The sequence below is a fragment of the Panthera leo genome, chromosome F3, assembly GCF_018350215.1.
Source record: "Panthera leo isolate Ple1 chromosome F3, P.leo_Ple1_pat1.1, whole genome shotgun sequence".
In the NCBI taxonomy this organism is placed as follows: domain Eukaryota; kingdom Metazoa; phylum Chordata; class Mammalia; order Carnivora; family Felidae; genus Panthera; species Panthera leo.
This window is the reverse complement of record NC_056696.1, coordinates 62,185,016-62,329,194: the sequence shown is the minus strand read 5'-3', so window position 1 is coordinate 62,329,194 and position 144,179 is coordinate 62,185,016. Positions and strand designations below refer to the sequence as shown.

The 144,179-nt window shown below is 44.6% G+C and overlaps 2 protein-coding genes and 1 pseudogene across 4 annotated transcripts; 2 read left to right on the top strand and 1 right to left on the bottom strand.

The window, feature by feature from the left end:
* Window positions 1-40,494: 40,494 nt before the first annotated feature.
* On the top strand, window positions 40,495-45,869 carry RGS4 (regulator of G protein signaling 4). Of its 3 annotated transcripts, none has more exons than XM_042925209.1 (5): window positions 40,495-40,645; window positions 43,521-43,625; window positions 43,910-43,971; window positions 44,555-44,721; window positions 45,162-45,869. In XM_042925209.1, the coding sequence occupies exons 1-5, from the start codon at window positions 40,602-40,604 to the stop codon at window positions 45,399-45,401; spliced, it is 618 nt and encodes a 205-aa protein (XP_042781143.1). In that variant the 5' UTR covers window positions 40,495-40,601; the 3' UTR covers window positions 45,402-45,869. The 3 variants fall into 3 exon arrangements, with proteins under 3 accessions (XP_042781143.1, XP_042781145.1, XP_042781144.1); XM_042925210.1 differs by lacking the exon at window positions 40,495-40,645 and adding an exon at window positions 43,119-43,274; XM_042925211.1 differs by lacking the exon at window positions 44,555-44,721 and having other exon boundaries at window positions 45,162-45,324.
* Window positions 45,870-77,850: 31,981 nt separating this feature from the next.
* On the top strand, window positions 77,851-78,481 carry LOC122212033 (annotated as a pseudogene).
* Window positions 78,482-96,889: 18,408 nt separating this feature from the next.
* On the bottom strand, window positions 96,890-143,591 carry RGS5 (regulator of G protein signaling 5). The gene is made up of 5 exons (XM_042925660.1): window positions 143,427-143,591; window positions 116,728-116,838; window positions 109,765-109,826; window positions 100,181-100,347; window positions 96,890-98,497 (listed from the first exon to the last, which is right to left on the bottom strand). The coding sequence occupies exons 1-5, from the start codon at window positions 143,468-143,470 to the stop codon at window positions 98,336-98,338; spliced, it is 546 nt and encodes a 181-aa protein (XP_042781594.1). The 5' UTR covers window positions 143,471-143,591; the 3' UTR covers window positions 96,890-98,335.
* Between the last annotated feature and the right edge of the window lie 588 nt (window positions 143,592-144,179).

Genomic DNA, 144,179 nt, shown 5'->3' with positions numbered 1-144,179 from the left:
CGGATACACCCGAAGTGAATGGCTACTAGAAAGGGCTGGTGAACCAATCCCTGCTTTAGCAGAAAGCGAATCAATGGATCTACAGTATTTGCACAGGGTCTTAGGCAATTCCTGATGAATCAAAAAGTTGTACTTAACCTCCTCTTTTTTCCTTTTAGTGTTTATCTTTGAGACAGAGACAGACACGGCACAAGTGGAGGAGGGGCAGAGAGAGAGGGAGACACAGAATCTGATAGGCTCCAGGCTCTGAACTGTCAGCATAGGGCCCGATGCGGTGCTTGAACTCATGAACTGTGAGATCACTACCTGAGCCAAAGTCGGATGCTTAACAGACAGAGCCACCGAGGCACCCCGTACTTAACTTCCTGTTATCTTACCTCATGTTCTTTTGAATATAACCCTAGAGCTTTCAATGTTACGTGCCTCTGGCAGAAGTAATTATGCCCAACTTTGACCCTCTTCCTCCCCTCTGTCCACCTTGTTATCTAGCCTAAACTCTGGGGAATCACCTTTGATTTCTTTTTCTTCACACTCCTTACAGAGTCTCCCTGCTGATTCATGGTCACAATTTCATGAATGTTCTTTCTTTTCAGTGGCAATTCAATCTCATTCTTTTTTCTTGGTTTCCACTGTCATTGCCCTCATTCGCATCGGAGGTGCTAAAGTATACTTAAAAAAAAATCTAAGCTATATTATTATTTCTTCATTTGCCACAATATTTTAGATAACTATATTTGGAAAAACCACAGGCCCTGCCCTGTGTCACAATATGTCAATCATATCATGTCATTCTCATGCTTAAAACTCATCACTACAGCATTGGCGTTCCTGTCCCTCGTGTAGGAGGCCCTTCCTCTCTGTTCCACACCCCCCTGCCCCCCAGTTCCTTGTCCTTGTGCTCAAATCCAGTCCTACCTAACCCCGAACCCCATCAGCCATGCTGTTTCCTCCTTCCACGTCTTTACCTAAATGCTTTCTCCTCCCCCTGCATCTATTCCGAGGATTCCCTGCTCATTATTCAAGGATAAGTTCAAACGTCTCCATCCCTGTGAAGAATTTCCTGTCTCGGCTTCTTCCCCTCCACTATTAAATACTTTTTGCATGAATTCAATAAATACTTACTGAACACCCGTATGGCAAACATTATTGGGCAGGGGGTGGCTAGGGATGCACAAGTACCCACAACAGATACAAATCCCTTTATTGAAGTTCATATTCTATGGGGAGTGCGGTGGGGCAGGTGCTGAGAAGAAGCAAAATGTAACGGGTTGTATGGTGGTAAGGGCTCCATGGGACAGGGGAATAGAGTGCTGGGATAGGGTCGTCAGGAAGGGCCCCACCGAAAAGTTGACATTTGAGCAAAGACCCAGGGAGGCAAGGGAATGAACCATACAGATACCTTTGGGAAAAGGGGATTGCAGGGAACAGCAAGGTCTCATAAGCACAGGAAAGAGAGACGTGACTAAGCAGGAGATGCAGCCATGAGGTCGAGATCTTTCCAGATCTTGGAGGACTCTGTAGCCGCTGAAAAACTTGGGCTTCCACTCTAAGTGATATCTGAAGGCTTTGGACAATGTTGCAGAGAGGAGTGACCCGATCTGACTTAGCATTTTAATAGAATCGCTCTTGCCACAATTCGGACAGTAGGCCACGGCTCGGGATGGAGGACAGAAAAGCAGGAAGTACGACGATAGCTCCGTTTGCACACACGTGTGCACACACGTGTGTGCGTATAGGACGTAAAAACGGACTTGCACATTGTAGGCGTACAGTGAATGGAGGACAGAAGTAAGAGAGAGGGAAGGAGAGCAAGGAGGAAGACAGGGAGGAAAGAAAGAAGGACAAGTGGAATAAAATGGAATGGAAAAGAGCAAAATGGAAGGAAACTGACGAATTACAGTCTGATGGTCAAGAGCCTGTGCTCAGGAGCCAGAGTAGCTGGGAGTTAAATCATGATGTGGTTATCATGGTTATCATGTGGTAATAGCTGTGTGATTGGCAGCACATTACTTAACTCCCCTGTGCCTTTGTTTTCTCGCCTGTGAAATGAGGAAAATGATAGTATTTCCTTCATAGGAGGGTTGCGAGGGTGAAAAGAACCAAACATGCAAAGCACTTAGATTAGTGCCGAGACTCAGTGCCTAAGTCTCAACTACTTTTAACTCTTATAATCTGTTCTTAAAGATTTGATCTCAGAGACAGCAGGGTTTAGTGGGAAGAATGTGGAATTTTCAATCAAATGAACTTGGTGTTGAATCTCCTCTTTGACATTTACTAGTTTAGGAATAATTCTTATCCTTCCTGATTTTTTTTTTCTTAATGATTGTAAAAGTGGGGGGGGGGCAATAATTAAGAACCAACCACTAAAGTTTGATGTGAATAGAAAATGAGGTAAAGTGTATGAAAATGCCCAACAGAGCCCGGCATGATGTGCTGCTTCATATCCTGAGACCTATCAGTATTTCTTTGCTTATCCACTATTCAATTCTGGTATTGAAGAACACAGTGAAAATTGCAGTAACGAATTTCCTTGTCTTGTCCACTTACAGCAATGGTATTGATAGATATATTATTTTCCTACCTCAACAAGGAGGAATAAATGTGATAGTGTATTTTCTCATTTATATTCTCAGAGGTGCCTCTGTGCTTAACAATTTGTGGCAGGGGAATTCACGATGTAGCCACAAGGAAAGATTAATTTAAGGCTATTTATCATTCTTGTTGCTGCTTCCATTGTCTAAAAAGCCAGTCTCCAAACTACTCAAAAAGCTGAAGCCTAGACATTTCCCCAGTGCTTACAAAACTTGGCTTCCCAGCAGTGTCGGAAGAGCTCTAGAACTTTCCAGGCAAGCGATCACTCTTGAATGGGAAGAAGGCAGACGTTGGCCTGGCTTGGATGGGATTGGGGCATGAAAGGAGTGGAAAGTGGAAATGAGCAAGAAGGGCAACGCTGAAGGGCACTGGAGGTCACGGAGAAGTAGCTTGGGGGAGGGGACATGCGGGTGGGGAAGGGGACTCAGTGGAAGGAACCTTCTAGACCTCACATCTAGAGCTGCTGCAGGATTCCTCACCACATCTCCAAGCTCCACATCTCTGCTCCCAGCTTTCCTACCACCTGCTAGCCACTAGGTGTGTAGGCTGCTGCCTCCGGCATCCTGGTGCTTTGGGCGAAAATTCAGGCAGGGTGTGGAGTGATGAGTAGTTTCAACAGAATACTGATACAATCTGAAAATAAAGAGATGCCACGTTCTGGTTCTGGTTCTGGTTCTGCAAGAAGCTAACACTGGGCATGGGGCAAGTGGTTTCATCTCTTGGAACCCCGTTTCCTTCTCTCTAGAAGGAAAAGGTTGGAGCCAAGGATGTTTAGCGTTCCCTCCTGATTGGAGGGTCCTTGTTTCTATTGTGCTTCTCATATCTGTCCTTCAAACGACCTTCTGGATTTAAGACTTGTGGCAATTCCAACCTAATGGAGTGTGTTCCTTGTCTGGGGCCCCAAGCCTCCAAACTGGCTCCAACCTCCTCTGGGAGGGAAAGAGTCCTATTTATACAAGGCTGTCATTTCAGAAGCTTATTCAGGGTCAGATTCCAACGGTCTTAAAACAAACAGAGGAAAAAAAACAAACAAAAAACTCCCCCCCGAGGATCAAATTACTATTTGTTTTCAACTATTGGTTGGAATGAAACCCACCAAATCTTACTTCTTATTTTGTACCCAACTTTAAGGTGGTGTGAGCATGATGTCTTAAAATAGGCCTTTCAGATATTGGATATTTAAACAAAGAATAGCATTTTTTTCTCACCTTTTCTTTTCTCCCAATAGAAATGTAGTTTTGGTTCCTTTTGACATCATGGAAATAAAGTTTTGAAACTATTTATTTCCTAAAAGCTGCCTCAGCTCTGAGATGACCCTTTAGAAGCTGGGACCAGGATAAGGAAGTGTGAGCGTCCAAGGTGAAGAGCATAATGAGAAATGTTTTGCAACCTTAATTGTGGCATCTGCTAAATCAGGCTGCAGGTTATAGAGATTCTGTGCACAGTGTGGTCATTGCTCTGTTATTTTTTCTGCACCCTTGGGGATCACATCCTCCCTCTTTGCTTATGGGCATTCCCTGCCTCCTGTCTCCCTTTCCCCCATTCATTGTCTTTTCCATCCCAAGTCACCTGCCTAAACCTGTGGCCCCCTTAGTGAGTAGAAAGTCCTTAGAGAATGATTAGGCAAGCATCACACACACCTTGTGCTCAAATCCCGATGGTAATGCCACTAAATAACAAAGCCCAGAGTCCTTACCGTAATGTGTAGGCTCCTACGTGGTCAAACACAAAGCTATCTTTCCATGTTGTCTTGTGGTTTCCCTCCAAGAGCCTTCACTCCCAAAGGTACAGAAAATTCTCAAGACCGAAACCTACCACACGCCATCTTACATGTTCACGTTTTCCTTACCAGAGTCTGGAATACTTTTCTCTACCTGTATCTAGTTTACCCCTTCTTCAAAGCTTAGCTCAAATCCTTCTTTTTCCAGAAAGCCTTCTTGATGGCCACAGGCAAAACAATTATTCCTTGTTCTTCATTTCCAAAGCACTTTGCTCTCATTTCAATGTGTCTTAGAATTTCTTTTACCCATTTTTTTCTTTATTCAAAGTCAGTAAACTCCACCCAACAAGGGTGAGACTATGCTTCGAGCATTTCCACAACCCAGAGGATTTAGCACAATGTCTAGATCTTAGTGGAAAGACGAAAGATATTTATTGAAATTTAAGGCTGTGCCTGAATTCTAACTTACCCCATCACATCACCCCCACATCGAAAATCACAAGAAGGAGAAGGAATACCAAATGCAGATTAGCACTGTTCCTCTTGGGAGGGCTTGGAACAGACTGAGCAGATTTCTGCGGAGGGGGCGCTAAGGGCCCCATCACTAGGGTGGGGCCATCAGGGCAATGGGTGGTCTTAGTAGGTGGTCTCAAAGGTGGGGGGTGGCGGGAAAGACAAGGCAGGTGTTGATGGAGCATCTTGGCATGGTAAGGTTCAGAGCGATATCTTGAGGGGGGTTTGTACTCTGTGAGCTTCCTAAAAGGAATACCAGTCACACAGAGAACCTTCGCAGGCAGCCAGTGACTGCCCATCGTCTTTGCCAACCATGGCAGCTAAGAAGAGATTGGAGAAAAAAGTCAAACCTCAACCAAGTTTGGAGTTGAGAGAAATCCTAGAAAAAACCCTGAGTTTGTAAAGGAAAAGCAAGTCAGAGGCTTACAAACCAGGCTGAACCCATACCGTTGGGAAGTAGGGGCCGATTTGTTGGTCATGCTCACAGCTCACATTGGCCATGCTGGCCACCATATGCTTAAATCACCGAGTGGGCAGAGCTTCACGTGATAGGCCTCAGTGGTTCGAGCTAGAAGCTAACGGGAGGAGGGACTGGTAACAGTGATCATCTTGCCAGTTGAAAATTATAAGCTTCCATTTCAACCTATCAAGTTTTTTTTTTAAATATATTTATTTTTGAGAGAGAGAGAGAGCGAGAGAGCGAGAGAACGTGAGCAGAGGAAAGGCAGAGAGGGAAAGAGAGAATTCTAAGCAGGCACCCTGCCGTCAGCGCACAGCCTGACATGGGGCTTGAACTCGCAAACTGTGAAATCATGACCTGAGCCGAAACCAAGTGTCGGATGCTTAACCGACTGAGCCTCCCAGGTGCCCCCAACCTATCAGGTTTTAAATGGTCTTCTGGAACCTGTCTCTAACCACTGTGGTAATAATAGAAACCTGTCCATTAAAAAACAAGACAAAAACCTAGGGAGCTCTCAAGGATGGTGTTAAACTTTCGACAGAACTTTCTGCTTCCGACTCCTCATCGTTCTGGGAAATAGGTTTCTTAGCTCACTTGGTGCCACGGCACAGAAAAAGAAGGAAGTAAAAGGATTGCTTTTCTGTGAGTTTTTGGCCCATATTGTATCTGCTTATTCCTAAGCCTTTTGCTTTTCTCTTGTTGCAAATGACCTGACGTTTCCTGTTGTGACGTTTCCTGTCATGTGGCTGCTTTGCTCAGCTGAAAGGAGGATTGTGGACTTACGTCCTGGTTCCACCCAGAATCTGTGGACCTGCATAAATGTCATAATCGCCCAAGACTCACTTTCCTTATCTGACACATGTGGGCACTGTTCGACTCGCAAGATTGCTGTGAAGGTTAAAAAACTAAATAAATAAAGGGGTCACTTGCTGTCATTGTGACTCTTGGCGACAAAGTCTCTCTGCAGTCCTGCTTTTAAGTTACTTATGCAAATAAGCACTTGACTATAGGACCCTTTTAAAATAACACCATTTAATTCTTTGTGCAACTAATGTCTCACGCTCAAATTTTATATAATATAATTATCATCTTGCCAGCTTCCTGGGCCCACTTTCCACAACAGTGAAATGCAATTACAAAGCCTAGGAGGCTTCCAGAAGGTGGAAACCAGTCCTCAGAATTATTTCCTAATTCTGAATTTTAGTAATTTCCTTTGTCCAGTCAATGACTTTAAAAAATAATTTTCTGCATACCGAAAGGAATATATGCTCATTACAGGCAATGTAGAAATACAGTAAAGTAAAAAAGGATGCAACGAAAATATCTCACATTAATTTTTTGGCATTTTACTGTTTTACTAGTTTTTGCTATTTCACTATTGTTTTTTACATTCTTATATCCGGCTTTCCTCATTTCTGTCACAATTTTTCTATAGTATGACAGTCAATGGATGCAAATATTGTATCATAAGATTACATCATCACTTAAGGAATCATTACTTTGCACATTTGGAGCAATTTTTCATCTTTATAAATGAAATCTGATGTTAACTGAGGGAATTCAAGTAAGATTTTCTTAACTTTGTCCCCCTGTTTTCACACCCTGTGGAAGTGAAAAACCCTAGTGTCGGACAAATTTCCAGGGAGATCGCGTTCTCAGAGCCGGCCAGCTTTGGCTCTCTGCTCTTACACCAAGTTAGTTTAGTTTCTGGGTGCCTTTGTCCCCCTCTCCCTGCTGTCCACCCCAAGCTTTAATTCTGGCATGGAGCACAGAGATGAGACAAACCCCTTCGCACCGTTCCAGGTGTGATAGCAGATCGAACGGAGGCTATGCTGTATCTCCTTCAGTGTTCTTCCAGAGACGGAGTTCAGATTGGGACCGATTTCAAATCCACTTGGCTTGGCTGCCAGATTGTATTTCTCTGAACACAACACCACGGGGAGATTAAGTGGCCACATGAGGCCTGGGTCCCTCTGAATTACATGTAAGATGACCTCCTATGAGTCATGGCCAAACGCCATGCACATTTTTGAGTCTATGGAAACATATTGCCAGGTTCCCTTCCAGAAATGTAATTTTCATTTAGACTCCCACCAGCAGGGTGTGGGAATGACCATCTCACAGCCAGTGACCTTTCAAGAAGTTGAAACCCCAAGTGCTTGTGTTTCTACACTCAGCCCTGCGGACAGTCCCCAGCTGTCACAAACAGGACCCGTATCATTTAGGCTTATACACCCACTGCACTATGGGCAGCTCGCCATTCGAGAACAAATCACAGGGCATAAGGATGGCTTGTGTATGTGTCTGGCTTCTTCTTTGAACTGCTCTGTCAAGGTCAAGGTCAAGCCTTTCTAGTGACTGGTCCCAGGCAGACGATCTGTGCACTTGTTGCCAGATGTAGAGACCAGGCTGATCAGTGAATCAGCTGCATCTGAACCCGCAGGTGTCTCCAGTTGACGAGGGCTCTTTCGTGGCATGCTTGTCCTTTGCCTGATGAGTCCAAGTTGGCATACCCCCTGACCACCTGTGATGCTTGGGCCTCAGTTTCCTGGCTTTCTACCATGCCCTCCTGCCTACACATGCTGTTCCTCTTGGAAAGTGTCCTCCTTCCCATTTTCCACCTGACAATCCCCTTCCCATCCCTCAAAGCTCAGTTCAGAGTTTCTCATTGTGTTACCTGCCCTAACATCCCCCAGGAAGAATTAGTCTCTCCGAAAGGTCACTGTCTCTATGGCTCCTGGAGTACTGGAATTATCCATCTAGTTGCCTTTCTCTTCGCATAGATCAGTGTTTTTCAAATTACAGGTCACAACCCATTAGTGTCTTGAAATACTGTCAGTTGAGGCATTCAACGTGTAAAAGACACGCAATCAACATAGAATGGAATAGAATAGGAATATAGTCGCATGGAGGAGAGCAGACAGAACATAGCCAAGTGCATTGTATATTTACTATAGATTAGGTGTTGTTGGGGGAGATCTGAGTGTGTTGTGAGTGCATTCTCCTCTGTGTGGTATACGGGGTTGTGATGTAAAATGTATTTCTTACTTTGGGTTGTGGTTGAGCTGCTGAAAACCTACCCTTCTAACGGTGAGTTTTGAGGGTAGGGACTCTGTCTTATTTATTTTTGTATTCCCAGATCCTTGACTAGAACCTAGTTTTGGCAACAGTGAGCAATCCAAAATGTTCACGTACAATGGATGAATGCACAGGTGAATGAATATACATAATCGCCTTTAAACCACGAGGAAGTTTCTCCATTAAGAGCAAGATATCAATGAGATAAAGCCTTATGGCTATATTCGATGAGGCTTTAGTGACTAAAATGCCAGCTAACGATCTAGTCCCTTTAGTAAAACGTCTGTCTCCAAACATGCAACTGATGGTTATCAGCAACGCTCTGGAATAACTGACCACTTCATTAAAAAAAAAAAAAAATTTTTTTTACACATTTATTTATTTTTGAGAGACAGAGAGAAAGAGCACCAGTCGGGGAGGGATAGAGACAGAGGGAGACACAGAATCGGAAACAGGCTCCAGGCTCTGAGCTGTCAGCACAGAGCTGGACGCGGGGCTTGAACTCACAAACCGCGAGATCATGACCTGAGCCAAAGTCAGACGCCCAACCGACTGAGCCACCCAGGCGTCCCCCACTTCGTTTTTTAAAGTTCAAGCCTTCCTACTGGTCTTTTGAAAATCCATTAAAATGATACGTGGGAATCTTCAGCCCTGGAACTGGAAGGCAATTCACTTAAGCAAAGGGGTTCTGACCCTGCTTGGTTCAAATCCTGGTTTTGCTAGGAGTCTCTGAGTCTGTGTTAGTTCACATGGAAAATGAAGGATGGAGTAGCTACACCAGCAGCCCCAGATGCTTACTTTAATAGTAGCCACCATGAATGTGCATCAGCTGCGGGCTCTTAGTGTCGTTCACTCAGCGTTGGCGATCCCCGGATCGTTGTCGGTGTTAACTATTGGGACATCGCTGTAGTTATTTTTGGCAGAAACTTCTGATTGTCTGCCCGATAGCAGTTCTTTCCTTTGTCCTTATGAACAGAATTGAACTTTTATTTGGGGCAGCCGTGTGGCCCGCTGAAATGTTGTACCCTCGGTGTCTTTGGAAAGTATGTCATCTATCAGCGGAAATTCAGGAACGCTCTTCAAAGGAGGATATTCTTCCAGCCTTGCTGTGTCCCCTTTCCCTCTACCCTCTCTCATTCTTCCTGGGATTTAGATATGGCAGCTGTGGCTGAAGCCACTGGCATGGGACAACTCGAGGCAACGCTGAGTATAAAGGCAATTTGCTAAAGATAGCAGATCAGAACCGCAGAAGAAACTTGATTCAGCTTTGGACCACCATCTCCAGAGTCCTCTTACATGAGAACAAATGTTAACTCTGTCTTCCTTAGGCTGCTGTTGAATTCACGTGGTTCCAGAGAGATGGAACTACTATCTTCATTTTACAGATGAGGAAGCGCAGCTCGGGGACTGTGATGAATGAACAAGGACAGCGGACGCGCAGATCCGAGCCAGGTTCAAAGGTTTCTGCCCAGAAAGTAACGTACGTGCCTTAGGATGCACACGCAGCCCATTTTCTTAGTCAACAGGTATCACTGAAAATATGGGGAAAACCAATTATTTTCCTATTATAACCAGCACAGCTCAATTATAAAATAGAATTAAAAATTCACAGGGATATTAAGAAAATAGGACGCTTCAAATCCTGTTTATCAGGAGGTCCATGTTCTCTGACCACTGATATTGGGGATTCTTCAGAAGCAAAATTTGAAAAACAAAGGATTTTATCCTGTTACCTCCTGGGAAACACAGGTGGTCTTCTGGTCCCCCAAGTTTCTTGCAAAGCAGCCGCCTCTGGTGGTGGGTGGGGCAATCCCCATGGGTAACTTGCTGCTGAATCATTAGCCATGATTCACTTAAACCGTGCATCTAGCATCATCCACTCTCTTTTCTCCCTTCTGGAGGATTTGTCCCCTCCTGTCCACTTGCTCTTACTTGCAATAGAAGTACCCTGACCTCAGCCTTGGAAATGCAGTTTCTGAAAAGCCTGTGTTTTATTAGATAGCGAGAGCTGATGTTATCATCATGAGTAAGAGAAAACACCCCGCGCCTCATCACTTACGATGCTGCCTGTTCAGGAGCCTTCTCAGCCCCGCGTCCCCTCCCGGACAGCAGGAAGGCTGTCACAGCCTGCCATTGGAAACTTCACGGTTTCTCCTCGGGGGCAGCGTGGCGTAGGAGACGGAGCCTGGCTGTCCTGTTATTGACTGTGCCACCTAAAAGGAAATGACTTTTTAAAACCAATCTTACCAAATATACGTATGTATGAACGTACGTGTGTGTGTGTGTGCAAGTGTATACGTAAAATATTATTTTAAAAGTATTATAAAAGTAGTACACGCTCCTTGTACAAAAATGTGAAACATAAAAACAACTCTTTCCCTCAGGGCTAATTGTACTTACTAGAAACATACACACCCAGGTCTTTTTATTATTCATGAATTCACAAACATGTATAAACGCATACACGAGGGCTTCAGTGGGGAGTCTGTTATACACAGGACTCTGCCATTTTCTAGTTATTGAACAATACATCTTAAGCACCTTTGCTAATCCATGCAGATAATTTGCCTTTCCCTTTTAACAACTTCCTGGTGTCTTGTTGTGTGGATATACCAAAAATTACAAACTTATTTAACCATTGATGGAAGCTTGGATTTTTTTTTCAGTTTGTATTAAATTAACAAAGATATTTGTCAAATACTCGACGAAGTCAACTTGTCTTTGGCAAAGAGGTAAAGAAAAAGACAGACAACCCCAAATGAGAATATAACATGTGGGCGAAATAAAAAGGATAGTATGTGTCCAATATACATTTTTTTTACAAGTTACTAAACCTCTCTAAAGGCTGGGAAGCCCTTTTTACCCATCAAATTGGTAAAAAATAATTTAAGTATATAATTAACAGTATTGCCAAAGTGTGGGGGAAACGTTACTCTCGTTCATGAGGAGTATTAATTTTGTGCAGTGTTTTTCGAGGGCAATTTGGCAGAATCTATCAAAATTCTATTATTTTTTAATTTTTTAATTTTTTAATGTTTATTTATTTTTGAGAGAGAGAGAGAGACAGAGCATGAGCGGGGAGGGGCAGAGAGAGAGGGAGACATAGAATCCGAAGCAAACTCCAGGCTCTGAGCTGTCAGCACAGAGCCTGACACGGGGCTCAAACCCACGAACTGCGAGATCATGACCTGAGCCAAAGTCGGACACTCAACCCCCTGAGCCACCCAGGTGCCCTGATCATAATTTTAAATGACCATGGTTTTTGACTCGGAATTCTACTGTTAGGGGCTCTTGCTCAGGTGAGCAGAAATGTATATACAACGATGCAGATTGGGGTTTATGATCGGGAGAGTTGTCTAAGAAATCTGAATTGTCATGGTCACATCTGTAAGAGGGGGATAATAATACCACTAATAATGCTTACAAAGCTGGCTATTGTGAGGGTTAGAGACAGTGCACTTAAATGTCCTGGGAGGTGCCTGAGTACAGCCAGTGCTCAGTTAAATGGAAGCTGTTAGAGTCTCTGGAAATCCAATCTGTTCTCATCTCAGTTGGAGACATAGGCTGGGTGGCTCCATCACCATCAGGCTACTGGGGATTCACGTCGTGTGAAGCCCCTCCCATCCTTGCCTCATAAACGGTCCGCTTGTTTTTGTCTACCAGTAAGGATATTGCAGATTCTACACCTAAGTATTTCAGAGTGGAAGTTTAGCAGTAGGGTTCTTGGTTTCAGGATGCTTCCATATTAAATAGTTGCATGCAGTACGAGAGGCTTTCTACTCCCCCCCCCAACCCCCGTGTCGAGGACTGCTTGGGGACAGATAGTTTCTGAGCAGGGACCGTGGCCAGGAACTGAGCACAGTGTTTGTGAACATGAGCTGAAACTTCCCAACAGTCCCCGCAGGTAAAGAAGATGAGGAAGCCGCCTCTGACAGGTGACAAGGTTTGGAGAGGTCATGCACACAAACACCAGTTGAAGGGCTGAGATTCCGACTCAGATTTGTCTGACTCTAGAGGCAACAGTAGAATTTTCCTTGTGACTCAATAGATGTGAAATGTGGCAGCAAAAGAAAAAGAGGTAAAAAAGAAAAAAAAAATCACATCTCCCAACCTGACATGCCCCATATGGGAAGCAGCATGGAACCCCAAAGCAGCCCCAAGGCCAAGGCTATAACCCTGGTCCTGCCACCTGCCCGCTGGGGGACCAGGGGAGGTCACTTAACCCTAGTGAACCTTCACTACCTATGTCACAATTTGTTGGGAATAGAAATGAGTCAAGGCTTAATGGGATGGTGGGAAAAAACCAAACCAAACCCAAATAACAAAAAACAACCCTCCAGAAGGAAACTAGATCAGATTCTTACTTCATTGGTTACCTGCCAAATTCTTTGAAAAGAAATCACATCCAGTCTTCTCCTATCAGTTTCCCAGAGGGTTTTCCCGTAGGACTGGAGTTCCCAGGTGTGTTAACTCTTGGCCCGAAGAGTTAAAAAAAAATCCTGGCCAAAATATACATGTAAACAGTTTCCTTATTTCTCTTCAAACAGACCTCTCGCGCTACTATTCTATGTGGAAAATCGGCAAGAGAGGGTATAATACGGAGCCTCTCCAAATCTTACTTGGTTCTTTAGATGTCTTTTTCATGGAACACCTCCAGGGATCATGTTATGTAGAACACAGGCTACAAAATGCCATTATAAAGTATCCTAGGAAGATTTTGCTTTAAACTGCGGCAACTCAACCTTCTAAAGGTTTCGTAAGGGAGCGGTGATGTTTTTGATGATTCCAAGCTACTTGTGCATGAAATGCACCAAGGACAGTGTGGTTTATGTCCTGGGGGGAAGAAGAGACTCTCTTGAAGGATGAGTAGCTATTTGCCAAGTGGACGAAGTGGGACCATCTCTTGTATTTATTTGAGACAATTTAGTGTGTAACAGCTTTGGTATCAGAGACATTCCACAGCACCAATCAGTGGAAACTTTATGGCGGATTCAGTCTGAAAAACACGTACTGGATTCTAACCCCGGGGAAGGACAGAAACCGCGAGAACGCAGTTACTGCCTTAAAGCGGTCGAGAAGGCAGGGACGAGAGCGATATAAACATTAACAAAGAAAACACTTTATATATGCTATTAATAGAAGTACACGGTGTTCTATAGAAGCACAGAGGAAAGAGAGTTTGACTTTGATGTGGTTTTGAGGGAGGCAGGGGAAGAATCCAGGGACGGCTACTTCCTGTGGTGGAGTTGGTGAAACGGAATTATTTCTGTCTCTCCAGGGGGATGTGGGACAGGCAGAGTGGAATGGATGAAGGCTGAGTGAGGGTAATCATGCTTTATTACCCTTCCGATGACACATCTGGACCCCTTTACTTTCTTTTGCCACGACTTCACGGACAGGATGAACGGGGGAAAAAATTACAGGAAGGAAAAGGCGTTTTCATCCGTATTTGGAATTTAAGATCAGTAACAAGGAAGCATTGCTCTCGAGTCTCTGTGTCAGAGTACGGGTAGGAGGGAAAAGGGTTCTGTCAGACCTCATTTACCATACCCTTAAAGTTTTAGAGGGTTTTATGCTTTTCAAATTAGTTTTGAGGACTCAGGAAGAATGTATTGCTTCCTTCCTTTGGCCAGTGTCTTATGGGTTAGGAAGGCAGCAGGGTCCTAGAGAGTTTACACCGCGTGGAAGCCAGTCTGACTATATTGGTTTATGGAGACAAAACTGAGGTTCAGAGAGAAAAGTCATTTGCCAAGGCATCCTGCCTTTATTTTTTTATTTTTTGTTTTTTATTTTCTTACTGTTTATTTATTTTTGAGAGAGACAGGGCAAGAGTCGGGGAGGGGCAGAGAGAGAGAGGGAGACACAGAATCTCAGCAGGCTCCAGGCTCCGAGCTGTCAGCACAGAGCCCGATGTGGGGCTCGAACCCATGAACTGTGAGGTCATGACCTGAGCCAAAGTCGGACGCCCAACCGACTCAGCCACCCAGGCGCCCCAAGAGTCCTGCCTTTAGACCCAGGGAAGTATATGAGGAGAGCCTGCGTTTCAGAGGCATCCTTATGACCCTTCTTTAACCATACACCAAACAGGGAGAGGGGAGATGGTGGGAGGGGGGGAGGGGAGACGAGTCCACGGGGCAGGGGGCCGTGATCACCTGGAAACTGCACCCCATCGTCTCATGTCTGAGCCAAACCATGAGCGCCTAGAGCCCTGCACTTCCTCCCGGATGGCCCAAAGCCTGGCTCCAGGGCCTGCGTGGGTCTCTCTGAAGTGTCTATCCTTCTCACGGTGGCTCATCCTTGCTGTAGAAGAGCACACCATGGGGCCTACAGGGGGAGATGTTCTCAGCGGGAAGGGATATCTGCTTGGCCGTGTGACCAGGGTGTTTGCCTGCACACCTCGAGGCCCCTTGTGGTGCATGGAGAGGAACGGGAGACAGGCTTCAGAGTGAGGGCTAGGCACTAATCCTCCCCGCACCTTCTTTTCCAAAGTGGTTTTCTGAGGAGTAGCAAAATTCCAAGTTCAAGATAGAGGACAGAATCCATTTCACTTAATGCTTGGCTAGCTTGACTTGTAGTAAATATTTAGACCAACAGTTCTCAAAGTTTTTGACCTCAGGACCCCTTAACACTCTTAAAAATTAGTGAAGGGGGGTGCCCAGGTGGCTCAGTTGGATAAGCATCCGACTCTTGATCTCAGCTCAGGGGTTGATCTCAGGGTCCTGAGTTCACGCCCCCACATTGGACTCTGTGCTGGGTGTGAAGTCTACTTAAAAATAAAAAATGAGTGAAGACCCCAAAAAGCTTTTTTTATTTTCAATTGTAATATCCATTTATACCGATCACTTTAGAAATTAAGAATAAAAATTTGATCTAAGATGTAAGGCTAAATATTGAAATAATTTCTTTAAAATAACAACTAGAAGCCCACTGCTCTTAATAGAAATGACATTTTTTTTATGAAAAGTATTGTATTTTCAGAACGAAAAATCAGAGAGAAGGGTAGTATTATCTTTCATTTTACAAATGAAAGAAGGCAGCTGGATTCTCCTTTCTGTTTCAGTGTTCAATGTGTTGCAATAAGTAATCTTGATTGAAGTAGCCAAAAAAACTATGGCCTCACATAGATACCTAGCTGGATAAAAGAAGGAGTCTGTGAATAACCTTTCCATGTCATTGGTGACACTCTTTTTTTTCTTCTACACCCACACTTGACATGTGGTCATTTCCTAAAGATTTTCTTGCAGTGTAAATTCTGAAACCGTATCAAAGAAATTTTAGTATTTTGTTACATCACAATCCACCAGTCATTCCTGCACTTCAAGTGGTGGTTTTCCCCAGGCACGATTTTGACCTTCGGGAGAATAGTAGTTCACTGAATTGGGTGGGTCTTTTGAACATTGTCGTGTGTCCTTAGACAATATTTTTAAAAAATCTATGAATATCTCCAGTCAACTCATCCCAAAAGTCATGATGTATTGGAAAGGTGTGAAAGCGCCTGGAGGATACAGCTTTTCTAAAATTTCAATTTTTAGTGGAAATTTTCAGTGAAAATCTCCAACTGTATCTTTGGTAACGAATGCTGTCCATTGTTTTCCAGGAAGGGATGGGCTCAGTTGGTTCATTCTTGAGAAAATGTCTACCAAATGCCCACGTCTTTGTTGCCATAGTAGGCGTGTCAGTCATCTTTCAGGTAAAAATAATGTCGGCATTTGAACTGATGCCATGAGACAAGTATTGGGTAAATCTAGCACCCCAGCCTGACTCAACATACCGAACTGGCCTTGTGGTCATTATATTCTCCACCCCCAGAAACTAAAAAGCCAGTTTCTCTTAAAAATGTTCTTGATAAAAACAGCAGACGGTAAAATTATTAATTTTATTGAATCTTAAAACCCTTGGGTTGGTGTCTTTTATTTTTATTTTTTTAAGTTGACTTATTTATTTTGAAAGAGAGAGAATGGGGGGGGGGGGGGCGCAGAAAGAGAAGGAGAGAGAGAATCCCAAGCAGGCTCCAGAGTGTTGGTGCAGAGCTGACTGCGGGGTTCAAACTCAGGAACCGCGAGATCACGACCTGAGCCGAAATCAAGAGTCGAATGCTTAACTGACTAAGCCACCACAGTGCCCTGAGTTGGTGTCATTTAAATAGCCTGTGAAGGGCGCCTGGGTGGCTCCGTCGGTTAAGTGACCGACTTTGGCTCAGGTCATGATCTTGTGTTCATGGATTTGAGCCCCATGTCAGCCTCTGTGCTGACAGCCCAGAGCCTGGAGCCTGCTTGGATTCTGTGTTTCCCTCTCTCTCTGCCCTTCTGTCTCTTTGTCTCTCTGTCTCTCAAGAATAAATAAACATTAGAAAAAAAGTAGTCTGTGAGTAATGGAAATCACCTTGCTGTATGCTGAACTACAGTCTCAATTTGGGCCAAAGTAAAAGCATCATCTGGGAGATGGCTTCTGAGAGAATTCCTGGAAGGGAGCTTGGGGGGAGGCTGAAGAACCCAGAGAGAGTGGTACCCACCGTAATCGTACTTCAAAGAAGGCCACACTATTGTCAACCTTCACAGGCCCCTTAGGATACTGTAAAGGCAGAAACTTTTATTTTTTAAGTTGATTTATTGATTTTGAGAGACGGAGAGAGAGAGAGAGAGAGAGAGAGAGAGGGAGAGAGAGAGAAAAGGGAGAAAGTGAATCCCAAGCAGGCTCCACGCTGTCAGCACAGAGCCCCATGCAGGGCTCGAACTCACGGACCGTGAGATCATGACCTGAGCCAAATTCAAGGGTCTGCCACTTAACTGACTGAGCCACCCAGGGCTCCAAGAGAGAAATTTCTCAATCAAAGTTGCTAGTATTTGGAAAATAGGAATAAAGTGCAGTGCTCCCAACAACGCCTTGTCCAGGCAAATGTTCTACCTTGGGTATGGAGCTGTGCCGTGTTCCTACCCAGGATCCTCCCCTGCACCTACAGCTTTGTGGTTGGTGGTGATTCCCCTCGCCTCTGTCTCCTGTCAATTCCCTCCTTACTGCTAAAACCGTTGTTCAGATATACGTCATCTCCTTAACTTGTTTCCTGGGTTTGACTCTTACTCTGGTTCCACCAGAGATCTCGTTCTGCACGGATCTGACCATGTCACTCCCAAGCTTCAAAGTCTACTGTAGCCTTGGAGCACTTGCAGGAAGAGCCCCTGTCCCTTAGCTGGTGTGTCCGATAACTGTGTGGGCCTGGAGACAACCTTACGGCTCTGTCCTACCTCACCTGGTGGGCTAACCCATGTGCTGGGCGTTCACTGAAGCCGCGGGCAGTTCAATGCCCTCCGCCTTTCCAGAGGATGTTCACTGTCTGAAATAGTTTCCTACTCATGGAACACATCTGAAAACACCTATTTTTCAGAACTCGGTGCAAGAGTCACATCCTTATAGCCTGTGATATTGTGATATAAAAAGAAATATTTATTTGGTCTTTGCCCCTGCTTCCTGACACAGAGCTCCTAAATCCCTTGGGATTTCCCACATGACAGGAGCGCCTGTTGTCATAATGACGGGACTCTGTGCAGGTCCCCGGATAGCTTCAGGTCACCAGAAAGACCACGCCAGGATTAGAAGCTTAGAACTTTCAGCCCCACCTCTGGGGAAGGGGAAAGGGGATGGAAATTGAGTTAACATCCCAGGGTTGGTGAATGCATCCAAATGCTGGAAGGCTGGTGCCTCACAGCTCCAGAAAGATAAAAGCTCCTGTACTAAGGACCATTCTGGACCTTGCTCTGTCTGTCTCTTCGTCTGGCGATTCATTAGTATCCTCTGTAATAAATTGATAATCGTAAATAAAGCGCTTTCCTGGATTCTGTGAGATGTTCTAGCAAACTATGGAGCCCGAGGAAGGGCTTGTGGGGACCTTGGCTTATAGCTATTCAATTAGAAGTGCAGGTGGCAGTTGGGGCACCTGGTGGCTCAGTCGGCTGGGCATCTGACTTCAGCTCAGGTCAGGACCTAACGGCTTGTGGGTTCGAGCCCCACATCAGGCTCTGTGCTGACAGCTCAGAGCCTGGAACTTGCTTCGGATTCTGTGTCTCTGTCTCTCTCTGTGCCCTCCCTACTCACTCTCTCTTTCTCTCTCTCTCTCTCTCAAAAATAAATAAACATTAAAAACAAAGAAGTGCAGATGGTAGTCAGGGACTCGAGACCGGCATCTAAAGTAGGGGGCAGTTTTGCAGGACTGAGCCCTTTACCTGTGGGGTCTGTGCTAACACTGGGGACTTAGCGTCAGAATTGAATTGAATTGTAGCACATGCAGCTGGTGTCTGGAGAGCTGGAGGGAGAGGGAGAGGGAGAGGGAGAGGGAGAGGGAGAGAGAGAATCCCAAGCAGAGCCCGACATAGGGCTCGAACTCATGAAACTGTGAGATCATGATCTGAGCCAAAATCAAGAGTCGGATGCTTAACCGACTGAGTCACCCAGGCGCCCCAATTAATAGTTAATTGTATGTAATGAATGAGGTGGGAGGGCGTGTAGGTCAATGATGAGAGAGAAAACACAAGTGTTGCTCACTTCTACGTTCCAGGTTGGGGCAGGAGAAGCTGTACATTAATGAGTTGGTTCTGCGTGATGAGCTTAAGTGTTAGGCACAGAGAGGTCTTATCATCACAGCTTTTAGAGAAGGAAACTGAGGCTCCCGAAAAGAAGTTGCCTTGGTAAAGGTCACACAGCAAATTCACGGAACCTGCAAGAAGACAGCTCAAGCTCCTACTTGGGTCGGTTCCAATGTGCCTTTCTGTTTCCTCAGTCAGGGCCCTGAGTTCTCCCCCAAGCTGAGCCCGGGAGGCACCAGACTAACTCTTGGGTTGGTCCTGAGGGTGACCTTTGTGTTTAGATGAGAGCCTTGGGAAGCAAAACAGAAAACCAACAGAACAAGACAATAGGTGATCTCTAAAGACACCCACCCAGTGACAGTGTCGTTACTGATGATGACAATGAGTCCTGCACCTCAGTTTCCCTGTGAGACCTTTTCTTCAGGAAAAAAAAATTGCTTTGTGACTCATTTCATGTGGCTGAAAAACGCCAGGCAGATGGTCCTGCAAAGACAGAACGGCAGTTTACCTTGTCAGGCTCCGCTTTGTGAAATGTTGCCTTCGTCCGGCTGTCTCAGACATAATTTCTTTTAATTCTTCCCCCAAACCCGACAGAGTATATTGTATTCATCCCATTTCAGATAGTAACACGAGAATGGAAATGGCAATAAAGTGTCCTCTGAGCTGAGATCCCAGCGGACAGTGTTACCTCCAGCTCAGAGGGGCTTGACCTCTATAGCGAGAGAAATATGACCCAAGTAGATGTTGTGGGTGAATTGTCCTCACCCCCAGGACCTGGAAATGTGGCCTTGTTTGGAAATGGGGTCTTTGTAGATGCAATCGAGGTAAAATGAGGTCATCCTGGATTTAGTGGTCCCTAACTGGTGTCCTTAGAAGATGAGGGAAATTTAGACACAGACACACAGGGAGAAGAGTATCGTGGAACGACAGACACAGAATCTGGAGAGACGTGTCTAAAGGCCAAGGACCATCAAAAATTGCCAGCGATCATCAGAAGCTAGAAGAGACAAGGAAGGATCCTCCCTAGAAGCTTCCGAGGGAGAGTATGGCCCAGCTGATGCTTTTTTTTTTTTTAATATTTATTTATTTTTGAGACAGAGAGAGAGCATGAATGGGGGAGGGTCAGAGAGAGAGGGAGACACAGAATCTGAAACAGGCTCCAGGCTCTGAGCTGTCAGCACAGAGCCCGACGCGGGGCTCGAACTCGTGGACCGCGAGATCATGACCTGAGCCAAAGTCGGACGCTTAACCGACGGAGCCACCCAGGCGCCCCCCAGCTGATGCTTTGATTCAGACTTCTCGTGTCCACGGCTATGACAGAATACGTTTCCGTTCTTGTGAGTCCCCCAGTTTGTATTTTGTTATGGGAACAAATACATCAGGAAATGAATACATCAGTATATTCTTAGGAGATGTGATTGGATGGGGAACAGCAACTCGTCCTTAGGCTGGGCTATCATGTGTCTACCAAGTGGATGTGGGAAACCAGAGAGCAAGAAACTCCCAGTCACCTAGAAGATAAAATTGAAGCTCCACGAGGTTCTTTAAGATCTGGCTCCTAGCTACCCGTCCAGCTTATCTCACCATTCCCCCAGTCATTCAAACCCCAAGACGTAGCACACGCCATCCACTCTTCTCGGAATGCCCATTTCTCTGCGTGTCCCCCTGGGGAGCGCCTCCCTATGTTGTCGAAAACCAACCTCCGTGCTTCGGAGCCAAAATCTAACTCGAAGACAGAGTTTGGGATAAAGAGGAACAATAGCTTTATTGCTTTGCCAGGCATAGGGGGCTGCAGTGCACTCTGGCCTTCAAAAAACTTCAAGCCTCCCAGAGGAAGGGGCTGGGGGACGGGGTTATAGGGAAATAGAGGATCCAGCTGGTTTTGACAGGAACTGTGTACTTGCTGCCAGGCCCCTTCGTCGTGTCTTCAGGGGGCCCAGGGTTCCCGAAGCAAAAGGTAAGAAGGGAGGAGGGGAGGTTTGCAGAAGAGAGGGCAAAGGTTACTTTAAAATCAGGTGTGCCTGAAGCATGAGTGCAGCCATCTTGATTTTTGTTCAGCTTTGTGCTTAAGGTGATTTCACCTGCTCCGTATGTCTCAGCTCAAGCATCACCTCCCCCGTGAAGGCACTTTCCGTCTACACAAATACTGCATTACCCACGTGCCCCCTGAAAAGTTATCATTTGTAACATTTACTGGTCTATCCACTATACTAGGGGTTCTTAACTTTTGTATTAACACCTTCAAAGGGCCCTTATGAAACACAGATGGTCAGAGTCTTCCCAGAAATGCCTTGTGCTCTAGACTTTCCCACCTGACTGAAGATAGGGTAGAAGTCAGTGAAATGACTTCCACAGGTAAAAGATACACACAATATTACTCAGCTCTTGAGAATCCATACGGCTTCTCTAAGTCAGCCTCCTCAACCTAGGCACGATTGATGTTTCGGACGGGATAGTTCTTTGTTGTAGAAGCTCTTTACGTGCATTGCAGGGTGGTGACATGACCATCCCTGGTCTCCACCCACTAGATGCCCGTAGCATCCGCCCACCAAAAATGGCTCCAGACATCACCCGATGTCCCCCGGGGGCAACACCATTCTGGGTGAGAGGTGCTGATATAAATGATAGGGACAGTGGTTAAAAAGCCAGACAGTAGACTGAAGTAGGGCAGAGGATGAGCTATTGGTCCTTCCACATTTTAATACATAAACCATCCTTGGGGCGCCTGGGTGGCTAGTCGGTTGGGCGGCCGACTTCGGCTCAGGTCATGATCTCGCGGTCCGTGAGTTCGAGCCCCGCGTCGGGCTCTGGGCTGATGGCTCAGAGCCTGGAGCCTGCTTCGGATTCTGTGTCTCCCTCTCTCTCTGCCCCTCCCCCGTTCATGCTCTGTCTCTCTCTGTCTCAAAAATAAACGTTAAAAAAAAATCAAGTTTAAAAAAAAAAAAGCCATCCTTAAGTAAGGCCACCTGGTATAATGGAAAGAATATAGGCTTGGGGCTCATCCAGCCCTGACTTATATCCCAACTCCACTACTTAATAGCTGTGTGATTCTGGGACTTGTTTCTGTTTCTGTTTTTTGGTTTGTTTTTTTTTTTTGGTTTTTTTTTTGTTTTTTTTTTTTTTTTTTTTTTACCTCTGTGAGTTTCGGTTTCTCATCTGGGTTATTGACAGGATGGACCAACTGAGGAAACATCCAAAGTGCTGACTAAAGGCCTGGTGCCTAGTGGGTTCACAATAAAAGTCATTTCCTCTCATCTTTTCCGTGGGGTTGGGAGTGGATGCAAGAGGAACTCCCCTGGCAACATTCACTTGGGATGAGTAAGCAACTCAAGGAGAGAGTTCTACATTTCCAGGGCGGAGGTGGGAGGTGGGAGGTGGGAGGTGGGAGGTGGGGGGTGGGGGGTGGGGGGGTAGGGTGAGGATGGCAGCGGTGATGCCTGGCTGGGCGGGTAGGGATGCCAGGCCTTAGAAACAGAAGCCAAAGGTGTTTGGGGAGCCCCGAGAAATGCCAATCTGAGTCAGAGGGAATCATCGCGAGCAGCCCAGAGATGGGCTCAGATGTAATCCAAAGGGAGAAAAGCAAGGCGCGGATGAACACTGCTCCCGTGGCCTGCCCTCGTGACCCTCTGACAAGCCCGGTGGGAGCTTGTATATATCCGGCAGTCCCACGTACGGCTCCTTTTGCCACATTTGCACTTGAGTGGGAGCCTGCCACGTGGCGCTACTCGCGGAAGGAGCGTTGGGGGCAGGTGCCAATCAGAGACACTGTCCCCATCGCACCTACTCACATACACGTGCACGGGCATACATGCGCGCGCGCGCACGCACACACACACACTCTCCTTCCCCCTGGGCAGACCTGGTACCGTAGGTGGCATCTGTGGGCACAAGGCACAACGTGCAACAATAAAATAGTAATCACTGGAAAATGACTGCATGAAGCAACGCAGACGCACTGCTCTACTTACCTAATTACTTTGCTCTGGAGATATTTTTGTTTAAAGCCGCCGAGATAAGAGTAGCGTTGCCATAGCAACCTCCTATGTTCGGCATCTCCAAGCAGATTAAATCGCCCACGACTCCCATCGACAGTGCTCCAGTGGCATAATTTCTAATAGCCCGGTGCATTTTCCCACTTGATCTCTGTAAAGGAGAATGGCCACTGGATGGCCATTGTCAAAAAGTCCCGGCCATTTCTATGTGGGTCTCTAACCAGGCTCCAAAGAGCCCTCATTTCAGAGAACAGCTGAGTTATCAGGAGGGGCATGGGAATCGGAGTCAGAAGATCCAGATCGACTCCAATCTTACCAGTAATTACTTCTTAGCAATCACTTACTAATTATTAATCTTCAGTAACTCCTTGACTTAAGCTCTTCGGGCTGTATTTTTTCTCATCTGCGGAACAAGCTTAAGACGGTTTTCCTTACCCTCATGCCACCCCCAGCCCAGAACCTGCTGTGAAGGCTACATTAGAACGTGCATGCGGGAGCACATGCTGGGTCACCGGGGAGGAGGTGGATTTTCTGGGGTTTGAGCCAGTTTTCAGAGCCTCCAAGACATGATCCATGCATGTTTCCCGACTTCTTGGGGATCTGCAAGGATCTCTCACACTGCATTGGTTGTAAGCTTTACAGAACCCATTCCTTCCTTGCCTGATTGTTAACCAGAGAGACTTCTGATCTAGAGAGTAAGACTTCGTAGAGAACGAGAATAAGGTGCTTTCGTGGATGAATAATCAAACAGAAATGAACTTCCTTTTCAAAGATTTCCAACACCAAAGTCGTCTCCATTTTCTCCAAAGAGGGGTAAACTAAGACACATCCTCTTGACCAAACTGTGAAATCATCTTAGAAACTGAGAAAACGTTGTGAATATGTATGAGGATACTTCCACTGGTGTCTTGACACGTTTCTGTCTCCGTAGGTTGAAAGGGGCCAGAATATAGTGGGTGCTCAATGAATGTCTATTCTGTGGCTGGATGGCAGTGACTGGGGGCGGAGGTAGAGAGACAGGTAGTTAGCCAAGACGAATGGAGTGTCTGAATGCAAGTAGAGTCTGTGAAAAAGAAAGAACAAGAGGAGATTTCTCCCCAGTCAACCCTTTTGCCTTCTGTTCCCACCTGTTAATCGATGTGACAGGTCAGAAAGACAAAGAGCAAAAATAATAAAAATGAAACTGAAATGAATAACTCCCACCTCTAGTTCTGGGTAAGATGCAAACTTTGCAGCCGCAGTCATGGTAAGATTTAAAATCAAAACTCACACTAGCACCGCTGTTTGAGATGTTCCATATGAGGTTATCAGAGCTCCCCCCGGATGTGACTTCCCGCCCACCCTCCCCCCCATATCATTATTATTTGTGTGTCTGATTTTAAAACTAGGAGCCCCTCTGCTTTATCTTCACGTCAGCCGTGACACGTAGAACTGCACTTTTCACTTAGAGTTAGGTCAAAAAATGTAGTTAATAACAACAGGCGTGGCTTCATTATCCAATTACCTGAAATTTATAATGAAAAACATCTTAGCTTCAAGACTTATCACCAAAAGATATTTCTAAAGTGCATTAGCCTACTCTCTGCCTTTAGGGGGAAGGTGTGATGACCATAATGGGTTCTCTGGTGACTCAGTGGCTCGTAGGAACAGGAGAGTGGACATTAATTCGCATTTATCAGTGGGGCTCTCAGGAGATGGGGGTTAGGGCCCAGAGACAGAGGTCGGGCCAACAGTGTGCTGATTTCAGATCCTACTCTGGAAGTTTAAAAAAAAAAAAAAAATAGATCTTGAATGTAAATATTTCCCCCTACAGCCTGACTTTTCCTCCTAAGAACGGAATAGTGTTTCAACAGTACAACAGAAATTAAGGTATGTAGAGTTCGCCAAAGCCAAGTTTTATTCGCCCCCTCTTTTCCCCCTCTGATTCAACAAGTATGGTCATTTCTGTTGGTCAAAGCGGGCCTTACACCTCACACCCTAACACCTACAGAGAGCTTGTAGGACACGTCCACACAGTAAACCCTGAGACACAATGTTAGTCTGTCTCCGTTCATCCTATACTCACTCACCTTCCAATCATTTTCCTAGAACACAGGCCTCTGTGCCGCCCACTCTATCTTCTCAGGACAAGGACAACACTTTTTAACAGGTGAGCCAGCCCACCTTCCCCTCCCCCAAACTCAACCCTCCAAAAAGAGTTGTAGCCACTGTCGTTCCCAGGGTTCTGTGAGACGAAACCACATGCCAAAGAGTTCACCTGCTGAGTAGTAGAAAATTGAGCACAGAACAGACTGAAGCTTCTGAGACAGACACGTCTCTCGGGGACAGTGACAATGGAATAGAGGAGGAGACCAAAGCTGCTGAAGATGACAGACCATAGGATAGGAGAGGAAGGGGGGATTTAAGAAGTGCGGCATTGGTCGTGTTTGATATTGGAATTAATTTTCGATAATTTTTGCTCGATGTTCTGAGATGTCTGTATGTGGCACCAAGAGGGATCCTCGGATTCGTTTAAGTTATGCTGTATTTCTTGAAATCCTAGTTGTAACTCCAAGGCTTACTGAATGACACATCTTCTAGAAAATTCCTCCCGTGTTTTTCTAAGTTGATATGATTGCCATCTCTCTCTTCTCCTTTGAACCTCCTTGTCTCGTGACATTCATCTGACACTGTTGTGTATGGTGTTCACTTCATCTTTAATGTTTTCTTATACCTCCATCCATCCAACTGCCCAAGTTTTTCCTCTCATCTCCTAAATCCAATAGATCAAAAATTTAATTCATTTTTCCTCCCAAATATCCTTTTGATCCAACTACTTTTCGCCACCCCTTCCTCCTCATTCTGGTCCCCGGGTCAGCAAACTTCTGTGAAGGGCCAGGTAGTAAATACAACAGGCTTTCAGGAGCACACATGGGCCCTGTTTCATGTTCTTCTCTCTTTTTGTTGTTGTTTTTACACACTTAAAAAAAAAACAACAAAACAAAACAGGAATGCCTTGGTGGCTCAGTCGGTTGAGCATCTGACTATGGATTTTGGCTCAGGTCATGATCTTGCACTGCATGGGATCGAGCCCCGTGTTGGACTCTGTGCTTACAGCTTGGAACCTGCTTGAGATTCTCTCTCTTCCCCTCTCTCTCTGCCCCTGCCCTGCTTGCACTCTCTGTCTCTCAAAATAAATAAATAAACATTAAGAAAATGAAAAAAACATTCTTTGCTCTTGGGACCTATGGGGAAACCAGCTGTAGGCTGTGGCTGGTGGACCCCTGCTCTCACCAGAGCCACCTTGTCCCCACCAGATCGCTTCATCACATTCTGTCTGGCCTCCCCATTTCATTTCTCCCCATTGCAGCCTGCAATTCATGTTCCGAAACGATGTTTTGAAGAATGCAAATCTGACCCTTGTCCCTCCTTGCTTAATGTCTTGCCATGGTTTCTTTGCTTTTCTCGGGGAATATTGAAAATCCTTGGCGTGGTGACCAGGCTGCCCGTGGCTGGCTTCTTCCTCCATCTTTCACCACGTCTCATCGCTCCCGTCCTTGACTCTGACATTCTTGCTCTTTTTCAATGCGATATTTCTTCTACTTGGAACATCTCGCCTCTCCTATCACTCTGCCTGTTTACTGAAACTGTTCTCTCGAACCTCAACAAAACTGTCGTATTATTAGTGAGTTTCTCTTTGTTGTATGTTCTCACCGAGTCCTTGTCTTACATGGAACTTCCAAGAAGCAGATGCCGGTTGAGGATTCATATGCAAGCGGTCACAGGAGGAGTTATGAAGAATTTGGGGGGGGGGTGGGAGGAAGGATAGGGAAGCCCAGTATGTTATTCCTGATCCTCTGAGGAACAGATACCAAGATGGGATTAAGTAGTGGAGAGTTTTATTGGGGAAATGCTTATAAGAGGAAATGAGTAAGGGGAGTCAGAAGGGGCTGGGACAGTCATACGGCTGTGAGGTGGGTCTGACCTTAAGTGAGGAAGAAAAGGAAGGAAAATGGGTGGGAGAGAGCCCTAGACTTCTGTCCAGTCTATGGAAAATTCGCCGAGACTGTTAAATAGACCTTGAGCCAAAGTCACCTGTCAGAGGCATCCTGTGTCTCCCGCTCTCGTGTCCCTTCACGTTTACTGGCTGGGAACAGCCTGGGGGGAGTGAGGCCTCGGTACAAACCCAATGATGGATTTCAGAGGCAGCAGCAGGGGCCATCGGTCAGTGTGTCTGAGGGGTACATCCTCATGGCCTTGACATCCAGCAAGGGTACACTTTGATCAAAGGCCCAGCAGCAGTCTGGTCAGGGGAACTCTGTAGTGTGAATTGTGCCTCTGGCTTTTTTCCCCAGGAAAGCAAGTGAGCTTGGCTTTCACATTCTCCTAACAATCACTGGGAAAAGGCACTTAAACTCCTAGGCGACCCGCACTTTTGAGCTTGTTACCAAAGCCGCTCCAGTGTCCTGAAGGGGTGCTCCCAAGAGAAGAATTAAGGTGCAGGCGGGTGGAAGTGAAGACATTCAGAACTTGGGGGAGAAGCTCACAGAAACAGGAAAAGGGATTCAGGAGAATCTTGTCGGAGCACCAAGGGTGTCTGCTATTACTGTGTTCTCTTTTCATTCTCGATATGCTCATAATGATGTGTTACTTCACATCTGCATTTTGGACTGGGTTATAATCTCTGCGAGGTCAGGAATTCTATCTATCTTGTTCCCTGGGTCCAGCAAAGTAGAAGCTAATTAACTATTTGCTAATTAACTATTTTCTCCATAAAAATGGCCAGAAATCCGCTCTGCTTATATGAACCACATCCAAATAATGTTGCCATTAATAGGAAGATGAGGACATTTAAAGAGACATACATGAGCAAAGCCACCCTCAGCCCGATACGCTTCCCTATAAATCCTTGTGTCGTCCAGCTTCCGCCTGACTTTCTGTTCCCGAGAGCCGGTAATGGTATTTAGAGCCTGGGTGATGTGGCTGAAGCTTTATTCCATTTACTGCATTCTCACTGCTTCCAGCAGCCTCTTAAGGCAATCAACAATAATAGAAGCTGTCACTTCCTGTATTTCCATCCATGGCCGCAAGAGTTGATTCTCCACTTGTGATACAATAAAGGAACGAACCTAAAGAGATCACTGATCTCATCTGTTTTCTCCCCTTCAAGGGCTCCTGGCTGGTGGGTCAGCTCACGTGGCAAGAGCAGAGCTGCTCCCGTAATCACTGCCTTGTTCCCCCTGGTAGTCTGTTTGCTTTATGACAGAGTGGAAATAAGAAACTGGGCTTCTACATCAAATGACTTCCTTTCAAGTGGCCCTTCTGTCACTCACTAGTGGTGTGATTTTGGACGAGTCATTTAACCTCCTTGTGGTAGGCTTTGTTGTCATTCAAAACAATCCGCTGCCCCTCCTAGGGGCAAGATTATACTTGCCTTCCCCTTTGACATCAAACTTGGTTGTGACTTTGATCAATGACATACTGACGGAACTAATATATATCACTCCCAAGAAAAAGCTTTCAGAGAGAGTGTACAATTTGCTGTTTTCTTTTCCCTGTGCCACGAACACCAGCAATGTTCCAGACAGAGCTCGTGTCTCAGAGTCAAGAACTACAGTGAACCCAGCCACACTTGATGTCAAGGGACACGTGGAAAGGGCAAGAAAGAAGTCTTTGTTCTTTTAAGGGCATTTGGATTCGCGGCTGTATGTTACTTTGGTAGAATCGAAGTTATCTTGACTGACACACCTCTTATCTTTTATTTACTCACTTGTAAAATGTATGTTATAATAGTTCTTACTCCCCAAGATCACAGGTTTATTCCTTCAGCAGCTCTTTACCTTAACCTTGTTAAATGCAAGATAAAGACTAGATACCAGTGAGTTCTGCAAGGATGAAATATGGTCAGCCTTTTATCATCAATGAGTTTATAAGACAGTAAAAGAAAGAACATGTGTGTGTGTATGTGTGTGTGTGTGTGTGTGTGTGTGTGTGTGTAATTGGAATAGAAATTGCTCAATACCATGATAGGTAGTGATACAAGGAAGGAGGTCCCTTTTTAACTGTGGGCTCAAGAAACTTCCTGAAGGGGTATTGAGTTTGAAGATTGGGTAGCGAAAAGCAAGAAGGCTTTTCCTAGATAAAAATGACGTGGGTATAAGAAAGCATGGAGTGGGGCACCTGGGTGGCTCAGTCGGTTAAGCGTCCAACCTTGGCTCAGGCCAGGATCTCACGGTCCATGGGTTCGAGCCCCGTGTAGGGCTCTGTACTGACAGCTTGGAGCCTGCTTCAGATTCTGTGTCTCCCTCTCTCTCTGCCCCTCCCCCGCTCATACTCTTTGTCTCTCTCTCTCAAAAATAAATAAACATTAAAAAAAATAGAAAGCATGGACCATTTAGAGAGAAAAATCAGTATTTCAGAGTATTTGTGAAGGGACTGGAAATTAATGCAGAAAAGGAACGTGAAGTCATGTTTCCAATAGTCTTGGCTATGAAACTTAAACTTTCTTTCGTAGAAAGTTAGTGAAATAAACTTGTTGAGGCAGGATATGACTATAATTTGTTAGATGGATTAATTACAGAAAGAAGAGTTCATATGGAAGCCCGTCTAGTATACTTTTGCTCTACTGTAAGTAGGTCAGCGGCCAGCACGTTTTGTTTTGTTTGTTTTTTGTTTTTCCTGTGAAAGGCCATATAGTAAATATTTTAGCCTTCCTGAGCCAGATAGTCTGTATTGCAACCATCCAACTCTGCCACCAGAGAATGAAAGCAGATGTAGATGGAAAAAAATAAGCGAATGGGCGAGGCTATGTTCCAATAAAACTTCGGGGGGTTCAGAAGAAGCTCTGTGGGGGCTGAAAGCTGTGTCTGGCCAGCTGCTTCATGTAACTCTGTTCTATTACTGATGTGCTGCCTAAAGATTTCATTGGAGTCAGGAGCACTCTTACTCATAAAAGCAATGAAGTATCTGTTCCAGGGGACACGCGAGGAGGGCCTGAACCAGGTTAATAAGGCCTGGAGAGGAAAGGCAGAGTAAAAACATCACAGGAGTGGATTGACGGGAATAAAGAACACCGAAGAGTGGCTTTCCGAGGGCGAAATTATTTCAATTTCGGACATATTGAGTTTGATGTGGAAAGCAAATGAGATAATGTAGAAAAAAGTGCTTCACAAACTGTGCAGTGTTATAGAAATGGGTTATTTTAAGAGGAAATGGCTGAGGTCATTTTATGACTCAACAAAACCCATCAACGCTCCTCAAAAACAATCAAGGCACATGAACTATATATTGTGGGACAGCCCTTCCGGATTTCTAGGTCAACACCTCGGCCCGATGATACTATTTCAATTCCTGTTATTTCCTGTGAAGCGAGGGATAGCTGTCCCCGTAGACTGACACGGGGCAACACGTCCTCCTGTTCACACCTGAGCCCGGGTCAGAACTCCCACAAGGGTTGCAAAACCACCTCCCTGAAGACCTTTCGCTGGGTCATTTTGAGCTCAGAAGCGAGGGGTGGAGCTTGATCGCTGCTCCTCGGATGGGTTCTCATGTTAGGGTTTTGTGGCCGTGTCTCCTTAAAACTTGACCTTTCTAGAAACAGATACAATGATTTTTACACCTTAATTGCCAAGTCAAATGACTAATTATAAATATAAAAAAGAGGATACTTTAAAAAAAAAAAAAAGCCCAACCTTTCAAAATAAGACTTATTCTCAGAGGAATTTATCCTGGCAGGAACGACCACATGAATTTACAAGACCTCCAGAATTGTTCCTTCCTTCTTACCCAGGCTTCACTTCGGTTTTTTAATTATACCAGTGCGAGTGGGGGAGGGAAAATGAAAATCATTCAAGAAACCAGGCAGAGAAAGACAAATGCCATATGATTTTACTTAGATGTGGAATCCGGAAAACAAAACCAAAGCGCAGACAAACAAAAAGCAGAAACTGACTCAGAGACACAGACGGCAAACTGGTGGTCGCCAGAGGGGAGGGGTGGGGGTGGGGGATGGGCAAAACAGGCAAAGGGGATGACGCGGCACAAACTGCCGGTTATAAAGTCAGTCAGTCACGGAGATGTTAAGTACAGCATAGGGAATACAGTCAATAATACGGTAATAACATCGTACAGTGACAGATGGTGATCACACTCATGGTGGTGGGCACTTCGTAGCGTGTGTCATCATCAAACCGCTATGTGATTCGCCTGCAACTAACGTAATGCCGTATGTCCACTGTACCCTAAAAATGTTTTTAAATAAATAGAGTCGCTGTATTGAAAGTAGACAGGGGACGTTTAATTCACAGGCGTGAGGGGCTGGCTCCATCATCCTGGTTCCCTGGAAGAAAGGAAGTGAACGCAGACACGTGAAATATCATTGCAACAAGCAAGCACACGAGATGAGAAGCTTCTGGTAGCTCGTGGCCAGGCAGAGAAGCCCAGCCAGAAGGAGAGGCAGTACTGCCTAGGGGTCAAGAGCATGGCCTCTGGACCCAAGGCGCCTGAGCTTCATCCTGGCTCAGTGACTTCCTAGATGTGTAACCGTGAAACATATTTCTTACCTCTTTGTGGTCAGGTCCCTCGTGTGTGAAAGGGACACGCAATGATACCTACCCTTTGAGGGAGCTGGGCAGCATTTTCCTGCCTGCGAAGTGCTCCCCGGGGATGAGCTGTTGTGATGAGTGGCTGAGAGCGACAGAGGGCACAAACCTAGAGGCCGGCCCACAGGTTGGAATGAAGGAACATGGCCCAGAGGGAGCCGGTGACGTGCAGGGTTGGGGTACAGGACATGTCCAGTTTCAGACATTGCATGCAGTGTGAGAAACACTGAAGTACGAATCAAGAAAGTGCAAAAGCCAAACCTGAGGAAGGAAATAAATAGGCAGCCACCATAGGAAGGACACAGAAAGTCTAGAGCTAGAGTGGGTCCCGCATAAATGCCAGTGCCGCATGCCGGTACTTTCGAAGGCCATCTCTCTCTTCCCCAGGGGCTCCCTCGTCTGGTGTGGAATCATAGTCATTTAGGGCTGACTTCTGAGATCAGCTTAGCTCTCTTCTTTGAGCTGGATCATACAGTTTATTTATTTACTTATTCATTCATTCATTCATTCATTCATTCCAGGATAATTAATATACAGTGTTACATTAGTTTCAGGTGCACAATATAGTGATTCAACAATTCTATACGTTACTTAGTGCTCATCACAGTGTACTCTTTTTGTAATCTTTTTTTTAAGTTTTTAATCTTTTAAAAAAGTTTCATTTACTTATTTTTTTAATGTTTTTAATGTTTAATTTTGAGAGAGAGAGAGACAGAGTGTGAGTAGGGGAGGGGCAGAGAGAGAGAGAGGGAGACACAGAATTGGAAGCAGGCTCCAGGTTCTGAGCTGTCAGCACAGAGCCAGATGTGGGGCTCGAACCCACGAACTGTGAGATCATGACCTGAGCTGAAGTCGGTCGCTTAACCCACTGAGCCATCCAGGTGCTCCATTATTTGCTTATTTATTTATTTTCACAGAGACAGACACAGCACAAGTGGGGGAGGGACACAGAGAGAAGGGGAGAGAGAGAGAGAGAGAGAGGAGCCCAAGCAGGCTCCATGCTGTCAATACAGAGCCGGAAGCGGGGCTTGAACTCACGAACCGTGAGATCATGAGCTGAGCAGAAATCAAGAGTCGGATGCTTAACCGACTGAACCACCCAAGGGCCCCACAGTGTACTCTTCAGTGTCCTCGTCATCTCCTTCTGGATAGCACATTTTAGTGCCTTCTATGCATGCCTAAAAAAGGAGCAGAAAGGGAGAAAAGGACCTGGAGGACCAAAGAACTTAGACATTCAATCTAATCCTTCCCCATTGCCAGCCAGAGCTAAACAGAGCCCAGAGCTCCTGCTTTGCAGCCAGTTATCACCATTTCATGTTGTTAGGGATACTGTTTCTCTTGCTGTTATTTTCCATCAGAACACTCCAAAACCCTTCTTGGATCATACAGATACGAATTGCAGCACCACGAAACCCATTGGGTCTGACTCTTGAAAAAAATTAAACGGTTTTATAACACAGATTCTAGAGACAGCTATAGGGAAAGGGCGACAACACCTCAAATTACCTACCAGGGGAAGCGGGTGCCCTTAGGTGGTGTCACCGTTGCTAACACGGCCCAGGCCAATCAGTCTGGAGGCCCCACTAGGAGCTTAATGCTGTGCAAAGACAGCACCAAGCACGTAAAGGATTCACAAGTTTACCCGAATGGTGAGGCTTAAAAAGATAAACCAAAGCGGTGTATCATCTAAATCAGCAGAGATGGCAATTGCATAAAAGAGAAGCTGACATTTAACTGGAATGCTCAGGGTAGGCGTATGGAAGGAGGTCTTAAGCTGGATGGTAATCGACCTGCCAGTGCTTTGGAAGCTGGCGGAGTGGGGAGCACCAAGGTCAAGTATGTGTGTCTTGCCCAAGCCTCCATGCTGTTTCCATCCGCCCTTTTCCCTGTCTTGTCCTGTCCCTCCATCGTCCGCTGCCTGGATCCCAAATCCCTATGCTGCTTCCCTGGCCTCCTTACCAACTTCTCCACCCCACTGAGGAGTCATCTCTGGGCAGTTCCTGTGCTTGGGAACCTTCGTCAGCATTTGCCTGGCGTTCTGGATCCCTGCCTGACTCAAGAAACCAACATCAGGGCAGTGAGAGAGGTTAACTGGGGCGGGAATGGGGGTCTCCTAGCACACCACCCACATAAGCTACACCAAATGCACATGTGCAAGACTCAGTTCCCATCCATGACGATCGCATGCTCCCCTGGCACCCGTGATTATCCCTGTTTGTGAATGTTTGGCATTTTCCTGAAATTAATGGTTTCGTGACTTTCTCTGCCACCAGAACACAAGCTCTTCACCGTTAGGGATGGAGTTTTCTCCTGCCTGGTGCAAGCAGGAGACATCCCTTCTCTAGACAATCTCTCCAGTTTCCTTCACAACCTGTTGATACCCTGCAGTCTCTTTTCCATAAAAGAGCCAGAGAGGTGCGCCTGGGTGGCTCCATCGGTTAAGCGTCCAACTGCGGCTCAGTTCATGATCTCGCGGTTCGTGAGTTCGAGCCCCGCGTCAGGCTCTGTGCTGACAGCTCAGAAACTGGGGCCTGCTTCGGATTCTGTGTCTCTGTCTCTCTCTCTCTCTGCCCCTCCCCTGCTTGCATTCTGTCTCTCTCTCTCAAAAATAAACAACAAAAACAACAACAAACAACCAGAAAGCCATGAAATGTGAGTCATAAAATGCACATGCCCCCCCCCCCCCCCCCACGTTGTAGGGGAAATAAAATTCAAGCCTCTTACCTGGGGCCCTCTCAAACTCCTTAACCTTGTCTATACAGTTCCTACTCACTACATCCTAGCCTCTGTGGTTTTCTATGCATCGGACTTTTTCTGGCCTCAGGGCCTGCCTTGGTTTCTTCTGCCTGGGATGCCCCATTACTTGCATAACTAGTGCCTTTCCCGTATTTTAGCTCTTAGTTTAAATATTACCTTCTTAGAGAAACCTTGCTTCTTCATCCAATATAAAGTGGGATTCCTTACCCTTTTATTTCTTAAGGCATCCTTTGTTCTGTTTTTTTTTTTCCTTAAAAGCATTCATCACAATTCGTAATTCTTTTATTTATTTGCCTATATGCTTATTTTTGCCAGCCATCTCCCCACCAGAATGTAGGATCAAAGAGTGCAGGGTCTGGTTCTGTCCCTACCGCCTACGATGCTACTGAGCACACAGAGGGCATCTGTATGCATTTGTTGGATTAATGTCACCCGCAGTGAGAGCCTTTCCAGACCCATAGTAGATGTTCAACATAAACATTCACGTAAACCTTACAAGCTAAGGCAACACAGTCAGACTTAAGGAGGAGTTAAATAGAGGTTAGGTTCCAGCATGGTGCTGGCAGAGCACAAAAGAGGGAGTGATTGATGAGGATTGAGGGCAGAGGAAGACAGTAGGACAGGCAGGGAATTGTGAGGTCATACCGGTAGATGGCACAGTATGAGTCCAGGCGTGGAGGAGGGAAAATACACAGATATGTGGGGAAGCCTCGGAAGCCTGGGATGAATATGATGAACAATACAGGGGCAGGGGGGATGAAATCGGCACAGTCCTGGAGGGCCATGCTAAGAAGTTTACGTTTTCAGTTGAGAGCCAGCGGGAGCCCAGGCTTGTTTTTTTAAGGAGACAAATAATGATCATGATGCTAACTCATATAAAATTTGGTACTATAGTTCCGATAATAATTTATAAGTTTTGAGATTCCCAAGTCTTCCTGATCACTGTAGCATTGTATTGTACCATCCGAACATTTCATTCAGCAAGTACTACCGAGTAGGTCTCTCAGATCGTTTGTTAGTATCCCGTTTTGCACACCAAGAAGCTGGAATTCAGAACATTTACCTTCGTTTGCAAGACCACCCAGCCAGTACGCGGAGGAGCTAGAATTAGAATCCAAGTCTGCTTGACTGTGAAGTTCAAGCACGTTCCATGACATCTTCTCTTTCCACTAACGCAATGTAAATGAACTCTTATGAAACTACTGTTACTATCTTGGGCTAAGCTCTGCATAAGAAAGATGAAATCTTTGGGATAAGGGTATTTTGGTTCTTCCCTTACTTCTTAGGAAAGAATTTTTTCCCCCAGCTAATGAAGTATGACACCACCCAGGAGAAATTGAGTCACCGGGTTGCAGTCCAGGGTCAGGGGGAGGGGCTCTGATTTCCTCCAAGTGACCACCAAGCCTGAGGCAGAGACTGGGACACACTTCCCAGAAGGGAGACACGGGGGAAGTCCCCGTTCATTTTCTTGGTGGACAGCATTGTGCAGTGGGTTATATTTGCTCTCTAGCCTCAAAAATCAATAACCTGAACTCTCACTGATGTCCCAGCCATTGTAGTAAACAATTAAGTGGGGGAGGTTTCTAACAGCTGAGAGGAAATTGTGATCTGAGATGTTGTGAATGTTGCCTAAGGCCCAGCTTCAGTCTGCATCCTGCCCTCCCGGACAGAGGTGCCCTTTTTAAAACCTGGGAGAAGGATCCAGTGCCTGCCACAATAGCTTATTTCCTCATATCAGATCCCCTAAGGGCTTAAGCAATGTTTTCTTATGTTTTCCCTGAGCTAATGGGGGGGGGGGATTAGAAACCTACCTGGGGGCCACACACAGATCACATCCTGTGTGGTTTAATGTCCCTCAGTAGGAAACAATATGTCTACAGCATTCTGGCCAACAATACCTTCCGGATGCTGAGCATTTAGTATAAGGAGCACTTTTCATGCGTTACCTCATTGGATGCTCACATCAGTCTTGGGCAGTAGTATTTTTTACCATCATCATCTTTCACATGGACTGTTGCAGTAGCCTTCAAACTCTCTGCCACTTTGTCTCTATCCCCTGGCAGTGCCTCCCAAATTCTACTTCTAAAACGCTCATATGATGTGTTTGAATACCTTGCCTAGCCCCTCCACAACTACAGGGTAAAGTCTGGTCTTCACTGTGATGAGAAACACCCTTCAGGTCTCAGAGTGTTCGCTAGCTTCATTTCTCTCTCCCTCTGCCCCAGAGCCAGGGTTACACGTGACATCTCTGTGGTCATAAACGGTATACTTTCTTTCATCCTTCGTGGCCATGGTAAGCATAGCAGAGACCCCGGACTGTCTGAGCTGGCCTGTCACCACTACCTAGGAGATATGTAACCTCAGGTAAGTTCCTCAAACCTTCTATGTCTCATTTGTAAAATGGGATCACTGTAGGACCTTCTTTCAAGAAGAATTATGAGGAATATGTGAGTTCTAATATATAGTGCTTACGACGGTGCCCTGTAAAGTTAGTGCCCAATAAAATTAGCGGTTAATATTGTGCTCTCTATTGTAGTGCTCTTCTCTTCTTTATATAGACACCTATTAAGTCTCTATTCATCTTTTAACATCCTTTGTGTAAACTGTCCCGAATTTCCAACGTTGCATTTATCTGTACCCTCTGTGCTTTCCTTGAATTTTCTAAAAACAAGTTTATAATAATGACACTCAACCTTGTTCTCCCCCATGAGAGTATGAGCTTCTGAAAAATATAGCCCATTTCTGATTCATATTTAGGTTACTAGATGCTAGCAGAACGTCTAGCACACTATCTAATAAGTATTTGTAAAGTAAATGCTCATTTTGAACTCATGAGCTAGGATCCAAACTTCTCATTCTTCTAACTGGTCTACCTGCTCCCATGTTCTTCCCTCAGTCCATACTTCCACAAAAACCACGGTGACCAGCTCATGCCTGTCATCTGCTTCAATCCCTTGAGTGGATTTCCACTGCATGGCCATAAGGTCCAGTCTCTGGACCAAGTCCTTGCAGGATCTGGCCTCTACGCCTCCACCTCTGTATCATGCTACTCTCCCCTTGTCCTCAATCTTCTAGCCACACTGGTCCCCTTTCAGTATCTCCCAATTTAGAGAAAGAACATTTTCCTCTGCTCTGATCTCTATTTGGAATGCTGCTTCCTAGGCGTATCTCATTGCTCATTTCTTCTCACCCATCACATCTCATTTCAGATCCCACCTCTTCAAAGAGGGCTTTCTGACCACCTTGGCTACAAGAGTCCTTTGCCATCCGGTTACTCTCTGTCACATCACTTGCTTATTTTCTTCATGGCATGGGTCAAAATCTGGAATTAGGCATTTATTTTTTGGCTTTTTCCACCTGGATGAAGACTCCCCTGGGGTGGGGACTTGTTCCTTGTTCACACTGACCACTGCTCTTCAAACAGAACCTGTCACTGAGCAGGTGCTCAAAATACAGGTCTTAAAGAAATGAATAAATGCAAAGTAGATCTTTTGAGAATGAAGCTATTCCGCATCCCAGGAATCATCCAAGAATGACAAATCATAGAATAATAGAATGAGAGGCTTTGTGTATGTCAGAGAAAGAAGGTGGAAAATTGTCAAGGTCTCATGATGTACCCGTTTTCGCCTCCTCAAACACCATCAAGTCCCATATTGTAAAACAAGTTAACTTATATAAAGCTCTCCCAAACATTCTTTAAACCATTAAGGCTCTTAAGAGCTCAAGACATTGTAGTTAAAGAAGTGAATGAATATGAAATGCCTTGACAGATTAATGGGTAATCACAAAGTTCAACAGACTTGGTTTTGATAGAGAACCAGAGCAGTGAGGTCTGAAAGCAGCTCCCACTGTCACAGAGCAAGAGAAAATCAGGCAGAATCTCCTTGAATGAAAGGCCTAATACTAATACTGCATTTTGTTATCTGCTGTATATAATCTAACAATAAAAAAATATTTGCCTAGCACTTTCCATTTTAGAAATACCTCTGTTTACATAGTTTATCTCATTTGATAAGACAGTGAGAAATACAATAGCACAGTAGACAATCCAGTAGACATAGCCTGGTTTCAGGAACCAGCTCTATTAGTTAGAAGGCGTGACCCTGGCAAGTCACTTTCCCCCTCTATTTCATTTTTGGTAAAATGAAGGTGTTAGCCTCGATGATCTTGAATCCCATTTAACTCATTGATTGGCACTGTTTGTATTTATGACAAATCAAGCTTCTCTTTGACCTAGGTCCAAGGTATAAAGTTCTTATGGGGTCTTCCTTCATGTTCCTAAGATGAAACTATCTGAACAATCACTCTCTGAGGTGCCTAGGTCCACAAAGAAGGGCTTCATCTATCTTTGGGTGACTTTTCTCCCTGTGAATTATTCTCTCCTCTTTGATGCCAGTTCTGATCGGTCCATCTCCCTGGGTCTACCTTCCTTGGTCTGATGGACTCTGTCACTCTGCATTGCACTGTAGTCCCTTCCACAACACAACCTAGGACAGCCGTCAGCTTCACAAAGAAATTTATGTGTTCTGTGGTACACCCCAAGGAAAAGGTGTCCAGTAGCTAATCTAATTTTTTTCCCATTTGCCTTGGAGAAGGCCAGAGAATTTTTCCTATAATTTTACACACATCTTCTAGATGCATACTTCCATATTTCTCTGGCGTCTCCTTGCTTTACTAGTCACGGACCAGGGTAAGGGGGTGGGCAGTGCGGGATGTCTAGGGGTTATGTATGTGGTAGGCAGATTGCTCGTTATCACTCCCCCTTCTATTTTCTCAGGTACCTTTGCATCTCACTGGAACCCGTCTATTTTTCACCTTCTCCACTGAAACCATTTGATGTCCCTGCTTCTTATATGTAAAGCACAGCTCACTATATTGCTATGATCAGGAGCCCGTCTACTGAAAAAATGAAAGCTGTTTGGGTCTGACGTAGCAATTAATTCCCTCCTTCCACGCATTGCCTTCCTGCAAGGTGAAGACCCCTCTGTAACTCTGGCGTGGGTACCAGAGCTACGACTACAGGATGTAAAACACCTGCGTGCTTCTTTGAACATTCAGTCTGTCATATTATGTACGAAAGATACTAATTGTCCAGGTGTCAGAACCACCTGTAGGGTCAAATGTTCTTATGTTCACTCAGAAGCCTGGTAATATGCATGCGAATTATACCTTTTCTTGCCCCTTTCTCTCTCTCTCTCTCTCTCTCTCTCTCTTTTTCAATATCTTGATATACCAGTTTGGAGACCTGAATTCTGTAAGACATAATAGTATATACATCTATTTGCAAATAAGAAAGAGGGTGTCTATAATTGTTCATTCACTCCCTCCTCTGGTCCTCAAGCTGCTGCCTTGCAGCTCTTGGCAGGAGACATGGACGTATAAGAGACAGTCAGTGCTAGGCTGAGTTCTGTTCCTAGTAAGATTTCTAGAGAAGTATTCCACAGTCAGGCTGATGACAGACGTGGCTAATCCACTTTCCCTAAGGGGAATTTTCTGTGCTGCCGGGCATATAACTGCCTGCCATCCAGCTTTTCCTCTCCACGTCCCTGCATGAATGTGACTACCCCCCCGGGCAACTTCTGCACATCGCTGTCTGGAAACTGTGCTCCTGCCAAATCCCTTCTGGAAATAGGATGAGCTCTTGGACCACGTGCGATATGCTATTTCTAATGCAAAAAAAAAAAAAAAAAAAAAAAAGGAAATGCATTGAGATTCGGTCCCAAAGTGAGCTCACCGAGTCTTGCTGCCAGCTTTCCTTCCAGGAGGCAACTTTTCCTTGACATTGTTTTTATATTAGAATGAATACACCTATGTTTCGTAGCATGTGACACTCTCCCTCCCCCTCCCCCTTTTCTAGGAATTCAAAACCCCATACCGACATCGGTAGGGACACTGAGCACATTTTTCTTCTCCTTCCTCCCGCTTCGCAAAAGGTTTCTCCCGGGCTGTTCACTTAGCACGGTGATGCGTCAGTACCTCCCTGCTCATCTCCTGCAGCCGGGGAGGCGGGCGCTGCGGGGCGGGGGGGTTTCAGAGCTGCCGTCTGATTGGCCGAGCGGCGCGGAGGGGAGGGGGGGTTCAGAGCTGCCATCTGAATTGTCGGGCGGCACGGGGGGGGGGGGGGGGGGGGGGGGGGCGGTTCCAGAACTGCCGTCTGATTGGCCAGGCGGTGTCGGCTGGGCTATAAAAGGGACCCCGCCAGCCTCGCTAGCAGCTCGCAGATTTCTGACAGCATCTTCCGCGAGAGGAGGGACGGGGAGCTCAAAACAGAAGCCGCAGCGCCTCCTGCCTGCCGCCTTTCCTCCCCAGCTCGCGAATCCCACGCCTAACAAGATGTGCAAAGGACTTGCAGGTCTCCCGGCCTCTTGCTTGAGGAGGTAAGATCATTTTCAGCCACTCCCCGCGTTACACTTTCGGGGAGACTTGCTTAGTTACTTACCTGTACCACATAGCGACCTCGTTCTTTGGAATCAGAAACAGTGTGGTCAGGAGAGCCTCGACCTGCCAGCTTTCCTCCGAGACCAGCTGGACACTGTAACTGGAGGAGTGTGCTCCCCAGATGTTGGCACCTGTGTGTTGTTTTATATTGACCTCGGTTTCGAGGACCGTCCCGATCCTCTCACCAAGCTAGATCGAAGGAAGAAGTGATCAGAGGGTTTCGGACTCAATGCCGTGGTCTGTGATTGTTGTTATTATACTTGAGCATCGCTGGGGTCTGTGGAATCATGGCTCTGAGCTTTCCCGATGGTGGGGCGGGGGGGGGGGGGGTAGGTCTTGTTTAGGGAAAGATACCCTAGAATGAGGCTTGGCTCCAACATGGGCACACTGTGCTTTCTGTGTGGTGCTGCAGTATCTAACACTCTTTACGCTCTTACAAGCAAGTGTGACAATACAGTATGAGTTTCAATACTGGGTCCCCCTGCTCTCCCTGCCCCTTCCCCCAGCTCCTGAAATGCCTTATGTGAATGGTGGTTGAAAAGTATTGATCCTAACAAATCGTTAAGGGTTCTGTAGAAGATCTCATCCTACTTTTGTCAATGTACTGTCTCTTGATTTAAATAAATAAATAAATAAATAAATAAATAAATAAATAAATAAAGCTACTTCATAGGTCCTTGTATGCCTTTGGCTTTTAAAAAGATAGAAATAAATGCTTTCAGAGAATGCTTGTATATTAGCCAGCTGAAGAAAAAGGCAGAACTGGTGCATATTACATTATTTCATCTTACAGTTAAAGGTAGAAAGTCAGTCTGTAGGTACACCATCCCCTTGTTTCCCTGCAAATACAAATCACCTTAAATTTCAGTTTAGAAGTATCCCAGAAAGCACAGTCTTCTGTGCAGTTCTTAGAAGTTTCCCTTTCGAATGTTCAGGAGTGTGAAAGAATATTCTTTGTAAAAACACGCTTTCATGGCCGCTTTTACAATGAAGCACCTATGGAACGAATGCCCCTGACCTCCACCATTCCTATCCTGAGCTGAACGGAGCAAATCGTATAGAGCTACGGTTAGCTCATCTATAAAATTACCCTCACAAAATACAGGACTGCCAGGAAAGAGTTACGCTCTGGGAAGGATTTTCGGGGACAGATGAAAGATTGCACGAGTCTGCCCGAGGAGCTAAGGGGAGGTAACCTCTGATGAGCAAGGTGGACGGCTCTTCCCCCTCCTCGCTGGTCAACTGCAAGTTAAATAGTCCAGTGCTTGCCCTAGCATCAGTGCCTGAGACTGCAGAAGGGCATGAACTGCTCAAGGTCACACAGGCAGTGCGTGGCAGAGTGCGGATCAGATCTGGTTTCCTGACTCCAGTGACCTCTGAAGTCATGCTGGTTTTTCTGCTTATGGTTGCACTGTGTTGGAAGGACAGATGTCACATACTTGCTAAGCCTACTTCCAACTCTTTATGAGACGACTTGCACTGATTAGTAACTCAGGTCTCACCCTGACCCAGCACACGGAAAGGTGAAATCAGTTCTGTTTGGACCGAATCACAATGTATTTCTGTCTTAGAATCACGTGAGCCTTCGTGATTATATATTGGTATCATTAAGGAGGATTTTTGCATCCCCTGGCCAATTGGAGAAGCAGAGGAGGGAAAAATGGGCTTGTAAAGAAGAGAAAATACCATTTTAGGGGCAGTCCATGAACATAATGGAATTCAAACTTTCTGGGGCAACGTGCATAGAGAAGCCACTGATCCATCAGAAGCCTTCCTAAAATGGCTCTTTATCCTTGTGACTATTTCTCTCCCTCTCAGGAGGAGCATCTAGCCTCTCACTTCTTTTACAATGACATTTCTCTTTTAACACTAGGTCCTGGCTTTTATAATAAAAGAGATCCAAGCCAAAGAATAATTAACAGAGAGAGAAAGTCGAGCTTAAAAACTTATTAAAAGCTTCTTCTTTCTGAGTGAGTCATGCGCCCGGCCGTCCCCTCGCTACCTATTAAACAGGGACAAATAAACTGGAAGCTCGGCTCGAATGAGACAATCACTAGCTGCAGTGATGACTCTGGCTTGCTTCCCTTTATGGTTTTTAAGCCTCGGATGCCCTTTATCGTGTAAACGGCCTTACAGTGTAGATATTAGACAGGAAAGCGGCGGCAGCCCCCGAGGATTGCTCTAGAAGCAAGCCCCGAAGGAGCTCAGGTTTCGCCAGAGCATCTGCGGTTGCCGCCTCCTCCCCCTGCTGGAGCTGCACACCCCTTGCGTGCTGTGTATCCCGCTGTGAGAATTGCGGAATTGCTCCGCCCACCTCGTGCAAGGCTGGGACCGCGCAGCCCTTTCCCCTCCGGAGGGGCTTCTGCAGGGCCCTCTGAGGCAGGTGCAAACAAGCGATCCCGGGCCAGAAGGTGGCGCGCCACATTTCACAGTTCCTGCTTGCTTTCTGAGGCCCACAGATCACCTGAAGAGCAGTCACGTTTTCAGCGTGTTTCTATGAGAGGCGCCAAAGCGTTCCATCGGTCAACATGACAGGCGTACAGAAGGGGCTCCTGGCGCCGGCTGAGGGTCAGAACTCTGTCGCAGACAGGGCAGGCTGGGCCGTGACTCGGGCCCCGGGTTTTGTAGTGAGTCACGGGCAGAAACAGAAGTGGGATCTCGTTTTCCTGAGAGTTCACGCCACCGTCACCCCCCATCTCCTAAATTAACCGCTCTCCTGTCCCTTTCCTAGTAATGGACTCTTTGAGCTCTGCCACGAGGGCATCTGGTAAAGCAGCTAATTGGCTTTATTCTTTCTCCTCTTCTTCCGTGCAGTGCAAAAGACATGAAACATCGGCTGGGTTTCCTGCTGCAGAAATCTGATTCCTGCGAACATAATTCTTCCCACAGCAAGAAGGACAAAGTGGTGGTTTGTCAGAGGTAAGAGAAAAGGCCTCGGGGAAAACCCACGGGCTATAAACTCTTTAATGTCAGAGATGTTCTATGAGGAAAGAAAGAAGGTATGGTCCTAGTGAAGCGAGATTTGCATTTGAAATTTCCAGGCACTTAGTGGAAAGACTGCCCTCCTCGGCAACACATCGCATCCTCAAGATGGAAAATAAAATACCCGCATTTTTCTCAGGATCTTAAATTTCTTGCCGTAGTTTTGTATCACAGCATTCAAAGTTATCATTATTATTTTTTTGTCTCTGTAATGTCTCCAGGGTGAGCCAAGAGGAAGTAAAAAAATGGGCTGAATCACTGGAAAACCTGATTAGCCATGAATGTAAGTCTGATGACTTTCTTCCCCCCCTAGAATGAGGACACAAGCTCTCTAGATAGCCAAGTTGTCTCCCACTATATTTGATCTAATAGGAATTGCAGAAAGGGTGGGGTTTCCTCTGACTTCCAGACTTGGGGGAATCAGTCTGTTTAAAATTTTCCCGTGCCCTACAGCGTCGTGATACATAATGAGAAATTCATACGGACCCCATCTCTCTCACCACATGGAAAAAGGGTAGAGGGAAAAAATATGTCAAATACTGACGTTTCTTGCAGAGTCGACCTCAGTATCTCCTTCTCCAACTGACTTTGGCAATTGGTAGCTGCATGGGCATTTCAGAAACACCATTTTCTGGAATGAGACTTCACACCTTGAGCAAAGAGCACTAGGTATAACTGGGATCCAATAGATATCAAACAGATTAAGGTTACCTGACCCCAAGTGATGCCCCAGAAAGTGGGGAGAGAGGGGCCTGTTTGAAGTCTCCATGCTTTATTGTCTCAAGCACGTTGGCTTTTCCTGAAATATGCTGTCCAGGAGGCCGGTCAGTGTGGTGATGAGTGTGGGTCTCTCTCCCCCATCACAGGTGGGCTGGCGGCTTTCAAAGCTTTCTTGAAGTCTGAATACAGCGAGGAGAACATTGACTTCTGGATTAGCTGTGAAGAGTACAAGAAAATCAAATCGCCCTCCAAACTGAGTCCCAAGGCGAAAAAGATCTATAATGAATTCATCTCCGTCCAGGCCACTAAAGAGGTAGGTCTTCGTGGCAGAGAACTCCCTGGGTCTTGGTGAAATTGCCTACAAGTGGTATTGAATGGCATGGACCTTTAGATGACCCGAGTTAAAGGAAAAGATAGAGCCGTGGAAGAGGTCATTACGGTCTCGACCACCTCAAGTAAATCATCAAGAGAAAAAGCTCTTTTGTTATCCGGGTGACTTGGATGACCTCCCTTCACGAGTGTTTTGATAAATCTCCCCAGTTTGTGAGAAAGAATGAGGGTCGTGCCCTGCCTGCCCAGAAGCAGATGAACCTTTTATAGTCTGTCACTCGCAGGTGCCAGGGTGGCGCGGAATGTTCTGTTTTTCCATTTCTGGGGTATGGAAGCCGCACACTCCTGATTCACTACGAAGCATGCGGCCTCCCGTCCTCCCCAGGGCAGCGTGCCTAATATGTCTCGGCCTTCATCCTGCAGGTAAACCTGGATTCTTGCACCAGGGAGGAGACAAGCCGGAACATGCTGGAGCCCACGATAACCTGCTTTGATGAGGCCCAGAAGAGGATTTTCAACCTGATGGAAAAGGATTCCTACCGCCGCTTCCTCAAGTCCCGATTCTATCTTGATTTGGCCGACTCCTCCAGCGCTGGCTCGGAGAAGCAGAAAGGAGCCAAGAGTCCCGCAGACTGTCCTTCTCTGGTCCCCCAGTGCGCCTGATTGTCACACGGCGCCGGAGGCTGACGCGCCAAGACTTCTGCCTGGAGAACCTGAGGCCGAATATTGATCCGTATTAAGCACGAGGGCTTTTAACCCACCTTGTAGCTTAGTGTTCGTGCTGCCTGCCATGTGTGAGTCACTCCCATGTAAGAAGTAGATTTAGTGTTGGTGTTGCGGTGTCCCATCAGGGCAGGACCTCCTTCCAGTCCGGTTTTCCCAGATTTCCTTTAGGGTGCCACGTGAGCAAGTACCCACATAATGGCTTTGTAGGGGTGGCTTTTCAAAGACGTGGAGCTCTCTCCTCCCAACGGCTTGACCTCAGGTTTGTTGGTTGGTACATTTCATGTGACATCCACAAGCACATGTATTCTGTTGGCACTTTCTCTAAACTCTAAGTGTTTAGATGAGGTTGACCTATTATGTGTATATGTGTGTGTGTAAATATATGTATGTAGGCACATATATTTACATTTATGCGTATACACATATTTACATATATACATATATTTGCACACACATACATACACATTCTATGTATATGTGTCTATGTATATTACATATGTATTTCTGCAAGGAGAGATAGGAAAGACCCTAGGTGCTCATCACTAGAGCGGGTGCACATACTTATATGCACGTTCTGATCCCTGGCCTTTCATCCTGCAATCAAACAGGCAAACGGAACCAGCCGCCACGCAGGCCAAGAAAGGCATGCTAGTCTGGGGAAAGTTGATTCTGTAAAACTCCATAGATCTTGCTGGAGAAGCAGCCAAGGGACTTCATGCGTAGTTTACTCACGGAGAGCCTCCCAGATTGAACCGTATTCTAAGGAGCAAATATCCTAAAGAGTCTTATGCCTGACTGCCGCAGTTCTGTCTTGGGCTGGTTATTACTAACGGCACTTTCCAGCCCCTAAGCCGCTGGCTTCCCCTTCTTTGACTGGGTGCTTGGTGCATAATTGTTGGCAGGGTTGGTACAGAGTTGGGAGAGAAGATGTCTGAACTGAAGGAAGAAACGCAGGTGGGGCCTCGCCAGCTCTACCTGCTGGATGATACTGGCTGAGCGAGGGCACGGAACTTCGGAGTTAATAGTTTTATCCTCGACTCTTTTTCCCTCTCCTGACCAAGGTGCTCTCCTCATTTTGTTTTTGCCTGAGGACTTCAGCCATCAGAAGAGGCCCCTTTCTTCCCTGGGTGGTTGGTGGTTTCCCCACCGTGGGTCCAGGCTCTGTGCCTGCACCTGGAAACCAGCAGCAAGGGAAGGATTGTATTTTATAAAGGGATACCTGTTTGCACACGCTGAGAAGCCCTTGTAAGTTTCTCTTTTGAGCGCAGGATCTTGTTCATTCCATTCCCGAACATCAGGACTAACAGAGCCTGGGGTATCTCCTTTTAGGCTCTGCAGACTAAATGAGAGAGAAAGGGGAAAAAAGAGAGAGAGAGAGATTGTTAGAACTACTGTTCGGAACTTTTCAAGGTACATGAAATACTTGAAAATTTCTCATTTATGTTATTTATGATGTTTTGTACAATGTTTTTATTATCGTATTGTTTTATAAATGGGGGTGCAGGATATCACCTGAATTATTCATGAATGGCCAGGAAGTAATTTTCTTCTCATTCTTGTAAAACCACAGCCTCCGAAGCACACACGCACGCCTGCATGCACAATACCGATTCCTCCAGCATAGACGACACACGTGAGCACCTTGTGGCTCCTAAGCCAACGGGCCAGGTCGCAGAAGGAAGACGCCAGAGTGTGTATATGCAGATCCCGCTGTATCGAAGATCTAGGTTTTCTCATTTGAGCCCTTCTTGTCTCTCTGGCAGTCCTTGCTTTCAGTGTTCCTAGAGTCCTTCGTCCGTGTCCCTTTTCTCCCACAGTTTTGTCTCTGGTCGACTCCAGGATCCAAACGTGTAACTCCGTTGATCTTGCCCTATTTTAACGGTCATGACTTTCAGATTGTACCTGTGCTCCTGGACTGCTATCTCACACAGGTCCAGAAGGTCGTTCTGAATGAGAAGTAAATTATTTTATGTAATACAATTTTCAAGTGTGTTTTTCAGTTGTATTTTCCTCTCCCTTTATCACCTCTGGCCATGCTGAGCTTACCCGCTCACAGCCCGTGGGCGGAATTCTCCCGTTTGCATGCCTGCTTTTATCATGTGCTTTTAAAGGCCTCAAAGCTGATGCTTCCGGTGAAACCCACGCATCTTAATAACAAGGGTAAATAAATGCTTCCGACAAAACTATGTGCTTGTAAACACATTAATGATCCACAGAGAAGCAGCAGGATGTAGGGTGATGATGGCAGAGGGCTCACATCCAGTCTTTGATTGCTCCCATGCCAACTCTGGAGAAGATAGCAGAAAGTAGATGTTGTCTGTCTGCAGTTCCTGCCGCTGCTCCGCCTACCCCTCACCCTGGAGCCGGGGCCGTCCTGGCTCCAGGGACTTTGCTAAGAGACTTGGTGCCGCCCTTCCAGGTCCTCAGTAACTGTTCCAGAGATAGAGTCCATCTTTCAGAGCTCCTCGCCTTCTACCTCCAATTATCTGCCCAATGAGAGAAGGTGGGAGCGGAGGAGACTGACAAGGGTGGAGGGGAGCTGCGGATCCCTGAGGGACAGATTCCTGCCCAAACTGCTCAAAAAGCCCTCCCTCCCCCTTACAGATTCCCTCCCCTCGAAAAGAGGTATAGACTGTTCACATTCACGGTCATGGGTACTATATCCGTTATGTCAGGAGACCCCCAGTTCCTGAAGTGTACTTTTCCCGTTGCGACGGTCAGCTGATGGGGTGTTGGGGACCATGGATTTTCAACTATTTTGAGGAACAGATCCTTTTCAGGGGTCTGATGAAAATTATGCACCATCTCCTGAGAAAAACACACGGAGGGATCCAAACTTCTCAGAAATATTTAGAGGAAAGCTTTGCAACCTTGCCTCAAGACGCCCAGGGCTGCCCTTTCTGTCTGCCACGTAGACGGATCAGACTCGCCACAAGGGCCTGGTCGCTGCTCTTGGGTGTAGTACCATCTACCAAGTGTGGTGGAAGAATTCAAGTCACTGCTGTTAGCAAACGTGAGCAGTGCCCTTTCCTTCAGCCTCTACCTTGCTCATCCTTTCTTTCTTCTTGATGACCGGCCACAAAATAAACAACACATACGTGCAAACTCTTGCTGACCGCCATCAAAGAGCACATTTTAAAAAACCACTCATTATTGCTTATTATGGGCCGGATATTGCCCTAAGCACTTTGCATAAGGTAAATAATTTGATTCTCACTCCAACCCTAAGATACAGACGCCAGTCACGGGCATGGCCTCTGTGAAACATCCACCACCTTTTGCCGAAGAGGAGACTACAGGGAATTATGTCCCTTGGCAAGGTCAAACTGCCATCAAGGAACAAAGCTGAGATCTGACCTGAGTCATCTTTGCCTCCAGAGAGCGTGGCAGAGACATGAAGTGCTCACCAGATGCCCACACGCCAAGGGATGAGGAGCAGAGGGTCACTTTCAAGCCTACACGGCTGGGCGTAGGGCCAAGTGCATTTCCATCTCTCTCTTCTCCTCTGGCAACCGTGGGGGATTATATGTTTCAGATTGTATAGCTGCGAGATGAAGGACCCCTTGACTCACTTCAGAATATCAGATGAAGGCCGCCTGGGTGGCTCAGTCAGTTGAGCGTCCGACTTCGGCTCAGGTCATGATCTCAGGATTTGTAAGTTCGAGCCCTGCGTCGGGCTCTGTGCTGACAGCGTGGAGCCTGCTTGGGATTCTCTGTCCTCTCTCTCCCTTTCTCAAAACTGAATAATTAAACTTAAAAAAAAAAAGAGTATCAAAGGAACAAGGAAAGGTCCTTGCTGATTTGAGTCATTTATTTCCAAGGCTGTTGGTTGCCGTGGCAGGGCATTGCTTATCCTGGGAAATACAGAGACTGTGTCCCTCATGATTCTGCCCTGTGGTACCTCCATGTGCTTGTCCTTTTATTGCGGGGGTGGGGGGGCACATAGGGATGGACTAGGAGACTCATTTATATGAATAGCAGTTTGCAAACTTGACTTTGGAGAAACTCCACGACTCATGTGCCCCAAGCTGCATTCTGGCACTCCATGTTAATAGTGCTTGAATGTTTAAGATTAGACATGAGATCATAGGAGGATAAAAGAGGGGGAAAGAGGAAAGAAGAAAGAAGCATTTAAAAGGCTGCCTCCGGGGCACCTGGGTGGCTCAGTCGGTTGAGCGCCCAACTTCGGCTCAGGTCATGATCTCGCGGTCCGTGAGTTCGAGCCCCGTGTCAGGCTCTGTGCTGACAGGTCAGAGCCTGGAGCCTGTTTCGGATTCTGTGTCTCCCTCTCTGACCCTCCCCCATTCATGCTCTGTCTCTCTCTGTCTCAAAAATAAATAAATGTTAAAATAAAATAAAATAAAATAAAATAAAATAAATAAGCAAAAGGCTGCCTCCACAGGAAAATTTACTATCCATCGGCCTAGGTCCAACACGTGGACCAAAAAAATCGGTAGAGCAAGCCAGCCAGATAGACGGGGTCATGTGATCCACCAAGACCCCAAAGCGCAGTATAAACACCAAAGGGCTCCATTCACTGAGTGCAGAGACTGGATATGAAGCGTGAGTTTACTGGGACGCCTGGGTGGCTCAGTCGGTTAAGCATCTGACTTCGGCTCAGGTCATGATCTCAGAGTTCGTGGTTTCGAGCCCCGTGTCAGGCTCTGTGCTGACAGCTCAGCTTAGATTCTGTGTCTCCCTCTCTCTCTCTGCCCCTTCCCCGCTCATGCTCTATCTCTCTCAAAAATAATAAACATTAAAAAATTAAAAAAAAAAAAAGCATGAGTTTACTTAGGCCAGTAGACTGCACGATGGCCACTCAACTGTTCATCATTAAAACCGTTTTTTTTTAATGTTTATTTATTTTTGACAGAGAGGGAGAGACAGAGCATGAGTGGGGGAGGGGCAGAGAGAGAGAGAGAGAGGGAGACACAGAATCCAAAGCAGGTTCCAGGCTCTGAGCTGTCAGCACAGAGCCCAGCGTGGGGCTCGAACCCACATACTGTGAGATCATGACCTGAGCCAAAGTTGGACGCTTAACCGACTGAGCCACCCAGGCGCCCCCAAAAACTGTTTTTTTAAATGTTTGTTTATTTTGAGAGAGAGATCTAGAAACTGTGAGTGGGGGAGAGGTAGAGAGAGGATGCCAGGGAATCCCAAGCAGTCTCTGTAGCTCTCAGTAAAGAGCCCAACGCGGCGTTCCGACTCATGAACCGCGAGATCATGACCTGAGCTGAAACCAAGAGCGGGACGCTTAACCAACTGAGCCACCCGGGAAACCTTCCAAACAAACGTTGTTTTAATATGCATTGCTTTCTAGGTGTCACACAGAAAAATGACACGAGAAAGGAAGATAACTGGGTTTTGTCCTTTTTGTGCTGTAGAATCGAGGCACAGTTGAGTGAGGTGACTGAGGAAGAGCTCACCTAGGAATGGTGAGCAGTTTTTTAGATTTTGCGCCCAACGTGATCGGGGCAGGGCTGAGGCCAAGAACCACCGAGTTTCTGAAGCACGTGGATGGAAGTCCGCTTGCCTGGAGACAGAACTGCGCTTCCAAAGCGGAGCAAAACCTGAGTAGCGGTAGAGCCTCACATTGATGGCGTGCTTATTAATCGCCAAGTTTCTGTGGAGTGCTTTCCGTGATCGAATCTCACCCTTGGACCTAAACTCCACAGCAGATGCGGTGATTGTCGCTCCGTTATGGGTGGAGAGAATGTGACACAGGCAAGTTCAGAAACGTACCCAAGATCATACGTCGAAGAAGTGACAGGGTGTGGGCCAAACCCGGCAAACCGCCTGCAGCACGAACACGTTTCAGTGCTCTAGTCAAGGAGAAGGGGAGAGGAGTGAAGAGAAGGAAGAAGGACTCAACAGGCGAGGGGGGGGGACTAACAGGAAGAAAGGGAAGTGGGCGGGAGAAGATGTAAAAAGATGAAAAGAGAAAGAAAAGGAAGGCGAGAAGGGACAGAAGACGTGAAAGGAAGGAACCTGATGGATGGAACAGAAGAAACGAAAATAAGATGCATGTTGTAAGGCAGGACCCATTACCAAGCCCTCACCCCGGCCGACATCTGGGTGGCTCCCTCCCCAGAGCGTCCTGTGCCCTGTCTGAGCAGGGGCAGGTGGAGGTTCTCTCTGGGACTGGGGAAAAGGGGTCTGGGAAGCAGGAGATAAACGGCGGGTCAGCTTCCTCTCTAAGAATTACTTTCCTGTTTCCTCTTTCTCTTTCTAAATTTCCCAGACCCAGAGCAAGTCTTAAGAAAAAAACCCCAAACCCTGAAGGAAGGGTTGAAAAGGATAGAAAAACAGCTCCACTCTCTTCTGGCTCCGGCGCACCCCTGCTTTGGGGTGACCTTGCACAGGGACCACACATCATTTAGCCACTATAAGGGTCACACAGCGACAGGCCCCCCGACGGAAACAGGCATTTGGCTCGTGGTCCTGGTCCCCTGGCTCCTGCCTCCCCCTCTGGGAAGGAAGCCGACGATGACCGCAGGGTCTAGGTTAAAGGCAACTGCCCCCCGCAGGAGTCTAGTCGGGACACCGGCAAGTGAAAATTAGCAGTGAGTCCGACCGTGGGAAGTAGGCAGTGGTGACCTCTTGAGAGCGACTCTCCAGGGTGGACTGTGGGGGCGTTGCTTTTGAAGAAAGGCAAGCAAGAGTTTTGTTGATTCTTTAGAAGGATTGTTTGTAAATTTCCCAGATTTTTCCACCCATCCATCTGGCCTTCGGGTAGCTGTCTTCTCCCAGGACAGTATCGCCCTGAGATGGGCCCTCAAGAGCAACCACAAATCGTGGAAAATAAATTCCAGCCGTTTCACATCACAGACAAGGCCGGCTCCTTTCTCCTCCGCCCGCCATGTCTTATCCTCTGCCTCCCGCGTCTTTTCCCATCTCTCCTCTGTGGGACTTGGTACTTCCTGCTATCCTTGCCTCGTTGCGAATGACTCCATGCTTTGGAGCACTAGAAAGGACAGCTGTTAGAGCAGTTGGCAAGTTCTAGATCGGTTCTTCTGAAAGAGCAGACCTAGGCCAGTCTATGTCCCCGACATGGCCTAGTAACTATGTCCCCGACATGGCCTCAGAAAGAAGGCTCAAACCTCAGACCACGCCTCCTCCCCTTGAGTAACTTACCTTTTCTAAGAAAGCAGCCTATCGATTCATGCATTCTTCTGAAGTCTGAGGTGGGAGGAAGGGGAGTGTGAGAGGCGTGGAAAGTGTGAGTAGAAGAGGGAAGGCTTCTCTCAGGTAGGGGCCAGAGGCAGGAGCCCTCAACCCTGTCCGGGCTTAGAATGACCGGGGAGCATTTGACCCCTCCCCAAACCAATTCAATCAGAGTCTCTGGGGATGGTGTTTGGTGCTAGGTATTTATATAGCACAGCAAGGCTGACAGCCAATGGTTCATAGGTGACCAGTGAGAAACGTTCTGTATACACTGAGGCCAAACATGTTAGAGACCCTCAGACACGGTGGTTTTTAAACTTCAGGTGCATCAGAATCTCCTGGAAGACCTCTTCAAACACAGATTGCTGAGCCCCACCCCCAGAGTTTCTGACTCAGTGGGTCTGTGACCACCAGGCCCAACGTTTGCATTTTTAACAAGATCCGGGTGACGCTGATAATTGCTGATCTGGGACCACACCTTGGCAGCCATTGTTCTATCCTTCCCCAGCCAATCGGCTGAGGCCACGACCCTTCCCCAGCCAATCGGCTAAGGCCATGATCCCTATAAAACCTTTGTGCTCTTGAAACCGGCTCTCTCTCTCTGGTATCTCACCGCTGCGTCGGTGCAGGTAGGGGATTGAGCTCCAGCTAGCTCGAATAAAGGCTCTTTGCTTTTGCATCGGCCTCAGCTCCCTGGTGGTCTTTGGGGATCACAAATTCCGGGCATAACACTTCTTCCCATTCGTATCTTGGAGACGCCTTCCCTTGCATGGGGTCCTTTGAACTGGAAACTGCAGAATCACCCCCAGTTCTTTCTCACTCCCTCTACACGCCCAGTAGTTCCCCAGCGGCACAGAATTCTTCTGGGTGAAATGACTCAAAGCCTGCTCCTGCCTCTCCACTGGCGTGACCATGGCAGGCCCTTCATCCAGGTCACCATCCTGCGTGGTCGGGCTGATCGCCTTGGCCTTACTTCTGCCCTCTCCACCACCAGCCTGATACCCTCTGATTCACTCCACGAAAACCGCCCGTCGGCTCTGAGATGTACATTTGACCTCCCACTCTCCTGCTGAAAATCGGCCGTGGTCTCGACCTAGTAGGCTGGTATTCGAGACTCTATGATTTTGAACTCTCTCTCACCTTCTGGCCTCATCTCCGACGATTCCGCCTCTGATCCAGCCGTGACGATTTGCACTTCCTGATGGGCCATGTCGTTAATTGCCTCTGTCATTTTTTAAGCCAGTCTTTCACCCCTCTCCTTCGTCCAGCAAACTCCTACTGTTTGTTTTAAACTCAGCTCAAGACCTGTCCATAGTGAGAAGGCTCTGTCGTCGAGCATTCCCTTTGATATTCTGACATGCTTTCTTTGTTCCTAGCCCAGTGGCTTGTAACCACCGACTTGTGTCTCCCAAACTACACCGCCAATTCCTCCAGGTTACCGACCACGTCTCACGTGAGAACCTTTGCACCACGTAATGAACCTAGTACATGGAAGGTGACTGTTGACCGAGTGACTGCCTTTGGGTTTACATACTCCCGGATGCAAACAGGGAGGTGACCCATCAGACCCTTCCCGTGTCCCGAACACTTAGTGCGTACTGAGTGTTTACATGGCCCGATCTTCTCAGGCTTTGCCGTAATCTTGCCATCTTCCTCTTGGAAAATGCAGGCGTATTTCTCTCAGCCTTGTGCTAGGAAGCAACCAGAGTAAGAAGGAGCCGGTTGGAGCTGCTTTACAGAGAAAAGAAGATTTCAAAGAAGAAGCTGCTAGAGTGTGGACAGCGTGTGTCTGTATCTCGTCTGTACCTACAGTTAAATATATGTACATTTTGAATGATTTCACATGCAATTGAAATTAGTATGCTTCTTTACACATACAATCTTCTCATTTTTTGGTGTGTGTATTTATTCATTTTTGAAAGAGAAAGCGTGAGCATGGAAGGGGCAGAGAGAGCGGGGGAGGATCTGAAGCGGGCTCTGTGCTGACAGCAGCCAGCCCGATGCGGGACTCGAACTCACCAACCCTGAGATCACGACCTGAGCTGAAGTCAGACACTCAACCGACTGAGCCACCTAAGTGCCCCCAACCTTCTCCTTTATATCCACAGCAGAAAATGGCGAACATTTATTCTTTACTGTCTGCTAATATAACTCTCTATGTGTATCAACTTATTTATTGTACGTAACAACCCCATGGTGAAGAGGCACTGAAGTTTATCACTCTCCTTTTCTAGATGATAAACTGAGGCACAGAAAGGCAAGCATCTTGCCTAAGATCACATGGCTTATAAGCTGAGGAGCCAGGAGTTGGTCCTGGAACAATGTGGCCCCAGATCCCATGCTCTTTGTTACATCTCTCACACCAGCCCGGAACTCTGTCTACTTGGTGATCACCCAGAAAAGTGGATCGGTTGACACTCCTCCCTCAGAAAAATGTTTCTCTGAAAGCTTCTTCTTCTAATCTCACTTATTTCGTGGTAGGTTCCTATTTCTGCTTGTCTCTTCTATCACTTATAAAATTTGAACGGCTCGCTTCCAACTAACACGGCACTCCGTGTTTCCTTCAGCCCCTTCTCCCCTGACCAGACAGGATTCTCTTGTCGATGGAGAGAGAGTCAGGACTCCTCCGACCAAACTAAATCTAGACCAGCGCCGTATACGTCCCTGCATAGTTAGCTGGCTCAGCTGCCCCCTTAATTTCTACATCCCCATTGATGTCTGGACTTAGGCCACGGAAGAATTGTAGATGGCAGGTGGAGTGGGGTCCACACTGATCAGGTAGTGCCGTTCCCCGATTTACGGCTCATTCGGCACACTGAGAGTTGAAAAGTCGGGAACTGTATGACTTCAGCACTAAAAATAAGCCCTGAAAATAGGCCCCTGGCACTATTTCTTTTTCAGGATGAGATACTATAGGAAATTTGAGTCCGGTGAATAACCTTAAGTAGAAATAGGAAAACCCATACAAAGCACAGGGAAAAATAAAAACAAATGGAAGAAAAAGTAAAGGTAAGTGTGTGAGGTCATATATATATATTCTTTAATTTTTTTTTTATTTTTGAGAGAGAGAGCTAGAGTGTGAGGGAGGGGTAGAGACAGAGGGAGACTGAGTATCTGATTCGAAGCAGGCTCCGTGCTGACAGCAGCAAGCCCGATGTGGGCTTATAAACATGAGATCATTTATATGTTGAACTTATGAATCATGAGATCATGACCTGAGCCGAGGTCAGTTAACCGACTGAGCCACACGGGCACCCACATATTTTGAAGTAACAGTAACAGCTTTGACTTAACAAGCGTTGACATTTTTACTTAGCACTGGGATTTGTGCTTTACATGTGTTACCCCACTCAACTCTTCCCATATTTCCACTTTGCAGATTAATAAAGCTATTCAGAGTTGAGTGCACTTGACCATTCATCCACAATCTCACCGCCAATAAGCAACAAACTCGGGTAAGATAAGGTCAGTTTGAATCCAGAGCTCTTTGGGTCCTAATGATTCAAAAAGACTCTTCCCCCAAACTGTACTATTTTCAATAACCACCTCAGAATGGCTCTCTCATAAAGGGATTCCAGCAGTTGAGGGTGATTTTATGTGAAATTTTACCCAGCTATAGATAACTGAGCTGGGGCCAAAGAAAACTCTTGTCTGAAGCAGACATTGGGGAAGCTTCATATTAATGACAGACTCCAGGCTCCAACTCCAATGATTTGGTGTTTGGGGGATGGATGCCTTACAAAAATCTACATTTAACACTCCGATAATCAGTTTGGAAATCACTGACCTAGGGGGCCCAGCCCAGAACCAGGGATCTGAGGTTGTGTATCGGAGAAGTCAGCTCCTCTGACCCTCTGTATCTTAGTTTCCCCATCGGCAAAATGAACTAAATAACACCCCTCCCCCCCATATGACCTGGACACAGAAGCTATGCAGACAGAGCAGCCTGTGTGGAGCCCTCGAGATAAAAGCAAAGGGCCTTCTACTCAGCAACTTACCTTGATAACGACAATCAAACATAAGATATTAAACATAGGCCATGCTGGCTCGTTTAACATTCATGCCTACCTGCGAACTATATATCATGATAAAAATTAAAATTAAAAAAATTTTTTTGATTTTTTTCTCACACTATATACAAAAATGACTTTTGTATGTTAAATGTAATGCAAAGGTATTAAAATATTAAAATCATATTTATTTATGCCCTCCTAATTTACCTTTTTCTTATCCATATACTATAGATTTGTTTTAAAATAGAATTTAAATAGGGGCACCTGGGTGGCTCAGTCGGTTGGGCGTCCGACTTCAGCTCAGGTCATGATCTCGCGGTCCGTGAGTTCGAGCCCCACGTCGGGCTCTGGGTTGATGGCTCAGAGCCTGGAACCTGCTTCTGATTCTGTGTCTCCCTATCTCTCTGCCCCTCCCCCGTTCATGCTCTGTCTCTCTCTGTCTCAAAAATAAACGTTAAAAAAATTTTTAAAAAATACATAAATAAAAAAAATAAAATAGAATTTAAATAGAATTTTTATATCTAGTTGATAATTTTCTTTTAACTATTTTAGTAGAATATGCATAGATTCTTTTGGTGATATGTTTGGATTCATTTTTACCACTTTTTGGGAGTTTTCTGTCTCACTATTTTCTCCCTGCTTTTTTTTTCTCATTTTAATTATTTTCCCATTTATTATTTTATAAGTTAAATTTTCTGTCTTAATTATTTTAGAGGTTACTCTGTATACTTTAACATGCAACATAATTGAGCCAAACATTAATTAATAGTTTACCCCTTAACTGGATATTATAAAAACCTTAGATTATTTTGACTTTGATGAGGTCTGTCTCAATTTATATGACATTGCTGTCCATTACTTTAATTTTATTTTTTAAATACCTAAAATTTAATATTAGTTTTCCTGAACAACCAATATTTATTGCATGCCAGGATTTTTATTCATCATGCCTTTTGCGGGGGGAGGATTATTTTCCTTCTGCTTCGTATAAAGCCCTCAGATTTCCTTTAGGGAAAATCTGTGAAAGTCATACTCTAACAAAAAGAAGTTTTTTGGCCTAAAATTGTGTTTATCTTACTCTCATTCTTCCAAGAAAATTTCATTGGGAACATAATTTTAATTGGATGTTTATTTCTCCTTAACTGATGAAAGGTAACACTCCATGAACTTTGAGTCCATTGCTGTGGTTGGAAAGTCAGCTACAAGTGTAAGAACTTTTTCCTTTGTAGATAATCTGCTTTTTCTTTTTTTTTCTATCTGCCTCTAGATTTCCCTTCGTCTTCGATTTTTTCCTAGTTGTAGATTTATTCATTCGATAAGAAATTACTCCATAAAAATACATTCCATGAGAAATAATATAAGACATGCTCACCTATAGATAACACCTTTAATTAATTTTGGGAAATGCTCAGTCGCAATGTATTTGACTATTGATGATTTCCCCATAATCCCTCTCATATTCTTCAGGAACTCCTCAGACATGTTGATCTTTATATCTTATATTCTGTGCCTCAACTCTCCCTGTGGCATTTTGAAAAATTTCTTCAGAACTGTCTTCCAGTTTACTAATTATTTCTCTTCCCAGAATTGTTCAATGATTTGTTGAAGCCAATTTGTTCATTTTGCCTTGAAAATTTTATTATTTTAACATATTTGCATTTACATGTAACATACAAATTTTATTTTTGTGTATAGTGTATTGAGAGAAAAATAAGAAAAAGATGTAAAATAATCTTTTATCTATGATAAAACTGAATACCCAGAATACCAAAGATGCAATAACAAGTTATTAAAATTAATAAAATTTGGTCAAGTAACTTGCTCTGTATTTCAAATATTGATAACCTTTTCTTCCTTCTACCAATGAGTTCCTAAAGATGGAAATAAAAAATATCCCACTTATTATATTATATTTAACAATACATTTAACAATAAAATACACAATATGAATAAAACCATGAACATTTTAATAAGTATATTAATCAAGAAGCCAAGAACTTAATACCATTTTGAAAGTAAATTTTCCCTATATTCACCTATACATGTAATGTAATCCCAATGACATGTTTCTGGAATTGCATCAAATGTTCCCGGCTGTCATATGGAAGGAGTAATGTCAAGAAAGTGGACGAAAAAAAGTATGAAAAACAAGAACAGTGAGGACAGACTTGTCCTACCAAATAGAAGATATGATGTGACTGTACTCATATAACTAAAGATTAATCTAACTTTAAGAATGATGAGAAAGAACAAAAGAACACAAACTACTGAATTATGCCCCAACATATAGTTCATTTACATAAAAAAACACAGCTCTTATATCTCATTTCAATAGGAAACAGATGAATTATTTCAATAAATGGTGAAGCCGCAGCAGGCTAGTCATTCTGCCATCCATCTTATAGCCAGAAGGGAAACTCAAGGTCTCCAGGGTTTAGAAATGTTCTCAAAAAGAAAGTCAGTTTCAATACTTGCTGATGCTTCTCTGGACTAACACTTTTACTCTGTTTCTTAGCTTTTGAAAATTCCTTATTTTCACAACTCAGTAACGTATTTTGTAAAGCTTATTTCATATGTTGTGCGGCACTTGACACTGTTCCCATGGCAGACTTGTTCGGGATATCTGGTCCACCGCTGGAGAATACACATACAGCTTTTTACGGGAGCCTGTGGGCTTAAGAGAGTGTGAGGCAAAACAGTCGAAGACACGGACCTAAAGCAAACGGTGCGTTTACAGCCAGGAGCGTTAGTGCGGTGGGGAATGTTGGGTTGAGGTTTTTCTTGATTATAATTTTATGTAATTGATCTACTAGGACAAAAAGTAAGCTAAAGATGGCTGTGAGCAGGTTAACGTGAGCTGAATGTGCTCCACATGTCAATGAGGAAAGCGGTGAATATGCATATTTCAGGAATAGATAAAGGAGTCTCTGGTCCGAATAAAGATGAGTGAATGCTACTTGCTATAGTAAAAGTTTGGAAACCTCCTCTAAAATTTTACATCCAGAAAGACCCAGAGGTAGGAAGAGGTAGTAACTGGAAGTAAACTCATTCTCTTCTTGTCTTCCATATTCTGTTCCCTCGTCTCAACCTGGTTACACCTTCTGTCACCTTCCTTTTTCAAATTCCTATCTGTATTTTCTAGTCCAAGTGAAGTCTTGTCTTTCTAGAAAAATGTGAATGATCCTTGCTGTTCTCAGTGATTCCCTTCTTTATCTCCAATGTATACAACTTTGATAAAAGTCAGTGCTATGCTGCCTTATGTTATTCTTCGACATTCTCCTAAATTCTTGGGGTTTTTTTTTGTTGTTGTTGTTCCTCTAAAGAAAGAGTAAGGCTTTTGAAGGCAGATCTCACATGGAAGATTTCCTCTATGTCTCCCATAACCCTAGAAGAGTGGTAGGCATAGAGACTAATGAGCAAATATTTTATATATGTCACATATTCACAAATAGATAACTTGAAAATGTAGTTTTAATTAAGGTCTTTCTCATGCAAATACCAGAACTCATCTGGGACATATCTGTTTCACTACAGAACTCTTTATTTTTTAATTTAATCTTATTTTTTAATGTTTATTTATTTTTGAGAGAGACAGAGACAGAATGTGAGTGGGTTTGGGGCAGAGAGAGAGGGAGACACAGAAGCAGAAGCAGGCTCCAGGCTCTGAGATATCAGCACAAAGTCCGACGCGGGGCTCGGACTCACAAGCTGTGAGATCGTGACCTGAGCTGAAGTCAGACACTCAACTGACTGAGCCACCCAGGTGCCCCTCACTACAGGACTCTTTAAACCTTGCAGCTCTGCCATATTGTTTTCTGGAAAAGCTAACACAGGATCAGAGTAAATGTTCAATAATGTTTGCTTGCTGAATAAAGGGAATTGAATGCAAAAAAAAAAAAAAAAAGAAGAAAAGAAAAGAAAAAAGAGAGAATGAGATAGAAAGGAAAAAAATAGAGGAGAAAAAGAAGGAAAGAAAGGAGGAAGGAAGGAAAGAAAGAAAGGGAGAAGAAAGGAAGGAAGGAAGGAAAGAGGGAGGGAAGGAAGTGTATAATTCCTTATACACTTGTGAAAATAAAATTTCAGAGAAACGACTGGCATATCAGGGAATAAGGGAACCAATATAAGAAAATAAGACTACATGAGGGGGGTATATTTAAGTCAGAAACATAATGTACTTGGCAACACTTTGGTGCTCAAATGAACACACTGATTGCCCAGTCAGTTAAATAAACATTAGACACAGTTCAAGTAAGAGATGTTGTCCGAGAGCCAGCTTTACTGGAAAAGGTGAATCGGTCAGCTGAATTTCTCTTTCACAGATCACTGGGAGAAAAGCTGTTCCAGTGGTTCCAATAAAGCAAATGTGCCTTGGTCTCTCTTGCCTTTAGCCATTCTTCACTTGGATTAGCTTCTGCCAGGAACTGGACTGTTCCAGATAATTTTTTAGGCAACATTGGGTAGTTACACTGATTCTTTCAGGTGACAGGTTGTTATTTTTCTGAGCGAGATCTGCTGAGTCTAAGGTGGGGAGAAACCCACTCAGGAACATTGTCTTTATTGGCCAAAAAAAAAAAAACAAAAAAAAAAAAAACAAAACCCTGCTGAATTCATTCTCATGGGTTTTCCTCCTCCCAACAGCATATGACAATGATGGAGCCAATATTGTTACCACAAAGACGTAGGTGTATCCATCATCCAAGACTGTTCTCTTTAAGACCTTGAGGCATTAAAACAAAGCTTTCCTTTCCATCCATCAGCATTCAAGAGGAAATGAGAGCCAGAGAAACAGAGTGAGGAGGGAAACGGAGTTTATTACCTTTACAAGCTAAAATTGGAACTATGCTCTAATAAATCCCTTTTATGGCTTACAGTTCATCAGTTTTAATTTGGAATGGGATGGGGCCAGCGATGGAATGAAGATAAGCAGAACTTGTTTAATCTCCAATGAGTCATTCTTATGAAAAATGGCCGCTACCCGGGTCATTTAGCCATGAGCAAATTATCATCCTTTCTTGTTAGCGACATTTCCCAATTTCACCTTCAGTTCTTTAAATAGGAACAGAGAGTTCTCGAAGTTCATATCCAGAGAATAATAATTAAAGTGAAAACAATGCTATAGAGGCCCAAGGTGGGTAAGTATATTCTTCACCCCCTCCTCCACCAAATGTGAAGAACTCCTTGCCTGCGTTTTAAGGAATTTTTCAAAAATAGCCATCTACCCTGGAATCAAAGAAGGTGAGCTGGAACTTCATGGGGTGCCCTGAAAAAGTATTTATTGGCTGTGAAGCCCGTGAAAAGCACCGGGTGATCTACTTGGGTAAGGTGCTATTGATAGACCTATAAAAAATGGATACAGTGCTGGGTGACCTCAATTGAAAACACTTTGAAGTCTAAGTACAAAGCTCAGAGTGTTATTTCTGGAGTAGACACTAACAATATTCAGTGCACAATGACTTTATGTAGTCATAGGTCATCTTTCACTATGATTAAGAAAGAGTTTCTAAAAGAAGATCAGACATCTCCCGATTGGATGCAGCTTTGATGCAAGTTGGAACATGATGTAATGTTTTAATATTGAGATTCTAGGGTAAGTGGCTGATGGAAAGTACTGAGAATAAGAGAATAAGAATTTATCTAGGCCATTTGCGTATGAGAGAACTATTAAAGATCAATTGTCCTTCCCCCATTCTGTGTGTTCCTGGTGGGACCACTAGTTACAACAGCATGACCCTCCTTCCCTCCATGCAACCGGACACGTGGAAAAATCAAGACTAATCAGACTCCGGTCATTTGAATAAAAATGTCCATGAGTTTCTGCTGCTGAGATCTTTCCTGGTTCTGAACTTCTCAAAGCTTGATTATTCAGCTCTTCTGTCGGTTTTGTAAACCGTATAGTACTTTCGATACATTCTCTTTGAGTCTTCTTAAGTTGCCAAAGTTGATTTCCATTGTTTAAAGACTGTTGATAACACTGTCACTGGCAGAAATGTGTTTTGGCAGGTGAAATATCATATTAACTTCCCAAACTCTATTTAGATTTTATATACGTACTTCAAGCAACCTTACTGATTACTCATTTTTGTTTCTCGACCCATGGACATAGCTCCCTAGCGCATTAAAAGTTTCCACGTATTTCTCTATCAGTTAGCTTTTGCTGCATAACAAACCCCTCCAAAACTCGAAACTGAATTACTTAAGACAAGAATTTCTTTTTCTTTTCTGGATACCTGTGGAATGACTGAGGGCCCTCTGACCTAAACCGTGCACAGTTAGGCTTGTGTTTAGGTCTTTTCCACACACCTACCTCCTATCTTTCTTGGACGGTAGGCAATCCACATCTTGTTCTTCTCATGGGGATGACAGAAGTACAAGGTGGCAAGACCGATTGTGCAAACATATTTCACGTCTTTCCTGATGTCTCATCCACTAACATCACCTCGGCTAAAGAGTCACAGAGCCAAAGCCATGCTGGGAAGCCATTCTGGGAAGTATACTTTGCCTGTAGCAGAAGGGAAGAAGGACTGAATATTTGCTATAAAGTAATCTAAATTATTACAGTCCACCTTGCATCCACATTTTAATATCCCTTCCACACAAAATATGCTCACTGCATTCAAAGACCCTCAAAAGTCTTATTCAATCCCCGCCTCAAGCTCGAAGTTCTGGATCCCTTGATGTACTTCATGTTCAGATGAAGTTTATCTTCTTTCGTATGTCCAAAATTTACAAGACGATTGATCTCCCTCCCCAGCCCCCCCCCCCCCGCTCAATATGCAATAGGATACGGACATAACAATTGCAATGAATACTCCTATTTGGAAAAAGAAGCAATGAAACACCCTTAATAGTCACTGGTCCTGGAGAAACTATGAAAACATGCAGAGCAAATGTTACCAAGTTTCTCTTGCTGAGGGCAGAAAAGTCCCTTTATTAGATGCTGGTTCCCTGTTTTCTGTAGTTCCTGAGTCCAGGCTCTGGGACGTTCTCCTTTCCCATTCCGTTCTTTGGCTGTTTCTGCGGAAGGCATCAGTGAACCTGCCCTCCTGTCCTGAGCCGCTTTCTCTGCCTGCTTTCTGCCTGTAGTTGGGAACATGGAGAATGTTTTAGGTATTAAACACTATGAGCCCCTTTTTAGTCCGTGGTGAGAGAACTCTTGTCAACACAACTCTTGAAACTTTATGGGTTTTCTATGTACTTGGTTCCAGTCAACTCCATGATGCCAAGACTTCTTTTTAGATATGCCCTCTTCTAGGCTTAATTAATGATATTGTAGGCACATCAAACTGAGGCGGCACCATGTTGTTAAGCTTTCTAGCACCCCCATTTTTTCAATGATGTTTTGCCAGACTTTTAAGGGGAGTGATACAAATTCATAAGTAAATATCTACCAGTGCATGCCACACATGGATGCTTCATAAATATTGTGGAGCACTCCATTCTTTTTTCATCTGCTTTTAAGCCCCTCGCTTATTAGTTTGGTCCAAGGTTAACAGACGTGTCCCAAGTAAAATATTAATTAGAGCCTAGTCACCTCAAGAGAAATTTATAAAAATCAAAATTTGGTATCTGCGGAGTTGAGAAATCGATCACTACCTTGGAAGGGCACCAAGGTGCTGTGTTTTCATGGGGAAAGCCCCAAGCTACATCTCCCATCCTTTAAAACGCTATTAGAAGCCAGCAAGACATTTATGGGGTAGTTTTCATAGATTTGCATTTTTGCACCTTCTCTGGTTTTACATTTGGAGAAAGGCATCGTGGAACTCTACTTAAACCTAACATGTTCAGCCCTGAGCAGAACAACGGGTGCTGCTTTGGACAACTGAGAAGGGGACTCTGGTAAACTCTACAAAGAAGGTGCAAGAGCCTCTCATTAGACGACCTCTTTGGTGACTCTAGGTGACTCATTAGCGACTAGGGACCTTTTCTGAGCCTTCACGTCCTCATGAATTTGGCGGGTGTGATGGTACCTGTGTTATGGAGTTGCTGTGCAGACTGAACAAGACCATGATCTAACAAGTGTCCAGCACAGGGGGGCGCCTGGGTGGCTCAGTTGGTTGGGCGACTGCAGCTCAGGTCATGATCTCACAGATTGTGAGTTCAAGCCCGGCGTCGGGCTCTGTGCTGACAGCTCAGAGCCTGGAGTCTGCTTCAGATTCTGTGTCTCCCCCTCTCTCGACCCCGCCCCTTCTCACGCTCTGTGTCTCTCTGTCTCTCAATAATAAATAAATGTTAAAAAACAAAAACAAGTGTCCAGCACAGGAAAGTAGATTAGCTCTGTCAACACAGTTCTGATCCCCTAGCAACTTACCTTCTAGCCCTTCTAGTTTGGAAAGCTAAAGAATTACACTTCTCAGTTCCCTTTGCAGCAAAATTTCTGAATGTGACTCGAGCTCCACTAATCAGATGGCCTTGTAGGAGTCTTTGTACAGAGTGGAGTTACACAGAGAGAGAACCAGGATAGAGGGTGGTCATTTTGCTGGCATAATGGCGGCCAATGGTGGTTCTGGAGCTAGAACTTAGCGGTGACTTTCCTGAGTCAGCATCTTCCTGTTTATGGCAGAGGTGGTCTTGCCCTGAAGCCAGAAGGCATGACAACGAATTCCCTGATTCTACAGTTCCTCTAGAGTAAGAGAGGTAAGAGGACCTCCTTGGCAGGCCGGTTCTTTGGTCCGGTGTTGGTAGTCATTTCTGGAAGCTCAGTTCAAGTCTGTTTCTTCAGCTCGACCAATGAGTCTGTGCGCTGTGCACTCTTGATAACCATTAAATCCATTTTTGCTTAAACCAGCTAGAGTGGATTTGGTCTCTACAGTTCAGAACCCTGGTGAATAGAGGGCACATTGATATGTTAGTTACACCTGAAGATATGTCTCATGGAAAGCATTCCTTTAGGGAATAAAGTTTGGCCTAATGGAAAAATCACAACTCTGGGAGACATTGTTCACTGAAATACAGATGCCCCGTGAGTCAGGGAACAGCAGACAAACGATTTCACCTGTCTGAAATCCAATTTACTCATCTGTAAAATGTTGTTAATAATGCTAATATAAACGATTTTTTGTGTATTTAAGATATATTTGTTGACCATTTACTGAATGTCAATCTTCTAGGCACTTTATTCATTTCCAGACACAAAATAGACTCATGCCTGCTCTCAAGATGCTTCAACTCCAGTGAGAGGAGACAGACAATAAAAAATTCTAGCGAATAAACATAGGTGATATGACAAGTGGGAGTAAGCACTTAGAGAAGAAAAACACATCAGGGAAAGGGTTAGAATATGATTGGGAAGGCACGGGCGGTCTTGTTTTACGTAGTGTGATTGCAGAAAGCTTCTTTGTGCTGAGCCCTGAAGTGCATGAGGGAGAGAGACACGTGACTCCCTGGAGTGAGAGCAGGGAGTCATGGGCAGAGGAAAAGTGGCCTTTGTGCATTTAAAGACCAGCCAGAAATCTGGGGTGTCAGGAGGGCAAAGCAGGAGGGGATGGGCGGTGGTGGGGAACCAAATTGTGTTTCCCAGCCCACTGAGAAGCCTTCGTATCTTACTAGGATTGAAAATCAGATGTAATACGTACACCCCCTAGCCAAGCACTTGAGTCCCCTGTTGCTCCTTCCACAAAGTAAGTTAGTTTCGTCCCTATGACATACCTCCAAACTCACAAGGCTTCAAGATATGCTGACGGGTTGTGGGCTTCCTTTTTCTCTTTCATCTGTATTTTTCTCCACTCCAGAAAACTACACACACACACAAAAGCTACTCATCTCCACAGACTCTCAATCCATTGTCTTTATTTATTTTTTTATTAAAAATTTTGTGACATTTATTTATTTTTGAGAGACTGAGAGAGACAGAGCATGAGCAGGGGAGGGGCAGAGAGGGAGGGAGACACAGAATCCGAAGCAGGCTCCAGGCTCTGAGCTGTCAGCACAGAGCCGGGTGTGGGGCTCGAACCCACGAACCGTGAGGTCATGACCTGAGCCAAAACCAAGAGTTGGACGCTTAACCAACCTAGCCACCCAGGTGCCCCCAGTGCATTGTCTTTAGAACGGACCAATCTTCTCAGTGCATAAGAAGTCACATCAAGAGAAATAAAAGTAGAAGAAATAACCTGGCAGAAAACTAAAAGAAGTTAATGTCTCCTCTAGCCTCACAGCAAGTGGGCCGACACTTCACAAGAGAACGGCTTTGCCAAGTGTTTGCAGCATGAGAGAAAAGTGGCTTATCCGCCTTCTCTTTAAAGTCTACAGACTTGTCTGCACTGCGGCTCAGAATGAGAGCAGACCCAGTTGTCCCCTTGTGTTCCCTCTCCTGTCGGACCTTCCTTTGCCCCTGCTGTTCCTTCTGTCTGGGTCGGCCATCCCCCTTTTCACCTAGCAAAGTGTATCTCATTTTATTTTTTAAATAATTAAGGTCTAGCTTCAGTGCCACCTTCTCGGAGAAGCCTCTTTTGGATTCCCCAAGGAGGAGCTGGTTAATTTTTCTTTCTGTTCTAACAGCATTTCCTTCGTGTCTTATGGAAATCCTTAATGGTTTCTCTTGTCTCTCGCCCTAGGCTGTGAGCCCCTCGTGCCACGTTCACATCTCATTCTTGTGTACTTCCTCATTGTTTAGTCCAGTGCTTGACAAATGTTTGTTGATAGAAGGAAGGGAGGAAGGGAGGAAGGGAGAAAGGAAGAAGGGAAGGAAGGAGGAAGGAAGGAAGAAGGGAAGGAAGGAGGGAGGAAGGAAGAAGGGAAGGAAGGAAGGAACAAAGGAAGGAAGGGAGGGAGGAAGGAAGGGAGAGAGGGAGGGGAAGTTATTTACATCCTTGGTTGGATGCCTTTTTTGAAAGAGGCAGAATATATGAAACCTTTAAAAAAAAACCCATGAAATCCCTAGAAAACTCTAAACACAAGTGGGCTTTTTGGTGATGATAAGAAGCAAGGATTCTCACTGGAGACTTAGAAAATTCCCAATAGGAATCAACATTTTTGAAAAGAAGTGGGATGCCTGGGTGGTTGAGTGTCCAACTCTTGATTCCTGCTCAGGTCATGATCCCAGGATGGTGGGATAGAACTTGGCATTGGACTCCCTGCTTAGCATAGAGTCTGCTTAGGATTCTCTATCTCTCCCTCTGCCCCTCTTCCTCCCTTGTGCTCTCTCTCTCTCTCTCTAAAAAAAAAAAAAAAAAAAGGGAGTATTTGCTTTGGAAAATCTTAACATTCTTAATTCACTCTGGCCGACCTTTGGCTAAATTCCCTACAATGGGAATGAACAGCACATCTGCGTGTTTTCTTAATGATAAGAGGAGTTTTGTTTTTTTTTTTTACTTATCCTTATTCAAATAAAACATTGATTTGAGGGAATTGATTTGCCTATTGAGAAATTGAAGCCTGGTTTATCTCATCATTTGATATTCCGCCAAATGTAATGGAAACAATTTCCACTGAAGTGTGACTTCTTTTTTCCAAGTTTTGTTGTGTTTATCTGCTCTGCTCTTTACTCTGACTAAGCCAAACCAAGATTCCGAAGAGAGCCAGAACATTGCTCATAAAATCTAGCTCACATTTATATAGGCTTCTTCGCAGAAGGTTAGTAGATCAGGTAGGAATTATTATACCTTTTTATTTTTAAGGAAACAGGCTCAGAGAGGTTACTTTATTTGCCTAACATATAGTATAGTTCTATTCGAGGACTGTGAACTTAGGGGTTTGTGGAGCGTTGCTTTGCATTTAAATTTTCCCCTGATTTTATGTGCTAATTTTGTAATAATACAGCCTTCATATCCACACCTATATTATTTTTAGCAACACATTTTATTTATTCCTAAATATTACACAGGGTGTGATCTGGCAAGAGGGGAGCTCTGCTCATAGCTGTATTTAAAGAGAATAGACTGTATAAGAAGGAAGGAAAAGGTAGGCATGGCCAAAGGGCTCACATTTTTGAAAATAGAAATGACTCAAAAGAGGAGGGGAGTTCTCAAAAAAAAAAAAAAAAAGAAAGCCAACAATGTGGAGGTTTCATGATATGGCAGATGATAGTTTTTTTTAGGAAAGAATGACTAAATATTAAAATATTGCATGTAATGGCATTTATAATGCCAATCCAGCATAATTACCCAGCTTATAGAAATCAACAAGGTGCTTCTACAAAACTAACGGTCCAATTTGCGGTCGCCCTTCTGGCTTGTTTCCACTTACTGCCTCGTATGAATGTTGGCTGACCATTTTCCATAGCCTTATCCTCTACAGATCGTTAAAGGGAGAGGATAAAACTTTTCCCTTCAGAATACTTATTATTCCCACTAAAGTAATTAATAAATTATGAGATTTTCATGGAGAACTGACCCGTGATTTGAGCCAGGGGTCAGAAAGACAGAGGAGAACTTGGCAGAGAAGCATCACTCAGTGAGAAACCATGGGGTTCGCCATTTCTCACATTGCCTTGAAGACGATCCCACTTCAGAGGAAACTGCTACCCTGAGGCTGAGAAAGAAAGAACTGTTTGGTGATTAAGTTCATCAAAATTCTTGAACATAAGATAAGCTGGAATGATTTGAAGCATTTACTAGGTTCCTACAGAAGTGCTAAGTGCTCTGGCAAAAAATGATATTGTTTAATTACTGCGATGTTAATGAGGCTACTAGTATTTTCTACACTTTTCAGAAGTCGAAACTGAGGCTCAGAAAGATGAAATATCTTGACTGATAACATAATTTCCTAGAATAGTGAAGGAAGATGGCCTGCGATGGCCTGGACTCAACGGGGTAGCGATAGAGGTGATGGTCAGAAAGGTGGCCAGATTCCGTATATACAGTGAAACCTTGTTCTGTGAGTGTTCCACAAGAGAAGCAAACATTTCTCATAAATTTTAACTTGATAAACGAGCGATGTCTTGCAATACGCATAGTGCCTAAAGATGAACGTCACATGATCACAACCGAGCCAATGGTTCTTCTCTCTCTCTCTCTCTCTCTCTTTCTCTCTCACTGTGGGATTGTGGGTGATCACCTCCCATGTTCAGATGCTTCGTCTCAGGCTGTGGTGTTTGGCAGAAATCAGTGATTTTTCAGAATGTTGGAAGGTGCCAACTGGCACTAATGTAATTTTTGTCACTTCAAAGCACCTGTGGACAGTCCTTTGCTTTTCCATCCAAGAGTAAGCTTAGGAATGCTTTGCTTCATTCCAGGTCAGCCTGTCGATATAGGCCCTTTCCTCTGCTGCCTTATTGCCAGTTACATTCAATACAGTCTATGACAAGAGTTTATTAATACTGTAGTGTAGTCAACATCCATTAGTGATAGTGAAAGTCATCCTGCACAGTAACCCTCCTCTGTCTTGTCTCCCTCCCACCAGCCATGAAAGTTTTCAAAGGTAAGTGCAGGTTAATTTGTTTATTTTTCTTTATATTTTGTATTTTCTTTATTATTTTGCATTACATTACAGTATTGTAATAGTTTTATGTGAATATTGTTTGGTTGTGGAACGAATCTGAGTTTCCATTATTATGGAGAAATTCACTTTGATATACAAGTGCTTTAGATTGGAAGCACGTTTCTGGCACGCATTATGTGTGTAAACCAAGGTTTTACTGTATTTTTGTAGGTGACCCAGTGGGATCGTAGAAGAAATGGATACAAGATGTAGACAAACAAGGAGAAAAGGTGAGTCCGGGGTTTTGGTGTCAGCCAATAAGTAAAGACATTCATTAAAATGGGAACATGCGAGGGGAGGTGAGTTTGAGAAAATATGTCGGACTCCGGTTTTGGTTTTATTTATTTTAAAGCATCAGTTTCGTCTATGGAAAAGCAGCATCTCCAATCAGTAGAAGAAAGCCGATTCTTAACTCATTGGTTTGGGAACAAATGGATAACCATACGGCAAAAGGTAAAGTCTATCTTGAACCTTATGCCAGGGTAAAATCCAAATGAATCAGAGTATTAATGGTAAAGAATGAAACTGGAAAAGTAGAAGAAGAAATCGCCAGACCACTATTTTAAGTGAGAGAGCCTTTCTAAAATGCGACACACTTTATTTCAAATTCTCAACGCCGCCACAATCATGGCGTTGGCAGATACATGGAGCTTGGCTTCTTGGGCTCCATTTCATGCACATGTAGTGCAGGAATCCACCACTGACACAGGGGACATTGCATTCTGAATTTTAGGCTCACCTTTCTGAAGTTTTTTTTTTCTCCCTTCATGTCCTGACTGCCTCTAATTTTTACCCCTCAGCCCAGTGACACTGTTGAAAGCGCTAGGCGACCACTGTCTTCTAACATCTTATGTGCCATGTTCGGAACCAGCAGCTTCTCAGGGGGCGGAGGTAGGAAGCAATGCATGAAGGTGGGCCCCACCTCAATACATTTTCCCTCACTCTAGAATTTTGTCTGTTTCTGTTTCTGGATGCTCTGTGATGATTTCGTACATATTTCTCCCATGTTTCATAGTTGTTTTGGAAAGAAGGGTTAATATGGTATAAGTTACTCTGTCACATACAAATGGCCCTTCTCCAGGGCACCTGGGTGGCTCAGTCAGTTAAGCATCCGACTCTGGTTCAGGTCATGAGCTCGCAGTTTGTGAGTTCGAGCCCTGCGTCGGGCTCTGTGCTGACAGCTCGGAGCCTGGAGCCTGTTTCAGATTCTGTGTCTCCTTCTTTGCCCCTCTCCCCACTTGCAGTCTGTCTGTCTCTCTTGCTCCCCAAAATAACATTAAAAAAATTAAAAAAAATAAATAAATGCCCCTTCTACAAGTAGTTAATTGGTCATACAAATAACAAGTAAAGATTTGGTGATTTAAAAAGCATGAGATAAACCTGTGAACTCTTATAAGCTTAGAACACTAAAGCCAAAAGTGGAGGAATATACATCTTTTTAAGCCATCTTGGAAAATCTGCAAAAATTTACTATGTGCTAGGATACAAAGTGAATCCCAACAAATTGCAATACATTATTTTTACGAGGACTACATATAATTATAAGATATAGTTAACGGGTCTCTATCTGAAGGAAGTGAAATCAGTATCTCAGAAAAGAGAGTATCTTCACTCTCGTGTTCATTGAAACATTATCCATAGTAGCCAACACATTGAAGCAACCTAAATGTCCACTGGCAGATTCATGGACAAAGAAGATGTGCTATATACATACAATGGAATATTTGGTCTTTAGAAAGAAGGACATCCTGCCATTAGCAACAACATGGATGGATCTTCAGGGCGTTGTGCTAAGTGAAACAAACCAGACATCGAAACACAAACACTACACGACGCTACTTGCTTGAGGGATCTAAAACAGACAAACTAATAGAATCAGACAGTAGAATGTGGCTGCCGTGGGCTGGAGAGAGGAGGAAATGGCGAGTATTAGTCAAAGGGTCCCAAGTTTCAGTTATATAAGATAAATGCAGCCAAGAGGTCTACAGTATAGCAGAGCGCATACGCTTCACAATGCTGTGTCGTGTACCCTTCCAATCTTCTGGTGGCTGTAGTCGTTCCTGGTTTGGTTACCACTTAACTCTCATCTCTGCAGCTTTACAGGGCTGTCTCCTCCCCCTCCCCCTCCTCCTTCTTGTAAGGACACTAGCTGTATTGGATTAGAGCCTACCTAAATCGAGTTTTACGTATCTTAATTTTATCTGCAGAGCTTCTGTTACCAATAAGGTTATACTCACAGGTATTGGGGTGTGCAATTCAATCCATAATCCAGACATGCATGGACTTTATGTAGAAAATTACAACAGTCTGTTGAAATGCATTAAGAAAGACCTTCAAAGCAAAGAAGGGGCAAGAAACTACAATATTAAAGTGGTACAATGTGATCTCAGTGAAGTAATTGGTTCAATGAAATTCCAATCAAGCAATGATTTCGTTTTATTTTTGTTTTTTGTTTAGGGAAACTTGGTAGACTGTATCCAAAATGTGTGGGAAAGAATTAAAAGCCAACAATAGTCAATACAGTCCTAAGGAAACAACAAAGAATGGGAACCTGCTCTCCCAGGCAATAGTACTCGTTACCTTATTTCATCAAGTCTAAGGTGACCAAGTTGGAAAGTGCACCATCATTTATGTGCCATTGAGAAGAAAAGTCACAAAAACTCTAAGCTATGAGACAATATCCGAATGAGCATCTACATAATACATTAATTAGTCAGACCAGTCACACATTACTTTTACATTTCTTTCATCTGTTCTGAAATTAGACCCTTTTCTCCTCCCATCAGGTAAATTACTTTGTTGGTGATAAGAAAATTTTTGCATGCATCTCAATAAATAGATGAAAAACAGCATCGTATACTAGCGGCCATCTTAATTTATTAGGTCCTACTAAGCATTTGGTGTTGTTTTTTAAAAAATATGAAATTATCGCCATTCCTCCAATAAAGACTACTTCTTCATCAATACCAACTTTATGCCCAACTGCTCTGTTTTCAGGATGTTATGGATACACAATGAATTTTCCTTTCAATGACGAATAATAGTGTATATTAAAAAAACATTCCAGTGGCAACCGTAAACATGTATTGATAATAATGCTCATAACAGTGTAAGTGACTACACTAGAAATAGCTATGATCAGATTTATATTTGCGCAGAAAAAGAAAATTACATCATGACTGCCACTTGGCCAACAGTGATTATACGTCATGGTCCATCATCACATAAATTAAAGTAGATAAATATGCATCTTAGAATTCCTTAAATATAGTGTAAAGTTCTGGTAATTAAGAAAGCAAGAGAGAGATCCGGATCTATGTTGACATAATGTACTGTGCAAGATGATATACAGGTAAGTACAAAAAAAGTGTAAAAAATAGCAAGGTAACATTTATGTAAATGGGAAGGGGAAATGTATGGATCTGCTTTTAGATGTATAAACTCGCTCTGGAAGTTTAAAATTATTTATTTATTTTGCTGGTGGGGAGAGGGGCGGAGAGAGAGGATCCCAAGCAGACTCTGTGCTGGAACTCACGAACCTGGAGACGATGACCTGAGCCGAAGTCCAATGCTTAACTGGCTGAGTCACCCAGGTGCTCCTGGGAATATATTTTAAAAACAACAGCACCAGGGGCACCTGGGTGGCTCAGTCAGTTGGGCATCTGACTTCAGCTCAGGTCGTGATCTCACAGTTTGTAGGTTTGAGCCCCATGTCTGGCTCTGTGCTGACAGCTCAGAGCCTGGAGCCTGCTTCGGTTTCTGTCTCTCTCTCTCGCTCGCTCTCTGCCCCTCCCCTGCTCATGTTCTGTCTGTCTGTCTCTCTCTCTCTCTCTCAAAAAGAAACCAACATTAAAAAATAAATAAATAAATAAATAAAAATGACTGTTTCTTACAAATCCCCCAAGACTGAGGTGTTGAAGGATAGAAGGGGGAGAAAAATCTTTCACTTTGGAGCCATATAAATCTAGCTTGATAGGTTCATGGTTAGCAAAATAACATGGTTATGTCTGTAGATAACTAAAATTTAAAAGTATTTTAAAGTTTCAGGACTTATTACATTACCTAAGTGGAGATAACTAGAACTCACTTGGATGGATGTGTCCTGAAGAGTTCAAGGTTGGAGATAAAACTGGGGGGAGCTGTCCCTATCTGGATAGTATTTAAAGCCGCATGGAGAGATTCAATCCCAGAGGTAACAGAAAGAATCCAAGAACTGAGCCCTAGGCCACTCCTTAACTGGAAAGTCAGAAGGATCAAGGAGAAGACAGTTGGGAACAAAGAAAGTAATGTGAACTAAAAGCCGAGTCAACAGAGTGGCCGACGGTGTCAAATGGTGTTGACTTTGAAGATGACAATATCCAGGAATTTACCACTAGGTGTGCAACGCGCGAGTTAAGCGGTGATACTGACAAGAGTGATTTCAGTGGAGCCGCTGGGGTGAAAGCCGGATGGGAGCAGGTTTGAGGGAGGGTGGAAATGAGTGTGTGGAGAACAGAAACTTATCCCGAGGAGGATGTAGGTCAAAGGAAGATAGTTGTTTTAAGTTTTGGTGGTTTTGTTTTGAAAAAAGGGTTTCGTTTTGACTGTCCCTTCATCTTATATTTTTCATAAAACAAATCAGGCAAAATTAAGAAAAGCAACACGCAGAAGAACTTTATTAATGTTGTCTTCAGGAGAGATAAGCATATGAAAAGACACAGAAACCGCAAATTAAAACATCGAATTACCACTACACACCTGTTAGGATGGCTGAAATTGAAAACAAACAAATACCAGAAATACCAAATTCTGGTAACAATGTGGGGAACAGGAACTCATGTTTATTGCAAAGTGGAACAGCCATTCTGGGAAACTGTTTCTTACAAAGTTAAATATACACTTATATATGACCCCACAATTCCATTACCGGGTATTTAAAAAAATGAATTGAAAACTCACAGCCACACAAAAACCTGTACATGAATGTGTATAGCAGTTTTATTCATAGTCGCCAAAAGTTGGAAACGACCAAGATGACTTTTAAACGGTGAAAAGATAAATCAACTGTGGCACATCCATGCCGGGAAATAGGACTCAGTAGTAAAAAGGAATAAACTATTGATTCATGCAACAACATAAATAAATCTTCAACTCATTTTGCCAAGTGAAAGAAGCAAGATCCAGAAGGCTACCGTTTTTGATGATTTCATGAATTTGATGTTCAGGAAAAGGAAAAATGATAGCAATGGAAAACAGACCAGTGGTTCCCATGGTCTGGGGGAAGGGGAAAGATCTGACGACGAAGGGCCTTCGTCAGAGAATTTTCTGGGTAGTGCAACTGCTCTGTATGGTGGGGGACCTTTGCCAAAGGCCACAAAATAATACGACACAGCTTGAGCTTTATTATATGCACACTTAAGAAAAAAATCAACCAGGATTTGAAAATAAAAACAAAACATAACAGGGGCCTTCCGGCTTACACTATTCTGGAATGGCAGGTGTCAGACCTACTTTTCTGTCATAAGCAAATATAAAACCGGACAGAATGTAGGAAGCAACTATTTTCAGACACTGGATACAGACAGTGACTCTGTGATCCTGGAGAGAACGGAAATACACAAACTGAGCTCCACATTTACCCTAGCTTTCTGCTTCAGGGCATTTTCTGAACGGCAGTTGAGAAAAACAGAATCAAAACAGAATCGTGATTTTGCTAGGTGGGAGAGAGAGAAAATAAGAGTTTCAGCTGTTTACAGAGGCTGGAGTTTGCAGGTCAGGGACTCAAGAGGTACTTGCACAAAGAAGGAGCTCCAGGAATCTGCAAAGGAGTCTAAATGGCTCGTCAGACTTGTGGTTGAGCGAATCCAAGAAGACACTGCATAGGACTGACCGAGAAGAGCCAGCGGGGAGCTGTGATCTGTACAGTTATTGTAAAGCTCACACAGTGCTAGGCTTACCGGAGTTCTGAACAGCTAAAAACTCCTAGCAGAACAGGTGACATATACAGCTGAGACCCCAGAAGGGCCATGACTTAGGAATGTTAAGCACCCGACTTCGGCTCAGGTCATGATCTCACGGTTCGTGAGTTCGAGCCCCACAAGGGCTCTCTGCTGTCAGCGCAGAGCCTGCTTCAGATCCTGTGTCTCCCTCTCTCTCTCTGCCTCTGTCCCTCGCTCTCAAAAACAAACATTTAACAAAAATAAACAAATAAACAAGCCTCAGCAAAAGAAAATCTGCCAGCAAATTAGCTGCCTGCCAGTAAAATCTCAACACGCTTAAAAAGAAGACAGCATAATTCAGACTGCCAAAAATGTAGCATTCACAATGATAAGTAAACATCATGGGAAAATAGCTATATATTAATGATCTAAAGAAAAAACAGGCAGTTTATATACAGCAGAACAAAGATAAGATTGACGGCTGGCATCTTATAAGCAGTAATTCAAACCAAAAGACAAGGCATAAAACATTTCAATTTCACGTACTTTTTCCAGAGAAAATATCCATCAAAAGTAAAGGCAAAATAAAGGCATTTTGAAACAGGAGCTGACAGACTTATTATTAGCAAATATCCACTAAGAGAAATGCAGACCTAAAGTCTTCAGACAACTCATCTAAATCGAGGAATGGAGAGCACCAGACGTGGTCAATGTGAGGGCAGTGAAAAGAGGGAAAAGAAATATCCACCCTAATTACAAGGAAGCTGGAGTAGATATGATATAAAGTATATTTCAAGACAAAAAGTTTTACTGTGGAAATCAAGAGGGGCATTTCATCAGCTTTTCTAGAAGACGTAACAATCCTAAACATATGGACACCTACTAACGAAGGTTCAAATATACGAAGCAAAAGATAACAGAACAAAAAGTAGACAAATATCGTTTGAGGTTTTACCATTTATCACTCTGTAATTAGAATAAGTAGACAAATCTGCAAAAGTATAGAAAGCATGAACAACATTATCAAGCGACCGAACGAACCTACTTAACACGTAGAGGATGTTCACTAGATAGGTCATCTGCTGGGCTAGAACAAAATTTTTATTGAATTTCAAACAATTGATAAGCATAAGGTGTGTTCTCTAACCACAAAGGAATTAATTCAGAAATCAGGAACAAAAAGATATTTAGGAAATCTCTAAACTTTTGGACATTAATCAATAAACCTCCAAAGGAGACTTGGATCAAAGAAGAAGACGTAGGGGGAATTAAAAAATACTTTGCTTTGGGGCGCCTGGGTGGCTCAGTCGGTTAAGCGTCCGACTTCAGCTCAGGTCACGATCTCACCGTCCGTGAGTTCGAGCCCCGCATCGGGCTCTGGGCTGATGGCTCAGAGCCTGGATCCTGTTTCGGATTCTGTGTCTCCCTCTCTCTCTGCCCCTCCCCCGTTCATGCTCTGTCTCTCTCTGTCTCAAAAATAAATGTTAAAAAAAAATACTTTGCTTTAAACATATAAAAGTTTGATGTCAGTAAAGCAGTGAATAGAAAACAGACTAATGCTAGAGGAAATCAAGTAAACCCAAAGCTAGGTCTTTGGAAAGATTTTTTAAAGATGATACGCATCTCACTGTGCAAATCGAGAAGAAGAGGAGGGAAACACACACACACGATCAATATCGGAAACGAAAGAGAAAACATTATATATCCATAACACCAAATAGATACAGAAAATAACTTTATGTCAATAAAATCAAGAGTTGCGATGAGGTGGGCAAAGTCCTTTGACATCAAACCTCAATAAAACTGATCGAAGAAAAAAATAGCAAAGGTAAAAAGCGCTCTTTTTTGCAGGTCCTCGAAGGCGGTGGGCTCTTTGGGATGAAGCTGAACCTCTGTTTCCCAGCCACTGGCTGCCAGAAACTCATTGATGTGGATGATGTTTGCAAACTCCTTACTTTTTCTGAGAAGCGTGTGGCCACAGAAGTTGCTGCTAATGCTCTGCGTGAAGAATGGAAGGGTTCCGTGGTCCGAATTACTGGCGGGAATGACAAGCAAGGTTTCCCCACGAAGCAGGGTGTCTCCACCCATGGCCGTGTCCACCCGCTACTGAGTAAGGGGCCTTCCTGTTCCCGGGCAAGGAGGACCGGAGAAAGGAAACACACATCTGGGTCAAGTGGCACCATGGAGGCCAATCTGGGGGTTCTCAACCTGGTCATTGTGAAAAAAGTGGGGGAAGGATATTCCTGGAGTCACTGGTATTAGTTATGTCGTCATCTGGGACCCTAAAGAGCTGGCGGAATCCACAAACCTTTCAGTCTCTCTAAAGAAGATGCTGCCACCAGTATGTTGTGAGACAGTCCCTTAACAGGAGGGTAAGAAATCTAGGGCTGAAGCGTCCTGAATTCAGTGTCTTACTACTCCCCGTGTCCTGCAACACAAACGTGGGTGTATTGCTCTGAAGAAAGAGCGTGCTAAGAAAAATCAGGAAGAGGCTGCAGAATATGCTTAACTTTGACCAAGAGAATGAAGGGGCCCTGCCTAGCCTTGCTAGGAACAGATTGCCAAGAGGCGGAGGCTGTCCTCTGAGTCTGAGTCCAGCCCAAAGGGAGATGTTCTTGAGGCACCTGGGTGGCTCAGTCAATTAAGGGCCTCACTCTTGGTTTCAGCTCAGGTCATGATCTCACAGGTGGTGAGATCGAGCTCCACGTCGGGCTCTATGCTGACAGCATGGAGACTGCTTGGGCTCCTCTCTCTGTCTCTCTCTCTCTGTCCCTGTCCCCCCTCAAAAGAAATAAATAAACTTAAAAAAAAGTATATGTTCTAAGTGCAACAAAGGAGATCAGCCATCAAAACAACAAGACAACAACAACAGTAAAAATAAACAAGGAAGGAAAGAAAAAAAAAAAAAAGGAAAGGCAAAAGGAAGAAAAAATAACCTTATATCTGTCAAAAAAGACTTCAGCCACAGATGGGTTCACTATTGAGTTCTAGCAATCATTTGGGGAAAAAATAACACTAATCTCACAAAATTTTTTTTTTTAGAAAATAGAGGACAATAAACCTTCCAACTTATTTATGAGACTAAAATAACCCTAATACCAAAACCAGACAAGAGTATCGTGAAGAAAGAAAATTACAGAACATTCGGATGAAAATAGCTACAAAATCCTTAAAATATTAGCAATTCAAAAATAGTAATATATTAAATAGATAATACATCTGAACTAGGTGAACTTTTACCAGAAATACAAGATTGGTTGAGGATGTCTGACTTAATGTAATTCATGTTAACAGAATAAAGCAAAAAAAAAAATCTGACCATCACAATTAATATAAAAAAAAATTGACAGAAGGGAAAAACTTCATAGCAAAAACTATAAATGAGGAATAGAAGGGAAATTTTTCATCTGGTAAAGTGCATCTTTGAAAATCCTACAGTTAATATCCACATTAAGAGTGGGAACAAGGGGGGGTGGGGCACCTGGGTGGCTCAGTTAAGTCTCCGACTTCGGCTCAGGTCATGATCTCAGGGTTTGTGAGTTCAAGCCCCGCGTTGGGCTCTGTGCTAATGGCTCAGAGCATGAACCCTGCTTCGGATTCTGTCTCCATCTCACTCTAACCCTCCCCTGTTCATGCTCTATCTCTCTCTCAAAAATAAATAAACATTTAAAAAAAAAAAAAGAGTGAGAACAAGGGAAGGAAGACTGGTCTTTCTATTTCTATTCAGGACTTTTCTGTGGGTTCTACCCAACGGAGTAAATCAAGGAAAGAGAAGAAATTTGTAAGCCTCAAAAAGGAAAAGGTAAACTATCTTTATTTGTGACAATGTCATTGTGTGTACATAAGGAGTCTATTAAAAAAAAAACAAAACTATGCAAAGTCACAGGACACAAGATGAATATAAAAATTGTCTTTCTAAGTACTAGAAATCAAACTACAGAAATTAAAATTATAAAAAATATTAGGAATAAACTTAACTAAAAGCCTACTAATTCTTGACACTAAAAATTACAAAATATTTCTGAGAAAAAGTAAAGCAAATCAGTATCAGTGAAATATACCTTTTTCACCAATTGGAAGCATCACTATTATTAAGATGTTATTTTTCTCCAGTTGGATCTGTGGATCCAAAACAATCTCAATTAAATTCTCAACAGTTTTTATAAAATATAAATTTACATATTTATCCTAAAATTTATATGGATATTCAAAAACCCTAGAGTAACCAAACAAAATTCAAACAATAAGTACAAGTAAGAGAACTTATTTTATCTGCTTTCAGAAATTATTATTATTTTTTTAATGTTTATTTATTTTTGAGACAGAGAGAGACAGAGCATGAGCCTGGAAGGGGCAGAGAGAGAGGGAGCCACAGAATCCGAAGCAGGCTCCAGGCTCTGAACTGTCAGCACAGAGCCCGATACGGGCTCGAACTCACAAACTGTGAGATCATGACCTGAGCCAAGGTTGGACGCTTAACTGATTGAGCCACCCAGGTACCCCTTTCAGGAGTTATTCTTAAACTACATTAATCAAAGTAGAATGGATTATTAGCCTAGTGACATATGCAAATTGATCAAATTAGAATCCAGAAATAAATGCATGGTCCTGTGGTTAATGATTTTTTACTAAGTCATCAAAGGAATTCAGTGGGAAAAGGAAAGAATTTTCAACAAGTGTTGCTTGAAAGATTGGAAGTTCTCATGGGGAAAATAATGAACCTGACTCCCTACCTCAAACCACACCTGAACAATCTAGAATTATAACATTTCTGCTATTATGAAAAAGCGTTTCGCTAGTGAGATTCTTTGGATTTTTGAGGCCACGTATACTTTATTTGGGCATGTTACATAAATCTTTTCACTGAGTAACCCCCAAACCTACCAGTTTTGAATGGAGCCTAAAATAAAAGGCAGTTCTGTAATAAGTCTAGGTTGCTATGAATTCCGGGAATGAAGGTTCAGAGTCATCCCATCTGGCTGAGACCCATAACTAATTGGAGTGCTTGTTGAGGGCAATGGAAATGTGGAGCGGAGAGTGGAAGAATGTAGTTACAAAGGCCAACTACAACCATGTGACTATCTTAGCTATCTTGGGTTCCTCTTGGGCCATATGACCCAGCAGCTTTGATGGTACTTGAAATGTCAGCGGTAGATAGAGATGCCGTTTGGAGCATTTGTCAGGCCCTTATGAGTGAATGGCAGAGAAGATGTTTGGGTTTGGATGCAGTCATGCCATCATCTGCACAAAACATTTTAGTTTGCTGCAAGGCCTTAGTAGACAACGAATGCTTGGCCCTGGCCACAACATTACCATGTGAACTAAGCTTCCCGTCATGACTTGGGAATTATCTGACCCCCCCAACCCATAAAGTTAGATGTGCCTAGCAGCACTTCATCGTCAAATGGAAGTGACACATGAGCTAGCGCTCAAGCAGATCCTGAAGGCACAAAAAGGGAACATGAGGAAGTAGCCCAAATGCTCAAGGCCCTTCTCCTAATACATCATCTTCTCGCCCTCTTAGCCCACATCGCTTTTCTCTTGGAGCTCTACCAATGACCAGTTGACGAAGGAAGAAAAAACTTGAGCCTGACTTACAGATGGTTCTGCATAATGTAAAAGTAACCCCCCCCCCCAACATGAGCACGGGCACTGGAGAATAAATATGACTCAAGGAGATGTGCATGGGAGCCAAGCTGACCAGGGGTGAAATCTAGTGGTTTTGCCATGTCTCACCTTGGTCAGGGTGAGCTACGTTTCTCAGAACTCCCTTCCCTGTGTGTTTCTGGGTAGAGGGGGCTCCGAGAGAGATCCTGTGTGGAAGGATGGAAGCAGAGAAGCAGCCACAGTGGCTCACACACATGGACGCTTATCTGCCGGCCTCCCTGTTTGGCTGAGACAGCAGGTGGGCCTGAAATTGCTATGCCAACCCCTGTAACAGGTGAAATAAAATGGAGTCACTTATGTCAAGGGGTTTTAAATTTTTTTTTTTTTTTTAACGTTTATTTATTTTTGAGACAGAGAGAGAGCGAGCATGAATGGGGGAGGGTCAGAGAGAGGGAGACACAGAATCTGAAACAGGCTCCAGGCTCCGAGCTGTCAGCACAGAGCCCGACGCGGGGCTCGAACTCACGGACCGCGAGATCATGACCCGAGCCGAAGTCGGACGCTTAACCGACCGAGCCACCCAGGCGCCCCATGTCAAGGGGTTTTAAAACGGAGCCGAGAGGCCATTAAGGAGGTGCGTGTCCTCACCTGATGGAACCGTGAACTTTTGAACCGTGTCAAGTGGCAAATATTGCAAGGACTCTACACGGGCATCTGCAACTCGCTAGACCGGCAGACTTTTGCTTAGTGCGAGCCCTGGGGATCAATTACGTTTAGCCAAGATTGGTTTTCTGCCACCAACACCAATCAAAATTCTTTGCAAACAACATATACGAGCGTTCCCCCTTTGTCTTTAAGAACCCCTGGCTTTTGCTCCCGAGGAGGACACAATTTGGGTTGCTCCCCAAATCTGTGCTCCCCAAATTCTGAGATCCCAAATAGAGTAAAACCTTGGCTTGCGAGTAACTTGTTCTGCTAGTGTTCCACAAGAAGAGCAAACATTTCTGATACATTTTAACTTGATAAACGAACAAACGATGTCTTGCAACGCAAGTAGCACATGATGTCGAATGTGACATGATCACAACTGAGCCAATGGTTCTCTCTCTCTCTCTCTCTCTCTCTCGCTGCGGGTTGTGGGTGATCGTCTCCATGCTCAGATGCTCCGTCTCAGGCTGCGATGTTTGGCAGAAATCAGTGACTTTTCAGAACGTTGGAAGGTGCCCACAACTGGCACTTGTGTATTTTTTGTCACTTCAGAGCACCTATGGACAGTTCTTTGCTTTTCCATCCAAGAGTAAGCTTAGGAATGCTTTGCTTCCTGCTAGGTCGGGCTGCCTGCCGATATAGACCCTTTCTTTTGCTGCCCTATTGCCAGTTACATTAAATAGAGAATATGACAAGAGTTTATTAATACTGTGCTGTAGTCAACACCCATGCGAGCGTATACAATGGCCCCCACCCAGAAAAGGATTCCGCTGAGCCAATAGATAGCAGTGACTCCATTAGTGGTAGTGAAAGTCGTCCTACACAATAATCCTCCTCTCTCGTCTCCCTCACACCAGCCATGAAGATTTTCAAAGGTAAGTGCAGGTTTATTAGTTTGTTTTTCTTTATATTTTGTATTTTTGTTATTATTTTGTATTATATTACAGTATTATAATCATTTTTGTGACTATTTTGGGGTCGTGGAACAAATCCTCTGAGTTTCCATTATTTCTTATGGGGAAATTCGCTTTGATGCACAAGTGCTTTAGATTATGAGCATGTTTCTGGAATGAATTATACATTCATGCCAAGGTTTTACTGTAAATGCTTTTGCTTTATTTCAGTCTTCCCGGTTTTCTCCCCGGATCCTCCTTCTGCCTCGCTCCACTTGCTGAGTCAGGTGCTGGTATTTACCCTGTGACGAAAGGGCCTGGCTCCCACGGGACACCCTCACCACCTGGACCAGAAGCACAGGTTCCCGTCTTTCCCTGTGGACTTCTGCTTAAGTGTGTGGGATCAGCTTGATTTCGTTCTCCTCCATTTTACATCCATGTCTAATCCCTAATACGACAACAACAAAATCCCCAACTCTGTTCTGTGCCATGTATCTTAGCTCATTATAGTGAAAAACAAAAAACTAACACAATCTGCCATCTGAGGTGCCAGTTTCCGGGAATGACTGATGTAACCTTATTCCTGAATTACAGGAACATTTTAATTCTCTATAGGAGTTTTTGTGTAATAGGATTCGCCTTATCCAATGACATGGCTTTGAACTTCTAGTGCAACTTGGGGAAAATTTTGCCATAAAATTGGTAGACAATGATACAAATCCTTGAGCCAGTTGTCTGGGAGGAACGGGTTGCCCATTATTACCTTCTCAAAGCCCACAGAAAGCAGTACAAGAGTTTCTAAACCTTCCTTTAGTTGTGACTTCGTGGCCAGAACGGGGTGAGGGGTGGTGTGGGGCAAAAGTGTTTTGATCTGCTGCCATTTACTCTGCACCAGGGGAATCCTTCTTAGCCAGGACTGTTTCCTGAAGACCCAGAATTGCGAGCAGTGTGTGACTGCTGAAGGTTTGTGATTAATGAACATCAAACTCCATGTTCTAGGGGGCAGGAGGTCACAAATCACGAATCCTAGAACTCGGCTTGGTTTTTAGCGTTGACGTGACTCAGCAGAACTCCACTCTGCACTGGACGTGTGGGAGGCTCGGGCAAGGGCATCCCAGGAGGTGCCGCTCTGAGCAGGGGGCGTGGAAGCGTATGCATCTTGGACCTGGAATCGTGACATGTGTGTGTGTCTCTTCCTTTCCGCTGGTAGGACCTGGGCAGATCCCTGAATGTCCCTGGGCTGCTTCCTCAACTGTAAAATGGGGATAATTGTGACGGCTTTTCCTGCCTCACTAAGTTGTGGTGGAGATCAAGTGGACTTCACTTTTGTCATTCATTCATTCATTCATTCATTCGTTCCACAAATATCTTTCGAGAATACAATGTAGCAGCAGCACTGTCCTGCCCTACCTCCTTGGGTTACGTAATTGAACAAGACCCGAGTTCATAGTCTAGATGGACACGAGAAACACCGCCACCTTGGGCAAGTCACTAACTCCCTCTTTTCTCAACAAGTACCTCGTGCTCATTTCTTGGGGTTATTGTGGTAATGGACAGAGAGTATGTGCCAAAACGTGTATCTTTTGGTACAAAGAATTATTATTTTCCCGTTATTACTTATGTTTATTAGTATGTTATTATTATTATTTTAGGGACAAAGGACTAAGCAAAAGAAATGCATCTTATTTTGGAGGGAGTGTGGTCAGAACGTCTCCGTTCGTGAATGACCCTCCAGCTAAGTCTCGAAGGCTCACGCGGGTCAGAATGAGGCAAGGTTCTGCAGGCACGGAGGAGGGGTGGCACTTGGTAGTGAGGACGACTGGGGTGGCTGTCTACGGTGCAGCATGTGGTCGCCGAACTCCTTCAGGGAGAAGATGAAAGGGTAGTGTGGTAGCAGAACACGATCACACTCTCCCACTGTGCTGTACCACACAGAGCTGGGATTCCTTCTGTCAATTTTTTTTAACGTTTACATTTATTTTTAAGAGAGAGAGAGGGGGAGACAGAGCATGAGCAGGGAAGGTGCAGAGAGAGAGGGAGACACAGAATCTGAAACAGGCTCCAGGCTCGGAGGTGTCGGCACAGAGCCGGATGCGGGGCTCAAACTCGTCAACCGCCAGATGGTGACCTGAGCCGAAGTCGGACGCTCAACCGACTGAGCCACCCAGGCGCCCCTCAGGTTCCTTCTAGAGCCTACATTTGTGATGCCTAGCATGCCACTCATCACCTTCTTTTGGAATTCTGTTTATGCAGTGCATCCCCCAACTAGATCCCAAACCCTTTGGGGACCAGGGACTAGGTTTAATTCATGTTTATATTCCTAACAGCAGAGGACTGGCACACAGGACTCAGTAAATACATGTATCTTGAACAACTGTCATGACTGCTGCAATCAAGTTCAGAACAAAGTGTTAACGTGCAGAGAACCAGGAAGCCCCTGACTTTGCCTGAAGTGCAACCGAAGGCTTCATAAGCAATGATGTTCGGAAGGATCAGGTCAGGATCTTTGTATTTATCCTATTAGGCTATCATGTTCTTTTATTCTTAAATGTTTTAGTTATTTTTGAGAGAGAGCGTGAGTGGGGGAAGGGCGGGGGGGGGGACAGGGGGTCTGAAGCGGGCTCTGCGCTGATAGCAGTGAGCCCGATGCGGGGCTCAAACTCACAAACCGTAGGATCGTGACCTGAGCCTAAGTCGGACACTTAACCGACTGAGCTACCCAGGCGTCCCGAGACCATCACTTACTAAGAGAAAATTTCTTAGACACTATGTGACTTGTTCGGGTGATCCTTCAGGATCTAGAAAATTCAAGTGTTTGGACTTTGATGCTTAGGAATCAATGTTGCTACAGCGGCTGTCGCCTTACTAGGGTTATACAAACCTGGTCTGTCGGCTGAATTACAACTTAGCTGGAGTACATCTATTTTCTGAGCCCCAAACCGGAACACGTGGTCTGATGAGCGTACTTTTGGGGAAAGACCAAGTAGGGTATTTGGAATGGCAGCTGTCTTAGAAGATCTCTGTGACCTTGGGTTGCTAGATTCTTCCTTCCTTGTGCTTAAAAAAAATATGAATTCTTGGGGCACTTGGGTGGCTCAGTCAGTTAAGCGGCCGACTTCAGCCCAGGTCATGATCTCGCGGTCTATGATGTCGAGCCCCGCATCGGGCTCTGTGCTGACAGCTCAGAGCCAGGGGCCTGCTTCGGATTCTGTGTCTCCCTCTCTCTCTGACCCTCCCCCATGTGTGCTCTGTCTCTCTCTGTCTCAAAAATAAATAAATGTAAAAATATATATATATATGAATTCTTCAGGGCCCCAGGGGTGATGGTCTGTGGTTGATAAGAGAGGACTGGGGCAGGCAGGGTTCGCTGGGATTCCACAGCGGTGTGGCTTAACAGCACAAACCAGATGTTCCAGGGGAAGGGACACAGAGGCTGTGCCCTGCGAGTGGCGCCCCATGCCTCTGAAGACGTGAAGGAGAAAATCCGGGCCTCCTTTGGGGTAAGACGACCTGGACTGAAGTTAAAGGGAGAAGAAAGAAAATCAAGGGAGGGAAGGAAAAGGAAGACACAAATCCGTAGCCACCTTGCATCCTCTCTTGGCCCCTTTCTGGCTGCGTGGCCTTGAGCTCATCGCTGAATGTCTCTGAGTGTTAGTTCTTCATAAGACCAAATGGAGCAGGGCACCTCCTGGCTCAGTCGGTTAAGCCTCCGATTCCCAATTTCTGCTCAGGTCATGATCTCACAGTTTCGTGGGTTCGAGTCCTGCATCAGGCTCTGTGCAGAGTCCGCTTGGGATTCTCTCTCTCTCCCTCTCTCTCTCTCTCTCCCTCTCTCTCTCTCTCTGCCCCTCCCATTCACTCATACACTCTCTCTTTCTCTCAAAATAAATAAACTTTAAAAAGAAGAACCAATGGGGAAGAAATTCTTGCATCATAAAATTACGAAAATTACGTGGGTATCTGCCAAAAATAGAAACAAATTATATTTGGAGTAAGAAGGAAGCTATATTATAAAAATTAGAAAGAAGTAGCAGAAGAGTTACAAGATAGCAAAGAAGAAGAATTAAAAAAAATATTTAAGGAATAAATCCAGGCATAAATGGTATAATTTAATCCCAAAATAGGATAGTGAGACACCAGAGACAGAATAGGTACAAAGATTCTGAGGGGAAAGAGATCAGAAGTGAGAAGCTAATGTAATCACACACGTGGAAACGAATTGAAAGTTTAAAGGAAAATAACAGATGGGAGAAGTCGCCAAAGCAATCGAACCAGACGCAGGACGAGCCAGTATCAGGCCCTCCCTGTGGACACGAAAGTATACAACCTCAGATACCAGTCAAGGATCGCAGGTTGGGGGAAAGGCCACAGAGGACCCAGCTGGCCGTGGTCAAACACCTTTTTCAACAAAGAAACCAGGCCGAGGCTTTGTAAATAGGCCAGACCACAGACTGAAGGAAAACCCTGCATCCTTCTCGTCTTCTCAGATAAGCTGTGACTTTATGAGGGTTAACAAAGAAACGAATTTTAAAAGAAAGATCACATTTCCCGGCACATAGATACACATTCCTCCGTGAATCTTCAATAAAGAGCCCACAGGCATTATTCAAGGTCATTTGCTCTTTGACCAAGCCTGACAAGATGCTTCAGTGTCGAGTTTGTTAACAGCGTACTGCAGTCTGGAATTAAAAAAAGGACCTCCAGGGACCAAAGCCGGAAGACCCATATCCTAGGCTCAGCTCTGCTGATGTTAACGGTGTGACCTTGACACGTCCTTTATATCTCATGAGGCTCAGACTTATCATATGTGAAGTGAATGTTTTAATCCTACCTACTTGGACCACCTCATGGGGTTATGAGGACATTCAGGTGAAATAAGGTAAGAAAAAGCTATACAAACATGAGTTAGTATTAGGTCATCGAGAAGACTGTGGTACTAAAGAAACCAGAATAGCTCAAGTAGATATTTGGTAGACCAGTTAACTGAACCTGATTCTGTGTCACTTGGCTAAATTATAGTCTAGATTCTCAGGACATAAGGACACCAAGGAATGAAAAGGGGCCCAAGCCTTTCTCCGTATCACAGTTCGAAACTGGCTGGGGAAAGGGCAAGGGGTAGAAATGAGGACATACTGTCATCTCGCTGTCTCTCTTGGTGATACGGAAGGAAATGCCTACTTTCTCTGATCATCCTCCTGATGATTCACATCAGCAAGATATAACGGGAAACAAATTGACCTGAATGAGGATCTGAGATTTTATTTTACAGGTTACAAAGTCATTTCATACATATGATTTCATTTACTCCTCATTGAGCCTCTGTTGGAAAATCTAGGTAGCCCCATTTTTGTAGGTGGGCGCACAGAGGTTCCGGGAATTATTCACGCTGCTCAAGATGGACTAGGGGAAGAACCAAAAGCCTACAGCTCAAATTTTGTGACTCTAAGCCACACGTACTGAACCGACTGGAGAGAAATGATGATTGTAACTAGAAAAGCCATTTTTTTCCCCCAGCTCTAAAGCCTAATATTATCTACACATGATTTTCTGAAGTCTGCACTTACAGTTCAAAGGGACATTGATTTAGTTTTTACCAAAATATGCCATCTGTATCTTTGGAATCTCTTATAACCCTGTTTCCTGTTGAGGAGCTAAGATCTGAATAAATGCTTTCATTTGGATTTCAAATGCCTTTATCGTCATGATGCAGACACTTTATAGATAGCTGATAAATAAAATAGAAGGCCCCTCACACAAGCTAAAAATATACCCTCTTTTTCTTCTTTTATCTATTCTTAGTAATTCTAGAAGGACAGAGCTGGGAAGATTTGTCAAGATAAGAGACATACAATCCCCAAATGCCATTAAACCTTTTTACAGGAATAAAGTGCAGTTTCAAAGGGGTAAGATTAGACCCCAGTACCTTCTTATCTCCGAAGGTGAGGCAGAAATTACAGTAAATGGTATTAGGATGGAAAGTCACAAGAGCTATCTGCCAGAAAATAATCAAGAATAACTCTTTTTTTCCACCATTTTTTTAATGGTTAGCAAGATGGGGATGTGCAGGGATAAAGAACATGAGAGGTGTGTGACCTCCTTGTACAGAAAAGGAAGAAAGCCACAGAGCAAAGAAGTTCAGTGGATGGCTACCTTGATGAAGGTAGGGTAGGTGGCCACCTGCCTGGAGGGGTCTGAGGTAGGTGAGTTCCCACCAGCCTCCTGTCTGCCGTGGTGCCAGTCTGCCCCCCTTTCCGACTTGGCAGTTATCACATTGGACAGCAAAATTTTGGGATGTGGGAGGGAGATTGTTTCCTGCCACAAGAATTTAAATCTCCAGTTAACTCACCCTAACCCTGGGCCTACCCTAGGAACTTGGGAGAAGAGGGGTGTCTGGAAGTTTCCACGTCCAGACTTTTTCAGAAGTTACAGTAACAGAACTTTTTGCTTTCCCAACACTCTTCAAGGAAGAGAAGTCCCTAAGTCTTCCACACAATCGTCTTATCCAATTGGTAGGGACGCGTCTTTAGTGGAAGCACGCCAGATCAGAGGAATGTGACCCCCCTTTCGTTAAGTGGGATCTGATGGGTATGAAGAAAGCCTCCCTGGGGAAGATGATGTCTGTGCTCTAATTCTTAAATGCGTAGGTGTTAGCTAGGTGAGATAGAGCAGGTATTGTAAGAGGGATTGCCTCGCTGAGGTCTAGAGCATGAGCCGGCACGGTGCTCTTGGAGTTCTGCAAGATGGTGTGAAAGGCTGGTTCAGAGACCTTTATGTATTAGGCTGAGGATCTAGGATGCCAGCCTCTAGGGCAGCGGCAGTCGAACTCTTAGAGTCCAAACCAACTTCTAAGATTAAGAGTAATTTTTGAGGGCATCCCATACAAGAGTAGTGGTTATGTTATTATCTGTCAATTAATTAATCAGTTATTTTTTTAAAGTGTATTTATTTATTTTGAGAGGGGTGGGGAGCACGCATGAGCTGGGGAGGGGCAGAAAGAGAGGGAGAGAGAGAGAATCCCAAGCTGGCTCTACGTTGTCGGCGCGGAACCCAACGCGGGGCTCAATCCCACAAAACCGTGAGATTAGGACCTGAGCTGAAATCAAGAGTCGGACGCTTAACTGACTTAAATTGGTTAATGTCGAATATTGGAAATGACAAGCTGATAGACATCAAGGGATGCTTTAAGTGAAATTTGTACTTTGCCTTTCAAGACTCGAGTATTGAAATAATACATAGAAATATGAGATGTAAATCAATGGATGGTGAAGGGTGCACATAAGTCTTTACAAGCTCTACTCTTGGGCCAGGCGTTCTGGGAGGCCGAAGAGCATGAAAGGCCATTGAAAGGTCTTAAACAGAGAAATAACACGACCAGATAAATCCTAAGAGGAGTGACATGATCAGATAAGCTGTGTTCTCCCTTGACGTTAAAGCTGTTAAAGATTTTGTGTGTTATTCCTCATAGGAGAATTCGCATTTAAGGGAGATCACTCAAAGGATGGACAAAGCTCAACAAAATGGAATAAACGCTAAATGGTAGTTGAGATCTATAGCATGATGACCTTGACAGTTCTTCAAATCCAGGTAAAGAGTAAAACAATACATAATAGCTGCTAGAATATTTGGATAAAAGACTGTTTTGCGTTCGTAAATCTTGGCTTATTACCTCGAGCTGTCAGGGAATGGGGCCATGTAGAACATGGAGGGTTGGGCAGATTTCAAAAAATAAGATTATAAAAGATAGATCTCCTCCCTCAATCAAAACACTCTTTCCCTCTGGCTGTGTTCAGGAAGGTTTTGAGAAATTGGTAATGTGTCTCACCCCATTGGATTCATTCACATTAGCATTGAATAGCTGGTAACTTTCTAAGAGGGCATTTTGCCTTTTGATGAGCACTTTGTTAAACCCAAAAGGACATTTGATTGAGAAAATTATTATAGAGATAGAGGAAAGGTGGATATTTTTGAAAAGCACAGCTTTTCTGGGCCAGCCCTACATTCTCATTTCTCTAGTGTCTTACAGTTCTTTGATTTCAACTTTAAGAACACTCACTCTTAGAGATATGTGAAGGAGGCATACCATGAATTTCACTCCATAGGAAAAATACCCCAGACTGGGAATCAGCCTATCTGTAAGATGCACGCTATTTATCCAGATGTGTAACTTCGGGCCAACCATTTCACCTCCATGGGCCTCAATTTCCTCATCTTTAAAATGAAGATTGGGAAGCACAATTTCTTAGGATGGCAGGGCAGTTTTTCGTGTGTGACAGCTGGACTGGACTGATCACCCAGGACAATCCGACTTCCTTAGGCAAGTGGACGCCCCCTTTGCTCTCAAGGGTTGTCTCCCAGCTGCTGGCATCTTAGCTGAAGAAGAACTTTGCAGAGTGGGGAAGACCACACTTTCATCCTGAACATAAGACGGCATTTGTAATGTCTATTCCAAGGCTGACATTTCCTGAATCTGGATTCTTCCTTTATCACTCTCTGCTCATTCTCAGCAGAATTGTTGGAGAAACGCAAGTAGATACAAAAGTGATGGCTTTAGCTGCTAAATGAAAAGCGGTCAAAATAAATATTCACTTATAAGAAATAAGGGAACATCAATGAGCCCTGGCTACCAAAGATTAAGCAATGGCGGCCTCCTCATAAGCTTTGCTTTCTAATAACATTTTCATCCACAGTTTTTAACAAGTTATAACATTGAGAAGGTAGGACTTGACCACAAAATGGAAAAGCCTGGAAACTGGACCAGGAATTCACCCGATGAGACTCATTCAAATGAAAAGTGCACGGAGGCATTGGGAAGCTATCTGAGAAGGTGTAAGGTAAGATTTGGAAAGTGGTTTATGAGCAAAATCGTTTTCAAGATACTACTGATTTAAAAATGCAAAAGTAGCAAAATGTGCTTGAGAGCTCATATAGCTTGGAGAACTTGGCTTATCTCACTGACAGATAAGAGCATGGACTCGCACTTGGGCAGTATTGGTATAGTCTGTTCTACTCAAGTAAGAACTAGTAACCTAATGCTGTGAGGGATCGCACATGGTTCCTTTGGTCTAGTAGAACAAACAGGAGCCTGAGAGGCAGTCACCCTGTTCTGCCACTAATTCATAGTGATCTTGAGAACATCACTTCTTCTCCACGGGGGAAAAAACATATCAACGGTCTTTCCTCTAGTAATACTTCTTGATGGAAACTCCCAGAAACGCATCCCAGATAATTAAAGAGGAGATTAGGTGGTAATGCAATGACTCGGGGCCATTGCATCTACAGTAAATGGAGTTAGGCTTCGTGGGGACTTGGAAGACCGAGGAAACTGTCAGAGACCAGGACAGACATTCTCTTCAGTTTCTCTCCCAATCCCTCTCATTCCCACACACACGGACTCTCGTCATTGTCTCTTCCTGCAAATCTTCTCCCGTTTATGCTTCTTTCTGTACGCAAACTTTCCCCATTCCCCAGTCCCCATCCCTCGAGTTGATTAATTTCAGCCCATTACCTACACCATCCGAACACCAAGTCTAAGGTCATAGAATTGAGCTGCTTACAAAGGCACCGGGATCTCAGCTCTTTCACGAGTGCAAGGGGAGAAAGGAATGATGATACTCACCCCAAACTGCAGGATCCAAACGGTATCATGGGCTTCGTTCTAACAGTGAACAGCAAGGTCAAGAAGTTGTCATTCGAATGCAAGGGAAAGTGGTCAACGGAGTGCATGGGGCTGGGTCACTTTGTATCTCCCTTTCTGAGTTTTGCTGGCAGGCTATATTGGAATCGATGCTTGTTAGGATAAGGATCATCCCAATGGAAGGAGTACTCCCCTGGGGTCAGGAGGATAGTGAACAAAGAAGCCTATCTTAAGGGGCAGGTTCACAGCAAACATACGCAGGAGTCAAGAAGGACTCACAGGAGGTTGCGATACAGATATACGTTTAATAAAATGTATGTGATCATGGTTACAGACACATATTGGGTGCTTTATTTATCAAGAAGTGTGAGTCGCATAGTATACAACATATTGCATACAAACTCAGAAGATAAACACAACCGTTTCTACATGAAAAACCTAAGGGATAAATGCTGACAGATGCATTTCCAGCCTTTCATTTCTCCTCCTCTCTGTCTCATCCTGGAGATGAGTTGTAAGCTCCTGCAATTTTTAAAAATTCAGTTCTCCCATGCCCTGATACTATATGATATATATATATATATATATATATATATATATATATATATATATAAAACTTTTGGCAAAAAATGATCCAGATAATTTCCCTCCATTGGAAAATTTCTCAGCATATCCCTTTGCTCACACATTTCCTTAGACAGGAAATTAAATGCTTTTAACGTATCGGTTATTACACGATTGTGGTTACACTCACCTATTTTAAATGTTTCCTCTTATGGAGGGGGGTTGGAGAGAAGAAGGGAAGGTATAGGTGTGAGGTGGGGAGGGAAAATACCTCAGGAGACAGCTAGTACCTGGCAAGAGGCTTCTTAAACCGGATATGAAAAAGTTTGATGCGTATCTTCTCTACTAGAAAAATCAGATAAGAAGATTATTATTGTTATTCAGCTGTGAGATGAGGATAATATTCCAAAGATTTTTTTTTCCCCCCCTTCACTCTCTGCTCTGAGTCTCCATTCAAAGCTGCAAATGTCCCCTCAGTTGGAAGAATCTTTTCAGTTCCAGGATGGCTCATTGAGGCTGGGGAAAGCCTTTCTTTGGGTAGCGATTACTCTGGTCTACCAGATGCCCCATTTGCTTGAAAGTATGTTTGACACAAGCAGCAGTTCGGCCTCCTCCAAGAAAACCGTTAGGTACGTACTTGTCTCATAGAATGAGGAGACCAGAAAACCAGAGAAGTGTAATGACGATCCAGTCGGGCTGTAGTGAAGACCTCACGTCTGGAACCTACAGAGAGTTGCCTGGCTCTTGGGTTTAGACGTTTGGATGTTAGAAACCCAGTTCTCCACTCTCTGCTCCCTGGCGCAGGTGAGGCAAGTGGGGACAGCAGATCCGCCATATTGATTCTTCCCTCTAATCAAGACTGCCTCGGATTTGATTTTATTATTTTAAAATTTCTTTTAATATTTATTTATTTTTGAGAAAGAGAGAGAGAGAGAGAGCACGCGAGTATGAGCGGGGGAGGGGCAGAGAGAGAGAGGGAGACACAGAATCTGATGCGGGGCTCAAACCCACAAACTATGAGATCATGACCTGAGTCTGAGTCGGAAACTCAACCGACTGAGCCACCCAGGCGCCCCGTGAGACTCCCTAGGATTTTAAGAGGAAGTTTCTCATTGAGCTGCACTGTGAGTCAAGAAATGTCTTTCCGCAAATCGTGTTGATGACAGAAAGAAATGGTTTGGTTTTGGTCAAGAGGAGCTATTCTTAAATGTTTCCTAGGAAATGGATTAACTTTATAGGCCTGGGCACTTATCGCTTCACCGGCCCTCTGTCCTCTCTCCCTTTTCTCCTGGCCCTTTATCTCCCAGACTTGCTAAATTCCCAGGAAACAGGAAATGTTTGAATTGCTGGAGGGAATGATTTCAGGGATAAAAAAAACCTTTTCCCTGAAATAGAGAATTTCCCTTTAAACACTTTTTATTATCTAATCTGTGATGGGACAGATGACAAAGCCCTGGCAGAGAATTATTGTTGGTGGATCGGTTGATCTGCTGATGCTCAAGGTTTTATGGAAACTTCCAAACATTCCAAACACTTGTTATTCTTTGGGAGGCAATTGGTAACGCCATCCCAACCAAAGGGAGTAGAGAGAGAGAGCACACAGCAACCCAGCAAAGCTACATATTTGTAGAGGATAAAAATAAAAACAGTTCCTTTCACCAATTTTTTCTCATTAGGCACGAAAAACTGAAATCTACGGAGAGGAGAGCAGAGAGCTCATTCGCTAGAGAACTTGAGTCCCTCCCTCCCCCACCCTCCCTGGGTGTGGGGGGTGAGGCACAGAACATTTCCATACAATTGATGCTATTGATGTGAAAGCACAATGATTGAAATGTCTCAGTTCTGCATTTCAGAAGGTCTAGCCAGGAGAAGGAAAGGGTGTGTGTGTGTGTGTGTGTGTGTGTGTAGGGGGTCGCTTGCGTGAACAAGTACTGCTTTGGTAGATAAACACAGCCTCCTAATTTCCTCTAGAATCAACAGTCTATGTCTTTATTCTGGTCCGGTTGGGACCGTAATCTGACACCAAGCCCAAACTGTATCAAACCCAGGCAGAGAAAGTTAGGATGCGGGCTATTCCCTGGCCTCATCTTAGGTTTCCTTCAAGAAGGAGAGGCGTAGCTGCCTCTTCACATTGACCACAATTTGGTTCCGCTACCTCTGTACATCCCAGATCACTTACAACTGTAGCTACATTTTCACAAGGGAGGGAGAACCGAAGCACCACAGGACTCCTGCATTAAGTTTCACGCTTTCCCAGCAATTTACTCAAGAAAAAGTGGGGAGGAGGGGGGAGGAGGGGGAGGCAGTGAGACACAGACATTACACAGGTTTTTATTTTCCTGGAAGGATCATCCCAGTTTTTCTAAGTTCCCAGAATTAAACGAATTTTATTTTCTTTGTGTTACCATGGAAACTTCCAGTAACACTGTGGAGTTTTTTAAAATTTTCTTTTGTCTAAGTTTAAAAACACTTTTCAAAGGTTTCAAAGAACTTTTTTTAGGGCAATTTTGATATGTTTGCTTTTCTCATTTGGGGCTGTGATACTTGCTTTCCTTTTAATTTTTTCATTTCATATGTTAGAATAGTTTCTATTGTGTGTGTATACTACTTTAAATTTAAAATAGTATATACAGATGTCTCTATTACAGGTCATTGTTTGGCTGGGAAGCATTCATTTTTATTTTCCTTCACAGCCCTGCCCTCATGGTGCTTTTCCTGCCCTCTGCCTCCTGAGTTCAGCCTCTGAAGAGGTGAAGGCCTCCCTTTTACCGTCCACAGACAAGTCCTCCCCACCGCCAGAGGGCGTGCAGTTTGTGAATCCAGTTGATCTGGGTCTGTGCAACATCAACCATCTGGGTGAGCTCTGTAACATCTAGCAAATTCTCTGAGCGTTTGCAACCACTTGGCTCTTTCAAATCATGCGAATCAAAAATTTTGAATTTTTAATTCAACGAACATTTTTCTGAAAAATGTTTTGGCATTCAAGGACAGTAACTCCCCCAGATCCTTGCGTTCTTACCATTTCTAGCTGCATGAGAAACTCAAGGGCTGGAGATTTTATGCTAATCTGGACAGTGTAGACGGATGCTGAGGAAGGCAGTACCAGGAATTTTTGATCGGAGTCGCCTGTCACTTCTACACAAACGCACATGGCAGGGATGTCTCCATGCTCACGGTGAGAGCTGTCGACTGCTTATGACAAGCTTCTTTGCAGTGAGCAATGTCTACACCTGTGAGTGGACTCTTACCACACTGGCAACTGTTGACCATGGACCCACTTAGTCCAGCCCACTTTCAGAATGTGAAATAAATAGCAAGTATTCAGAAGTGCATATGGTATCCTTTGAAATAGCAAAATTAGAGAAAAGCCAACAAAAACAGCCAGTGTTTGCCTGAAAGATATGGTAACGATATTCTCAGGAAGTAATTGAATAAACAGGCTACAAACATGGAAAACCAGGAGTGTGTGGAAGAGAAAGGGAAATAAAAGGAGTAAATACGAGACTAAATGTAATCTTCTCCTTAAACACTTCAGAATTTTATTAATCCTTAACAAGTTCTTTTCAAATTAACTCAATATCCTCCTCCTGGTTAGCTTCAAATATAGTTTAGCTTGATTCTCCTTATTACTAAATTATGTAAATCATTACTTAAATCTACTAGAGATAAGAAAAAAAATCTAGTGAGACTTATAATAACGAAAGACGGAATTAAAAGTTTAAAACTGCTAAAAAATACCACGGCCTATCGATCAGCTGTGTGCAAGGCACGTTAGGATATAAATGTGCACTTTGAAGACGAGTACAACCCACTAACTTGGGCAGCAAAACAGGGCAGGGAGAGATGGAGTTGGTAAAAAATCACATTGTTTCGCAAAATGTGGGGTCCTTCGGAATGCTATCTCAGAAAGCCTCCACAGTCGAATTAATGTTTCTACAGATAATTTGTTCTTTTGAAGATAATTGCCATTCCCTAAACAAACAGATGGCATCATAGGGTAATTAGCCATTTGTAGGCCTGACAAAGTTTTCCCATTTTAGTGGATAGCTCTCCTGATGTGGCGGTAAGAGAAATCGCGCTGGACAGCATCTGTTGTATTTCACGTGAGTGGAGTTGCAAAGTTTGGAATTTTATACTCACAGGGACTTAAACTAATTTGAAAATGGAAACTTTGGGCCTACGTACTTAGATGCATATATATATATACACATTTATTAAATACTCCATTGTCAGGTTGTTGATTTAATACAACATTTGGTAACTTGGTGGGGGGTATGAGAGAGGTACAAGGAAAGAACCAATATGGATTGTGTTCAGCTTGACTTTGTATAAACATAACATATTTATGGTTATATCTCTGGCTAGTGATCTCCAGCCAATGCAAAGAGGCTCTGAAGGGAAGATTGATATTTTAAATAATGTATTTGCTTAGAAATCAAATAATGGCTGCCTCATAAAATTCTTACCACCTTTTAGTAACCAAGGTCAGAAATGGAGGGATAATTCCCCCTGGGTCAGAATGAAAACAACAAATGAGATCAATGGATCTCATTTGAAATCGGTCTTTCCACATCCACATTCTTTTTCGTACCAATCTGGGCGGATAGAGATCCATTACCTAAACCAAATGGACCCACATTCTATGGTATCATATTCTTTTCTTATGTCTCCTTGCCGTAAGCAGAATTTTCCTGCGACTGTGATTAGCGTTGACAACAACATCCTTAAGAATGGGGCAGGAAGAAGAAAATGGGAGAGGAAGGCATTCAGACACTAGATAAACATCCAAAATAATGTGCACAGAAAGAGTCAACAACGCCACCCGGGATTTTCCCCTGTTTGGGTATCTTCGAACGAAGCAGCTATGGGAAGCTAATGTAGATTAGATTGCTGGAGAATGCAGGGTTATTACAGAGGAAATAACTCACTGTATGATCCACACAGCCTGACTAAATTACTACTTGATTAATTCCTGATAAAACTCAGAGCGCACAAAGCGAGGCAGTGAATCCTTTTCCATCAGGGCATAGATTCTTTTCTGGGCCACATCGAAGCTGCCCGGGGACGGTTCCACCAGGTTCTTCGTTGTGATGTCCTTTGTGAAGTGATCGATATTCACCTGCGGGCCGAGAAACAAGGTCACGAGTCAGCCCAGGTGGCAAGATTTGATGGGGGGGGGGGGGGGTGGGGAGGGACAGGAATTGGTCACCAATAAACTCATAAGGGGAAGAGGCTCCTAAGAAGTGAGAAGAAATGTCATTTCTGTTTTATAGGCAGTGGGGTGAAGCAAGACAGCGGGCGTGAGCTGGGCTCCAAGCTCCAAGATAAAAGGAGTTGAGACTGTGGTAAGATTTTCCATGGTGAGAGGGGCCGGAGTGCTTTCTGCAGGAGGAAACGATGCAGCACAGCCTCAGAGCTGAGGTCCAGGGCCTGACTCTGCATGTGGGGACCCCAGCCCGGTGAGGTCAAGTTACATGCCCGCTAACGCTCAGGAGGGACAGGATGGAGGTGACACAGTAATGTAGACCTCTCTGTTCCCAGGCTTTTCTTCTTCTTTTTTTAATTAAAAAAATGTTCACTTATTTTGAGAGAGGGAGTGCGATCAGGAGAGGGGCAGAGAGAGAGAGAGAGAGAGAGAGAGAGAATCCCAAGCAGGCTCTACACTGTGAGCGGGGAGCCCGATGCGGAGCTCGAACCCACGAACTGTGAGATCATGACCGGAGTCAAAATTGAGTGTCTGATTTTTTTTTTTTTAGTGTTTATTTGTATTCAGAGAGAGAGAGAGAGAGAGAGAGAGAGAATGAGCAGGGGAGTGGCAAAGAGAGAGGGAGACACGGAACCCGCAGCAGGCTCCAGGCTCTGAGCTGTCAGCACAGAGCCTAACACCAGGGCTCGAACTCCCAAACTGCGAGATCATGACCTGAGCCGAAGTCAGAGGCTTAACTGACTGGGACACCCAGGCGCCCCTCCTTTTATTCTTCTTGTCACACTAAAGCAATGCTTCTTCCTCTCTCACCGTGAGTATATACTGAGCTAGGTAGGCAACCCTACACAGAATGGTTGAATTTCAAAAAAGTATAAAACGCTCTCCCAATCTTAATGTTTAAAAGAAGGGATGACTTTACTTCTCTCTAACACATTGTATCCAGCAGCGTGCAGCCTCTACTGGTTTTATTACTTTTTTGTGAGCAGGCCCCCTCTAATGGATCGTTCTGATACACATTCACGTGTTTGCTGAGCCAGGGAAATATTATCACAGTAACCAGGTATGATCGCCTGACGATCGGCAATGTGCACATCATCCACGCATTCAACTATGCGTGGCCATTTCTCTTTTTAAAATCTTAGTGCCAGGGGCGCCTGGGTGGCTCAGTCGGCTAAGCGTCCGACTCTTGGTTTTGGCTCACGTCCCGATCTCACAGTTCGTGGGATGGAGCCCCGAGTCGGGCTCTGCGCTGACAGCACGGAGCCTGCTTGGGATTCTCTCTCTCCCTTTCTCTCTGCCCCTCCCCCGCCCCCCCCCCCCCCCCCCCCCCGGCCAAATAAATAAACATTTAAGCATGCTCTAGGTACACACACACATACGCGTACGTGAGATGTTTACAGAGAAGGGTACCGAGGATGGGAGAACCCGTCCGAAGTCACACGTGGAGGAAAGCCTGGGATTAGAATGTCCGCATCCATTCGCCTCACAAATGTTTGCCGACCACCGCCGATGAGCCGGGGGCAGGGTTCCCATCCTCCCTGACGTGCAGCTCAGCCCACGGTGACCACCCTCACTCACCTACCCATCAAGACCTACCTCTTTAGGAGCCTCCGTTTGGATGAATTCTTCATAAATCTTCTTCGCCTTCTCGGCCATCTTGGCAGGGGACTTGATCTTCTTGTAGTCTTCACAGGCCAGCCAGAACTCGAGGTTTTCCTCACTGAATTCAGACTTCAGGAAACTTTTGAAGCTGGCAAGCCCATCTAGCAAGGGGAAAGTTTGGTTGGATGGATAAATACATGCGTCCTTCATATTATCCATACATTTTTTAGAAGTTTATCCAAAATAGATTGTAAATGTATTATAAATCTGCCTCCTTGCTTACCAACACTGTATCCTGCTGTATCGCCTGGATTTATTTACTACATATTTCTGTCACTCATGTAAGAACCTTACACATGTTAACTCTCATTTATTCCCCTTATGAACCATGAGGCAGGTGCTATTCGTGTCCTGTGTTTACAAAATGACATGAGAGAGATCAAGGGGCGCCTGGGTGGCTCAGTCGGTTGAGCGTCCGACTTCGGCTCGGGTCGTGGTCTCACGCTCGTGAGTTCGAGCCCCTGGTCGGGCTCTGTGCTGACGGCTCAGAGCCTGGAGCCTGCTTCAGAGTCTGTGTCTGTCTCTCTCTCTGCCCGTCTCCCACCCACCCACACAAGAATAAATAAACATTTAAAAAATGAAAAAAAATAAAAGAGAGATCAAGTAACTCGCTCTTAGGTAACCAGCCGGTAGGTGGCAGAGGCAGGATTCAAATCCAGGAACCTGCATTTGGTGACAAAGGTTTACCTGCAGGACCATCTAGGAATATTAAGAACACTAACGCCACTCTGGATACTCTTCAGTCACCAAAAGGAAAAAGATACATTTGGAGCCTGATTTGGCACTGTAATACTGACGTTGATTATCGTGTGCATGACAATTCTTTCTTTTTTTTTTTCTATCGATGATTTTTGGGCCGTTATTAGACTCCAGGCAGTACGATAAGTCACAACGGTAAGTAAAGCTGTCAAGGTTCCTGCCCTAATGGAGCTTCCAGATTCTGGGGGAAGTAGGAAGAAAAGGAAGAAACACAAGAAACATTGACACACAAAAAAGGAAAAACCATATGAAAGATAGTAACGGAGTAACAGGAGGGACTTAACTTTATTTTAAGTTGGCGGAAAGCCCCATGAGAAAGGGACGTTCTGTTTGAGACCTGAAGACAGGCAGGAAGGGACTGAATGAAGTTACCACCCGCCGAGGAGTTACTATGCCTGTCAATCATACGTCAGTGGTTGTTTTTTTTTTTTTTTTTCATTGTATTTATTTTTGAGGGGGGCGGGGGCAGAGGGAAAGAGAGAGAGAGAATCCTAATCAGATTCCACACTCAGTGCAGAGCCGGATGCAGGGCTCGATCCCATGACCCTGAGGATCGTGACCTGAGCTGAAATCAAGAGTCAACGCTCAACCTCCTGAGCCACCGAGGTGCCCCAATACGTCAGTTTTTTAAAACACGTTAGCTTTAATATAATTACAACTACTGTGTTTTCGGTGTGCTGTTGCTCATGTGGACTCCAGCTTGTTTCAAAATATGTATCCATCCATGTAATATATATGCATACATTTGTCTGTTACAAATGTGTATATGAGAAGCTCTTAGGCCTGATGCTGTGTTTCTTTTTCCTCCCTACCCTCCATAGGGGGTGATATGTGGGAATTCACTGATTTCATAGAACACGCACCCAGCACGGGTGCGGATTAAACCAGGATACATAGTTGTCTTTTTTTTTTTTTCAATTTACCGTCAATACATTTTTATTGTCTGCACGCCCCTTACCATCCCCTGCAGCCACATTCAATTCTAAAGAAACAGAATGGTTAGGTGATAAGTAACTTGGATTAGAGTCATTAGCAATTTCTGGATGCAAACAAAAACACTTTGCATTTTAGTCCCCTCTTTTTATACTTCACCTAAGATTTTTTTTTTTTTTTTGTAATTTATTTACTTATTCTGAGACAGAGAGAGAGAAAGAGAGAACATGAGCAGGGGAGGGGAAAAGAGAGAGGGGGAAAGAGAATCCCAAGCAGGCTCTACACTGTCAGCGCACAGCCCGACACGAGGCTCGAACTCCCGAACCGGGAGATCATGACATGAGCCAAAACCAAGAGTTGGATGCTGAAGCGACTGAGCCACCCAGGTGCCCCAGACTTTTCCCTTTTTTATTGATCGACATCTAAAAATAAGCTGGGAGCAATGGTAGGCATGATGAACAATTTGCTCTGGAAACCTCGCTAGGAGAGTTACTGTAAAGCCATTTGGTAACACATATCTAGATAAAATCGGGTGTGTTTTCCTTCTCTCCCTTTCCATATTTTGCACTCTATTTCTAGCACCATTTGTTATAATTTAGTGACACAGGAGTCACCATATATGCTGAAAGAAGAAATAAAGCCTAGATCTCTCTCTCTCTGTCATAGTTAAAGTTTTCACTGTTTCTTAAACAAAAGGTGCCAGGTAGCCTCTGTTGAAATGGAAAAACGCCCAGGACTTTCTAGGGGCCGGGAAATGATAGCAGGAGTGAAGTCTTACGAACACCCATGCAAGACTTTGGAAGAAACTATAACTTCACAGAATTAAGTCTGTGGCCAATGTATTCTCATCAGGCCCCTGTCCCCACAACCTATCGGTCTCTCTGAATCACCCATTCCAAGTCTTTATAAAAGGTACAGATAAAATCCCAGTCCTCCCAAGCATTGGTATTTATGACCTGAGGACGCACGCCAGGACTCCAGAACAATATTAACATTTACCAGGCATCCGGGGGCTGAGCTTGGAAAATAACTTTCCAGTGAAGTCAGTCCATTTCCTGGGCACTGGTTTTATCACTCTCACTGAATTCTACAACACTATTTCAGGGCTTTTTATCAATGCACACACTTTGATCAGAGACTCATAACCGGCTTTAAACTCACTCCATTGTCCGGGGAGATGCTTAAAGCTATTCTTTCTCTCACCTGGCTTTTGAGAATTCTCTGGATGGCCCCTTAGTGGACCCTCAAATCACTCCCCAGATACCTTCTCCTCCTTCGCCTCTGGTTTTCCAGTGGGCCATTCCTTGACTCTCTGTTCAATTCCCATCAGCCCTGAGGAAGTCCTCTTGGGTCAGAGCCAAAGAGACTCCAGGAGAAACGTGTCTAGTCTTCAAGTAACGCACACATCATCTCTGGCCCACACCACTGCCCTCGCACTCCACACCCACCGCACGGGGCCCTCGGCACACATCCCTGAGAAATCCCTGCGTCCTCCCCTGCTGAGCCTGCACAGAACCCCAGGATACTTCTCAACACACGTCTTCGGGCATCCCCTACTAGGAAGCAGATGAAACCTCCTGATCGCCGGTCTTGTGGGAACCGTCTGGGATTTGACCCACATTACGGCCCCAGAGCTGGCCCTAAGGAATGGTGTCACTTTTGACATCTAAGCAAAAGAACGTAGCAGCCCTACCAAAGGACGAAATGAGGCCAGTTCTAAAACCACTTGGAAAATAAAAGGAGTGTGAGACAAATCCAAGTCAGCTGGGTATATAAAGGAAAAATATTAAGGGCGAGGGGCGCCTGGGTGGCTCAGTCGGTTAAGCGTCCGACTTCAGCTCAGGTGAGGGTCTTACGGTTTAGGGGTTTGAGCCCCACGTCGGGCTCTGTGCTGACCGCTCGGAGCCTGGAGCCTGCTTTGGATTCTGTGGCTCCCTCTCTCTCTGCCCTTCCCCCACTCATGCTCTGTCTCTCTGTCTCTCAAAAATAAATAAACATTAAAAAAGTATTAAAGGGGGGAGATTAGAATAAATCTCCCCTCCTAGAGGAAAAATGGTGGAATGTCATGAGTGGATAGGTGACAGGTGTCATGACATAGCTTGCCGGTTCCGAGCACGGGCTCTGGAGTCAAGGTGCCCTCGGGTGGGTCCTGTTTCACCACATCACCACTCAGAAATGTCACTATTCGGTAACTGGGGCAAGTGACCCACCCTCTCTGAGCCTCAACTGCCTCCTCTGTTACACAGATATAATCATGGAACCCACGTGAACCCACGTGACAAGGTTGTCCTAAGGACTCAGCAACTCACATCAAGCTCTTACCTGGTGTCGAACATAATGAGAGCTCAGGAAGTACTGTCTTTCATCATTTTTATTCATGCCTAATTAAAAATCAGTGTTTGCCATCATTCAAAAGCCAGCTCCCAGGTTGCCTCAGACGGGAGGCACACTGCCCTGTACTTGCTCTTGAAGATTTTTGGATGGTGATGGGAGAAGAACTTTCTTCATCCTTTTGTTGCTGCTGTTCCCTGACATGCCTGTCTTCTCCAGGAGGCCGTTCAGGCTTCGCGCTCAAGGTCTGAGTTTCACGTACCTTCGCCTCTCCTTCCCGCCCACCTCACATCTGTGCCTCACATCGAATAGACAGACGCTGAGCCAAATAAGACCCACTAAGGGACGCCTTTCCTCCCACATCGCAGAGCCGAAGGACGGAGAGCTAAAAGAAAAATAAATCTACCACGGTAGTGTTTTATTTCATGAGCACGTTACCTCACCTCACTTTCCTTTTCTGGAAAGTAGAGATTGTTATCGTATCGAAGCCCTAAAATTATTACGCTCCTTAAGTAAAGCACTACATGGAAAGCGCGTGGGGCAGCGCCCGACACGTGAACAAACAGTACAAGTAACCTATTGCTGATACAATTATTATTATTGCTTTGAAGGAATTTGTGGCTGCCAGTGAGTCAGAGGAGGGCATAGATGAGCCAGACAAAAAAGGAGGGAGAATATTGGAAACCAAAGAGAGAGAAGCAGGAGGAGAAGGCAAAGATAGGGAAAAGAGACACAGAGAGAGAGAAGGCTAGATCTGGGCTGTTCCATTCCCCAAGGACGAGTCCAAATCTCAAGGGTGTCTCAGGAAATGCTCTGACCTTTTGGAGCTCCTGGGAAAAAAAGAATTCGCATATAAACTTTCCCGCTGCTACTGGATTGTGTTTCATTCTTCCTTGGCTCTTTTTTAAAAGAATTTTTTTAATGTGTGTTTTTTATTTTTGAGAGAGAGAGAGACAGAGTATGAGAGGGGCAGAGAGAGAGAGGGAGATGCAGAATCCAAAGCAGGGTCCAGGCTCTGAGCTGACAGCACAGACACAGGGCTCAAACTCACGAGCCGTGAGATAATGACCTGAGCCGAAGTCAAGGCTTAACCAACTGAGCCACCCAGGCGCCCCCTTCCTTGGCTCTTAAAGACAGTCAGGTGAAGGAATTTAATGTCACGGTCTTTTTTTTTAATTTTATTTTAATTTTATTTATTTTCAGAGAGAGAGAGAGAGTGAGAGTGAGAGATAAAAGAGTGAGCAGAGGAGGGACAGGGAGAGAGAGAGAGAGAGAGAGAGAGAGAATCCTAAGCAGGCTCTGCACTGTCAGCATGGAGCCCGATGCAGAGCTCAAACGCATGAACCGTGAGATCACGACCTGAGCCGAAACCAAGAATCAGACGCTTAACAGACTGAGCCACCCAGGCGCCCCTAATGTCACTGTTTTATTTAAACTTGCGCGTGCAATCCGTGTTTGTGTTTAATGAGCAGCACACTGGTCATTTGTCCCATAGACCTAATGAATACAGGTGTCATCACCTGCAGAATTGAACACAAAACAGGTAAGAAATTGACGTACTGTCAAAACAGAGTTAAATACACTGGAGGCTTAAAAATGATTTCTTAAATGAGGAAAAGCAAGAGAAAGCTTGTTAGTTGGGAAAGATTGAATAGGACCTTAACTGTCTAATTTTTAAGAGGTTAGGTACCAATTGACTTCATTTCCGCTCAAGAAAAATGTGGATTTAAGGAATACTGGGGAACCATATCAATTGTGAGGCAACCTCCTGCATGAGCAGAACAGAATGCCAAATGTTCTCTGTAAATCAACGAAGATGCCACTCCTCGAGGTGAAATGGTTTAGTTTATCCAAACATGCAAGCAGAGATTGTGGTGTTTCAAACGCATAGATTTCTCAAACGTACCTTTCTTGGTTACCTATTTTGCATCATTCACAGCTAATGTTAGCTATTTCTGACCCCAGACCATGAGCTTTAGCAGATTCAAATAACATTTCCTGAGAGCTGAGTTGCTCAAGTTTGGCTTAAAGTTATTCATGAGGCACAACAGCGGGTGTTCGGGAGCATAGGTCAAATGTCTCTTCAGGTTTCTGGTGCCTGGTGTTCTGTTAGTCCTTCTCTGGGGAGAACGAGACAGCGAGAAGTGGAGAGCAGGGACAACATGGCAAGAGGGACACACAGAGCAAAAAGGGGAGTCATAGAGAGAAGCCGGGGGAGAGGGTGGAATGGAAAAATAAAGAGGAAGAGAGAGACACGGAGAGTAAGGGCAGAGGAATAAACTTCGAGAGAGAGGCAGTCTTGTTTACTAATGGCACCCCCCCCCCCTTTTAGGGCATGGGTCTCCACTCTTTCTGCGAGATCTCAGTATTCATACCAGAACCTCTCTTTTTCACCTGAGCTTCTTTGAATATAAAGAAAGACCCTTTCAAAGGAAGAATTTTGACCTGAATGGTTATCAAGTGCTTTTCCATTTATCACTAGGGGAAATTAATTTCCCCAGTCTTCAAATGTTAATTCCTGGGGCGCCTGGGTGGCTCAGTTGGTTGAGCCTCCGACTCTTGGTTTCGGCTCTGGTCATGATCTCAGGGTTGTGGGATCGAGCCCCGAGATGGGCTCTGCACTAAGCATGGAGCCTGCTCAAGCTTCTTTCTCTCTCTCCCCCTGCCCCCCTCCCCTGCTCGCTCGCTCTCTCTGTCTCACACACACACATTAAAAAAACGAAAAAACAGAAGTGACAAAACACATTTAAAGAAAAACGTTAATGACTTAGGAGGATAATTACGTAGAACTTAAAGTTATACGTGCACACACTTATACACAGATACATACTGTGTAACACATCTATATGCATATGTAATTTTGGAACGTATATAATTAAATGAAATGTGAATATTATATATACATGTTTACACAACACTGACGTGAATGTATATTTTCTCCACTGAGAGGTAGCAAATATTACTGTGTGAGTCTCAGGCCTCAAGCTGAAAGGCTTCAGACCCTCAACAAACGCTAAGGTGTTAACACTGATTGCCTCTGATTTAACTTCTGCCCCTATCTTTCTTATACCAAATAGCTCCCCATCCCTAAAAGCCTGAAATATATGAACACGTGCCCCTAAGGATTAGCGGGACTGAAAAGGATTGGATATGGGCACACAAATATATATCCTTCTCCTTCATGGTTTTGTAAACATGAAAATAGGTCTGCTAATTCTCAGGTTTCTTGACCCTAGCAATAAATGCCTGGACCCAGGGTACTTAGTATTCTTAATGTAGCAATATATCATCTGTCTGGTTGCAATTGGCCCCAAAACCATTGTGTAAGACAATAAATAAGTCAATTGAGAAACATAAATATTTTTCTCTTAATCAACCTCGTGGAATTTCTGGATCCAAGAAGCAAAATGAATGAACTCATTCACCCGTTAGGTCAAGAAACATTTACTGAACACTTTATATGTGTCAGGGCATGGTATTCTGTTTAGCCGAAGAGATAAAAAGAGAATCAAAGTGGATAAGATTAAGAAAGTTACAAAGAGGTAATGATTCTACATCAGGTAAGCAGAAGCTTGCCCTACTCAAAACAAGACATAATTTTTTTTAGGTTTATTTATTTACTTTGAGAGAGAGAGCGCGCGCGCATGTGCGAGTGGGGAAGGGGCAGAGGGAGAAGGAGAGAGAGAATCCCCAGCAGGGCCCCACTGTCAGTGCAGAGCCCCACGCGGGGCTCGAATCCGTGAAACGTGAGAGCGTGACCTGAGCCAAAATGAAGAGTCAGAAGCTTAGCCAACTGAGCCATAAAAAATTTTCATATACGATTCAACATATGTTCTTTGTTATCTATGCTGTGCTTATTAATAATGATGCACCTGCAAGAAGCATTTTTTAAATCCTTATTTTTGCAAAGCATCCAACAGTTTCATATGCCATTCTTGGGGCAAAGATGAAGAAATACAGGTTGGATACCTTAAATTGAATCATATTCTCAAAATGAACTATTCCACAAATACTTATTCTCCCATATCGTGCACTTCTTATTGGGAAGATGTTCAGATCAAAAGGCTAAGCCTTGGCTGTCCCTGAGTTTATAATCTATCATCGGAGGGAGACAGCGGTGAAGAAGTACTCGGTAGGTAGTATCAAGCAGCAGAAAAGATGCGCAGACAGGTTCTCTGGAAGCTCAGAGGGAGGATAAATCATTCTGGATGGCCAAGGAAGACTAGGCAGTCAGCATTCAGATCTGCTTTCATAGGAGAGGAAGTATTTCAACAGACAGAGATGGGAATACAAAGTATTCCGGCCACAGGGATTACATGTAGAAATCCCATGGTGGGGGGCGGGGGAGAAGACCTCAGTTTGACTGCAGACCAGCCATCTTGTTATCATGGGGAACCTTAACCTCGATACCGCAGGCCTTGAGGATCAGTAAGGATTTGGATTAGGGGAGAGGCAAGCAGTGCTCTGTTGGTATTAGCGTGGGAACGGGTTCTTGCTGGTGCTTCTGTCGTGTCTTGAAGGAAGGCAAGCACCAGAAGAGGAAACCAAGGCTGGGGGAGATAACAATGCATGTCAGGCCACCAGAGCCGTCAATAGCAGCTTGGACTAGGACGTACCTACCCGATCTTGGTTCCTAATCCACTGTTCTTCATGCTGTTGTAGCCAGTCCTTACCAAGCCATGATGAGGCTAAGCTGGAAAAGGCAGTGTCTCTCTTTTACTGATGAAAATATTGAGGGGTGCCTGGGCGGCTCCGTCGGTTAAGGGTCCAACTTTGGCTCAGGTCATGATCTCATGGTTCGTGGGTTCGAGCCCCGCGTCGGGCTGTGCTGACAGCTCGGAGCCTGGAGCCTGCTTCCGATTCTGTGTCTCCCTCTCTCTCTGCCCCTCCCCCCACTCGTGCTCTGTCTGTGTCTCTCAAAAATAAATAAACGTTTAAAAAACTTTAAAAAATATTGAGAAACACACAGGTCAAGCCACTTGCTCTGGCTCATAAGAATAAGTAGGATAGATGGGAGAATAATCTGCGATCATGAGTCCACAAGCAACTTTCTTTTCACATTCTCTCACAGTACAGTAGAACTTTGTCTTCTTGTGATCTGGGTAACCACACTCCCTGGGCATCCTTCCCTTGTTGAGTCCACACAGAAAAATTGAAGCGGGCACCTGGGTGGCTCTGTTGGTTAGGCATCTGACATTGGCTCAGGTCATGATCTCTCAGTACGTGGGTTCGAGCCCCACATCGGGCTCTGTGCTGACAGCTCAGAGCCTGCAGCCTGCTTCAGATTCTTTCTCTCCCTCTGTCTCCCTCTGTCTCTGCCCCAGCTCGTGCTCTCTCTCTCTCTCTCTCTCTCAAGAATAAACAAAATAAATAAATAAAAGAAAAAACGAAAAATTGAAGAAGTGTCCAAATTGGAGAAGGACACCGGCAACACAAAGGCGATTTTTGCCTCTGTTCCCTCCCCTGACCTTTGATAAAAGACGATTCCAACTTACAGTTGTTCTGCAGGATCTTGTCCAGGGAGTCACGCCATTGCAGAGCCTCATCCAGTGGGGGTCTTCATCAAGAATTAAGGGGGAGAAAAAAAAAAAAGGTGACCGCCATGAGAAGGGTACTAACCACATCCATTGACCATGTCCTGGATCTGCTTTTCGCAGAAAAGCTACAACCAGTGACCCATCCTCAGGACAAGGGAGTGTGAGTTATTTTCTTTCTAGCGATTGGGTTTGGTGGGCTGGGTTTGCTGTCCCTCATCTGTATTGTGTATTTTCATCTCTTTTTGAGCAATTTGTTTAGGTCTGTCTCTTTTTGGAAGTAAAGTCCATTCATCATGAAGCTGTGTCTTGATATTCTCGTATATCCGATGACAGTACCTCCAATTGTGCCCTTTGTGGCCCGAATGCAACAGAACGAAATCCAGTGGCCCCGTTATAGGGATTGAACTCATGTTCTCTGCCTCCCTGATGCTTCACTTTAACCACATAATTTAATCAGCAAAGGGCATTTGATTCCACATCCACATCCCACTGCCATCATTAAGGCTGGAAGGCGAAAGGTGTAATGCTGCCTCACATGGGAAATGGGATCAGAGTATGTCTACGTTTTTAAAAACCTGGGTGCATTTTTCCTGCCCTGTTAGGACAGATAGTGATTTTTGCAAGATTTCCTCCTGAGAAGAAAAGTGGTCTACATCATGACTAGGAATGTTGTCCATAAACGCTCCAGATGCTGACTCAAAAGGAGAAGGTGATAGCTAACATATGATTTCCCCTCTGGCTGTTTTTATTTTAACATTTATATATGCAGCAACCCTGCAGCTATTTCATTATAACCACTAATTCCCTCTCCCCGCAGGATTGTGTCAAGTCCGGCTGGTGCAGTCTGGGAAATATGGCTGACTGTGCTCTCCCTGGGGCTCCCCTGCTCTCGCTCCTGCACTGTGATGGGAGTCCTTCCCTGTCAAATCAAAAGAAAGTAACAAGGCATTTTTTAGAATAGCAAGGCCAGTGAAGGTATTTTTCCTAAATTGGAACTTCCTTAGCTCTTCACTATTTTTATCTACTGTTCAGACAGTCCAGGACTGTTCCTGCTTCTGTTTTTTTTTTTTTTTTTTTAATATTATCTTGGGGTTTCAAGTATTAAGATTAGCAGCTGAGCTTGATAAGACACTTGCTAATTCCACTCTTCATTTTGCTGCCCAGGCTTTGCTATATAGATACACTTTATTTACGTAGGGAGTCCAATATGGCAGTAGATTTTTTTGGCTAATGTGCTGTATTTCCTTCACTTCATTTTTTTTTTTTAAGTTTATTTATTCATTTGGAGAGAGACATTGAGAGCGAATGGGGGAAGGGCAGAGAGAGAGGGAGAGGGAGAGAATCCCAAGCAGGCTCTGCACTGTCAGCACAGAGCCCGACGTGGGGCTTGAACTCATGAACTGCAAGACCACGACCTAAGTCGAAACCAAGAATCAGATGCTTAACCGACGGAGCCCCACAGGTGCCCCTCCTTCACTTCTTTACTTTTCATCATGGAATATGGGCAGATTTGGGGTCTTAATTATTCAATTCTCCATAATGTTTTCTGTTTTTACTATTTGAAGATTAAACATGCCAAAAATAAGAATAACAAACCTGGTGAAATGATCTTAGGTGGTTTCTTTTTTTCCTGGCTAAGAACACAGGTGTCACAGATCAAGAACACCACACTAATGCCTCGGAAATTTATTTTTAAGATGTGAACAGCCTTCCTTCCTCCCATTTTCTTCTGGTTAGTGTAAAGGAGCTCAGGAAAGAGAAATCATGAAAAAGGGATTGCAAGTATGTCCCTATGTTTTGCTGCCTCGTTTTATTTCTAACCAGAAAAGGACCTGCTTTCTAGAGGTCGTAACTCCTTTTGGCTCTTCTCTATTACCCCCTACTGAGAACTTTTCCTATACATATGTTATTTCATACCTACATTTTTACCATAAGGCTTTCTGCCTCTTAATTCACTACAGTGGGTGTGATGTTCTGAAAATAAAAGACTCCCCTTCAAGTCTCTACTGATTGTTGACAGAAAGAGCAGGACATTAAATAATTGGACAAAAGAAAGAGAGCAAGGGAAAGGCCTGGTTCCCTCACTGAACCTCTTTCTCATTTCATAAATATTCTCCTAAAATGAAATCACCTTCCTCTCCCCGCTTTTCCTCTGGTTAGCACAGAGGAACACAGGCAGAAGAAATCACATAAGCAGGTGCACTTGACTTAAGCGTGCTACCCGATCCAATTTGTCCCAAATGGTCTTGTTAGAACCAGACTAATGACCAATATGAGCGGTACATCACAGCCAAGATTAAATTCCTGAAAAGGACATGTGCAGAGTCCGCCTGGGGGTCAAATTAGTCTAAATTGATTCAAGGACACAGTTGAGCAGGACACATACCCCACAGCATACAGCCCAGTGTTCTGATTACCAGCCTAGGAGGTAACGGAGGTTCATCCTGTCCCGATTCTCAGAATTTGCCAGCCCTCATTAAGTCTGACTTCTTTGGAAACAAGATAGATGCAGATCTAAATGGCCAATAAGTGCCCCGGTTTGCAAGGTCATAGCTGACCACAGAGAGTGGGCATGGTCTCGGAGTGTGCGTGTGGGGGAAAGGGAGGGAGCCAGTTCACATGAAAGGCAAAACAAACATTTACAGAGATGATGAACCGTGTGTTTTCTAACGCCCAGTGTAAATGCCACCTGGTCCAGGAAGTGACCATCTCGACCGGAAGTGTTCTCTCTCTTTTACTGTCCTCTTAGCCACTTACTCGTTGAGTCGCTTATGTGGCAACTCACTGCCTAAACGTAGAGTCGGTGAGTCATGGAGAACTTTTCCCATTCCACCTGTCCAATGGTGCATCCCCTACAGCATTAATCTACCCTGCAATAAGTGTGCATCAAATGAATGCAAACATTAGCAATGATTCAGCGTGCCCATAGTCAGTCTGGTTGATGAAAGCCGTAAATAACACCGAACCTTCGATTTCAAAAATGTTAGCCCCGTGAACCATTGCTACGACTGTTGGCAACTCTGACACATCCTGGCTGTAACCATGGGAAAGTATTTTGACCTCTCTAAACACTGTGGGTTCCTCTTTCCTCGTTTTTTAATCCACACGGTCCCTGGCCCGTATTGGAACACTTCTGGCAATGTTCTCACATCCTCTTCTTCTTGACAAGGGACATGAAATCCCAGTTATTTATTGGCCATGATGTGCCTGCTCTGTTCTCCCTTCCTTCCCCCAGGGCATTGTGCTCACGACTCAGCTCAGGTCCTTTCATGGACATTTGTTGAGCCCTTACCCCATGGTAAACAGTGACCTGGGCGCCTACGATGGGGATGTAGATGAAAACATCTGGGGGCGCCTGGGTGGCTCAGTCGGTTGAGCCTCCAACTTTGGCTCAGGTCATGATCTCAAGGTTCACGAGTTCCAGCCCCACGTTGGGCTCTGTTGACAGCTCGGAGCCTGGAGCCTGCTTCGAATTCTGTGTCTCCCTCTCTCTCTCTCTCTGCCCCTCCCCTGCTCATGCTCTTTCGTTTTCTAGCTCTGGCCCAAACATCGTACATACAGCCGTAATCCTGGCCATGATGTTCACTCAGCAGCTCACCAGGTCAGAGTCTGCATATGGGAACACTTGGTAACTGTTCACAGCTAGAGCCTGCTTCTGTGTGGTCATTCTAGAGTTATAAAGTGGTCAAACAACAACAGCAAAGTGTAGTTTAAAATTAGTGGCAGAGGGAGGGAGAAAAGGAACATCTAGAGTATAAAATGAACTATAAGAATGTCTGTATCACATAAGGGAAGGGAAGCAAAAATAAGATAAGAACAGAGAGGGAGGCAAACCCTAAGAGACCCTTAAATACAGAGAACAAACTGAAGGTTGCTGGCGGGGTGTTGGATGGGGGGATGGGCTAAATGGGCGGTGGACATTAAGGAGGGCATTTGTTGGGATGAGCACTGGATGTCGTATGTCAATGATGAATCACTAAATTGTATTTCTGAAATCATTATTACACTACATGTTAACTAACTTGGATTTAAATTAAATTTAAAAAGAAGATTATCTGTATCAGCTGCTAAGCATTTTACAATTGATTATATGACAAGCCATGATAACAGTTATTGCAAACTAAATTTAGGTGTTGTGCTAATTTGTTTACTATTCATTACGAGGACCTACGGCACAGCCTGGGGAAATGCTCGCGTATGGACAGGATGAACAAAAGTGGGAGTCCTCAGAGAGGGAGAAGACCGTTGAGCAGAGTCAACCCCTGGTGATGAGTCAAAGGTGCGGCCTTTGAGAGGGTTCCTGTGGGTAGTAAGGTTTCAACCTGACCAGAAAGAGTGAAGAGAAGATCCTGGAAGCGGCGACTTTTGCGAAAGAAGATTCAAAACCAAGTAAGCATTGTAAGGAGTGACCCAGAATGGAGTCGAGAAGACGTTGAGGAAGCAGGTACATCTCCCCACACCATAAATGTGTGACTTTGGTCAGCGCACCTGGACCACCTCCCAGGACACATCCTTCTACTTTGGACCGAAACAGAGCTAAGGTCACACCTGTTAGCTGATCAGCCACTTGTGTATTAGTTAAAACTGTGCCAGCACCAATCACAATTCTTTCAAAACAAATTACGTAACCTTGTGGTTTTTGACTTCATAAGCTTGCACTTCACGCTGGCAATCGGGAGCACATTTTCAATTTGGGTAGGCTCTGTATCTCCTAGATTGCCATCCCTAAGACCCCAAATAAATGCTTTGGTTGTTTTATGGTCTTCATGATTAACCCTTTCTGTTTCTAGAATTACCCCCATGAAAGCATTGAAAGGGATAGGAGTGGGAGTGGGGGACTGAGAGAGTTTTTTCAGAGTGGAACACGGCCCCAGAAGGAAAAGAGCAATTAAGAACACGAAAATGGTAACAGTCGCCAGCTATGGGTGGTAGGGATGTGGGCGGCTCTTGTCTATTTTTCTTTTTCATTTCTATTTTTTTCGATTTCTGTTTTCTTAATGAGAAAAATAAAAACCTTGTGGGGCGCCTGGGTGGCTCAGTGGGTTAAGCGTCCGGCTTAGGCTCATGCCATGATCTCACAGCTCTTGAGTTTGAGCCCCGAGTCAGGCTCTGTGCTGACAGCTCAGAGCCTGGAGCCTGCTTCAGATTCTGTGTCTCCCTCTCTCTCTGCCCCGCCCCCCCTCGTGCTCTGTCTCTCTCTCTCTCAAAAATGAATAAATGTTAAAAAAAAAAATTGAAAAAGAAAAAAAAGAAAAGGAAAAACATTGAAAAAGTAGAAATGCTTTTTTAAAAAGGGATTGCTTTTTTTTTAAAGATGAGGGGGTTAAAAATATCTTCAGTCTGGAGAAGGTTTATTTTCTTCTCTGAGAGAGGAACATGGGTACAAAAAGGCAGAGAAATTTCAAGTGGCGAGAAGAGAGATCGATCGAGCTCATGCAGAACACAGTCTTTTCATGATAATTAAAAGGCAAGGAAATTGGCCAAACATGAAGAGGTGGAAGGCATTGAGGGGTTTGACAGAGGGTTAGAAAGCCTTGCAATGGTCACCATGAAAAATGCAAGAGAGGCACACAATAGTCTCTAGGGATATGAAGGATTTCCCCCCCCCCCCCAAAAAAAAAAAAACAATTTAAACTCCTGGAAGAAGAAAGGCGACAGAAGACAAGAGAGGAAAATCATCCAATAAATATCGACCCCAGGTTTTCTTCCAAAACTGCTTCTCTCTGAATCCCTGTTAAGCCAAATAGCTCGAGTGTCTGTGTGCAAGATTAAAACAGAGAATCAAAGCAGGAAATGTAGTACTATATTTATTTCCGAAAGTGAATTCCTACAGATCCATAACCACTACATTGTTTTCTTCAAAATAGATGGCTTTTTTGATCTGTCGCTGCTATGAAATGTGTTTCTCATTCCCTGCCAGTGCCTGGTGCGAGCCACTCCACCCTGAAGTAGCTTCCCCTTTCTAAATGCAGAAAACCCAATTACGCCTCACTTCCGGTGTGGAATCAGTTTGAAGTAATAAGAGGAGAATGGAAATATCCACTTAGGTTGAAGGAAAAAGTTTTAAGAGGAATAACCCGTCTCTTCCTCTCCCAACCCACCCGGCTATCTTAGCTTAAAGGGCATTTGGACAAAGAAACGATTGGCCAATTTATACGTATGTTACGTTTAAGAAGAAATTCAGGTATAAAGGGGTGCCTGTGTTTCTACCACGTTTCTGCGATCTCCTCAAAGCTTTTAGATGGCAGAGTGAAGGAATTCGACTGCATCTGTTTTCTCTCCTACCCACTTGCCCTTCTTGACTTTCATGCTCGTGAAAATGTTCGAGGGGGTGGATGGAGATGAAAACGATGTGTGTGCTGTGAGGACAGTTCCTCCAGTGGTCAGCTGGACTCTGCCATGACAGCTTGAATCTTTAGAATTCTAGTGTCTCTCCATGCCTGAATCGATGGAAGTGGGGAGGTGGGGGAAAAGGAGAGAGAAGTCCAGTCAAGAATATTAATTTACGGATCGGGGTTAAAAACTCTTAATGTACATTAGAGTTGGCTGGTCGAGTGTTCCTTCCTTCCTCTGGCAGGGAACAGAGTCTTCTGTTCCTCTGTTGGACCCTGAAGGAATAGTATTTTAGAGAAGGAGCTATTTGGCTTAAATTGGCTGCCTTGGTATTGTCCGCCTCTCCAGCAGGGTCCCAAGGCAGGGCCTTATCTTTATTTTTTTAAGTCACCTGCCAATACCCAATATGATGCTCCAGACATGGAAGGGTAGAAAGCTTATTTATAAACCACCTCTTCTCCGAGGGATCTTATGACCTTCGGCAAGTGATCGAAGGTGGGGAGCTGTACACGGGAGGGCTGGTGCTGGACACCTGAGAAATAGCCATCCTCTGGAGGAAAAGGAGCGGAACCCATGTTTGTGACTCACTTCTGGGTCTTGGCTGGTTTCTCCGGCTTCTCATTGTATGGGATGACAAGGTCAACCGCTGAGTCTGGCTTCTGGAGGAGAATTCCCAACTTGGTCTTAATCTCCTTGGCCCTAGAAAAGATATAAGGGGCCATGGAAACACCATATGAGCACACAGATCTGGCACATAGATTTCTTTCTGTGTCAGAGAAACGAAAACGAACAACAGCCCGTTGTACTGTTGTGGCAGAAAGAATACTGGTGTAGAAACCGGGACACGTGAGTTCTAATAATTAACATTTATCAAGCTCTTATTATGTTCCTGGTTAATACGCATAATCTAATTTTGAGAGAGAGAGAGAGAGAGAGAGAGCTCAAGCAGGGGAGGGACAGAGGAAGAGGGAGAGAGGGAATCTCAAGCAGCTCCATGCCTAGTGTGGAGCTTGACATGGGGCTCCAAGAGACAGTGAGATCATGACCCGAGCCGAAATCAACACCTGACGCTCAACCAACTGAGCCACCCAGGCATCCCCTCATTTTATTCTTAATTACTGGTTTATATGCATCCTTTCATTTTTATATAAGACAGATACTATGGTATTATTCCTTTTTACAGATGAAGACACTGAAAGTCAGAGTGTTTAAAAACTTAAGGTAACCCAGCCAGTCTGGAGATGGGACAGGAGCCCACATGGTCTGGCTCTAGAGTTCACAGGTGAGCTACCCACTGCATTGCCTATCTGTCCTCCGAGGACCCTGGTCCCAGATCTGTCATTAATTAGATGTAGAATATTTGAAAAACTTATCGTTTTTTACCACCAGGCCTCAGTTCCCTCATCTGTAAAATGACAGAGTTAACCTAGATGTTTTCTTCAGCTATCTTGAGCTATATAATTAAATGATTCTGCCTGAAGATGTATTCTCTATAAAGTGTTCTTTATTTAGATGGATTTGGTTTCTCCCCAGCCACTTGCCCATTGTTCTATAATGGCTACTGGAGTATCTTACATGCAGTAAGCCTTCAGTAGATGATTATTAATTGCCAGTGGGCCAACCATAGCAGCACCATACCATTGCTTTCTATCCTCAACATTTCGGTGAGTCGATGAAGTCAGAATTCTGGGCATTCCACGACCATAGGACGCAACTGTTTTCATGCCGAGTTTCAAAACTAACCTTCTAAGTTATCGATTATCATGGCGAGTGTGAACTCCAAGAGCACCAGCAAATCGTAAGCATTAATCCGTAAGGCAAGCTGTTGTATATTGATAGACCCAAAAAACTGTTCTTTCACTGCTGTCTGGGTGCTTTGCACAGGCTCTGAAGATAGGATTGATCACATTGCATTATGGTTATTGATTCATGCGTCTGTTTTCCCAGCTGGAAGGTGAAGGTAAGCTCTGAGTCCTGAATACCTGTCAGTCCTATGGGAGCTTATTGCCCGGCCACCCAGTCAACACTCAAAAACATTACCCAGAGTGAACTGAAGAGATCTTGACTTTGTTCCCGACAAATCTGCTAACATTTCTCTCCCCATCAATGCTGGTCCTAACCTAAGTCTTCAAGAGCTATGATGGGATTCATCTTGTGGCCAGATGGGCTTTGGCTGCTCTAAATAAACTTTCTTCATCCATTCACGTGGAGACAGTGATGAGACAATTTAAGTAAAGAAAACGTGTGAGCCACCTGGGTGGCTCAGTTGATTAAGCAACCGACTCTTGATTTCGGGTCAGGTCATAACCTTGAGGTTCGTGAGTTTGAGCCCTGCATCTGGCTCTGTGCTGATGGTACAGAGCCTGCTTGGGATTCTATCTTTCCCTCTCCCTCTGCTGCTCATGCTGGTGTGTGTGCTTCCTTCCTCTCTCTCAAAATAAATAAATAAACTTAAATTTGTTTTGGAAAAAAAAAGAAAATGTGTGAGATTAACAATCACGGATATTAGATAGAAAAAATTAAGGAAATCTGTAACCTACCAAAAAAACCTATAAATGGTGAATCATATCATAGTTTCCTTTAGTATCATAAATACAATTTTGAAACTGTGATTTAGATTTAGTCACTTCAATGTCCTTTCCTTTGCATTTCTTTCTGCTTCCATTCTTTCCCTAGGACCCTTTCTCTGGCTGAAGCCAGCTCAGATCCCACAGCCCAGCACCCAGAACAGCACTTTGGTTGAAACCGGAAAGTTCCACGGGGGGAGCTTATATAAACCATGAGAATAAGTGTCATTTCGATTCCAAGCTCTTCACGTTGCTTAAATTAACCAATGTTTTGGATTTTTTGCCCAGAATATGGGACCGATAAAATAGTACATCCTCTTTTTCGTGATGATTAAATATGCTAATGCATGTGAATCACTTAGCACAGTGTTTGGCATATAATACTGCTTCTTCAAAGTTAGTTCTAACTGCATAATCATTTTTCCAACTAAGCTCATCCATGTTCCCTAGCTTCAAGTACCAAATTAAAACATCCAAAAAGATTCCCACCAGTTACTAAGAATTACTACACCCACCACCTGCCATATTCTAGCTCTGGAGACAAGAATCACCAATTTAATATTTATCTGGAAAAGAAAGAAAATATTACGAAGGCAGGGGCAGGGGCGATGCACGCTATGTTTGTGGCTACCCTCTGCTGGCTGGTGTGCCAGAAACACCAGGTCCATTTTGGGGGTCAGGTCATAATATCCCACCCAGTTCTTGAAGAACTTCACCCATAATATGCTCTCCTTCTGGCCCCATATCCCCTGACTCCCCACCCTTGAGTAAACTGGTGCATGAAGCAGCTGTTTTCAGTCTCAACTTTGACTCAGTAGTTCACCCACCAACATTTAGAACATTTCTCATATGCTTGGTTTTTTTTGTTTGGAAGGTTCTTGAGGTTTGGGGGTTGTTGTTTTTTTTTCCCCCCTTTCTGTTTCTGTTTCTTTTTTTTCTCCCTGTGTCTTTTGCTCCATTTGAGCCATTGCTTTTCGTAAAAGGAAGAGAGATATTTGTATGTGATTGCTGGCGAAAGAGAAGGTTGGACACGAAGGGGTAAGTTACAAGGAGTGGAGTTCTGTTAAATTTCATTTTTTAACTTCCTCCTTCAAAAAAAAATTTATTGTGTATTTATTTTTGAGAGAGACAGACACAGAGCATGAGTTGGGGAGGGGTAGACAGAGGGGGAGACACAGAATCCAAAGCAGGCTCCACGCTCTGGGCTGTCAGCACAGAGCCCGACGCGGGGCTCGAGCCCACGAACTGGGAGATCATGACCTGAGCCGAAGTCAAGAGCCGGACGCTTAACCGACTGAGCCACCCGGCGCCCCGTTAATTTCCTCCTTGGTCATGTTGACTGTGTCAGCAGCTCGCCACACACTTACAGAGTTTGGTCCTTGCCTTCAAGGTGCTTCTAGCCCACTGAAGCCCCAAACTTGTAAGCGATCACAAGCAGCTTTTCAAGGAGAGGCTCCAGAGGGCAGCAGATCTCTGGCCCACAAGGGCAAGTCGGGGCGAGGGGGGGCTTCTCCAAGGAGGCCAAGCGAGAGCAGCAAAGATGGGCCCTTCCAGGCAAAACGAGGGGGGTGTGCCCGTCATTCGGAGGGAGGCCCAAATGGGTCTGTGCTGCTGAGTGTCAAGGGTGAGTAGGGAGAGCAGACAGGCGGGTTAGACGAAGCCGGCTCACTCTGCCTCCCCTTCCTGATGAAGACAAGGATGGCAGAAGAGCCTCTGGACGGCGCTCAGCCTGCCGCAGTTTGGGTAGGAAAACAAAAAGAGGTGATATGATTGAAAGGTGGCTTCAAAGACTGTGTCTGTGTAGACAGGTGGCATCCCATCTTACAAACTCAATCTGTCTTGGGTTTTTCTTTTGTTAACTCTTTCAGGATGTACTTTCCCATAAAAATACATGGTTTTTTATAAAGGTGGTCAAATTTTTAAGATGTCCCACAAAAGCCTTTTAAAACCAGAATCAATCGGGGAGGGGGGGGCTGGGTGGCTCAGTCAGTTGAGCATCCAACTTCGGCCCACGTCATGATCTCATGGTTCGTGGGTTCGAGCACAAGTCAGGCTCTGTGCTGACAGCTCAGAGCCTGGAGCCTGCTTTGAATTCTGTGTCTCCCTCTCTCTCTGTCCTTCCCCCGCTTGCACTCTGTTTCTCTCTCTCTCTCTCTCAAAAATAAACAAATGTAAAGATGAAATAAAATAAAAAATAAATTTAAAAACCAGAATCAATCAGAACCCTAGTACAATTTCATCTGCATCACTGCTTAAATAAGCTTTTCACCAGATGTTCTAGAAATCAATGGCCATTTATAACATTGCCTATAGAAAATTACATTCCATTTCCTCAGAGTTGATAAACATATACCAGAACGTCAGGTTACTCGTTTCCTCATATTTGCCCTGGGGATGTAAAGGAGAAAGGAAATGCAGGGCTTTGGGAAATACTTCTTCCCATAGCTTCAACTCTTGGCGTAATGTGTGTTCAAATATCAGACGTTAAAGAGAGTCCTTAAGTCAGGAAGTCCATTTGGTTTAATTAGGAGTTTGCAGGAATATGGAGAATGAATAATACGATTGCATGTCTTGCAAAACACTAAGAGTTTAAGGATGAAGCCGTTGGCAGATGCTGCAGTCGAAGCTATTTGAAACCTTCTATGTTTTTTTGCAAGGATAAACAATGTTACTACATTTGTTTTTCTCCCCAGGAGTTCCTGGAACAGACCGGACACATTCCCCCTTGCCTCTTCCTCCCCACCATAGCTACACACACGTCTGTGATCAACATAAACCAAGTGGAAAATCAAACAAAACAAAAGCTCAACCCTATCATTTTACTCCCCCTCTTAAAAATCAACTTGAATGTATCTGACATTAACTCAATGTCAAAAACAACTCCATCTAGAGAAGAAGACATTCTAACACATTTATGATTTCTACTCATTCTCGGCTCGGTTTGACCGCCCTGGCTACATTACATTAATGCTGGTGAACACGAAGCAGTTTTTATCTCCTCCCATCTCACCCCTGTCTTGGCACCATTTTGTTTTACAAAGAAAACCTTGTTTTGAAATAAAATCAGTTGGAAATGCCTGGGTGAGATTTTAATTAAAGGCTCAGAGGGAGATAATTCTTTCTGTAGATGACTCACGTTAGCAATTTCAAACTGAAAAGGGTTGGAATAGTTGTAGGGTTTGTGGTTTTAAATCTGTGCCTTCTGTGGGTATACTGGCCAGGAAATCAAATTTCCAAAGGCCCTGGGTCACCTAGGTCCTTCCTTCTTCTGGGTGAATTGAGTCAGAGATATTACCTTAAGGTGCACATATATGAAAAACAGTAGAAGCATCAATCAAAACAGAACTATAGCTGAATTTTTAAAACTACAATCATAGGGGTGCCAGGGTGGCTTAGTCGGTGAAGCGACCGGCTTTGGCTCAGGTCATGATCTCGCAGTTCATGAGTTCGAGCCCCGCATCGGGCTCTGTGCTGACAGCTCGGAGCCTGGAGCCTGCTTCGGATTCTGTGTCTCCCTCTCTCTCTGCCCGTCCCCTACTCGCTCACACACTCTCTCTTTCTCTCTCAAAAATAAACATTAAAAAAAACCTTTTTAATCAAAAATAATAAAATGACATAAAAATGCAATTATATTCAAGTAGAATATAGGATATAGAATAGCCAACTATATATAAAGTCCTGTGCGAGGTGTTTCGTGGGTTACAGAGATGGTTCTTTGCTTTGGAAACACTTGGGATAGGTGAATGTAGGGCACATGTGTAAATTATATGGTCGATAATTTTCTAGTCACTGACCACAGTGCCTGGGATATACCAGTTAATGGACACAGGCCCTAACGTCAAGGAGCTCAAATGAGTACTCATGTGACAGCACGAAGACAGTGCAAAGGGAGACGAAACTCTTAACAGCTGCCCCTATTGTATTTGTAGAGCCTTCTGCATTTTTCCTTCTCGGCCCTTATCAATTTGCACATGCATCTCTGTATGTTTTTTGGGTCTTGTCTCCGTCTCCCCCTGGAGTGACAGGTCTCCAAGAGCAGGGTCAATATCTGTTTTGTTCACGATTCCGATGTCAGCACGTCATTGCTCAGGGCCTGGCACTTAATAGGTGCTCAAAAAAGAGGTGCCTGGGTGGCTCAGACGGTTAAGCGTCAGACTCTGGCTCTGGCCACGACCTCGTGGTTCCCAAGTTCAAGCCCCTCTTTGGGCTCTGTGCTGACAGCTCAGAGCCTGGAGCCTGCTTCAGATTCCAGGTCTCCCTCTCTCTCTCCCTCTCTCTCTCTCTCTCTCAAAAGTAAACAAAATTCAAACAAATTAAATTAAAGTAAAATTAAAAATAAAATTTAAAAAAATAGGTGCTCAAAAAAAAAATCTGCTATGTAAATTGAAGACCCAGTAAATGAATTCATGAATTGCTCAGTTAGAGTAAAACTGAATTTTGGGGTGGGGCGAGTGAAATACCAGGGTGTGGAGTAGAATATGTCCCTGAAACTAGAATTTTTTTTAATTTGCTTATTTATTTATTTTGAGAAAGAGAGACTGCGAGCGGGGGCGGGGCAGAGAGACAGGGAGAATCCTAAGCGGGCTCCGTGTGGTCAGCACACAGAGCCTGACCTGGGGCTCGAGCCCACAAAACCATGAGATCATGGCCTGAGTCAAAATCCAGGGGTGGTCGCTTAGCCGACTAAACCACCTCAGGTGCCCAAGACTCGGGTGTTTTTTAATTTGGTTAACGGGGAGAGGTGAAAAGCCACTGAATGACCACAAGGACTCTAAAGGAACGAAATTCCGTTTCTAGCTGTTAAAGAGGATGAAAGGCAAGTAAGGCTCAAACTAAGCATGCTCAGTCAGTTCTTAAGCCAGGTAGGGCCCACTCCTGGGAGAAGAGGCGGGGGAGGCAACCACAACCCCTAAGGGTCTGATCAGAATCTATTGTGAGGCCGTAATTTATCCGGACTTAAAAACAGAAGTAGCCCGGAGGCAGAGAGCAGTCTTGCGGTTGGAAGACATGTGGTAACCACAGCTTTCATTCCAGACTCCAGACGTATGTTGGGAACGGTCAAGAGGAAAGCCAAGATGGGGAAGCATAGAACAGGGATTTTACATTTCCAAAAGAGGTGTCCCCAAACCATCCCCTCTCAGGGACAATCCAATGTAAAGTCAATTCAGTTTAAATCTGTGTCGTAGATGCCCCCTGCTGGCTGTGGGAAATTGATGCGCATCAGTGGAGAATCCTCTAGAGAGGCAGACCTGTAGATGATCGGAAGATCAGAAGGCAGTGTTCCAGGCTGCTGCTTGCTGAAGAAACACCACAGAGCTTGGTGGCACAGAAGTAAAAAGGACATGCGTTTTCTTGGCTCCTGAAAGTGTCATAAACACCCAGAAAAGATAAACAACAGTTTCGAAAACACTTGTTCGCAGCCAGTCTCCACAGCCTGAGAGTACTGCCTCCAGAGCCATCAGCTAATCTGACATGCAGGGGAAGAAGTGGGGTCCCCTGAGCTCCCGTGGTCAAGGTGGGAATCACACAGACAGAACCCAAGCCGAGGCTGACAGAGAAAAGGGAGCCCGGAGGGTGTGTGTTCACGAGGCAAGACCCATCTGGAAAGCCTCATCTGGCTGGAAAAGCCTTCCTGTTGGCGGCTCTTGTAAGAGCTTGAGATGAATGGACTTTGTTACTCATCGATGGCTCATGAGAGGCAGGGGTTAGTAAATGACCTTGAAAACCCTTAGCGGAATAGAAAGAAATACAGTGGAAAATCAGGCCAGTGCAGGAACTAAAATTCTGAACTCCCCAAGATGCTCGGAACATGGCCTCTTAAAATCAAGATCCACGGTGCCGGGTCATTCCAGTAGAGAGAAAATGTATCAGTTTGGAATCTACCATTTTCCTGAATTAACCTACTTCGATATGAACTACAGACAGTTCATGCCTTGCTTGTGTTCAAGCTCCTACCTCAACTACCCCGGACTGACTTGTTACTTTCAGGTCCCGCACAGGCAACGCACAGTAAAGGCTAGGGAGTCGACGCGGGTGCTTATTCAAATAAGCTGACCTTATTTCCGAGGATCATAGTTGAGATAGAAAAGACAGGCCTCCGTAGAATTCGCCTTTTGCTCACTTATTCAACAGATTATTAAATGCTTGTCCTATCCCATACACTATTACCAGTTTTGAAATCCCCAGTGAAACAAAAAGACAAGGTCCTCTCATGGAGTCTGTATTTTAGTTGAATAGGACAAACACAAAACAAGGAATCAAAACAATGAAATTAAAAATACCAGCCGGTTGGAATTGCTACGATGTGACATTGTGTGTGTAGGCTTTCGCTTCAGCTACATGCCCCAATAAGGAACTCACATTATCCTGGCGGTCAGCAAGCTTTTTACCAAGACCGTGCTGCAGAAGTGACCTCTGTAAGTGTTTCAGCTGTCCTTCCTGAGATCAACATCAGCTGCTTTGCCAGTTAGCAGAATATGTTAGCAATGAGTTTTTACATGCAGGTTCGTTCAGTAGATAATTGGCTCTTCCGGGCACAATAATGGCGTTCAAGTCATTTGGACAGGTGACTCATTGTGGGAACCCGCACCCATTTCATACAAAGGTTATACAAATGTAATGATCTCTTCACCCTTAGAGACGGCACCCATAGCTTGATCCCTAAAATAGTCTTGCGTTCAAGCCTTGATTTGGAGATTTCTTGTTGCCTGATATCACCCACAAGGGCCTCAGGATATTGTCTGGCTGAATCTTTCCCGCCAGTTGTGGTGGGAGCACAAAGAATGAGGACTTTACTGAGATTGGAGAACAAGTTATAGAAACTTTTTTGCACCAGCTCGTTAATATTTATTCGCACAAATAAGTATGGCCCGTTTGGGTTTCACGTTACGAATGGTGGTCTTGTTTTCTTAAGCTGGTAGCAAAGTCGTAGGGAAGCAGGTGGCCGTCACCCATGGCTCACCATTAATGGCTATGTTTAGCTACCAAAACGAACCTGAGAGTTGGATATGAATAAATTGATTTAGGCTAGTTTTCAACAGTCCCTTACTCTCTGTGTGACCTTATACAAGTTCCGTAACATCTCCTGGCCTCGGTTCCATCGTCTGTTAAAAAAGGACAACGTTAGTGCTGCCCACGCAAAGCCTTCTGCGAAGAGTGCATGAGATAATGTATGTGAAAGTTAGCATAGTGCCTGGAACATAAATGTCATGGAATACATGGTGGTGGTGGTCGTCCTTCTCCTCATCACCATTACCACCATCATCACCACCATCACCATCACCATCATCATCACCATCATCACCACCATCCTGAGTAGGGAAAGGGTTAACATTAGGCAGGGATAGATAAGGGACCTCGGGGAGGCAGGCTGCACCTTCAAGTGGGAGGCTGAAGCTGCTGGCAGGGGTTTGGGGAGAAAAAAAGGATAGATACATCCCAGACCTGCCTGGGCTAAGCGCCGTGAGTGGAGTCTCAGACTTTCCGGTAAGGTCCGAATAAAAAGTCAGAGACAAAAATCTTTGCCGGCAACCCAGTCGGGATCCCTCTCATGCTCGAGAGCTTTGTACTTGCCCTCGACAAACTCTCTCACTTGGCTCACCCTCTGTTGTCCACGAGCTTCCTTCTTGGACTCCGTGAGACAAGGACCAGTGTCTCTCCCACCCTCCTGTAACGATCATTACCATCATCGTCACCACCACCATCACCACGGCCTTCATTACCTCTACTTAGGAAACTTCATCTTATACCACCTAGTATTATGGTTTGTAGCAGTTTCCTTTAACTTTGGGGATATTAGTATTTGATCACATTAAGCGCATTTTCTCTTGGTCGGATGAATGAACTTCATGCCGTGAAGGGTGAAATGGAAAGGAGTTACTTCTGTCCAGGGCTTTTAAAATGGAGCGGTGGACGCCATTAAAGTATTGGGCCTTATGCACGTTCACACAGGATGAAATCATAAACCTTGAACTAGCTGCAAATATTCCAAGGACTCAGCCTGAACACCTGCTACTTGCTATAGTAAGAGGTTTTGCTTAGTGATTGCCTTAGCAACCAATTATATTTGGCCAAGATTTGTTTCCTGCCACCAACACCAATCGAAATTCTTTGTAAACAACATATACAAGCATTGCCTTCCCTTTTGTCTTTAAAAACCCCTGACTTTTGTTCCCTGGCAGAAGGTGGGGGGGGGGGGGGGGAGGAGGAAATGACAATCTGAGTTGCTACCCGAATCTTTACCTTCTGAGTTGCAATTCTGAGACCCCAAATAAATGCTTTCATTTTATTTTAGCTTTGCCTCTTTTCTTGGTACCTTCAACATGACTTTCTTGGCGAGATAACAAAGATACCGAACTGAATTAGGAAAAGTCAGAAGCAATTTCTGGTGGCCCTACTCTGGGGAAGACAGGAGGGTCTTAGCAGTGACCAAAAACAGAAGGGAGGGCCTGACTCACCTACAGGTGGTGTGGAAAGCTCTATCTTTGTGGCATCCTTGTTTGCTTCCTACTGATCAAAAGCAGACTGGACGTGGGCAGGTTGATAGAGTCCGGCCCTATCTGGTGATGCATCTTCTTCCTCAGTCACATGGGGGAGAGACACTCTGTCTCCCCAGATCCCTGATACATATGAGTGTGGAAGACCACGCAAGGTCACCGGACTTTCCTTATAATCACACAATCTAGGTGTAAGCGTTCTACCTGGTCGAGAGCTCACTCCTCCCCACAGCAAACAGGCAGAAAGCAAGTGATCTGTAGCAACTCTTAAAGATAATAACAGTGATTTACACAAAATATTAATTTACCGAGGTGTTAGTTCGTGTTTTCCTCTCCATAGAGTTTTTCCTCTTACTTTTAAGAATCTGTATTCCCTAAATCATAGTTCTGAGACAATGCTTGAGGTACTCAGGCATTTGTGCTTTCTTACCTCTGACAAAGCTGTGCTGTAAGGCCAAAAGCAGATATTAATTGAAGGCAGTACTCCATTTCTGGCCTTTGTTTTCCAAGACCCTAAACTCACCAGGGAAATAGGGTGGCTTCTTCTCAAAGAAAAGAATTGCTTTTAATGAATGGTAAAGGAAGAGACCGAAAAACAGAGGGACAAGAGGGCATTCCTGAAGCAAGTCAGAGGATGGTTGTCCAGTGTTCTCCAACTCATCAAACCACCACCCTTGTCCAGCCCACACCGCAGGACTCCAGGGGGGGTTGGTAGGACCATAGAAGGGCAAAGAAATAAGGTGCCCATGAGACTTTCCCTTAGCACCAGAGCTCCTAGCTTATCCAAAATGGTATCCAGACCCAAGCAAGGGCCCCAAAGCATTATGAAGCTTCAAATAAGAAATATAAATAATGATGTATCCATTTTAAAATTGTTCAAAACCAGTCACCTGTAAGTGTGAAAAAGTACCCCCCACACAAACACAGGATTGCTTAAATTAAAACAGTAGATGTTCGGGAGAACTCAGTAACCATATGGTGATGAAACCATAGGAATAGTGAACTATATGTGGCAAAGTTTCCATTGCTGAAAAAAAAAAAAAAAAAAAAAGAATCATCAAGAAAAGAAAAGCAACCAGTTGTTTTGGATAACTTAAGTCATATATAACCACCTGGCTCTGTCCAGAGGATCTCAGAAGACACTTTCCAGATCTCAATTCCATGATTACAGTGACAAATAGCATGTTGAATTGTGTTAAATCTCTTCTCTGCCCTTGGCAAAGATGTCCGCCTCCCAACTGTGGTAAAAGCCCGTCTCAGGTTATATAACTGCAAGAGTTTGCAGAGAAAAGCGGAACGTTGAGCTCTTACCCACAGAATCAAATTAATACCAGAACTAAAAGGCAGGAGACAGAATAGCATGGTGGTTAGGGGCATGGATGTTGGAGCCAAACCATCCAGATTTACCCAACTACCTCTGAGACTTTTGGCAAGTTTTTAAACCTTACCTCTCCTCTGTTTTCTCATCTGTAAGATGGAAAATGGAGACAATAATGGCACCTACCTCAAAAGGTTCTTATGATGATAAGCTGAGTTACTCCATATGAAGCACTTGGATTAATGCCTGGCAAATTTACCACGCACTCGGCACATGGCAGGGATGAGGACAGTGACCATGATGATGATTTGCTAACACTCCTATGCCAGTGTTAGCAAATAACATTAGACATAAGAAAAATGTCTATCTTATTCCTGCTGGTCTCCCCGTTATCTCCCACGCACATGGTCTTGCTCTCCCACTGTCGAAATGGCAATTTACAGCTGTTCTAATACTTGAAGAGCCAAACGAATCTCACTTCTTTCCTGAAGAGTAACTACGCCAGCCTACACTGCTTTCTGCCTTCTCTGGTAACAAGTCACAAAATTGAGACATAGTTAAGGGGCCTTAGAGGGCTTTTAATTTACCCTTCCCTTACTTTTTTGTTTGTTTATTTATTTTAAGAGAGGGTGGGAGGGGCAGAGAAAGACAGAGAGAGAGAGAGAGAGAGAGAGAGAGAGCAAAGCGGCCTCTGAGCGGTCAGTGCAGAGTTCGATGTGGGGCTCGACTTCATGAACCAGCAGATCGTGACCCGAGTTGAAATCAAGAGTTGGTTGCTTAACTGACTAAGCCACCCAGGCACCGCACCCTCCTCTTATTTTAAAAGAAAACACAAAACACCAAGGGTTATGGAAATTAAAAGGTTTTTTATAAGATCTCACGAGATCTTATCCCAAGATCTCTAAGAAGTTCTGGAGCAAGGGATAGAACACATTGTAGTTTTGTTTTGTTTTTTAAATTTTTTAAATGTTTTATTTATTTTTGAGAGAGAGAGAGAGAGAGAGGGGAAGGGGCAGAGAGAGAGGGAGACACAGAATCTGAAGCAAGCTCCAGGCTCCGAGCTGTCAGCACAGAGCCAGATACGGGGCTCGAAATCCCAAACCATGAGATCTTGACCTGAGCCACCCAGGCACCCCAGAACACATTGTTTTCTGCAAAGTTGCAGGCAGCCCATTTTCACTCAATTACTCTAGTCCCTCACGAATGTACATCTCAGCTCCATATGTATGTACTTCCGGCGAGATAGCCGGTTTCTTGCGGGTGAGTACCGAATCTTGCGTCCTTGGTCTCCCAGAGCACCTTGAAATCAACTAAGTACTTTAAAGTTGCTTTACCTCCTAAGCGCACAAGCCCACGTTGCTTGGGTTTATGTTCCAACTCTTTCTCACCAGCGGGATGACTTTGGGCAAGTTGCTTAATTTCTGAGCCTCCATTTTTCTATGTAAAATGGTGATAATATAGCCTCAATCTCATATCTATGATACGAAGCTAAATAAATTAATGCGTTGAAATGTTTAGAATAGCACTTGGAGCGTAGCAAATATTCTGTAAGTGTTACCTATTCTTATTGCCGCCTAATTATATTTGCCCTCCTATCTCTATCACAGCATCTTGCACATGTTACTAAATGTTTATTGAATGGATGGATGAATGGAATGGAATGGAACAGAATAAAATATGTTCAACAAAGATCTGGGTGACTAACATGCCAGATAAGCCCCTTTTCAGAAGGCTTCTACCTTGGAATAGTGCAGCTAATTCTGAGGGTACAGCAAAGGCACACAGCTGGAGGACACTTCTATGGGGTAACAAGGAAAGCCAATCCAGAGACGTCTGCTGCTGCCTGGTGAGGCTCCGAGCTACGTGGCAATATCACCTCCCTTGTGCTATTTAAAAATGGAAGAGGGGCGCCTGGGTGGCTCAGTCGGTTAAGCGTCCGACTTCAGCTCAGGTCATGATCTCACGGTTCGTGGGTTCGAGCCCTGCACCGGGCTCTGTGCTGATGGCTCAGAGCCCGGGGCCTGCTTTGGATTCTGTGTCTCCCTCTCTCTCTCTCTGCCCCTCCCCTGCTCGCAGTCTGTGTCTCTCTCTGTCTCTCAAAAATAAATACGCATCAAAAAAAATATATTGTTTTTCCCAAGCGCTGGCTATATCCGTACCAAGGGTTCCCGTGGAAATTGAGACATTTCCCATGCTTTCATGGCCTGTGCCTGACACATCCATCATGCGGAGCAGGTTATTGGGGGTGATGAAAGAGGCCGTGGGGGGACGAGACAGACAAGATAGAAGCAGATTATTTCCCTTTGACCTTCAATTCCCTGCCTTATTCGAAATATTGTTGGCAGGATTTCTGGACTTTTGGTAATTCAGTTGGGAAGCCAGATAATAAGGAGTGGGAACATTGTCTTCAAGTTGAGGACGACAGAAATTTATGGTTTATTTTAATTCCCCAAGTAGAGGGGCCAACGACCTTCCCGCGAGAGCTTCTCTGAACACTAGCGTGAGCCGTAGCCTTCAAACATCTCCGTGCCATTCTGCTTTAAACTTTTATAATTTAAGGGACTTTACAGACTGAAAGTTTCTAGTTGCCCGTGGCCCCTGCCTTATTTAACTTGTTTTATATATTACAAAAGAAGGACATAAGATGAGTCATAAAGAATATTGAAGAAGGAAGAAAGGAAACAGAGTGAAATTCTATTTATTGAGACCTTACTCAACAGTAACATGTGTCACATCACTTAATAAAATTATGGTTCCCACAATGTAACGTGTCTTCTCCCCGTGAATTTATGTATTGGATCCAAATGCATTACCTCAAATAATCAAAACCAGTTGGTTAACATTTATCTTTGGCAAATTATTAGGAGGGTTTGTTGAGCAAAATAATAACATAACTGTGAGGAACAGGACTATTTCTTTGTCTGAGGCCCGGAATTTGATTTCACGCCATTTCTTCTCTCCTGCCGCCAACATCCTGCTAACAGCCCCTTAATCTTCTCAAGATTTCTGTTTTCAGGAACGGTCTGCTCATGGATTCCCACGTTCGTTTCTATATTCATTCACTTCTCAGACTCTAATAGAGTTAACCCCAGTCTGTCGGGCACTGTACTAGAGCACAGGGGAATGTTCCACGCATTTGCTAAGAGATTGTCCCTCACCTTTCATCTGATGGAGCAGATGTGTCTATAGGATGCGGCTGTGATAAGCTGGCATAAACTCTAGATGTGAAATTAGCACGTTGGGACTCACGCATGCAGAGTGTATTGTCTGCCCTTGGGCCCGACACCTAAATTACCATGCCTCTTTATTGGTAAAACAGTGATGTTGATAACACCTCCCTTCCAGGGTTAAGAATTAAAGTAGGTGCCGTTAAATACCCAAAAGTGGGGGAAAAAGTGGCATGAGCCACAAGGAAGATGCGAAAGTTCCGTGAGAGCTCAGAGGCTGGAGGGCTACCTTCCCCCTGAGGGAGAAACAGAGAAAGTCTCCCCAAGGGGTTGATGGTTGGGGGGGGGGGCGGAGGTGGATGATTTGGCTGTGACCCTGTGTGATAGGGGGTCTGTGATAGGGGGTCTGTGACAGACCCTGTGACAGTATTGCTTTGCGTCCCCAAACAGGTACTCACTTCCTGTGCTTCCTCCAGCTCCCCAGGGATCCTTCCCCAAGTTTACTACAGACGTCCTCACCTTTCTAAGACGTTTTCCAAAAATTCCAAAGAAGCTTTCGAAGCGTATAGGGTGCGTTGCGGGGTCGCGATGCTGGAAACTTCTCTCCAGCGTGCTTATGGCGCTCCTTCATTTTCCTTCAGGGAGCCACGCGGTCTGCCTTGTGGTGCCCACACACCGGGAACCGAAGAATGGGATGCCCCACATTGTGTGGTTGCTGGGACTGGACGGGAGTGACTAAGTTAGAGATCTGGGATCAGGATAGACACAAGGTCCAGGAACCGAGCAGATGGTCACCAGCGAGAGGCAAAGTGGGCGCCCCTGGGCTGAGCACCCTCCTCTAGACAGAAGGCACAAGGGATCTTAGACAAATGCACCTGTCATTTCAGGTATCGCAAATGCAAGTCATGGCTGATAGGAGACCGTCAGATACAAAACACAACAAGGGACAAAAGACCCGAGGAAGCAGGGCCAGAGAGGGGCTAGGGCCATGCCACAGAAAGTAGATGGGAAGGACAGTGTCTTCTAAATGGTCGAGTATCTAGTTAAACCCTTGAGATATGGCCTGAGAAATGTTCACTGAAGATGCCAGAACATTCTGCAATGCAACGAAAGAGGCACAGACGGAGAAGGGGAACTGGCACGGGGAGTTGTCTCATTTAACTTTGGATGCTTCGCGGTTCTCTGTTGTAGCCCCATCCTGATACTTGGCGGCAAAGCTTTCCCAACGTGTAGGTGACTAAGAAAAATCGCACACTAAGACAAAGCACGTGTACGTCCACTAATTAAATGGTCTGACTCAACGCATCTAATGCATAACCTTGCCTAGCGCTTGTAACAACCCCGTGAAGGAAGTATCGATATTATCGCCACCTTACAGATGAGAAAACTGAGTTACAGAGAAGCTTGTCCAAAATCACCCGATCAACGACAATGGTAGGAGTCAAACTCAATCTCCTTACAGGCCCTGGGCCCTTAATCACTATGTGATAAGCCTGACTTGTCCTGTTCGGTCATTCTCGCTGGCAGCTCTATGCAACTGGCAAGTTGAAATGGGGAGACACGTTTTTTTTTTTTTCTTAAAGACGACAGTTTATTTGGTAGCCAAAATCTTTTGAAGGATGGTGTCTAGGGAAGAAGAAGTATTTTAAAAGTGGAGGCGTACAAAACTCATAAATTAAAGTCCAACAGATAAAACAAAGGTGAAAAGTCAAGCTGCAGACCTTGAATTAGTTCCAACTCCAACCAGCTCTGTGACCTTGGACAGGTCGTCAAAAGGTCTGGACCTGTCTTCTCATCTATAAAAGAAGGGGTTTGTCTGTGACTCTGCTCCTAATCTCAGTCTCTGATTCTGAGTTGGTGGTAATAGAGGAGAGAGAAAAACATACCACACTCCCCTCAAGGAGCAGAATCCATCAATTCTGGGTACTTGGCTTTACTGCGTGCATGTGAGCAATGAAGATTGTACAAGGCGCTCATTTCTAGACGGTCATAACCATCCGTTGTCTCTGCTATTCTTGCCTTTTTCTTGCTCTTAAGCCAGTATGCATTTAATAAAACGTGTTCTATGAGTGGCCGACGAAAGTCACGGATTCCTTCCCTCCCTACCCTTCCAGCCTTTGGGACTCATTCTGGCTTAATTACGAAGGGCCCTGTGTGGCTCAGGAAGAGAGACAAAGGTTCAGCTATTCTCAGTGAATCTGGAAAATAAAAGTTAGGGGGCAATTCAAAAAAAAAAAATCTAAAGGCTTTCGAACCCTCAGTTGAGAATTTGGAGAAAATCCCAACTTACAGAGGTTTTCCCTTCACTACTGCCAGCTAAAGGAGGAAGTGTAAACGCTAACTATGAGGGTAGGAGACATGTTTGCTGGAAAAGGAAAAAATCTCCATCAATCTACACCCATCTCGGCGAACAGCTTTGCTTTCGATTTGTCTGCGTGGATCTCTGATTTCAACAAACAATCCGTCTTTTTGCCGAGTTGTACAAAATATCAGAGGGGTGTGTGTGTGTGTGTGTGTGCGTGCACGCACAGGTGCACATGTATAAATGTGCATGTTCAAGTTGACATATGTGTTTTTAGATTAGGGGGATTGGGAAATGAAGTCTAAGCCTCTGGAAGCTTGTCATTCCGAAAGCACCAGCACCAGGTCTTAGACGGTGGGCTCTTTGGAGAAAGTCTTCAGTATGACCTGCACTGTTGACCTTGTCCCAAAGTGCATAGGTCATTCGGTCCCACAGTCTTGACTCAGGTATCTCTTGTGAACTGTCACTTCAAATATGTTGCCAAACACAACAAATGACTTTGTTAGTGGAACATCTTGATCCTTTCCAACCTTCCCGAATCCCCACAGACAAGGGCCTCCTCCCGAAACAGATGTTCTGCACAAGAAGATGTCAAAAAGTAGCAGCTTGACCAAAACAGCTCCACTTTGCTGCCAATAATAAGCACTTACAGAGGAGAGAGCACTTTACATTTTTCAAGTATTTTACTTCATGCTGCGTCTCCTCATCTGATTTGAGTGTGGTGGTTCCAACATCTTTCTGGAAGGCAGAGTCTGAGGATCTGAGTGAGATTCTGTCCAGACGGGCTAGGTGTCATTTGAGAAGTGTCCCGGGAAGCAGTCCGATAGGAGAGAGAAGAGCGGGTAGAATATAGACCGATGGCCTTGGCCTCTTTTACTATTCAGGGAGCCATTGGGATGATCAGATATTGACTGCCCAAAGCATTTAGAGACTGCTTGGCTGAATCCTTTCAACCCTGCACTATTTCCTTGTTGAAGGAGAAAAAAAAGAATGTCAGGCCAAGTTCTTTTATCCTGACCTGGGAACTGGATAGAATGCTTTGCAAAGAAACAGCCTGTCCGAGCTTTCCAGGAGCCCTCTGGTCAGAGCCAATAAACCCAGTCCCGTGTGCATCAGCTGTGCTGATGACACAGGCATCCTATGATTAGGTTGACTGCACCTTCAGATTTTCCAGGAAAGACCCAATTTCTAATGCCTGGGGTAGAGGCAAGCTGTATGTCCTCATGGAGGCAGAAATTGCAGCCATCGTGCACTGTATGCCTGGCGTGGATTCTTGGGGTCCAAAGCAGTCCCCAAGAACTGTGAGGACTCCAGGATCTACTCAGCTGGTAGATGAGAACTGGTTACAGATATAAAGGCCTAGAAATCCCGATTCAACCCTTCTCGTGCTAGCCTCAAGGATGGAAACTATTCCACTGTTAAGGCAAAGGGTGAGTCTTACTCCGGGCGGCATTTGGAAGGGCATGGGTAGGGCCACTCTTTCCACTGACTGGAGAAAAACATGGCACTGTGTGAAAGCAATTGACGGAACCACACCCCGAAGGCCAGGTGGGTCTGTGACTTCATATCACATTCCCCTCCCTGCCCTCCGGAAGCTTACACTCCTTAGGTTAGTACCGAAATCACAGACTGTTAGAATCCATGACCTTTGAACCTACATTACCCCTGGATCTGACAAGAGACTGAAACCATCTTTTCCTTTCATGGAATTCACCAAAATAAAAGAATCACATTCCACTGCACATAAATACAGATTTTTCACAAACCGAAAGTTTATTCTGGATGTGTCACGCGTATTTTTAAGAAATATGGGGTTCTTAATTTAGTCCATTGAGATCCAAAGTGGGTGGAAGAAAACTGCACATTTTAATTGATTGCTGCTTTCAAGCTACATCCCGAAGTTACTTCCCTGGCCTTCCTGCAGGACTTGGGAGGAGACGCAAAATTAGAATAAAAGTACACTCTTTCCTCAAAATACATGGTGTCCAAATTAAGCACAACAAAGTGATAAAGCTGGAAGAAAGGAAGAGGGTCATGTTAATTGCCTCATCACCATTCCAAGAGGCACCTGCCTCATAACTCACCCTCTGCTACTTATTAGAAGTGAAGGTTACAGCTCAGGACCCCTGTATTCCCCACCCAGTACCCTCTCCGTGAGGTGTAGAGCCTTTTGCACGTGCATCTAAAAATTCTTGTGTTCCACAAATAATTGCAAGAAAAAGAGAAGTAAAAGACAGGAAGCCTATTCCTATGACTCCTATGACTAAGGAGTGAGGTAAGGGTCTCTCAATCCATCCCAAGGTGTGAGCCTGGGGTTTATGTGTCATCCGTGCCTGGGGGGAGATTTAGGGGTATCTGTTCCATCTTGGGGCAACTGCACGTGAGCTACTAGAGCAAACCATGGGGGAGAGGGCTCCTCACCCCGCCCCCCACCCCCCGCAACTGACAAGTAAAAGAGTAGAAAAAGGATCTAGCTTCCAGGTCTTGGCATGTTGAGCTGCGTGCAGTAGGCGCTTAGTTAACGTGATCTGAGCCCGGCAGGCTCTGTGACAAGGTTTCTGCAGTCCGTGAAGGGACAGGAAGGGTGGGCGAAAGGGCGCCGGACACAAACCCCTCACGTCAACGTTGTTTGTGAACCGTGCACCCCACCTCGCCACACCTGCTCTGTCAGATCGCTTCAAAATAAGATTTCTGGGGCGCCTCGGTGGCTCAGTCGGTTGACGTCGGACTTCAGCTCAGGACACGATCTCATGGTTTGTGAGTTCCAGCCCCACATCGGGCTCACTGCCTTTAGCTCGGATCCCATTTTGGATCCTCTGTCCCTCCCTTCTCTCTGCCCCTCCCCTGCTCATGCTCGCGCGCTCTCTCTCTCTCTCTCTCTCAAAAATAAAACATTAATCCCCACCAGCTCCCCCAACAATTGCTAATGTCTCTCCACCAGATAAAAGCGCTGGCCTCTCAGTCTCTAGGTGCTTCTGTGAGAAGTGCTTTTACATAACTGAGCCTGGTTAATTGTAGAAAGAACACTAGATCCATGGCTAGTGCTTATCCACCTAATAATATAATTCAGTAATAGCGATACAAAAGTATGATCTTTGTTTGATCCCGATTCACACAACCCAACTGCAAAAAGACCCTTGAGGATATTTGGATGCTTCCTGGATATTTACAAATATTCAAGAGTTGTTCATGTTTAAGTATGGTCCTGGTTTTTAATGTCTTTTAATGTTCTGTGGAGAGTCGGTCTGTTCTTAAAGGAGACACCTGCTGAAGGAGTTGTAGATGAAATGGTAAAAATACCGTACTAGCTGACAAATTCGTCTTTACTATTAAAACAAAAAAGAGGTGAGATTATGATGAGGAAGGATGAAAGTCAATAAGTTTTGTCAAAAGCCTTGGCCCATAATTGAGACTTAACTCCCGATCACCCACGAAGAGGGAAAGAAGGATGGAAGGCAATGAAGTCTTTCATAGGGGTTATAGCATCTCTCCCCAACAAGGAAAGTATCCTCATTTACAGATGAGGAAATGAAGCTCGGAGAGGTTTAGCGACTTTCTCGGGTTCACACAGCTAGGAAATAACAGAGGTAGAGTTACGAGCACGGTGTTCATTTTACTCCACCTCACCACTGATGAGGAGGCAGGGAACAGACTGTGAGCTTGTGTCCTTCTCTGGGTTTACTTGACTCTGGTTTTTTTTTCAGCATTCCTAAAATGTGTAATCTCAGGCAGTCAAAAACAGGCTTTCACTGTCTTTATCCTCTGGGTGACTCAGCCTTTAAAATACAGTGCAGGCTCAATGTTATCTGCGAACTGATTGGAACTTTAAAGAAAGAGATAGGAACCTGCTATCTTCTGGCCTCCAGCCAGAGTCTGGTTCCTGTTACTAAGGATTGATTCTGACGGAACTAATTAAAGTTTAGTTCCTTTGCTTTCTGGCCAGCAGGACAGACAAAAGCCATGAACAGAGAGCCGCAGAAACATTAACCCCATCCCTAGATATCAGCTATCCCATAACAGTGGGTGGTGTTTGCAAAAGAAGGAAAAACTAGATAATTTTTAAAAATTTGTTAATGTTTGTTTACTTTTAAGAAAGAGAAAGAGCACGAGCAGGAGAGGGGCAGAGAGACAGGGAGACGCAGAATCCGAAGCAGGCTCCAGGCTCCGAGCTGTCAGCACAGAGCCCAACGCGGAGCTCGAACCCACAAACTGTGAGATCATGACCTGAGCTGATGTTGAATGCTTAACCAGCCGAGCCACCCAGGTGCCCCGGAAAAATTAGATGACCTTTCAAGGATCCTTCCACACTGAAGGTTCTGGGATCCAAGCGTGTTTTGAGTTGATGTCTGGTGTTTCAACATAGGCCAGGCTGACCGAAAGACGAGGAAGAGGTGCCTCCTTTAGGGAAGGAAGCTTTTCATCAGAAAAGCTGGCGTAGTAACTGCTCGAGAAAGAGCTGAAGTTATAGGATGTTAGAAGCTTCACCAACAGCTGCACCTACCCTCACTAGAAACAAGAACACTCACCTCTTTAAGACAGTTTTCCTATGGAAGTTGCAGAAACGCTGGAGGGAGTCTCCTCCCCACCCTCTTCCCTCTCCTACTCCTCCCCTCCCACTCCCTGCCATCCCCGCCACCCCGGAAATCCCTCTTTGTTTTGGAACATGCACACTCTGTCCCCTGGAAGCCCCCGAATATCACTGTTGTTCTTCCCGATCCCTTTGGAAGCAGAGGAAGCACCAGGCCACCCTGGGAGCAAGTCTGTCTCCACTTGTAAATTTATTCATGCGTTCTCTAGACAAAAATATTTATTAAGTACCTACTATATGCCAAGGGCAGATTGTCTTTTTTAGCAAATAAACTCTTTAGGCAAAGTGGTGGGGATATCTTTCCTCTGAGCAGATCTCTTCAATCTTCACAGACAGGAGGGGATGGGAAATTGACAGGTCCCCAGGAGACAGTAAAAAAGGACATGCTGCACAGGAGGGTAAGTGATTAGAAATTCAAAGTTCCCTCTGTGCTTGTCTCAGGGGCATAACACCAAGAGTACAAAGGAGTCCGAACAGCAGTCATACTCCCTGGGCCCTCTCCCCTCCTTGACTTGGCCCAGGTAGGTTCCGCAGATGGCCTTGGAACACCTTCTTCCTCTGGGCTCTTCCCATATAGGCCTGGCTAACTCCTTCCTGAGACTCAGTTCATGAGCCTGGCCTAAGTATCGTTTCTGGCAACTTCCTGCAAATTTTCCCTGACCACCGAAAGCTGTTGTGGGGTTGGGGGGGAAGGGGGAGGGGGGGCTCAGAGAGCTTTTGGTGGTCAGGGAAACTCCGTGCAGTTACTCCTTCATAGTGGATCTCAGCTAATTTCCATACGCTTTCTTGTTTATTTCCCTAACTGGGCTGCAGTTTCCTTGAGAGCAGGGTCTGGGTCCTGTGTCCTTACGCCTAAGGCAAGTATGGAAGTTTGAAAGGCAATCCAGAGAACTGATCAATACTGTGGCATCAATAAGAACGAAAACAAAGTTATTCTTAGTGATTCCCCACCCCTCAACTTTATTGAACTATTTAGTTTATTGAAATTTATGAACAATTTAGTTCATTTACTTCCTTAACATTATAGTGTTTCAATTGGCGATTGATATTGGCGATTATATCACAAGACGATGAGCTACAACAGGGTTCAAATTCATACTTATTTGCAGAAAGCATGATCCTAACGTTAACTGGAGGCTCCACCCCTATCTCTGTAGGCTTCTTTGGTGATCTCTTACTGGTTCTGACTGAGCTATGACTTGTTGAATTTCACTGCTACAGTGTTCTTTCCACCGTTGGCCCAAGGGTGTGTTCATGCCTTTGAAAAACCTGAGTTTACTTAATCCTGCAGACCCAGGAGCCTTGGCCCACTCAGCAAGGTGTTTCCACATGGCTTAACAACCTTAAAAGATTAGTTGATTAATGGCCCTGCTTATTAGATGCCTTTCTATTCTAAATTATCCACACCTAGACCCATATAAATCAAAGAGGAGGAAAAAATGGAATGTGTAGTAAAAATAAATATAAACGAAAAGTACCAAAATATCACCTTTGTTATTAACCCTGCACAGCTCCTGAAATTCCCACAAACTGGAGATGACCAGAAGCTTCCCTGTGAACTGTGGATTGAAAATATTTTCACCACCTTAAACAGAAATCAGGGGCGCCCAGGTGGCTCAGTTGGTCAAGCGTCTAACTTCAGCTCGGGTCATGATCTCCGGTTTCGTGAGTTTGAGCCCCGCATCGGCCTCTGTGCTGATGGCTCGGAGCCTAGTGCCTGCTTTGGATTCTGTGTCTCCCTCTCTCTCTCTGCCCCTCCCCTGCCTGCACTCAGTCTCTCAGTCTCTCTGTCTCTCTCTCAAATATAAACATTAAAAAAAGAAAAAAAGAAATAAAAAAAGAAATCAGATCTACAGCAGACGCTGGCAGAGGTAAGGAGTTCATGACACTTCATTAATATCCCAGGGAAAACTCTCTGTCAGAAGCCAAGTCTTCATTATTTGTTTCCTCCCCTCTTGGGTTGGTGTGAACCGTGAACGTGGTGACAGGACTAGTCAGCACTGAGGGAGAACGAGGGAGAACGATTATAATAATCACACCGGCTGCTTATATTACACTAACAACTTTTTGGGAATCATCATAACACTTTTCATTTTAGAATATTTTTGTCTTCTTCCAAAGAGCCATATTTATTTTTTTAATTTTTTTTTAAGTTTATTTATTTTGACAGAGAAAGAGAGTGGGAGCAGGGGACGGGGAGGGAGAGACAGAAACAACGTGTGCATGGCCAGCATGGAGCCTGATGCGGGGCTCAAACTCACGAGCTGTGAGATCATGACCTGAGCCGAAGTCGGACGCTTAACCTACTGAGCCACCCAGGCGCCCCACTGGTCTCGTTAAATATATAAAAATACGTGAGGTCAACTTTGAGTTTTAATAAGCAGTGATCTTAAAGATCTAAAGAAAGAAAGAATAGCTTCTATCATTATGTAAAAGTTGACTCTGGTTTAATGCTTCCCTCCACGTTGAAAAAAGAAATATGTTCTGGGATTAAATCTCCCGGTACACGAAGTAAAGTTTGCTTTCTTATGAGCAGGTTGTTTCTGCAACAGCCATGATTTCAGCACAGGGTTCGGTTCTTGATGATTTTTCATTAATTGAGTCTTTTCGGCTCCCAAATGTTTAGAGAGAAATCAATTTGATAAATTTCCCTTTAATTGCATCTCTTGCTAGCCACAGAATTCAACTGTGCTTTGAACATATTGAAACTATGTTAGAATGGAAAAGGATGTTAGAGAATGGCAAATCCAAGTCTCCTTGATTCAATAAGAAGATAGAATCCCGGGGCAGTGAAAGAACTTGCTCATGGGTGCAAATGTAGATAATGACAAGACTGAATCTGCTCCTAACTCCTTCACCGGTCCTCTTTCCACCAGGATAAATCACAACACGCTAATCTGGTTTTGGTAAACTGAATTTTATTTCCAAAGCAACTGAAAGGTGCAATTTCACTCTTCAGCAGAGCTTTGTGTTATAAACAGATTAGTTTTGTATGCATGTATGTTGTCCTAATTTCTTATGTATGAGTCTTCAGATATCTTTATCTAAGCATTGAGACCTACCCACGTTCCTCTTGTAATGTGGAGAGAAATGGGGGGGGGGGTGGGCATCTGGTGAAGAAGGAGGTGAGAGACAGAGAGGAGAGCAAAGATGATGGGTTTGGATGCATTCATTCAAGCAATAAGCTTCCCTTAGAATAGATAGTCTCAGGCTCTCTTTTTTTTTTTTTTTTTTTTTTTGACATTTATTTATTTTTGAGAGAGAGAGAGAGAGAGAGAGAGAGAGAGAGAGAGAGCATGAGCCGGGGAGGGTCAGAGAGAGAGCTACACACAGAATCTGAAACAGGCTCCAGGCTCTGAGCTGTCAGCGCAGAGCCCGACGCGGGGCTTGAACCCATGGACCGCAAGATCGTGACCTGAGCTGAAGTCGGACGCTTAACCGACTGAGCCACCCAGGTGCCCCAATAGTCTCAGACTCTTTCCACGAACGTGTGCTAACAGTTGCACAATCCCATTCCTCTAAAAACTCCTCTCAGCATTGTCCTTGGAAATCAGACTCTATTTGCAATGGAAATGGACCACAAAAAACAAGAATGAGTAGGACACAATTCGAAGATTCTACCACATGCCAGTGAATGAAAAGGTTCAGGCAATCCAGGAAAACATGCTTGCTCCTTGGCCACCCTCAAGTATCCCACGTGCACATTAGTTATATCCTGGAGCATAGGATGTCACTGTGCACTCAAAGATACAAAAAGGGATTCAATATTAAGGTTGATCATGAATCAGATATAAAACAGTAATAGGGGTCAGACCTGAGCTTGTAAGAGACGAGAGAAATCATAAATAGCCCATGGAACACAACCTTCTTAGGCAAACACTGCCAGAGCCTTTAGAGATGGAGTTAAGTTGCACACAGATCACTTTATTTCCTTTAAATAATGAAGCCTCGCACCAAATGTGATCAAATCCATGCTTAAGAAATAAGAGGAAAATACACATCCCTACTTCTGTGCGTCAGGTAGGGTTGTTGGGTTAACTTTTCTAACAAGTCCGATATTTGTTTTCTTCTATTTACTTGGCCCAGATGCTTAGGGTTCCCTCCAGAATATTGTCTACCTTAAGGATAACCAGAGAACCTCAAAGGTATTTTCCCATTTATCTAAAAAGGAAGGCTAGCTAATAAATAACCTCTGTGTCCCAACCGCCTTCTTCTCGCCAGGATTCCGGCTAATTTTATCCAGTGGGATCAAGATACACAGCACAATGAGAAATCCTCTCTTCCTCCTGGCACACCTGCCTCTCTCTCAGTCCACGCACATTAATCAATGAAGGTTAACATTTACACAGTTCTCCTAGGTGCCAGGGAGTGGGCTGAGGGTTTAATATACAGTAACTCATTCAATCCTCATAAGCAGCCCCCGAGGTAGGTTACTGGCATCTCCATTTCAGAGAAGGAAGCTGAGATACGGAGAGTAAATAAACTGCCCGACCCCACAAAACAGTAGGACCGGGATTCCAACACAGGCGATTCGATATTGTATTTCTTGCTCTTAACCATACACTTCTGACTCTGAGCAAGCACCCTATGGACGAGGCATCTCCTTGGAGGAAATGAAGTTCGAGATCTTAAATGATGCACGAAATACCCCATGGTGCCTCTATCTGTCTCCTATTGCTCAGATCTTACAAGCCTCTGTGCTGTTAGCAGAGAGGAGGCGAGCCCCAATCTGTAATCCCACACCTGTTTCCGCACAAACAACAACAACTCTCTATCGCCTCTGGATATCCACCCCTGCGCAAAGATTCTCCGTATCTCCATCTCTTAAGCCAAAATAACTTGGTTCTCACCTTTCCAGGCACGAATGGGGCAAAGCCGCGAGTCCTTTGCACATTGTGGCAAGCGGCTCAGCGTCTCGGTTTTGAACACGCGATTCTGCACAGCAGAGCGAGTCTTTGAGAACTCCTTAACTGTCTGGGACTGCCTTTCCCTCCGAGGAATATATAGAGGCTCTTTGCCAGCCCTCTGCTGCTCCCTGGACCAATCCAGACCTCAGAGGAAATCGCTGGCTGGGGCACAGCCGTTGGAGGAGGAGGCTGGAATCCCGTCTCTGCAGCGTTAGCCTCCGGCTGCTCCAGCAGGGGCCTCCCCGGTGCACTGGTCATTCAGGTTTTAACACGTGAATGTGAGCCCACCGCGGAGCAGAGTGCCAGGGGCCACCCCAGATCTGCCCAAATCATAGCCTGTTCGGACTGCAAGGGCCCTGGAGAGCAGTTCGCCCAACTCCGAATCACGGTGCAGAAGGCGAGACCTCGAAAAGCCCAGGGGACGCGTCCTGAGTATCTCCTTGTGCCAGGCTGCCAGGTGCTTAGCGGGATGCTAGGGGTTCAAAGAAAGGCACCCCCCCTGCTCTCGAGACCCCAAAACATCACATCAATGCAACGTAAGCGAGCCATGGAGGAACGGCCAAAATGTGCAAGCTCTCAAGGGCAGCCAGACAAGATGTGGGGGAGGAAATGAGCCTCGAGCTTAGTGACATAAGAGATAAAACACCCCACGCCGTTCTATCCGCCAGCTGTTACCCCCAAGTCCCCCTGATTCTG

What these genes read in the sequence shown, in the direction of transcription:
- RGS5 (XM_042925660.1), bottom strand. Translation starts at nt 143,470, where the DNA reads ATGTGCAAAGGACTCGCGGCTTTGCCCCATTCGTGCCTGGAAAG. An exon ending in AAACCAGCCAAGACCCAGAA is followed by an intron (nt 109,827 to 116,727) that starts GTGAGTCACAAA and finishes TTCTTGATGAAG; the next exon opens with ACCCCCACTGGATGAGGCTC. An exon ending in AAACGGAGGCTCCTAAAGAG is followed by an intron (nt 98,498 to 100,180) that starts GTAGGTCTTGAT and finishes CTCGGCCCGCAG; the next exon opens with GTGAATATCGATCACTTCAC.
- RGS4 (XM_042925209.1), top strand. Translation starts at nt 40,602, where the DNA reads ATGTGCAAAGGACTTGCAGGTCTCCCGGCCTCTTGCTTGAGGAG. An exon ending in CCGGCCTCTTGCTTGAGGAG is followed by an intron (nt 40,646 to 43,520) that starts GTAAGATCATTT and finishes TCTTCCGTGCAG; the next exon opens with TGCAAAAGACATGAAACATC. An exon ending in AAACCTGATTAGCCATGAAT is followed by an intron (nt 43,972 to 44,554) that starts GTAAGTCTGATG and finishes CCCCCATCACAG; the next exon opens with GTGGGCTGGCGGCTTTCAAA.